A 144,179-nucleotide genomic window follows, 5' to 3' on the forward strand; every position below is an offset into this window, starting at 1 on the left:
CAATAGTCAGATGAAGTTGACCAATTCCAGCTATCTTTATTTACAATAGTCAACTGAGGGTTCGCTGTTACATACCAAGTCTCAGTATTACAGAGGAGCTTTCCTTCTCGCTAGGGTCTCTGTGCAAAGTGCTGACAGCCTGGTTGCTACTAAAGTTCTGTTCCGCATTTTCCACAAAAACCTCCATAATTACACAACTCATTTATCATCATGAACTATGTGAATAACACTAAAACTTTGGCACCTAATATACTAGCACTCAGCTGTTAGGTAAATTTGATACCTCCTCCCTCTTTTTTACAAGAATTTTTATAATTGGACTTTCTAGCACATTATTTTTGCATCTCTGGACCTACTCCTCCTCGTTTCCTCTTGCCTTCTTATCTCTGAAAATTGCATTCCTACTCCCTTTTTATCTCTGGCCACTATTAGTGAATTTTATCTAGAAAATATTCTTAAAATCAAACTAAGATAATGTCAAATGCCCTTGGTATATAGTCAGGGGTATGGAGATGAAGGGAAATAGGGGGAAATATTGATCTGGGTTTAGTAAAAATGTGAAAAGACTTTAGTTTGGGCTTAAGCATTACAGAAGAAGAGAGGAAAAGAATAGATAGCAGTATTGCAATATGTTGGACAGAAATTGTTATATAAGTAATACCTATTTGCTCAGTCACTCAGTCATGGCCAACTCTTTGTGACCCTGTCAACAAGTAGCCTACTAGGCTCCGCTGCTCATGGGATTTTCCCAGCAAAATTATGGAATGGGTGGCCATTTCCTTCTCTAGGGGATCTTCCCCACCCAGGGATTGAACCGGTGTTCTCAGTGCCTCTGGCATTTCAAGCAGATTTTTTACTGTTGAGCCACTGGTGAAGCCCAATACCTATTTAAGATATCTTAAAATTATTTTTTAGAACTAACAGTCTGTAACATTGTGTAATTGCTTATTTAGTTTCCTTTATCAATAAGGAATTCATTTCAATTCATTTGCATGAAAAGGAAATACTAAAATGAAAATAAACCTTACCAAAAATTAGTTCGCCCCAGTCTTCTCATAAATTACTTAATGTGTGTCAGGTTCCCAAATGCTCAGTGTACAGTATAACAAGGAACTTGGTACTTTACCTACACACTGGAAGGAGAAGTAAACAGGCTAAATAAAATGAGGAAATTTCCTTGATGATACCTTTGAGGGGTTTGAATTTGGATAGTCTGCTCCACAGTATGTAGTCTTCACTGTGACATCATACTGTCCCATTCGATGTAAGGTCTGGATCTCTGAAGGATAGTCTAGCCAAGTATAGAAGCCAATGAGAGTTTGTGGGTTTGGACTTTCAAAGTGAACTCAGACCTTTTGGCATTTACATTTTCTATGTGGTGGACAAAATGAAAACTTCTATTTGAAAAGGGGGAAAGAACATAGCCTAAATGACTTCAAAGTCACGAACATCAAATAGTTCTTACCAAAAAACAGTACAATCACTGAAGTGCATCTGAATCAAAAAATACACGGATATGACAGCAATCTGATTCACAACATACCAAGAGCCATTTTGTGGTTATTATGATTCCAAGCTAAATAGAAAACTCTTCCTTGCCTTCTTCTTCCCATTAATTAATTCCTGATTGGGCATTCCTGCTCTTCCAAGGGCATGTCAGGGGACACACTTTGGGGCACTCCATCATTCAGGAAACGATGTTGGCAAGACAGAGAGGTTTGGCAGGGTAGGTGGCTTTGGGGCAGGCCTGGCCAGCCCTGTCTCACCTCATACGGCCCAAATCATCATCAGCAACAACTACAGGCACTTTTAGTCTGAATGTTTCACACTGGGTGTTTTTCCATGTCCTTCAAAGTCTGTGGATGTAGAGATGGGCAAGTAATTGTGCCTACAACTTGGTAGTGTGGGCAGCTAAGATCAAAGCAAGGGAAATTGTACAAATTGTCCACTTGAATACTAAAGAAGCAAAGAAAGCCAAGCCAACTCAACCAAGTAATGCTTCTTTTTCTTTGAATTCCTTATATTTCTGATCCAAAAGTTTATATTCTAAATGGCTGGTTAGCAGAGCAGCAGCAGTGGCACACAGTCAAGATTTTGAGATTGCTACCAGAAAACTTGACTTAAAAAAAGGAAGACCTAGACGTTTTTATTTTGCTGCCAATGAAGAGAATAAATTGGCATAATTCAAATAATCATGTTAGGCAAATCTAAGTTGTAGTGATTTACAGAGGAGCACTGAGTTAGAAAATAGTATCAGCTTGAAAAAGAAATGCACTAGACCCAAGACACAGCTGAAGAACAAAAATCTCACAGAACACATTTCTTATCTAAAAAATGAGAGAGCTGGACCACCTTCTCCACTGTGCCTTCCCATTCTAACATTCCATGACCCTATTTTATGTTAAATGGATGCATGGAGCTGGACAGATCACTTATCTTGAGTAGGGGCTTTAGGTAATAAATCATAGATAGCACCCACCAATTCTTAGGCAATTCTTGTTAGAATTATCTCTAATGTTGTAGAACATTCCAGAGCCCAATGCTGAAAGTGAGATAAACTGTTAGAGCTTGACCTAGCTCTAATATTGGTAGCTATGTAAAAATCAGCAAGCCAACTTAGTTTCATTTCCTTATCTGGAAAATGAGACTAATCCTTATACTTCTAATATTTGATTCCCAAATATTCACTATTCATTATACTTGTGACTCTATAAAATTTTTATATATTTTTCAACATTTTTTGAGCTAGAATAATGTTAAGTAGGTCCAGTATCTTTAACATCCATAAACTATGAAATATGGACAGTATCTTTAATCACATTTTCTTTAATATAGAAATAATATGGACTTTAAAATCCAAGATTCAGTGCCCAAGAAATAATATCTATCAGTCATGAACAAATATTAGAAGATGTTATTGTACAGTTGTTAAGTCATTTCCAACTCTTTGTGACCCCATGAACTACAGCATTTCAGGCTTCCCTGTCCTTCACTATCTCCCAGAGTTTTCTCAGCTCATGTCTATTGAGTCACTGATGCCATCCAACCATCTCATCCTGTTTCCCCCTTTTCCTCTTGCCCTCAATCTCTCCCAGCATTAGGGCTTTTCCAGTGAGTCAGTTCTTTGCATCAGGCAGCCAAAGTATTGCAGCTTCAGTTTCAGCATCAGTAATTTCAATGAATATTCAAGGTTGATTCCTTTTAGGACTGACTGGTTTAATCTCCTTGCAGCCCAAGGGACTCTCAAGAGTCTTCTCCAACACCACAGTTCAAAAGCATCAATTCTTCAGTGCTCAGCTTTCTTTATGGTTCAACTCTCACATCTATACATGACTACTGGAAAAACCATAGCTTTGACTAGATGGACCTTTGTCAGCAAGGTGCCTGTCTCTACTTTGTAATCTGCTGTCTAGATTTGGCATAGCTTTTCTTCCAAGGAGCAAGCATCTTTTAATTTCATGGCTGCAGTCAACATCTGCAGTGATTTTGGAGCCCAAGAATATAAAGTCTGTCACTGTTTCTATTGTCTTCCCATTTATTTGCCATGAAGTGATGACAGTGGATGCCATCATCCATCCAAATAGCCCCACAACACAAATACTACACGCTGCTATCTCTGAAAGCACTGCAGAGTGAATAAGTGAGCTGTCACTTTATTTCCGTTTCATTTACAGTGAAAATATTTTGTGTTGGTTTTTTCTCAGTTCAAACCTTTTCATGTCATCCCATACTTCTCAGAGAAGCCAAAATCTTCTTTAAAGCTCCTTCCCATTTACATTCTCTCACTTTTTTGTTGTCTACTCTCTGAAACAATTCCATTCCAACTACACCAGCCATGCTTCCACTTCAAGACCTTTGCAATTGCTGTTCCCTCATAATGGAAGCTTTCCTTCTAGGGTATTCCAGTGACTATTCTCTGTTTCCTTGCATCCTTTAAGTTTCACTCAAATATCACCTTCTTTACAAGGCTTTTTCTCTCCATTCTTTCTAAAAATTTCAACTCTAGCCTTACTTTTTCTTCTTGACACTTATCATTATCTGATTGATATATAAGCTGTTTTATTAAGTTTTTTTATAGAATATGTCCCCCAACTAGAATGTAAAATTCATGAAGACATGGATTTGTATTTTTATTTTTTGAAAAAACTTACCTGGCCTTTTAATAAATATGTATTAAATGAACAGATGCACTACTGGAAATTCATAATTATAGTCTAAAAATATCTACAAACTGGTGCAGATTAGGTGATGTAATTGTCCTTGTCTTCCTATGTCTTGAAGTAGAATTTCCTTAGTGCTTCTTCCTGATATCAGTCTCAAGATTTCTCTTCATCCAAATCCATGTTTGTACTACTTGGATAATCACCATTAGAATCAACTTGGATCTATGATGAAAATGAAGATTCCTGACCCCTGGTTCAGTCAAAACCTCTATGCTGAGAAGGAGACTTTTGCAATTTGAATTTTTAATAAGCTTTCCAGGTGATAATAATTCAGTCTTACATGTGAGCACCATTGACAGAATATTTTATGGCCCATTAACTTCTTAATGTCTTTCTTCTGCTGTACTAAGGTATACATATCCATGTATGTCTAATCTATATCTAACCATAGACCATATTTATGTGATTCTCCTTAAACTGTGCTCAGTACAGGGACATAGTTACGTAACAAATTATTTGCTGGCTTTTGATGAAGAGGATGAAAAGAATGATAAGGACCATTACAATAAAATGCGTTTTGAACCTAAAACAATTCCTTTTACTAAGCAGGATTTCAGGACTAATTTACTTTAAAGTTTGTTTTTTGAGTGATAAAGGCATTTTTTTTTCTTTTCACAAGTCATGTGATGTCGAAAATTTTGAACAGTTTAAGTTGAACAAGTTAACTGCTTCTCTTACAAAGTAACTATTTCAGATAAACTCTGCAGTTAACATTTAGAAATCAAATAAATATTACAAATATATCTTACATCACTCAATCCATTAAAATCTATTGAGAAACATCAGCATTGCATACTTGCATTCTCAAGAATATTCACCTATAGAGCTATTTGCCTTCAATGATGAAGCAAAGTAGAAAAATACGGACTTCTCAAAAACATTTGTAAAACTTGGCTGTGACCTGACCTGAGATTTTTTACAGTGAGTGTGAGATTTTAAAAGGCAAGAGGGAAATAAAACTTGTTTATTTGTTTATCTAACCAGCACACAACATTTTTCAAACAATTTGAGTTTGGCATCACCCATAATGCTTCTGGCCAAACACTTTTTCCCCTTAATTTTATAACCAAAGAAATTTTCAGGGAGATTAAATCCACATGTTTCTGATTCATTCCATATCCAGAAATGTTTCAGTAAAGTATATTTGATTTCAAGAACTTTGGAAAAAATTCTATTATCAGCAATTTCTAAAACTACAGGTAAGTTAGTGTAAATAATAGGGAAGCTTCAGTGGGTTAATTCAGGCATAGAAAGATTCACCCAAAATGCAATTGGACAAAAAATCCTAAGGAGCCAAACGTTTTCCTCGAGATTCTGGGAAGCTGCAATAGCCTGCTTTGACTTCAAATTCCCAGTGTGGTCAAATCAGAATTAGTTTAACAGCAGGAGTGGTTCCATGTGCATAGAAACTCTACTACAGAGGGTTGAGTATTCAATATTTACTGGGTACATAAAGTGTGCCAGGTACTATAGCTGTAGGAAAATAAAGATGAAAAAGACATAGTGTTGACCTTAAAGAACTTCCAGTTTAGTAGGTGAGGATAAGACCCAGGAGATAATAGCAATATTCTGTCTTAAAACTTTAAGATAGATTAGTTCCCTATGTAGCACACATCAGCAAACTCACTCAAATCCTAAAGCACATAAACAGAAACATAGGACTGTAAAGCAAAAAATCAGAAACTAATATCTTATTCCATTCAGTTTAACTAAAATTCATCTTGTATCCTGCATGGATAAAACACATTTTAAGAAAAATATTCTAGCCAAAGTGGTGGAGAAAATAAGCTAGAAAGAAAAAAAAGAAAGAAAGAGGGAGGGACGAAGGAAGGGACAGAGGAAGGAAGACAAATGAAAAGGCTCAAATAAAAGAGAGATTAAAGAAAAAATTGTAGGAAAACTGTCTTGGCTGGAATAGAGATGCTTGGGGTTGGGAAAGTGTATTTTGAGACAAATCTTGTTACATTTGAGGTAAAGGAATAAACACAAATACATGTACAAATATGTATACAGTGAGCTTTAACCTAATGAGCTAGAAAAACCACACAAAGGCTTCTAATAAACTCTAAGCCATCACACCATGAATTTGGATGTGGGTTTGATTTCACATGATAAATACATTAAATAAATAAGTAAATAGATGGATGTCACACTCAGTTTTACACAAACAATCCACATTTGCATCACCACTGAGAGTGCACACTGAGCCAAATGTCATTGGGTTAGCAACCAGCCCTGGGAAACCCTGTCTCATTCAACAAGATTACTACATCTGGCTGTCCTTGAAAATCTAAGAATCAGATTAGCATATCTGGTAGGTGCTCTTGTCCTGCTGATACTCTCAACTGAGGATGAAAAAATGGGAAACTTTTACAATGTCACTGAACTTATTTGGCTCTAGAATGATCTAGTCCAACTTCTTTCTGCAAGCCAGAAGCTGTTGTACTCAGATTCTTCCTGCTTAGCAGCATAGTCAGGACTTGAACTCAGATTCCCACCAGTTCAACACTCTTCCTCAGAAAAATCCTGATATCCATTATGAGGATTCAACACATCTAGGAGGAGGCATAGCACAGTGAAAAGAACAGTAGTGTGGAGTTCAAACACATGAGTTAAATTCTGCTACTTACTGGGGTCCAGCCCTGGTGGATCCAGGGAATTCGAAGGGTGGACGGAATCGGCAAGGAAAGACTTATTTACTTATTAATATAAGATTAGATTAGGAAGACATAGTGTAGTAGGAAGATTAAGTGGAGGAAGAGGGCTGAATAGCTTGGACTACACGGAAGACCAATAAAATTCCAGACAAGGAATTTGCACCATCTACGTTGGGCCACTGGCGCTCGCTTGAATATCTAAGGGTTCCTCGCCTTAGGCTCCCTTTCGCGTGGGTCTTAACAGCCAGGGCAAGTAAGTAGACTTGGCGAGCCTCCGCGCCCCAGATGGAAATTCAGCCTGAAATTAAGGCAAAGAGGAGGGAAAAAGAGAGAGAGAGACATGGGGGAAACCAGTCCAGCGACTGGCTCCTGCTCCTATTGTTTAGAAGGCCTTATATACCTTTTAGATTGTACATAGAGATCAATGGGTAATACAAAATTATGCAGTGTTAGCAGCCCAGACTCTTATCAAAACCAGGCTTTTCTCTCTGCATACCTAATTGTATACACAAGTCTTAGGTGATTTACATCATCTTCTGGCCAAAAGGGGCCAATTAACATTTTACAGCCTTTTTTCTGATAAGGGTTTGTCAACCAGAAGACTTATTTGTGTGATCTTCCCAAAGTTTGGTGCCACTCTCAAAGTACTAAATAAAGTTACATTCTTACATAGCAAGGACACAAGAGGAGTGCAAAGAGAAGTAATTAACTCAATAGTCTAGTGTTGCGAACATCAGAACTACTATATATCTTTTTCCATATCCCGTTTACATTTATTAACATCCTCCCAGGTGCCTAAAAGATAAAGAATATGGAAGCCTGGTGGCAATCATTGATTCAACAGTTAAATCCCGTCACCAATATAATTTTTAACTCTTTAGAAAAAGCTCTGTATCTTTAAGATGCTTTTAAGCTTTGTGCCTCTCGCGGTTGGGGGCTGCAAGCAATTCACAAGCTGTAAGAGGTCCAGGGAACCTGTTAGGCAAGCTAGAGAGCAATCAGAGGGGGTTAACTGAAACATCCCTTTCAAATGCAGAAGACGAAAGCCCTGAGTTGACTTTTTTCCAGAGAATATCAGAAAAGTGGAAAAGCAGGCAGATTCTTATTTTGGGAGGGTGGATGCTCAGGAAATTCCAAGGGGAAAACCTGAGGTCTGATTAGCCTTGCCATCAGAGCTCTTGCCGCATGACCTTGTCACGGGTGGAATTCCTCACGCTGGCTCCCGACAGCTACTGTCTATGAGATATTGAGCAAGTAAGTTATTTTCTGTTAGTATTCTCTTCTAAGAATGGATTTTCATGTGTTCAGTCCCAAGCACTAAATATATAGCAGGCACTGTTCTAGAAGCTTTCAGAAATATAATACAATAATAATCAAGAGAGACATCATTTGGCTTCCATGTTAAAGGATTACTCTGGTTTTTCTGTCAGAAATAGATTATAAAGGGGGGATGGGTGACAGGAGGGAGACAAGGGCTATTACAGTTATCCAGTGGGAGATAAGTGTGGCAGGGACCATGGTGGTGATAAAGAAAAGGGGTTAGATTCTGGATATATTTCTAATATAAAACCAAAAGTTTTTATGATGAATTAAATATAATGATTTAAGAGACAAAGAGATTCCTAAACTTGAGATCTGATCATCTGGAAAGCTAGAATTATCAACTAGGATAAGGAAGTTTCTGAATGAAAGAGGGGTGGGAGCGAGATCTAGAGATCATTTTTGACACTTAGAAATTAGAATGTCTAAAAAGATATCCAAGTGTGGAGATATTGAGTAGAAAATTGTACATACAAATTTAGACTTTCATCTGGCTAAAGATGTGAATGTGGGAACTGTCAGCAGATAGAAGGGAAAATCTATTTGTTTGCTGAAATTATGCTGTGTAGCATCTCCAGAGGGAGAGAGAAGACTTTTTAAATGTTTTTTGAGAAGTATAAATTGACTGATTTTATTCCATCTTGGATTCAAGAATCCTGCTTTAAGAGGGTGAAGAATCCTTCAGTTTTGTACTTAATGAAAGATAATAACAAAAAAAATTTTAAATGATGAAAAGCATATTATATACTGAATATTACTTATCTTTTACTACAATGCTGACTCAAATGTAGATTTCAAAGATAATTTTATATCAGTAAATAATTAGAGGGTTTCTGATGTCAGTTTCTGGTTTCTCCTTATAACATTTGTGAAAATCTTTTATCTAGTTATGGCTAAGAAAGTAGGTTATAGTATGCATTTCTCCTTGTGTTTTCCAGTTTCTGAAAACTTGCTTGTTTATCTCCCCAATATTTTCCCTACTACTATGCACTGGAAATTGTCTTGTCATCTCATGGCCCTTGCAATTCAGATATGCCTTAGGTTTTGTCTGTACTTTGGACCCTAGTTCACTCATATACCAAGACCCAGGATTACTGAAGAGCCTTCTTTCTCTTTAGAGTCCTCTAAAAAATGCTGACAGCCTGGCTGCTGCTAAACCTTGTTCTATATTACTATAACCTTGGCACTCCTTGGGTGTCCTCTACTTCTCAGCTTTTAATCAATGATCTGATTACTTCATTTTTTATTTCTTGTCTCCTTCTATAAAGATTTTAAGGTTGATTTCAATCATTCATACAATGTGAAAGATTTTCCAGTGGCATGCCAAGAATGATTTTCTGGTGTGCAAACATCCTGAACTCTTGGCCTTCAGGGAAGCCAGGGGTGGTTGGATGATCTAATCCTGGCTGGCTGGCTACCTCTTCTCTTTTCTTCAGTATGCCATACAAATATTAACATTAGCTTTCTGTGTATAACATGATAAAAGTTTAGAAATATAGTACCTTAGAAGTTGCTAGATAAAAACAAGATTCCTTGTGATGAAAGCAAATAAGGACCCAGAATAAGATTTAAAAAAAAAAAAAAAAAGATTTGTTATGATAGAGGAATCATAATTTTCTCTATGAAACCTGAGAATAATTTTTCTTGTGTTCTCCTTTATGTAGTGGATAATGCCTTTAACAATGTACCTATAGTAAACACATGATAAATTTAGTGAAGCACTATTCAATAATATCAGTTTCATAATGACTTCAAACAATATAGTGTTAGTGCTCTTCTTGGTGTTGTTGCTTAATCAAAGAGAAAATGTGGCTTATCTTGAATACTTCATGTACTTTGGGTAATTTTTCTTTCTTTTTTTTTTTTTTTGCCATTTGTGACAGAAAATGTTTATTTCCTCAGCCCCTCATTCACGGGGAGTGGGACACAGGACAGCTAGTAAACATACTGAAGAAACTTCACAGGCCTAAAGAAACTAGTAAAAGGAAGAAGGAAATAGATTTCTATTGTGACACAGAATAATGGGTAATTTTTCATAAATATTATCACAAAGGAATTTTCTTTTCTGAATAATTGCTGGTCATCAAAAGGTTCAAAGAACACTCCCCAGAGGAAGCATTCAGCACAAATATCATTACATATTTAACAACAAACCAGGCAGAAAGTAAGGCTAACATTTTCTTATGAAAAATCTAATCAAGATAACATATCTGAATGAAGGGCCACTTCACTTAATAGCCAAGAAGTTACTTGCATGCAGTGCCAATTTACTTACATTTTCCTCTGATAGCAGGCTTGATTTTAAGTTGCAGATGGATGAATGGCCAATCAAACCTCAAACCTCTAGATCTATATGGCAACTATAATGATTTTATAGGGCTTCCCTGATAGCTCAGTTGGTAAAGAATCTGCCTGCAATTCAGGAGATCCTGGTTCAATTCCTGGGTTGGGAAGATACCCTGGAGAAGGGATAGGCTACCCACTCCAGTATTCTTTGGCTTCCCTTGTGACTCAGCTGGTAAAGAATCTGCCAGCTGGTAAATATTCTGGCCTGGAGAATTCCATGGACTGTATAGTCCAAAGGGTCCCAAAGAGTTGGACATGACTTATGACTTTCACATAAGAATTTTAACTTGGAAATTTTTAGGTAGGAATTGCCAATCATCTCCCAAAACAACAGAAAGTCAATTATAATGATTCATTATAAAGATGGCTTCTAATTTTGGAAAATACAGTTATGTGCAAGTACTTTTTGAGATAAATTTTCTGTGGCCCAGGGGTAAATAAATGTCTTATTTTTTTGTGTCGAACCATTGGATATAAACCAATTAAATATCACTTGACATCTCTCAGCTTAGATTATTTGCATATCAGAGTACTGATCTTAAACTATCCTTTCTGGCAATAACATATAGCAAGACTAACTGAATAGGGGGTTATTGCTAGGACACAATGATAAAATCCACTGATCAGTAATTAGTAAACATGACTGGTATTGGTGATGGTTTACAATGTGCCAAGCTCTGTTCTAATGTCTTTACATATTTTAACTAATTCCTCACAGCTCTTGAGGTAAGTTACTATCTCCATGACACACATAAGGAAATTCAAGTATTGTGAGATTATTTCACTTGCTTAAGGTCCCATAGGGCTTCCTAGGTGGTGGAGTGGTAAAGGATCTACCTGCCAGTGCAGGAGATGCAAAAGACTTTGGTTAGATCCATGGGTTGAGAAGATCCTCTGGAGGAGGAACCCACTCCAGTACTGTTGCCTGGGAAATCTCGTGGGCAGAGGGGCCTGGAGGGTTATTGTCCATGGGGTTGCAAAGAGGCAGACATGCCTGAGCACACATCACACACAAGGTCACATCCAGCTTCCCTGTTCTACAGACGGAGGACCCTGGTGGGCTACAGTCTGTGGAGTTACAAAGAGTTGGACATGAGTGAGTGGCTAACACTTTCACTTTCAAGCCCACATCACTGAAAAGCACAGGAACTGGATTCCAACCATGGCAGTCCAGTTTTAGAGCTCACATTTTCATTATTCTTTTACTCTTCCTCTCAGTGCAGAGAATTATCTTTCTATTCTCATTATTAGGAAGTACTTGTCCATCTCAGCTGAGCAGTGTCATATCATTAACCTACAATTTCAAAGGCATAAAGAGTAAAAAAAAAGAAAGCAAGGAAGCACTAAAATTTACCATCATTGCCTACTCTGTAGCCTACTTTTAGGTTTTCTGCAAACTACAGCAGTTTTACAATTCTTTGGATTTTTGTTGTTTTCTTTTGTTTGATAAAAAAGTACAACTTCCTAATTGAAATCTAATCTGTTTTCTCTTTTTCCTAATTGGAAGAAAATCTAAGTACCAGGGCATTCCTGTATACTTCCATCAAATTTTCTCTGAATTAAGAAATTCCAGGTAATTAATGTTTAATCAAATTTCATGCTCAGAATTATGCAAGCTATACTTAAAAAAAATGTACAAGAAGCATTTTAGTCCTCTGTCCATGGAATTCTCCAGGCAAGAATACTGGAGCAGGTAGCCATCCCCCTCTCCAGGGGAACTTCTTGACCTAGGGATCAAACCCAGGTCTGTACTGCAGGCAGATTCTTTATGTCTGAGCCACTAGAGAAGCCCAGTAAACCTAGGTAACAATTTGGAAATACTCTTTGGTAGCTTAGGTTTTTGAAGATTCTCAGCTTTGGTTAAAAAAAAAAAAAAAAAAAAAAGCAAAAGACAGCCCTTGAATTAACCAGTCCTGCTGTCAATGAAATCTTGGTTTTCTAAAAATTACACTTAGAATTAAGCACTTAGTAGTAAATTATTACTTAACAAGTGATCTTATCAAATGTTAATGTGGAATTCTGTCTCCTGCCAGTTATTTCCATTCTTTCTCAGAAAAGAGAGAACTGAGGTGAAAGAGAAATCACTAATAAGTGGCACTGAAAAATTGTTTCCTGACACAGCAGCAAAGTTTTCTGTTGACTGTTCAGAAACATCTAGGAGAGGCTGATCTTCTATATGTGGAAACTATTTCCTAATGCTAATGGAAGAATCATATTATAGCACAAACACATTTTTATGAGAGACTTTTTATAGCAATGAATTACTGTAATTTCCTTTTGTCAAGCCCTTTTCCTGTGGGTTTTTTTTTTTTTTTCTGCTTTGACTCTTTTTCCTCCATTCCTCTGTTAAGCTTTTATAACAAGAGAGAGGGATGAGCCATGGATGTGACTCTCACCTGCAAATAATAGACTGGCAAAAATACAGCAAGAAAAACATGTTATCAAAGAAATTATCACAGAAGTTTACCTGCTATCATGAAAAGGAAGTCACACCCAATCTAAGATGAAAAGGAACTAGAGAGCTGAAATTTTCACTAAGTGGTAGCAATTATATTGACTAGGACAGGAGACAACTAACCAGTTTACAAATTAAGAGTTTAATTTCTTTCATATTAATTTAATATGATACCTGCTTCCTCAATTTTTACCATTTCAGGCAATTTTACTAGGTCCCAGGGATAAAATAATCTATTGAAATTGGATTCTGCCCTCACATTGTTCACAATTTAGTGAAAAAGTATACATGTATAAATGGATTTTAACTTCACAGTCATAGATTCAGCAGTGGAAAGCTTAATCTTGCCAATCTGAGATATTTCTAGTTAGAACTTCTAGTTTATTTCTAGATCAGTGTCATTGTTATTAGGAAAGATCCCCTGGAGTAAGAAATGGCAACCCACCCCAGTATTCTTGCCTGGGAAATCCCATGACAGAGGAGTCTGGTGGGTTACAGCCCATGGGGTGGCAGGGTTGGACACGACTGAGCACATGCGTGTGCACATACACACACAAACACACACACACATACACATCATTATTGTTAACAAGTCAGTTAATTTGGGAATCTTACTCTGCTTATCCTTTCCCCTCTTTTGGCTGCTGTCTGGTTTTGAAGGAAGCTCAGATACCTTGGTATCCTGGAAGTTGTGGGGTTGTAACAGATGGAATGGCCCATTTCCAGTCTGTAGTAATCATCTGACCTCCCTGCTGAGATTTAATGTTTCCTGCTTGGTCTTGGCCACTAGCCTCTGGACCCACTATTTCTGGAAGCTGCTGACACTTATGGGGCTGCATGACATTCAATATCAGAGATACAGAGTCTGTGTCCTACAAGGCTCTTCTGAACCATCTGCCACTCTTCCCTCTCATGACCATGGAAAAATGTTGAATGTTGTCTCATATCACTAGAGTTTAGGGGCTTATAACAGGTCTTTATATCCCCTAACTATTTGGTTTACTATTCCAACCACTGCTCTATTCTGTCTAAAAGGTGGACAGGATTTCCCATGGCCTTCCCTCAGAGTAAGACACAAATCTCTGCTTTTGGGTCCCCAAAATTGATCTATAGTTTATCTTCTAAGCCAGATTTGGATAGAGGGAGTCATGTGATCCCTTCACCTTCTCCCAAACCTCCTTTCTTATATCGCCTATTCTTATATAGTTTCTCTCTCTTGCTCTCTGCATGGTGGGAAAATCATTTATATATCAACAGGCATTTACCCACATTTTGGTGAATGGTGTAAAAGGCTGCTGCTGCTGCTGCTAAGTCGCTTCAGTTATGTACAACTCTGTGTGATCCCATAGACAGCAGCCTACCAGGCTCTTCTGTCCCTGGGACAAGTATTCTCCAGGCAAGAATACTGGAGTGGGTTGCCATTTCCCTCTCCAATGCATGCATGCATGCTTAGTCGCTTCAGTTGTGTCTGACTCTGTGTGACCCTATGGACAACAGCCCACCAGGCTCCTCCATCCACAGGATTCTCTAGGCAAGAATACTGGAGTGGGTTGCCATTTCCTTCTCCCATGTAAAAGGTTGAAACCTTCAAAAGGCTTTCTCTCTTCTCTGCAGTAACATCTAATCCTGAGGACAATGAAGGCAGAAAGTCCTCACTGCTGGATCTATTAGAATCAAAAATGCATGGAAAATATGACCCAGGATTCCCACTCCTGAGCATATACCCTGAGAAAACCATAATTGAAAAAGACACATGTACCCCAATGTTCATCACAACACTATTTAAAATAGCCAGGACTTGGAAACAACCTAGATGTCCATTGACAGATGAATGGATAGAGAAGTTTCAGTACATATATACAATGGAATACTACTTAGCCATAAAAAGGAATGCATTTGATTAAGTTCTAATGAGGTGGATGAACCTAGAGCCTATTAAACAGAGTGAAGTATATCAGAAAGAGAAAGACAAATATCCTATATTAATGCATGTATATGGAATCTAGAAAGATGGTACTGATATAGGACAGCAATGGACGTGCAGACATAGAGAATAGAATTGTGGACACAGAGTGGGGAAGAGGCAGGTGGGATAAATTGAGAGAGTAGCATTGAAACATATACATCACCATATGTAAAACTGCATAGTCAGCGGAAGTCGCTCGGTTGTGTCCCACTATTTGCTACCCCGTGGACTATAGCCCATCAGGCTCCTCTGTCCATGGGATTCTCCAGGCAAGAATACTGGAGTGGGTTGCCATTTCCTTCTACAGGGGATCTTCCTGAGCCAGGGATCAAACACAGGTCTCCCGCATTGCAGGCAGATGCTCTAACCTCTGAGCTACCAGGGAAGCCCACTGTATGATTCAGGGAGCTCAAATCTGGTGCCCTGTGACATCCTAGAGGGGTGGAATGGGTGGGAGGTTTAAGAGAGAGAGGATATATGTATACCTATGGCTGATTCATGTTGATGTATGGCAGAAACCCACACAATACTGTAAAGAAATTATCTTCCTATTAAAAATAGATAAATTTTTTAAATAGAAAAAAAAGTACATGGTAAAAGAATCTAACTAGTACTATTATATGCATACAATGAGTTTGCCTCTCTGCTAAGTCACCAGCTACTTTTGATACATGACTTATCTTCTTCCAGCTAATACATGATATCAGGCATATAAAACTCAAAAGGATCATTTATACATGTAATAGCGTGTTCAAAAGGAATTCTCCTCTCTCCTGGTTTTGGTTAGGCCACCTGCTCACATTCCACAGTAAGTTGCTACACTATACAAATAGGACTTTTAAAGTGGTAGAAAAGCATTTTGTGACCTCCTCATTAACCTCTATTCTATAAAACAGTCTGAGGAGTCTGGGGCAAGTTAGTAGGAAATTATAGTCTTTGGTGAGAATTGTTGATATGCTATGAGACCCACCAGGTGTGAAGCTAATCCAGAAAGATTCAAGAATACTTGAATGGTTAAGGGGATATGGTAGACCCCAAGAGATTTACTCACATCCAAGAGATCATACTCACAGCCATGGTATGACTCACACCCAAGAGACTTACACTACCACTTTACAAGGCCTATTTGTATAGTGAGGAGGACTATTTTTTTTTAAATCTAAGAGGAACTAGATAACAAAGGAGGCCTGCTCAAGATCTGATTGATAGACAAGGAAAGAATTAGGCACTCGGAGTGTGTCTATTTGGCATTAAGTGGTAAGAAGAAAAAGTTGTCTTATAGCTGCATTCAATAATCTCACTTGTCTTAAATATTAAGATATAAAACATATTAAGTCCTACCCTTCAACAAACACACAGAGAAAGGAAAGCAAAGAGGACAAAAAATTTAAAAAGTACCCTTTCTATTTTCAGAATTAAAACATTCCCCACCTAAAATTCTTATAAAAATTACTCCCAAAATTTGAAGGTTAAAAAGCATGTCTAGAAACAAAAACAACAACAACAACAAAAAACTCTTATTCTTAGAAACATAAAATGATTTTGGTTCCAAGTAAAATGGAGGAAGCACACTTGATCCTGTCCCTTCCACTAAATTCAACTATAAAATCTGGACAGCACAGTTGGAGCAACTACTTGAAAACTTGGAAAAGAATACAGGAGTTGGAGGAAAAACACCAGAATTCAAAGTAGTGGAGGGTTCACCAAACTAGTGGTGGGTTCACAATTTTAATTTTTCTGGTATGACCTGTTCTGGACACAAGGCAGTTTGAAACTTAGAAGTAGCTTTACTGTGGAAAGAGAAAGCTAGAGAAGAGGCGCTCTAGCTCTGTATCAAGGAGCAGGAAAGAGGTTCCCTAACACTCAGAGAGAATAGGGAAGACTCCTTCATAACATTGGAAACAAGAAAAGGATGTCAACTCTCACCACTCCTATTCAATATCACACTGGAAGTCCTAGTTAGTACAATAAAGTAAGACTATGTAAAAACCATACAGATTGGAAAGTAAATAAAACCATTCCTATTTACTGACATGTCTTTCTATATATAAAGTCTACCAAAAAAGTAACTTTTTGAGCTTTTGAGTTTAGCAAGTTCATAACATAAAAAGTAAAACTCAAAAATCAATGGTATTCCTATACACTGTACAAGCAATGAAGAACTGGAAACCAAAATAAAAACCCAAGGTCATTTACAATAGCTCAAAAATGAGGTGCTTCAATATAAATCTAACAAAATATACAAGGTCTATTTTCTAAAACTGCAAACACAGATAAAAGAAAAAAGAATTTGAAAAAATAAATTAATAAAGACCTAATAGATATCCATATTCATGGATTTCAGGACTCAAGAATAGTAAAGATGTTAATTCTTCCCAAATTGATCTACAGATTTAATGCAATCTTAACTAAATCCCAGCAATTTTTGTAGCTCTAGACAAATTTATTTTAAAACTTATATTTTAAAAAGAAACTAAACAGCTAAAGCAATTTTGAGAAATAGGAATAAAATCAAAATATCTCACTACTCAATTTTAAAATTTCTATAAAGCTACAGTAATCATAACAGTATGTATTGTTAACAAGATACACACATAGGTCAGTGTATAGAATGAAGTCCAGAAATAGACCATCTCAAATACAACCAGTTTATTTTTGCAAACATAATCGTTTCAATAAGTGGTATTATGAAATTCAGAAATATATATGCAGAAATAAAAATGAACTTTACTTACTCTAAACTTCACTCCTTATACAAAAATTACCTCTAAATGGATCATATTAATAGATCTAAATGTAGAACATAAAACTATAAATGTCCAAGACAAAAACAAACAAGAAAGTCTTTTTGGTCTTGGGTTAAGCAAAGAGTTGTTAGATGTAAGACCAAAAGCACAGTTCATAAAATAAAAATTAACAAATTGGACTTTATCAATATTAAAAATATTTGCCCTGCAAAAGATACTCTTAAGAAAGTAAAGAGAAGTTACAGACTTGGGTAAATATTTAAAATATTTGTAAATCACATACTTAACAAACAATTTTTATCCAGAATATAAAAAGAATTCTCATGTACTAAATATCAAACACCTCAATTTGAAAAACGTGCAAAAGATCTGAACAAAAACTTCACCAAAGAGAATATAAGAGAGACAAGTAAGCATCATAATGATGTTCAACATCATTAGTCATTAAAGAAATGCAAATTAAAATGAAAGTGAGATACCAGTACATGCATTTAGATTGACTAAAATTAGAAATATAGGATTTCTCTGGTGGTTCAGTGGTTAAGAATCCATCTGCCAAAGCAGGGGACATGGTTTGATCCTTGGTCCAGGAAGATCCCACATATCATGAGGTAACTAAGCCCATGGGCCATGACTACTGAGCCTGCCATATGGAGCACATGAGCCTGTGCACCGGGATCATGGAAGCCCATGTGGTCTAGAGCCTGTGTTTTGCAACAAGCTGCCACAATAAGAGGCTCTTGCACTACAACAAAGAGTAGCCCTCAGTCACCACAATTAGATAAAGCCTGTGCATAGCTACAAAGACCCAGTGCAGCCAAATAAATAATTTTTAAAAAATAAAATGAAATTAGAAATATGGATATACAAAGAGTTGACAAGACTATAAACAAATGAAACTCTCGTATGAAGTTGCTTCAGTTGTGTCTGACTCTTTGCAACCCCATGGACTGTAGCCGACCAGGCTCCTCTGTCCATGGGATTCTCCAGGCAAGAATACTGGAGTGGGTTGCCATTTTCTTCTCCAGAAATTCTCACACTTAGAAATGTAAATAATGCATACTAACCATATGACACAGCAAACCCACTCCTCACTATTTACCCTTGATAAGTTTTATATTCACACAAAAGCCTGTACATTAATGTTTATAGCAAATTAATAATTGCCAAAACTGGAAGGAATTCAATGTCCTTCAATGGATAAACATCCTGCAGCACATCCATATAGTGGAATACTACTTAGCAATAAAAAGAAATAAACAATGGATGTGAAAAGCCGACTCATTGGAAAAGACCTTGATGCTGGGAAAGATTGAAGGCAGGAGGAGAAGGGGACAACAGAGGACGAGATGGTTGGATGGCATCAAGGACTCAATGGACACCAGTTTGAGCAAGCTCTGGGAAATGGTGAAGGACAGGGAAGCCTGGTGTGCTGCAGTCCATGGGGTTGCAAAGAGTCCAACATGCATGAGCAGCTGAACAACAACAGCTTACAACTTGGATGAATTTCAGAGGCATTACATTAAGTGAAAGGAGAGAATCTGAAAAGGTCACATATCATATGATTTCATTTATAGGACATTCTTGAAATGATAAAACTATAATGATAGAGAATAGATCTATGGCTGCCAGGAGTTAGGGATGAGGTGAAAGTGACTATAGGGGACAGTACAAAAGAGTCTGGGGGCAATGGAACAGTTCTGTATACTGATTGCGGTGATAGTTATACAAATCTATGCATACATTAAAATTAATTTGCTCAAAAATTAAAATAAAATAGAGGAGGGGGAAGTGGTTGGGAAATTTCTTATTCACTCCCTTTACTTTCTGGTAATAGACAATAGTTTGCCAACAACTTCTAGCCAGACTAGATTGTCTGACCAGACATGTATTAAATTGTCTAGCCACGATGTGTCTCTTAATCACACCAGCACATTATTGGAGGTGTTCTCCAAGAATTACAAAAGAACTTCCAAAACTTTTGCCAGAGTAAGAACTGCCAAAAAAAAAAAAAAAAAAAAAACCCCACTCAGAGAAGCCAGGTTCTGTTATTCTTGGCAAGCTTAATTGCCAAACCAAACCCTACCAATTACAAGGTAGTATTTACATGGGATTGGGATGATTTTCCTTCCTACCAAGGGAATGGAGCACTTACCTATTGCTGATTTAAATACATCAAACTGAACGTCGTTTCTGTTGGGAAATAAAGACCTCTATTTATTGCTCGATTCTGATTTCAAAGTTAACTTTACCATTATAAAGACTCAAAACTAGACATCTTTTCAGATATATCATGACTACTTAAAGGGCAAATTTGGGTACAGAAAACCTGTACCTTGGTCATGTATATGTGTTGGTAATATTATATCATGTCTTTGCTGAAATAATACATAAAGTCTCAACAAAAATATAAATAAATGTTGATTTATTCTTAAGATGAAAATACTCAACAACCTGAGGAGAAATAAGTTGTTTATCAGAGTGAAAATAATGAAATGAAAAAACAAGACTATTTCTTGAACAGCAGGTAGAAAATACCCACCCTCACAAAAGTCAGGTCTTTAAAAGTGTTTTGGTGTTAAGACAAAATGTCAGTAAGTAGGTCACTGAGTGCAGGACCTCATGTAACCTATGCGGTTCTTTCTAACTACAAATGTACTGCATGCAGTCTCATTTCATAATTCAATAACTTTTCATAATCTAACTTATATCCACCAAAGCAATTAAAACATTCCAGATTTGAATGTCCTTTTTAGCTTGCTAATACAGATACAGCAAAAGTGAACACACATTCTTACAGCAATGGTCACTCAGTCATGCATGACATACTATTTAGCATATCCTCCTGGGAATACCAGGCCACTTTACCTGTCTCCTGAGAAATCTGTATGCAGGTCAAGAAGCAACAGTTACAACCAGACATAGAACAACAGATTGGTTCCAAATTGGGAAAGGATTACAACAAGGATATATATTGTCACCTTGCTTATTTAACTTATATGCAGAGTACATCATGCGAAATGCTGGGCTGGATGAAGTACAAGCTGGAATCAAGATTGCTGGGAGAAATATTGATAACTTCAGATACACAGTGACACCACCCTTATGGCAGAAAGTGAAGAAGAACTAAAGGGCTTCTTGATGAAAGTGAAAGAGGAGAGTGAAAAAGTTGGCTAAAAACTCAACATTAAAAAAACTAAGATCATGGCAAACGGTCCCATAACTTTATGGCAAATATATGGGAAAACAATGGGAACAGTGACAGACTTTATTTTTTGGAGGGTCCAAAATCACTGCAGATGGTGACTGCAGCTATGAAATTAAAAGATGCTTGCTCCTTGGAAGAAAAGCTATGACCAACCTAGACAGCATATTAAAAAGCAGAGACATTACTTTGCCAAAAAAGGTCCATCTAGTCAAAGCTATGTTTTTTCCAGTAGTCATGTATGGATGTGAGAGTTGAACTATTAAGAAAGCTGAACACCAAAGAATTGATGCTTTTTAACTGTGGTTTTGGAGAAGACTCTTGAGAGTCCCTTGGACTGCAAGGAGATACAACCAATCAATTCTGAAGTAAATCAGTCTTGAACATTCATTGGAAGGAATGATGCTGATCTTGAAACTCCAGTACTTTGGCCACCTGATGAAAAGAACTGACTCACTGAAAAAGACTCTGATGCTGGGAAAGATTGAAGGCAGTAGGAGAAAGGGATGACAGAGGATGAGATGTTCAGATGGCATCACCGCCTTGATGGACATGGGTTTGAGCAAGCTCTGGTAGTTGGTGATGGACAGGGAAGCCTGGCATGCTGCAATTCATGGGGTCACAAAGAGTCAGACATGTCTGAGCGACTAAACTGAACCCCCCCCCAATTATTTTACAACTAATGCTTTTCATCAGTTGATGTCTGAGATAATGACATTTATACTCAGCAGGATTTGGATATCTATTCAAGGCTTAGCAGTCTCAACAAATGCTGTTTTTTAAAAGTGCTGCCTGGATGGCTTGAAAAAATGAATCAAAATTAGTACTTGTGAAAATAAATATTAATATACTTAAGAAAAGAATATAAAAAATGAGCTGGAATTTTTAAAGAATTAAAATTAGCATATATAAGGCTTAAACAACTTGTTTATTCAATAACAACAGAAAAAATGGCAATAAAATTTGAAATTAAAAAAGTGTCTGTTTTTGTGTGTGTGTGTGTTGTGTGTGCTTACTTATCCATAAATGGAAAGCTTTTTTTCCTACTTGTAGGAGAGATGGGCAAAGGAGAAAACTGCTACTCTCCTCAAAAGGAAGTTTATAACATGCCTGGTCAGGTTCTGGGGCTTCTAGAGAAGGGGAAGTAATTAATCCCAAACCTTTACAGTTGAGCTCTCTTAACCTATGGCAATTCACTGCCAGCACTCCACATATGGGTCAATAGTTCTTCCCTCAAATACATCTCTTCTCTCTTGATCCCTGATCTATACACTTTTTTTTTTAGATTAGCATTATTAATTAGATCGAAAAACAATATGACAGTTAATATATCCAGCAAAAATACTTAGTAGAGTTGGCTGACAAAGTCCAAGATTAACAGAAACCAGCATAAGATGCTGGTAAATTTCTTTCTCTTTCCCATTGGCCCATGTTCCAAGATTTGTAACGTTTGAGTCAGGGGCAAGGGAGATTCTTTCCCTTTGAGAGATTTACTTGTATTCTCAGGTCCTTTCCATACAGGCTTTCTGTACTCCTTATACACTTAAAATAACAGTCCCTATTTTCTGCATACCATCTTGTACCAAGTACTCCCTGAATTAATAAGCTGAGGCTCAGGGAGGTTGCATAACTAATCATGGTATGTCTAACAACTCAGCAGGGATTCTGGCTGAGGTCTGTGTGATACCACATGGCTTGAGGCCCACAGGACTCCTATAGACAAGGAGACCATACATACTGGTTTACTCTGGACAGTCCACACGGATGCCTATTCCATTTGATATGGGATTTTTCCCTTGTCCTTTTTCATACTCATAAAGCATTCCAGTTTTATTAATAAAGATAGGATGGCCCTGCCTTTGGAACACTGATTGATATCACAAAAGATAAAAATGTGTCTTGGTTTCTTTCTCTCTCTCCACAATGTTGCCCTCAACTGATTTTCCTTTTCTTGTCACATGTGACTACAGCCTTTCTTGGGGCTTCCCTTCCAAGTTGGTCCTCTGACAGCTTCTCTTTGTTACACGTTTATAATAAATTTGAGATATGCCCACCAAGATACCCAACTGTAAGAGAGCAATTTACTGGGTATGAAAAAAAGAGGATAGTTAATGAGAGCTTCCAAAATCATGTCCCCAAGTGGTTTATTTTGACAGGAATAAAGAAGGAAAATTGGACTAAACTTTACCAAGTGCGCATAATGCAAAATGTACTATGCCAAGACTCTTACATGAGCAAATTTCTCCTTTTGCCAATGAGAAAACTGAGATTCAAAAAGATTAAGTAATCTTACCAGGGCTTGAATAAGGATCCTAACCTTCATAGGTCTGACTCACATGCCTTACTTTCAACATGCTGCCTCCTAAATAAATGCAAACATAATACAGTCACACATCAATATAAAAATGTTGCTGACTGGAATAAGTGCTATGTATTGTATATTTAAAGAGCCTGTATATTTTCCAAAGCATTTTTGACCTATATGCTGATTTCTGTGTCACAAAGTCATATGTTGACATGAAATGAGCTTGTGGTAAACAGACCTATATTTATTTCTCATTTTGTTTCCTATAAAGAATTACCAGTGATGCACATGCTTTTGTGATTAGCTTTGGTTGTTTTGGTCTTGAGTGAGGACTCTTTAATTATTAGAGACAATTCTGTGAATTGGTGTTTTAAAAATGATGTTATAAAGAATGACCAAGGTAAAGATTCCCTTTAAATTTAACAATACCAATATTTACTCACCACCCACCTATAATCAAACATGTGGGTTATGTAAAATCAGTTCTTTAATGATTTCTTTCAGATACACATTCTCTTAATACCATAAAAGTCCATGAAAAAAGAGCTTTCAGTTTGCTATATGTACTAAGAGAGCCTACAAAAGACATGGAGCTGAAATAGAGAAGTACAAGCAAGAAAGGTCACATTTCTGTCAACTGTCCAAATTGCTCAGTGCCAGCTCCAATGTAGCCTGAGCTACTTTTCTTCACAGTTTACTGTCGCCAGACTCAAGTCTGATTGTGGACCCCTGCCAGAAACAAAAGACATTTTTTTTCTTCTTATATTCTGTTTGAGAATACAACTCCCATGTGAATTTGGTGGTAGCCCTCAATACAACTCTATTCCTCCCAGCCCTCCATATACACAAAGGTTTTGTTTTGTGGTCCCTGTGGCACTTTTGTGAATCTGGGGATGCGCCAAATACTGACTCAGAATGTTTCAAAAGCCAAAATCAGGGTGCTGAACATCTCCAGCCCAGATGCAGAAACAGCCTGCCATTAGCCAGGTTACCTCTGGAATCTATCTTTTGCCCCCAGGTAAACTAGAAGGAAACAAAATTTCACATCAGGACTTGTGACCAAGGAAAATTGTGAAGTAGATCAAGTCTCCCCCTACAACTCCTTCAACATCAGAATTCCAATCTTCTTGACTTCAAGCTAGAAATAAAACTTTGACAGGAATTTTATATAATAGGCAGAACAGTGGTCAGGAGACCAGGCTTTTTGGCTAGTTCTGCCATCACCTTGTCGTGTGACTTTGGGGAAAGTACTGTAACCCCCAGGTGTTCAGCAGGTTCATTTGCTGAAGTAAGATGAACTTGATGTTTTCTGAGTTTCCTCTAGCTCAGGAATTAGAGAATTTTCTGATTTTATGATTAACCAGTCCTTGCTAATATACCAATGAGATAAGAGTAAATGTGGTGTGGCCTTCACTATTTTCCATTTCTAATGACTCTTTCCCCATCCCTGATCACATGTGAACACGAAGCACAGCTAATTGTTGTGTCTGTCTCCCATGAAATATAAAGCTCCTTGAGTAGCAGGGACAGAGAAGTAATCTAGACAGGACCTACACCCCTAGTACAGGGACCCACAAAAAAGAAAGGATATCACAAACTCAAAGGTCTTCTCTATAAAGGTTTGCCTCATAGTGGAAAGAAAAGTTATGGCCAACCTAGATAGCATATTGAAAAGCAGAGACATCACTTTGCCAACAAAGGTCTGTCTAGTCAAGGCTATGGTTTTTCCAGTGGTCAAGTATGGATGTGAGAGTTGGACTGTGAAGAAAGCTGAGCACCAAAGAATTGATGCTTTTGAACTGTGCTGTTGGAGAAGACTCTTGAGAGACCCTTGGACTGCAAGGAGATCCAACCAGTCCATTCTGAAGGAGATCAGCCCTGGGTGTTCTTTGGAGGGAATGATGCTGAAGCTGAAATTCCAGTACTTTGGCCACCTCATGCAAAGGGTTGACTCATTGGAAAAGACTCTGATGCTGGGAGGGGTTGGGGGCAGGAGGAGAAGGGGACGACAGAGGATGAGATGGCTGGATGGCATCACTGACTCGATGGACATTGAGTCTGAGTGAACTCCGGGGTTTGGTGATAGACAGGGAGGCCTGGCATGCTGTGATTCATGGGGTCGCAAAGAGTCAGACACAACTCAGTGACTGAACTGAACTGGACACCCTATCCCTAGGGTCCAACACCAGGAAGGTGAGCTCCCATAACTGGCTGAAAATGAGCAGGGTTTAAGACTATAAGAGCCGTGGGAAACCAATATTTTGCTCTTAAAGGGGCTGAACACAAACTCATTTCCTCCAAGTTCTAGTACAGAAGCAGCAGATTGAATAGCACCTGGCACTCTAGCTATCCTGTCAAGACTGTATCAGCAGCCCCCTGGCCCACACCTGGTTCTGGCTCCAACAAACCCACCAAGTCAGCAGCCCCTGACCCACCCTAGAAAATCCCCAACCCATAATAAGATTCATCTCCAGCCCTCCCACCAAGATGGCAGCACCTGGTATCTCCCACAAAAGCCCTGGCCTATGCTCACTTCAGCCCTCCCATTAAAGCACATGCTTTCTGCATATGAATGGCCTACACAAGGTCACAGCTTCAAGACCAATAGAGGTAACTGCTTTACCCAACTCATAGAAACAGAAAGATCAAACAAAATAAGAAATTAGTTTCAAATGAAAGAATGAGATAAAACCTAAGAAAAATCCTAATGAAATGGCGATAAGTAATTTGTCTAATAAAGGGTTCAAAGTTATGGTCCTAATGATGCACACTAAACTCAGCAAAAGAGAAACGCAGTGAGAACTTTAATAGATTTAGAAAATGTTTTTTAAAAACCAGAGTAGAACAGAGCAACTGAAATGAGCAATACATTAGAGAGAGTCAACAGCAGATTAAGTGATACTGAAAAATGCATAAGTGACCTGGAAGATAGAATGACAGAAATGACCCAATCAGAAGAGCATTAAAAATTAATTTTAAAAAATGAGGATAGTTTAAGGGACATCTTGAACAACACCAAGTACACTAACATTTGCATGATAGGGGTCTCAGAAGCAGAAGAAAGAGAGAAAGGGTCAGAAAATGCATCTGATTAAATAATGGCTGAAAAACCTCCCTAAACTGGGAAAAGAAAGAGATATCCAGGTCCAGGATAACCAGGCCCAAAAGTTAAAAACAGAGAATTTTTAAGGCAGCAAGAGAAAAACAAGTCACACACAAGGAAACTGCCAAAAGGCTATCAACTCATATTTTTACCAGAAACTTTGCCAGCCAGAAGGGAGTGGCATGATATATTTAAAGCATTGAAAGAAAAAAGCCTAAAACCAAGGATATTCTACCAGGCAAATTGATCATTCAGAACTAAAGGAGAGATAGAGTTTCCCAGACAAGCAAAAACAAGAGTTCATCACCACTAAACTGGACTTATAAGAAATGCTAAAGGGTCTTCATTAAAAAAAGAGAGAAAGAAAGAAGACAATGCCATAACTAGAAATAAGAACTATATGGGAAAAAAACCAAACACCTCAGTGGTAAAGTCAAATATATACAAAGGAAGTGGATCAACCACTTAAAAATGCTAATATGAAGGTTAAAGGACAAAAGACATAAACCAACTATAACTACAATAAATGGTTAAGGGATACACAAAATAAAAAAATGTAAAATATGCTGTCAAAAACATAAAATGTTTACCAGGGGAGAAAGGGAGGAAAGATAAACTGGGAGATTGGGATTGCCATATACACACTACTATGTATAAAATACATAACTGATAAGGACCTACTGTATAGCATAGAGAACTCTACTCAATACTCTATAATGACCTATATGGGGAAAGAATCTAAAAAAGAGTGAATATATGCATATGTATAACTGATTCACTTTGCTATACACCTGAAACTCACACAATATTATAAATCAAATATATGCCAAAATTTTTTTAATTGAAGAGGAGAAATTTTAAAATGTAGAGCTTTTACAATGTGTTTGAACTTAAGTAACCAACAACTTAAAACAAATAGCTATATACATAGGTCAACATATATGAACTTCATGAAAACCACAAACCAAAGACCTAAAACAGACACACAAAAAATAAAGACAAAGGAATCCAAACACAGCACTAAAGAAAACCATCAAACAAAAAGAAATAGACTAAGAGAAGAAACACATAAGAACTGCAAAAACAAAAAAGAAACCAGAAAACAATCAACAAAATGTACATACCTATCAACAACCATTTTAAATATAAATGGACAAATCTCTCCAATCAAAAGACAAAGAATGGCTGGATAAAAAAACAACAAACAAGACATATATATATACTGCCTACAAGAGATTCACTTCAGAGCTAAAGACACACAAAGAAAGAAAGTGAAGATATTTCATGCAAATGGAAACAAACAAACAGAAAGCTTCAGCGAAACTCATATTAGAAAAAATATACTTAAGACAAAGGCTATTAACAAAACATAAAAAAAGGGCATCACATAACAATAAAGTGGTCAATCCAAAAGAAAATAGAATATTTGTAAATATATATGTGCCCAACATAGGAGCACCTAAATATATAAAGCAAATACAAATAGACATAAAGGGAGAAACTGACAGTAATACAATGATAATACCCCTACTTACATCATTCCAGACAGAAAATCAATAAGGAAACAGTGGCCTTAAATGTCATATTGAACCTAATAGATATCTACAGAACATCCCAACCAAAAACAGAATACACATCTTTTTTTTTCAAGTGCACATGAAACATTCTCCAGGATAGATCACATGTTAAACCATAAAACAAGTCTCAGTAACTTTAAGAAGACTGAACTCATAGTAAGCATCTTTACCAAACCACAATATATAAAACTAGAAATCAATTCTACAAAGAAAAAATTTAAGAAAAAACAAAAACACATGGAGTCTAAACAACATCCATACAATCCAGTAATTCCACATTTGGGTATTTATGCAAAGAATATAAAAACACTAATTTGAAAAGATGACTTTCCAGGAATTTCCTGGCTGTCCAGTGGTTAGGACTCCACATTTTCACTGCTGAGGGCCCGGTTCCAATCCCTGGTCAAGGAACTAATATCCCATAAGCTGCATGGCACAGCAAAAAAAGAAAAAAAAATGAAAAGATATGTGCATCCTAATATTCATTGCAATATTATTTACAATAGCCAAGATATGGAAGCAACCTAAGTGTCCATTAACAGATGAATGGATAAAGAAAAGTAAAGAAGATTGTGTGTGTGTGTGTGTGTGCATGCTCTTGTGCACTTAGAAATAGAATATCGCAATTTGCATTTTTGACAACTTGGATGGACCTAGAGGGTATTATGTTTAGTGAAATGTCAGACAGAGAAAGACAAATACTACACATTTTTATTTATATGTGAAATATGAAAACTGAAGCAAGTAAACAAAGAAAATAGAAACAGACTCAATGATTCAGAGAACAAACTAATAGTTGCCAAAGGGGAGAGGGATGGGAGGATGAGTGAAATAGTGAAGGTAATTAAGAGGTATAATACAAACTACCAGTTACAAAATAAGGGAGGGTGTATATGTATACACATAGATGATAGACTTCATTGGGTAGCAGAAATGAACATAGCATAATAAAGCAATTATACGCCAATAAAAAAATAAGTCATGGTGATAACAATGTATGGCAGAAAAAAAATAGTCAATATTATTTTAATAACTTTATATGAGACTTCCCTGGTGGCTCAGACAGTAAAGAATCTCCTGCAATGCAGGAGACCCAGATTTGCTCCTTGGGTCAGGAAGATCCCCTAGAGAAGGGAATAGTAACCCACTCCAGTATTCTGGCCTGAAGAATCTCATGGACTGAGGAGCCTGGAAGGCTACAGTCCACTGGGTCTCAAAGAGTAGGATATGACTGAGTAACTAATACTGTCACTTTTTCACTATGGTGTGTAGCATACAAAAATATCAAATCACTGTGTTGTATGAGTGTGTTAGTTGCTCAGTTGTGTGTGACTCTTTGTGACCCCATAGATTATAGCCTGCCAGGCTCCTCTCTGAGCCATGGAATTCTCCAGGAAAGAATACTGGAGTGAGTTGCCATGCCCTTCTCCAGGGGATCTTCCTGACCCAGGGATCAAACATGGGTCTCCTGCATTGCAGGCAGATTCTTTACTTACAAGCCACCAGGGAAGCCCAGTATGTTGTATACCTGAAACTAAAATTGTAAGTCAACTAATATTTCAAGAAGGTATAGAATGGCACAACTGATTGTCAGCAGGAAAGTTACTACAGAATAGGAGGTATGCTGAATTGCCTTTCAAATGTTATCCCAAAGCCACCTTTACAACCATTTTAAAGACAACTTTTATTCATCACATAACAGTTTAATCAATGTAGTTGTAGGGCTCTCTTTTAATTTCCTCACCATTCTGTGAGTGTGTGTGTGTGTGTGTGTGTGTGTGTGTGTGTGTGTGTGCCCATATGGAGAGAGAGAATGCACTTTCCCTAATTTTTTAATATTTCAGTTTGCAAAGACATTTCTTACTGTGTCATTCATACAGGTTTCATCCTCACAGAATAAAAACTGATGACATGTTACTCTCTACTGCTTAGCTATTCATCACTACCCACCATTACAGTTTATAAATGAGCGCATTAATTAATTTGATAATCAGCAAACAATGAAAGAACTCAAATTTCAAAGGATAAGACTTCAGAAAGTGAGGAAAAGTGTTGAATACATAACAAGGGTGGGTTACTAAATAATATTCTATTCAAGTTTGATTACCACTGCCCAAGCTTCTTATGAGTAAACTGTTGACAGTCAACATACCAGATTCCCCAAATTAAGCACACTTCTCTATAATTAAATATCACAGCTTCATTGTTCCGATAACAAAATTGAAATATTTTCCACCATCATAATATCCTTAGTAGATAATGTCATTGGAATAGAATGATGTTACCACATGATAATAGGCTCTCAACGCCAAAGTGAAGTTATACTGTTTATTTTCAAAGCAGATCATTACATCGACTTTTTTTCCATTACCAAGATTGATGTAGCTTTAAAGGTGACCAACAAAAATTTCAAAAAAAAAAAAAAAAAAAGACTTAACAGTAGGGTTATGTGCTGAATGATTCAAATACCAAGGGAGATGCCACATATAGCAGCATAGAATCCATTTAAAAATTAACCTTTGCCAAACCTTCAGCAGCAGTTTGCTCTGAAAAATGAGAGCAGCTGTCAGAGGCCCCAAAGTGCTTCAAAACACAATAAAACCTTGTGTTGACATAGTCCATTTCTCGATAACTATGGAATTCTGGAATAGAACACCCACTAACAGAGGAACCTGGTGTGCAGCTAACAGACATGAGCCAACTCATCTTGACAAGCAGCCTAAAGAAAGGTTGTGCTACAAATACCAGGCCCTGCAAACAGACTCTCACCACAAACCAAAGAAAAACCTTCCCACACGCCTCTGAGACCATAGCCATCTCAGTCACTTGGAGATACAACCCTATCAGTGAGGTCATCTTCCAATACTAGAGACAAACAATGACTACCTTTCTCTGAGAGTCAAAGCACCTACACAAAGGCCTTTCAGCTAGAACATGCTTAATACAAATGACTGCATTATCACATTTCATCTCTCCCCTCCAGAGGAAGGCAAAGGGACAGGACAGGGATCTACCTCTAAATTAAAAAAAAAAAAAAAAAGTAGGTGATTCAGGTTGGACTAGCTGAGTTTCAAAATCAGATGTGGCATTGGAAAGATACACCAATTTCTATATACTTTTCATTTAAGAAATATTTCATGAGTAAGGCACTCTGTGAAGGGCTGCTGGAGGTAGAAAAAGAAAACAAACAAAAAAGCCTTACTCTACTCAAATCAAGCTGCCTGCTCACTGGTATTTATTTTCTCTTCATGAAGTCATTTGAACTGGGTGGGTTCCAGTTGAAAGTACTTTGTACAGTCAGTGCTTGCTGCTTGCATGAGATGTGTGCCACGCACAATATTTTTGATGATGATGTTAATTGGTCCTGAAAATAACTTCTTTATAATTCTAAAGAATTATACATGTGTTAGGGATGCCTGAGGCTGCAAGGGCCTCAGTTACATATAAAAGATTTAAAAGGACAGATTTCTCAACTGGACAATCCAATAGATTGACACTGATTATTTGCAAGGATGGTAGTAGCCACCGTATCTGAAAGAAAGTGATAGTATAAGAAAAAGTTTTTAATGATAGCTCATTCATGAGAGAAAGCACTTAATATAGAGCTCCTCAAACGTATTCCAAGAAGGCATTTCTCAGTGTCACATATTGCCCCTGGGAAAGATCCTATCCAGGAATGGCTCACTGAGAGCTCTTCAGCCTTGATTGGTGTAGCAGTACCACAAAATCTACAGCTGTGTCCCCAAGCCCCACTCCCATCCAGCCCTCTAGCAACTTGTGCTTGTGATGTCCTGACAGAAAATTCTCTCGTTAATAAAACCCCTAGTTCTGGGCATGCTTGCTCGTGTTTGCTTTTTCTGTAACGCCCTGTCTTGGTCTCTTGCTCCCAGTCTTTGTACTAGTTCTTTCTTAGCACCTTGTACTTCTTAGTAGCACTTATGACACTCATTATAGGTTTAATGTCTGTTTCTCTCTGTTTCTCATTAGACAGTAAACACTGTTCTATGAATTAGCATCTGATTGTTTGCTACTGTATACCCAGTATTTAGCACAGTCCCTGGCACATAGTAGGTGCCTAGTAAATGCACCTTGATTATCTTGATCCTCATAGGCTCTGACACCTATTCTTGATCAGAGGGCAAACTGGATTCTGGCTTAAAACTCATGGGTCTCATAAACAAGTCAAATTTGCTACCAATACCAGTTTTTATCTTGTGCTAGCTTATAGTAATTCAGCATCTGACTTATCCACAATAAAAACCCTGACCCTAAATCCCAGTTTGGGTTCTCTAGAGCTATGGCCATGACTTGCTTTTGCCAGTTATCTCATGGTGTGGGAGGAAACACTACTTATTGACAGTGAGGTGGCTCAGATTGCCTTGTCTCCATCCCTAGACTCTGCCTATCAGTTAGACTTCCCAGAGGTTTTCTCTTGAACTTCCCTGATGCTGTTTACGTGGACATTTTTCCTGTTGCTAAAAATTAAACTCTAATTCAAGTTACTTTAGCCTTGGGTAACCATACTGTTGTGTCAAATATGTTAAAATGCTTCTATGCCCTTGTTAGATATAATTAACATAATATTTTGGTATAACATTTTTAAAGAGCTTTATAATTTTGTTTTAGAAAGAATATGGTACACAAATTCTCCATAATTATCACTCATCTTGAGAATTTTGGCAAGGTAAAAAAATTCAATCTCCAAGTTGTTTCCAAATAAAATGAACATTTAATTATCAATAAATTTAACAAGTAATAGAATAAATGTATTCCAGTATTCTGGGAGGTGGGTCATAGAGGATCCTGCTGTGATTTATGTCAGAGACTGTTTTGCCTATGTTCTCCTCTAGGAGTTTTATAGTTTCTGGTCTTACATTTAGATCTTTAATCCATTTTGAGTTTATTTTTGTGTATGGTGTTAGAAAGTGTTCTAGTTGCATTCTTTTACAAGTGGTTGACCAGTTTTCCCAGCACCACTTGTTAAAGAGATTGTCTTTAATCCATTGTATATTCTTCCCTCCTTTGTCGAAGATAAGGTGTCCATAGGTGTGTGGATTTATCTCTGGGCTTTCCATTTTGTTCCATTGATCTATATTTCTGTCTTTGTGCCAGTACCATACTGTCTTGATGACTGTGGCTTTGTAGTAGAGCCTGAAGTCAGGCAGGTTGATTCCTCCAGTTCCATTCTTCTTTCTCAAGCTTGCTTTGGCTATTCTAGGTTTTTTGTATTTTCATACAAATTGTGAAATTATTTGTTCTAGCTCTGTGAAAAATACCGTTGGTAGCTTGATAGGGATTGCATTGAATCTATAGATTGCTTTGGATAGTATACTCATTTTCACTATATTGATTCTTCCGATCCATGAACATGGTATATTTCTCCATCTATTAGTGTCCTCTTTGATTTCTTTCACCAGTGTTTTATAGTTTTCTATATATAGGTCTTTAGTTTCTTTTGGTAGATATATTCCTAAGTATTTTACTCTTCGTTGCAATGGTGAATGGAATTGTTTCCTTAATTTCTTTTTCTACTTTCTCATTATTAGTGTATAGGAATGCAAGGGATTTCTGTGTGTTGATTTTATATCCTGAAACTTTACTATATTCATTGATTAGCTCTAGTAATTTTCTGGTGGGGTCTTTAGGGTTTTCTATGTAGAGGATCATGTCATCTGCAAACAGTGAGAGTTTTACTTCTTCTTTTCCAATTTGGATTCCTTTTATTTCTTTTTCTGCTCTGATTGCTGTGGCCAAAACTTCCAGAACTATGTTGAACAGTAGTGGTGAAAGTGGGCACCCTTGTCTTGTTCCTGACTTTAGGGGAAATGCTTTCAATTTTTCACCATTGAGGATAATGTTTGCTGTGGGTTTGTCATAGATAGCTTTTATTATGTTGAGGTATGTTCCTTCTATTCCTGCTTTCTGGAGAGTTTTTATCATAAATGGATGTTGCATTTTGTCAAAGGCCTTCTCTGCATCTATTGAGACAATCATATGGCTTTTATTTTTCAATTTGTTAATGTGGTGAATTACATTGATTGATTTGCAGATATTGAAGAATCCTTGCATCTCTGTGATAAAGCCAACTTGGTCATGGTGTATGACATTTTTAATGTGTTGTTGGATTCTGATTGCTAGAATTTTGTTAGGGATTTTTGCATCTATGTTCATCAGTGATATTGGCCTGTAGTTTTCTTTTTCTGTGGCATCTTTGTCAGGTTTTGGTATTAGGGTGATGGTGGCCTCATAGAATGAGTTTGGAAGTTTTACCTTCCTCTGCAATTTTCTGAAAGAGTTTGAGTAGGATAGGTGTTAGCTCTTCTCTAAATTTTTTGGTAGAATTCAGCTGTGAAGCCGTCTGGACCTGGGCTTTTGTTTGCTGGAAGATTTCTGATTACAGTTTCAATTTCCGTGCTTGTGATGGGTCTGTTAAGATTTTCTATTTCTTCCTGGTTCAGTTTTGGAAAGTTGTACTTTTCTAAGAATGTGTCCATTTCTTCCACGTTGTCCATTTTGTTGGCATATAATTGCTGATAGTAGTCTCTTATGATCCTTTGTATTTCTGTGTTGTCTGTTGTGATCTCTCCATTTTCATTTCTAATTTTATTGATTTGATTTTTCTCCCTTTGTTTATTGATGAGTCTGGCTAATGGTTTGTCAATTTTATTTATCCTTTCAAAGAACCAGCTTTTGGCTTTGTTGATTTTTGATATGTTCTCTTTTGTTTCTTTTGCATTTATTTCTGCCCTAATTTTTAAGATTTCTTTCCTTCTATTAACCCTGGGGTTATCCATTTCTTCCTTTTCTAGTTGCTTTAGGTGTAGAGTTAGGTTATTTATTTGACTTTTTTTCTTGTTTCTTGAGGTATGCCTGTATTGCTATGAACTTTCCCCTTGGCACTACTTTTACAGTGTCCCACAGGTTTTGGGTTGTTTTGTTTTCATTTTCATTCATTTCTATCCACATTTTGATTTCTTTTTTGATTTCTTCTGATTTGTTGGTTATTCAGCAGCATGTTGTTCAGCCTCCATATGTTGGAATTTTTAATAGTTTTTCTCCTGTAATTGAGATCTAATCTTACTGCATTATGGTCAGAAAAGATGCTTGGCATGATTTCAATTTTTTTGAATTTATCAAGGCTAGATTTATGACCCAGGATGTGGTCTATCCTGGAGAAGTTTCTGTGAGCACTTGAGAAAAAGGTGAAATTCATTGTTTTTGGATGAAATGTCCTATAGATATCAATTAGGTCTAACTGGTCTATTGTATCATTTAAAGTTTGTGTTTCCTTGTTAATTTTCTGTTTAATTGATCTATCCATAGGTGTGAGTGGGGTATTGAAGTCTCCTACTATTATTGTGTTATTGTTAATTTCCCCTTTCATACTTGTTAGCATTTGTCTTACATATTGCAGTGTTCCTATATTGGGTGCATATATATTCATAATTGTTATATCTTCTTCTTGGATTGATCCTTTGATCATTATGTAGTGGCCTTCTTTGTCTCTTTTCACAGCCTTTGTTTTAAAGTCTATTTTATCTGATATGAGTATTGCTTCTCCTGCTTTCTTTTGGTCTCTACTTGTGTGGAATATCCTTTTCCAGCCCTTCACTTTCAGTCTGTATGTGTCCCTTGTTTTGAGGTGGGTCTCTTGTAGGCAGCATATAGAGGGGTCTTGTTTTTGTATCCATTCAGCCAGTCTTTGTCTTTTGGTTGGGGCATTCAACCCATTTATGTTTAAGGTAATTATTGATAAGTATGATCCCGTTGCCATTTACTTTATTGTTTTGGGTTTGGGTTTATACACCTTTTTTGTGTTTCCTGTCTAGAGAAGATCCTTTAGCATTTGTTGGAGAGCTGGTTTGGTGGTGCTGAATTCTCTCAGCTTTTGCTTGTCTGTAAAGCTTTTGATTTCTCCTTCATATTTCAATGAGATCCTTGCTGGGTACAGTAATCTGGGCTGTAGGTTATTTTCTTTTATCACTTTAAGTATGTCTTGCCATTCCCTCTGGCCTGAAGAGTTTCTATTGAAAGATCAGCTGTTATCCTTATGGGAATCCCCTGTGTGTTATTTGTTGTTTTTCCCTTGCTGCTTTTAATAGTTGTTCTTTGTGTTTGATCTTTGTTAATTTGATTAATATGTGTCTTGGGGTGTTTCGCCTTGGGTTTATCCTGTTTGGGACTCTCTGGGTTTCTTGGACTTGGGTGATTATTTCCTTCCCCATTTTAGGGAAGTTTTCAACTATTATCTCCTCAAGGATTTTCTCATGGTCTTTCTTTTTGTCTTCTTCTTCTGGGACTCCTATAATTTGAATGTTGGAGCGTTTCATATTGTCCTGAAGGTCTCTGAGATTGTCCGCATTTCTTTTAATTAGTTTTTCTTTTTTCCTCTCTGATTCATTTATTTCTACCATATCTTCTATTTCACTAATCCTATCTTCTGCCTCCGTTATTCTACTATTTGTTGCCTCCAGAGTGTTTCTGATCTCATTCATTGCATTATTCATTATATATTGACTCTTTTTTATTTCTTCTAGGTCCTTGTTAAACCTTTCTTTCATCTTCTCAATCCTTGTCTCCAGGCTATTTATTTGTGATTCCATTTTGATTTCAAGATTTTGGATCATTTTCACTATCATTATTTGGAATTCTTTATCAGGTAGATTCCCTATCTCTTCCTCTTTTGTTTGGTTTGGTGGGCATTTCTCCTGTTCCTTTACCTGCTGAGTATTCCTCTGTCTCTTCATCTTGTTTATATTGCTGCGTTTGGGGTGGCCTTTCTGTATTCTGGCAGTTTGTGGAGTTCTCTTTATTACAGAGTTTCCTCACTGTGGGTGGGGTTGTATCGGTGGCTTGTCAAGGTTTCTTGGTTAGGGAAGCTTGTGTCAGTGTTCTGGTGGGTGGAGCTGGATTTCTTCTCTCTGGAGTGCAATGACATGTCCAGTAATGAGTTATGAGATGTCAATGGTTTTGGAGTAACTTTGAGCTGCCTGTATATTGAAGCTCGGGGCTGTGTTCCTGTGTTGCTGGAGAATTTGCGTGGTATGTCTTGCTCTGGAACTTGTTGGCACTTGGGTGGTGCTTGGTTTCAGTGTAGGTATGGAGGCATTTGATGAGCTCCTATCGATTAATGTTCCCTAGAGTCAGGAGTTCTCTGATGTTCTCAGGATTTGGACTTAAGCCTCCTGCTTCTGGTTTTCAGTTTTATTTTTACAGTAGTCTCAAGACTTCTCCTTCTATACCACACCATTGATAAAACATCTAGGTTAAAGATGAAAAGTTTCTCCACATTGAGGGACACCCAGAGAGGTTCACAGAGTTACATAGAGAAGAGAAGAGGGAGGGGGGAATATGGAATCAAAAGAGGAGAGAGCGAGCTAGCCAGTAATCACTTCCTTATGTGTGCTCCATAATCTGGATCGCTCAGAGATGTTCACGGAGTTATACAGAGAAGAGGAGAGGGAGGAAGGAGACCGATGTGGGCAGGAGTATAAAAGAGGGGAATGAAAAGGAGAGAGACAGATCCAGCCAGTAGTCAGTTCCCTAAGTGTTCTCCACCATCTGGAACACACAGAGTTGGGTAGAGAAGAGCAAGGGGAGGGAGGAGACAGAGGCGACCTGGTGGAGAAAAAGGAGAGTCCAAAGGAGGAGAGAGCAGTCAAGCCAGTAATCTCACTCTCAAGTAAAAGTGGGTACTGAAGATTGGGTTTTTTAAGGTACAAAATTGATGACAAATACAAAAAACGAAGATTCAAAATCTAGAGTAGAGGTTGGATTTTCAAAAATACAATATTAAAGAAAAGAAGAAGAAAAAAAAGTCACAAGAATTATTAAAAATATATATATATATATGAAGTTTGCTTTAAAAATAGGGTCTTTTTTTGAAAAGTAATAGTAGGTTATAAAAATGAAAATTAAAGGAGAAATAGAGGACTTAAAAATTTTTTAATGTTAAAAAAAGAAGAAAAAACAAACATCAAGAAAAGAATGATCGTAAAAATAGTAAAGATATATCTAGGACTTTCTCTGGTGTTGTTGTGGGCAGTGTGGGGTCAGTTCATTTTCGGATAGTTCCTTGGTCTGGCTTATATTTCTCAATATCTATAGGCCCCTTCCTATATAGTCGGTACTAACAACAGGGTTTTAATCTATTGCACCTGTCACTTCACTTCCAAGGCGGTTCCCTCTGTTTTAGCTTCTTCTGTTTGCTGGTCTCTTCAGTGTCTGATTTCTGCCCTGACACAAGGAGGGTGGTGGTGGACACATTTTTTTAGGCTCACTTGTTCAGTCGCGCTGTGGGGAGGGAGGGATGCTGCAAACAAATAACACTGGCATGTGCTCGCAGTGTCTCAGCAACGCTGGGCCTGCCAGCATTCACAGCACACACAGCTCAGGCTCTAGGTTGCTTTGCCAGGAACCGTCTGAGGCTGGCCTTGGGCTGCATGCACCTCCCAGGTCTAAGCCGCTCAGGCTCAGGCACTGTGTTTTGTGCCCTTCCCAGGTCCGAGTAGCTCAGGTGTTTGGCGAGCGCGGTCGCTGCAACTTATCGCCTCTCCCGTCCCTGCTGCTTAGTTTTCTGGGTGTACAGCTGGCGCACCTTCTCAGGCAGATGATGACTGTTTTCGAAAACAATGAGCTGCTTTTATGGGTGCCTGATGTCCTCTGCTGGCATTCAGAAGTTGTTTTGTGGAATTTAGTCAGCGTTGAAATGTTCTTCTGATGAATTTGTGGGGGAGAAAGTGGTCTCCCCATCCTATTCCTCCACCATCTTAGGACCACCCCTGTTAATTTAATTTTTGTATTGTCTTTTCATATTTGTAGGCAATACTTTCACTCAGACATTTTTATGTGCACCTGAAAAGCTCATGGTCCCTTGGTAATACTTCTACAGAGTTAAAGGCACAATAGTGCCTTATCGTAAGAAAGCTTCTATTCCTTATGAACTAGTGCAGATGCCTGGCCCTTACCAATCTGCTAAGACCTACACAGTTGAACCATTTAATGGGCAGCTGTGTTATGGGCAATAAACTCCAATTAACTCTTGGGTTAGTGAAATTCCAATAGTTAATATTTAATATTTAATAGTTAATAGTTAATATTTCCCTATCACTATTAAACATTGCCTAGTTTTTATAAAGACTTGGGAACCTAAATAATTCTGTTCTCTGAAAACTTGTCTCTTCATGTAAAAGCTCCACTTACACAGCATGTTGTCAAACAAGTGATTGACAAGTGTCAAACAAGTGTCAAACTAGTGAGGCTATATCACATATGTCTAGAATTCTGCCTCCAGCCTCCAGATACCTGGTTAAATCTTGATATAAGTGACTTTTGCCTCCCACAGGACACATTCCATTCCCCTAACCAGCCTGACTGCTGAGTTTCACCAAGTCATTTTCTTTTTTCTTTTCTTTTTTTTTTTTTTTAGTTTTCATTTTATTTTATTTTTTTTTTAATTTATTTATTTATTTTTAATTTTTACTTTACAATTCTGTATTGGTTTTGGCATAGATTGACATGAATCCACCACAGGTGTACATGCAAATACTCTCAGAAGGGGTTCTAGTTCTTCATCCCAGAAATTGCTGCTCTCTCCCAAACTCCTGAGAGTGGGGTTGAGTGACTGACTCTTTTTCATTAATTCAGTAGTTATTTGACATTTATTATGCACAAACAAGTACATGGACAATAAAGATATGAGCTGGAGAGTCTGAGAGGTGCTGTAGTCAGTCAGTAATGCAAGCTGATTAGGGATCCCTCAGTCAGTCAGTAACATAAGCCTCCAAAAGGCCCAGACAAAGTACATTCTCTTTTGCATAACACTGAGCTCAGAACAGACTTTTTCCTGGTAATCAGGCAGGCACACAAGGACAAGCATGCCATAACAACTGCAATTGGATTTGAGTCCCAAAATAGACTCTGCTGGTTATATTAATTCACTTCAAATTACATATGCATCTCTCTGAAGTATTACTAAATAATATGTTTCACAGATATTACTGATAGGAAAACCTCATTAGATCATGCCATTCTCTTTTTTCCCCTGGTGAATAAATGAGTTGTCTAGTACCCTATGATTAGTGGGCTTTGGTTATGACCAAACTGTCAACCGTTTGGAAGCACTTACTTAATCATGGTAGCAAGGGACAGGTAAATATGTGCATTTAACTGAGTCCACAATGTTTGCTATGCTTTGGGCTTTATTTCTACCTATTGGGTTATGCCTGACAAATAGAGTTTCCTTCATTCTGTTTCAGTAAGTAATATACTGTTAAAGAGTCTTTCTAATCCAGTTAAGTCTTCTAAAAATCTGATTATGATGGATTAATTAAAAGCTTGTTTTATGTCTCCAAAACATTGCTCCTCCATTCCTCCAAGGAGCCTTCTGCTCATTTGCAGATTTATCAGGGAAACACAAGAGAACTAAATTGGCCCACCAAAGGTTCACAGTAACTTTGGGAAAAAACTGCTGGATTTCTGTGTGATTGGCTGCCAGCATCTTTGGGCAGGTGACTGATCAATAGGAATATTTGCTGAGTTTGAGAAACACAGAGGTTGAGAGCCTGACATCTGCAGACTAGTTGGATTCAAATCCTGGATCTACTATTTTATTATTTGTGAGACATTGGAATATTACTTAGTTCCTGTCTGCCTTTCATCCTCTCTATAAAGTGGACCTGAAATAGAACCAGTATAGTGTTGTTTATAAAGATTAGATGAATTACAGCAGAAAGCTGGCACCTAATAAAAGTTACTTAAGTGAAAATTGCATTTATAAAAAGGTAATAAGAATTTCTCAAGTTTACTTTTTTTGAAAATCCTTACTAAAATCCTAAGAGCAAAAGTTAGTATTTTCAAGTCATAGAGGAAACCAAGCTTCACAATCAATCAATCATTTCTTCCAATATCACAAAACTACTAAGAACTAGAACCAGAATTTGAACTAAAGTCTCCTTGAAGGTAAAGTCTGAATTCTTGACATGAGAGCAATAATAACAATATAAACTGAATACTGAAAATTCAATGCTGCTTTGTATTCACATACCTATTCAGCATTACTTAGTACATGGGTCAAAAGTAAAAAGACATGTTCTGTCCTTAAGGCCAAAACAAGTTACAACAATCACCTCTAATGAAAGGTGGAATACTTCATGAAGAAAATGTCATTAACCTGAGCCTAGAAAATTAGTAATACTTCTCTAAGTCAAACAGTCCAGAGTTGGTTTGGATGAAAGTTGACAGTTCGTTTAATTCAGGTCATTCATATCCAAGACTTAGATTCTCTTCATTTTTAATCCCTCTTACTTGACACATGGCTTCTGCTTGGATACTTCTAGAGAGGAAAAAGATGTTTCACTGGTGACCTCTAAAGGGGGCCTTTCAATTCTGGGATTCTATAGCTTTATCATTTAATACCTTTGTTGAATTTCCTTCCAAAAAGAGGATTCTACTATTAATATTAATATAAAGCTAGACTAGGTAAGAAAAATTTCAATTCTAAAGAAATCAACTATGGGAAGAGATCAAAGCAGAATATTAATGTGGTCAGATTTACATTTTCAAAGTTCTCTCAGCACAAATGTGAAAGATGGAGGGAGTTGGGGGAGAAATGGAGATGTGAAAATTATTAAGTGAGGCTAGAGCTATATGAACAGTGGCAAAGAAACCCTAAATATTATTGGGACATAAAACTGGCAAGCTCAGAGCTTTGTTGTTATTCAGTTGCTAAGCCGTGTCCAACTCTTAGCAGCTCCATGGACTGCAGCATACCAGACTTCCTTGTCCCTCACTATCTCTCTGAGTTTGCTCAAATTCATGTCCTTTGAGTGGGTGATGCTATCTAATGATCTTATCCTCTGCCAACCCCTTCTCCTTTCATCCTCAATCTTTCCTAGCATCAGAGTCTTTTCAATGAATTAGCTCTTTGCATCAGGTGGCCAATTAGAGCTTCAGCTTCAGCATTAATCCTTCCAATGAATATCCAGGTTTGATTTCCTTTATGTTTGATCTCCTTACTGTCCAAGGGACTCTCAAGAATCTTCTCCAGCACCACAATTCAAAAACATCAATTCTTCCTGGCTCAGCCTTCTTTATGGTCCAACTCTCAATACATGACTACTGGAAAAACCACAGCTTTGAATATAGGGACCATATGCTGTCTAGGTGGGCTTCCCAGATGGCTCAGATGGTAAAGAATCCACCTGCAATGAGGGAGACCTGGGTTTGATCCCTGGGTTGGGAAGATCCCCTGAAGAAGGAAACAGCTACCTATACCAGTATTTTTGTCTGGAGAATTCCACAGACAGAGGAGCCTGGCAGACTACAGCCCATGGCATAGCAAAGAGTCGGACATGACTGAGTGACATTCACTTTCACTTCACTTCTACGTTTGTCATAGCTTTTCTTTTAATTAAATAGCTACAGTCATCATCTGCAGTGATTTTGAAGCCAAAGAAAAGAAAAATTGCCACTCCTTCTACTTTTCTCCCTTCTGTTTGACATGAAATGGTGTAACTGGAGCCATGATCTCAGTTTTTGGAAGGAACAAGCTTTTTAAATCTCCTCTTTCACCCTCATCAAGAGGCTCTTTAGTTCCTCTTCAATTTACAGTGGTACCATCTGCATATCTGAAGTCATTGATATTTTTCCTGGCAACCTTGAGTCCAGCTTCTGATTCATCTAGGCTGGCATTTCACATGATGTACTCTACATATAAGATAAATAAGCAAGGCGACAATATAGAGCCTTGTACTCCTTTCCGAATTTGGAAGCAGCTTATTGTTCCATGGTCCAGTTTTAACTGTTGCTTCTTGAACTACATACAGGTTTCTCAGGAGACAGGTACAGTGGGCTGGTATTCCCATCTCGAAGAATTTCCCACAGTTTTTTGTGATCCACAGTCAAAAGTTGTAGCATAGTCAATGAAGCAGAAGTAGGTGTTTTTCTGGGATTTCTCTGCTTTATGATCCAACGAATGTTGACAATTTGATCTCTAGTTCCTCTAACTTTTCTACATCCAGCTTGTATATTTGGAAGTTCTCGGTGCACATACTGCTGAAGTATAGCTTGAAGGATTTTGAACATAACCTTGCTAGCATGTGAAATGAGCACAATTATGTGGTAGTTTGAACAATCTTTGGCATTGCCCATCTTTGGGATTGGAATGAAAACTGACTTTTTCCAGTCCCATGGCCACTGCTGAGTTTTCCAAATTTATTGATATATCAAGTGCAACACATTAAGAGCACCATCTTTCAGGATTTTTAAATAGTTCACCTGGAATTCCATCACCTCCACTAGTTTTGTTCATACTAATGCTTCCTAAGGCCCCAACTTCACACTTCAGGATGTCTGGCTCTGGGTGAGTGACCACACCATCATGGCTATCTGGATCATTAAGACTTTTTTGTACAGTTCTTCTGTGTATTCTTGCCATATCATCTTAATGTCTTCTGCTTTTGTTAGGTCCTTATCGAATCTGTCCTTTATTGTTCCCATCCATGCATATCTCTAATTTGATATCTCTAATTTTCTTGAAGATATTTCTAGTCTTTCCCATTCTATTGTTTCCTTTATTCCTTTGCTCTGTTCACACAAGAAGGCTTTCTTACCTCTCCTTGCTATTCTCTGGAACTCTGCATTCAGTTGGGTATATCTTTCCTTTTCTCCCTTGCCTTTTGCTTCTTTTTTCTCAGCTATTTGTAAAACCTCCTCAGACAATCTCTTTGCCTTCTTCCACTTCCTTTTCTTTGGGATGGTTTTGTTTGCTGCCTTCTGTACAATGTTACAAACCTCCATTCATAATTTGTGAGGCATTCTGTCTACCAGATCCTATCCCTTGAATCTATTTGTCACCTCCAATGTAAAATCATATGAACTTTTATTTAGGTCATACCTGAACAGCCTACAGATTTTCCCTACTTTCTTCAGTTTAAGCCTGAATTTTGCAGTCAGGAGTTCATGATCCAGCCAGTCAGCTCCAGGTCTTATTTTTGCTGACTGTATAAAGCTTCTCCATCTTCAGCTGCAAAGAATATGATCAATCTGATTTCAGAATTGACCATCTGGTGATATCCATGTGTAAAGTCATCTCTTGTGTTGTTGGAGGAGAGTATTTGCTATGACTCTTGACCCAGAAGTGTGTTCTCTCAACAAAACTCTGTTACTTTTCACCCTGCTTCATTTTTTACTCCAAGGCCAAACTTACCTGTTATTCCATGAATCTCTTGACTTCCTACTTTAACATTCCAATCCCCTCTGATGAAAAAGACATCATTTTTGGTGTTAGTTCTAGAAGGTATTGTAGGTCTTTATAGAAACAGTCATCTTCAACTTCTTTGTCATTATGTGTTGGGCATAAACTTGGATTACTGTGATATTGAATGGTTTGCCTTGGTAATGAACAGAGATTGTTCTGTTATTTTTGAGATTGCACCCAAGTACTGCATTTCAGGGGGTCTTTCTGGTAGCTCAAATAGTAAAGAATCTACCTGCAATGCAGGAGACCCAGGTTTGATCCCTGGGTCAGAAAGATCCCCTGAAGAAAGGAATGGCTACCCACTCTAGTATTCTTGCTTGGAGAATTCCATGAACAGATAAGTGTGGCAGCCTACAGTCCATGGAGTCACAAAAATTCAGACACAGCTGAGTGACTAACATACAGCTCATTTTGGACTCTTTGCTGACTATAAAGGCTACTCCATTTCTTTTAAGGTATTCTTGCCCACAGTAGTAGATATAATGGTCATCTGAATTAAATTCACCCATTCCTGTCCATTTTTAGTTCATTGATTCCTAACATATTGATATTCACTCTTGCCATCTCCTGCTTGACCATGCCCATGTACCTTGATTCATGGCCTAACAGTCCAGGTCTTATGCAATATTGTTCTTTACAGCATCAGACTTTACTTTCACCACCAGACACATCCAAAACTAGCATCCTTTCCACTTTGACCCAGCTACTTCATTCTTTCTGGAGCTATTAGTAATTGCCCTCTGCTCTTCCCCAGCAGAAGAGCAGAGGATGCCTTCTGATCTGTGGGGCTCATCTTCTTGTGTCAAACTTTTTGCCTTTTATAAACTCACGGGGTTCTCGCAGCAAGAATACTGGAGTGGTTGGCCATTCCTTCCTCCAGTGGACCACATTTTGTTAGAGCTCTCCACTATGACCCACCATCTGGGTGGCCCTGCCTGGCATGGCTCATAGCTTCACTGATGTATACAAGTCCCTTTGTCATTAAAGGTTGTGATCCATTAAGGGGCTTTATTAATGATAAAAAGTGATTAGTCAAAAATAACCTGAGTATCTGGCTTGGGAGATGGGACAAATAATGAAATGGAGACTAAAAAGGATGAGCAAATTTGTAAAGCAAACAGTGGTTTATTTCTGTAACTAAAGCATTTGAGGTGCCCATATCACATACAAGTGAAATATTACTAGTCTAGTGATAAGAGAAATGAAATGAAGTGTAGAGAGAGAGATTGGGATCTAATCACTGTTTAGGTGACAACTAAATCCCTGTTAATAGACAAGCTAATCCAAGGGAAAGAACTAGAGGGAGCAAAGCAGTGAACAAAAAAAAGAAACCTAAGCAACTCCAACATCAAGAGCAGGGAAAGGAAGGAAATTGGGAAAGGAAAGAGAAATTGTAAGAAAAGTAAATAGAACATTAGGGAAATTTCACATATATTTTTCTCCCCAACTATAGTATATATAAACAAACACAATTTAAGAAAAAATAATTGTCATTATATCCCTTATTTTATCATCTCCACCTAACTGAAAGATTTTTACCCCAGTTTTGAAATGGTGTACCATTCAATGGATTAGGAAAAGCAGATAAAACTGGTCACTACTTATCTGTCTGTCTTCTCAGTCATGAGCACAAATTCCCTCTCCAGTTTTCCACAGTCAAGGAGTTTCCAAGCTGTTGCCTTCTTCTATGAATGTCCAGTACATGGATATGTGAGCTGATGCCCTGGCAGCTATAGATCCCTTCTGCATATTGCTTTTTCTCTTACACACAGCCTTGATAAAACACTTTTTTGCCTCCCAGTAAGAACCTCAGTTCTTAAAAATGAAATACAAACTCTAGATTTAAATTAACTTAACCAATGATTGCCATGCCAGTGTGTGAACCACACCTTTATAATAAATGAGATTCTGAAAGAAAAATAAAGGTAATGAGGATGGCAGCCAGGGTCAACTATTCTTCCTTATATTACTCTTTGCCACAATTTTACACTGTTATATCAGGAGGAAGAAAACAAAATTTGGAAAGATTATATTTGGTAATCCATCTTCATTAGCAAAAATTAAATCAAAAGGGCATATATTTTGTACTGATTGCCAAATGTGCATCCTGCTCTAAATTCATAATTTCTAATTCATGACTTCCTGTGAGTTCTATTGTAATAGATTAAATTATACTTAAAAATTTTAAAAAAGGGAATAAGCTTCATTGATTCAGTTCCAGTATATTTAGTTTCCTCATCACCAAATCCTTGGTTTCACCACTCCAATCCTGATCTCTGCCTGCTCCCCCACCTACACACACACAGAACCTACAACTCCCTACATATTCTGTCCTCCTTTCCTGATTGAATTTTCAGCACCATCACAAGCCATTATATATTTCACTTATACATAAGTTTAGAATCTATCTTCCACCACAGGAATGTAAAGTTCATGAAGGCTTGGAATTTTTCTATTCTATTTACATCTTAATTCCCAGTATTCATAACAATTAACACATAAGTTAGGCTTAATAGGTTCAATAAATCAATTAATATCATCATATCACTATCAGATTTACTTCTGCCATTATTATATGATGCCTTGATAAAAAATAATTGAGGATATAAAGTGTCATAAATAATGGTGGTATTAACACATGTGAGAGGCATATGTAATACAAATGCTTCTGGTAATGTTCCTATATAGCTATGTAACCTTGAACATATCATTATATATTCTTCTTCTATCTTCACCTATAAAAGAAGAGGGTGAGGTTAGATTCTTTATTTCTCCAGAATTTAATGGTTCTAGATTTAGGTTAAGTCAATGAAATGAAAGAAGAGAAGAGAAAGGTCAATATCTAACAGTTTTTTACAGTGGAACTGTGACTTAAAAAGTGGTATGAGTAAGGGCTAATAGTGAGGACAGAGTGGGGGTAAGCAGAGAAAGTTGGCAGTCAACACTGGTAAGAGGAGGTCTAAGCAGGACAGAAATATGAGTTCAAGAAGAGACAGTGCATGTGGTACTGCATTTAATGCAATCATTGTGGGTTTCACGTTGAAGGAGACAACACATGGGATGCATGGGATGTAATCCGTCATCTAATGAGAAGTTGCAGAGCTTATGCTTACATATATTTAATATATTATATATGCAATTAGAAAGAACTGTGCAAGAACACAGTTTCTGTTGGAATCAGTATGGCCACCAACCATACTCAGTTTGGTTGTTGACCCTCAGTTTCATGGCTGTGTCCATGCTGCTGATGGTTTCTTTGGTTCCCAATTATGGAGGTAAAAGATAAGCTGACAGAGTGACCCAGATGTATTCTTATACTTAACTGAAAAATCCAAAGAGAATTCTAAGTGGGCTCTTCTGGCAAATCTTAGAAAATGCTTCATTTATTTCAGGCCTTTGCCGTCTGTTTTGCCTCAGATCACCACCACAAATGTTTTTCTAAATATTTACATTGTTTAGTTAAAGTTTCACAAGCCCCTAATCTCAAACTGATATGGAGTCAAAACATAGAAATTGGAGCGTTGTTATTTCCTAGAGAAATTCAACTTTCTCAATAAGCACATATTTGTGCAACATTCAAAATGTCTTTAAATAAATATTGAGTTTCATTTTTACCATTCTTAAAAAAAAGAAAAAGAAAAAACTGCAACTAACACCATAACACCCCTGAAATTTTATTACAGAAAAAAATCACCAACATCCAGTATAATCAAATAAAGCATATCCATTCCCCTAGCTTGCATAGCTATCCACAATTCCAGTAGGTTTCCTAATTAAAACCATAAAGGAAATAAACTCACTAAATGCCACTAGAACCCACTGAACACAGCTATAAATTTTAAAAATACAACACAATGCTACGAGCATCTCTTTTGAATAAGTGTCTGCAGACTTTCACTTATTTATTTAAAATGTAATTGCTGTGTTGAAATATTACTAAGAAGATAAACATACACTTAATTGAAAAGAGTAAAAGCAATCATTTTAAGTGACCTAATTAGCTTTAACAATCCATTTGACTACTGCTTTTTAGTCAGTAGCAGCTGGAAACTATGACTTCTGGGATTTTAAATGATACACAACCATTAATGAGCTTATATAATAATGCTGTCTATTTCTTCCTTTCAAATGAAACAACTTCTATTTATTCATTTTGTCTAAAACAAAATTTTACATATCATCTCATTTTTTTTTCACCATTTCTAGTAATATTTGAGAGTATTCCAGGCATGCTTTAGGGAACTGGAGTAGACCTACTGTTTTTATTTCTAAGAGAACTCATGGACCTTATGGTAAGAAACATGGCTGGGTCTCCTAGGAATGAGGAGTGGCCCCAGAGTCTGAGAATAGATTTTTCTTAGATTCCCAGGCAGAGTACTACATTTGAAAGGAGCTCGTTTAAAAGGAAGGAGAGTAAAGACATTTCCTTGGTCCATTACCTAGGGTTTTATGACAATGAATAGTTTTGAGTATTGTATAATACAGTATCACTGAAATTGTAGTTTGTTCAAGCTATACAAAGAATGCGCCACAGGAGGGAGAAGAGGGAACTGTAATTAAGTTTTATCAAATGAAAAAAACATGTTACTAGAAGTGTCATGGCCTATAGACTTAGAACACACTGTTACTCCAATAAAGAATTTTATTTCAAGAAAAGAGAACAGTTTTTGCCCCACTGCTTCCCTTCACCTACCATCACCACCAGTAGAGGACAGTCATGGTTTCTAAGCATTTCACAACTGAGCCAATTCTTCCTTCAAGTGGCATGTTACACATATATAAAACAGATCAAAGGAAACTTATGGTATTAGCTTCCTAGTGCCGCCACAACAAAATACCACAAACTGAGCAGCTTAAGGCAGAAATCTGTCCTTTCAAAGTTCTGGGACTAGAATTCCAAAATCCAGGTTGGCTCAGCATTCCTTTTGGAGCTGTAAGTGTGAATGTGTTACATGCTTTTCTCCTAGCTTCTGGTGGTTGCCATTAGACTTTGGCATCCTCAGCTTGTAGATACATCATTTCAATCTCTGCCTCCATTTTCACATAGCATTCTCCCTGTGTGTCCCCTCTGTGTCTATGTCCAAATTGCCCTCTTCTCATAAGGATCAGTCATTAGATTAGGCCCACCCTAAATCAGCTTGACCTCATTTTAGCTTGATCACATCTGCACAGATCCTATCTCCCAATAAAGTCACACTAACAGGTACCAGGTGTTAGGAACTCAACATATCAGGTTTTTCTAGGTGTGCTGCTGCTGCTACTGCTGCTAAGTCATATCAGTCATGTCTGACTCTGTGCGACCCCATAGACGGCAGCCCACCAGACTCCCCCGTCCCTGGGATTCTCCAGGCAAGAACACTGGAGTGGGTTGCCATTTCCTTCTCCAATGCATGAAAGTGAAAAGTGAAAGTGAAGTCGTTCAGTTGTGCCCAACTCTTAGCGACCCCATGGACTGCAGACTACCAGGCTCCTCCGTCCATAGGATTTTCCAGGCAAGAGTACTGGAGTGGGGTGCCATTGCCTTCTCCATTCTAGGTGTGAGGGACCCATAATTGAACCTACAACAGCTGCTTTGAGTAAAAAGTTGTCTCAAGAAGGAGCAGGGCCCCACCTGTTAGGTACCTGATATCTCTGAGCTGCATACTAAAGCATTTTCAAGGAATCCTGAAGTTTTGCAGAGAAGTTTGAAAGGAGAGAAGCATTCGAGTAATTACAACTCTATCAATATCAGGAACATCTCCGGGCAATCTCCAGAGTAGCCGTGGTTATAAAGAATAATAGCATTATGTCCAGAAAATCATGATTACAGACTCAGGAGTTAATAAGGGCATTAGGTAGGTCTGGGGTGAGGCATGAGATCTTCCATTTCTAATAAGTTCCTACATGATGTTGATATTACCAGACTTTACTAGGATGAAGTTCTGAATAACATAAGTCTAGAGGAAGATGACTGTTCAGTATGAGGAAAACTGAAAACTGAGAAGGAGGCTGGCACACACTCTGATATTATCCAAGGCTTGTTGGAGCCATAAGGATTCACATGTACACACACACACACACACACACACACAGACACACACACACACAGACACACACACACTCATCTACTTGATATCACAGTTTCTGAGCTAAAAATGCGGATGTGTAGAGTTGTTGAAATGCTCTCCCATTACCACCACCTTCCTTTCATAGAGAGATGGGAAAATGCTAAGAAGGGACTTTATGTTTGATGCTGTAGTTCTTTTTTTTTTTTTTTAATGAAAGGTGATTGAGAGGGAAAGATATTAAGCAAACATTGCTAGCACTGGGGAAAATCAACTGAATTAAGGCAAAAGTATGAAAGTTAATTAGCAAATTCGAGCCTAAGGAACTCAGAAGGGGGCAGAAATAGCTATGTGGCCACACAGAGGGGAGTGTTCACTGAATTCCCTAGAGTGTCACCTGCAGGAGTCCTAAGATGAATGAGAGAGAAAGTCAGATAAGACCTGGTGAAAGAGTTGTGCTTCTGAACAAAATGGAGGCGGAGAGAAGAGAGATGAGGAGTCAACTTCAGTGAGACAGTCTCTGAATGCCCTCTCCAAGGCAGATTTGTAGTGAACCCAAAGTGTCCCAGAACACCAGTAGTCCTTCATGGACCTGACAGCAAATTGGCCTCAGGTTGGGTTTCTCCTACTTACATGCAATCACTAATGAGTCATGCAAAGTTGTAACCTTTAGTATTATTATTGGTTCCCTAGAAAATTGTAAATCTGAAGCAGTTAAATTCCTAGAAATCCCTTGAACAGTTCATTAAGAATGAATTGCTGGCTCTGGGTCCATTCAATCTAACTAAGGTGTCCCAGAATCTGACCATCTGTTTGAATTTTGGCAAAAGCAAATGCCACATTTGGTAATTTTATTGGTTACTCTCTATCAAGTTACCCAGAATAAAAGTGGCTGTGTTTCATCTGTGTAGTAATTATTCACAACACAAAATGGTGGTGATTCATGACAATAATCTGGATATACCTTTTAAGTTTTTCTATAATTGTTTCACATTAAATTTTATTTTTGTTTTATGTAAGTATAAAAAAACCTGAAGAAAAGACAAAACTGATAAAAAGGTACTTGTATATGATTTGTAAACTCCCTAAATGTGCTATTTATAAATATAAGATTATATGGTATATAAGGTATTTATTTTTAAGTATATTCTTATATAAAATATATAAAATTATAACTAAAATGTGCTATCATCCAAATGCACATTTTCTTTTATTTATTTGTTTATGTATTAATATCTATCTAGCTATTTACTTTGGCTGCAATGGGGCTTTCTATAGTTGCAGCAAGTGGGGTTACTCTCTAGTTGCAGTGCATGGGCTTCTCTGAGGTGGCTTCTTTTGTTGTTGAGCATGGACTCTAGGCGTGAGGGCCTCAGTAGTTGTTGCTTTGTTGGGATTTGTTGCTCTGTATTGTGTGGGATCATCATGGACCAGGGATCGAAACCGTGTCCTCTACATTGGTAGGCAGATTCTTAACCAGTGGACCACAAGGGAAGTCCTGATTTTCTTTTTTCTTTTTCAACTTATTCCTGTGGATCCCAGATGCTGTTGTGAACATAAAAACTTACACAAAACTTTCCTCTTAAATATTTTGGATGAAGTTTTTAAAGTCTCTGGCATTTCTTATTTTTACTCTCATTAAATTATCTGACATATTTATTTGACTTTTAAAATAACAAATTATTCTATTTAGAAAATGAATGTTTAATACTAAGTTTCATACACTATAGGTAAATAAAGACACTGGTACCCATAGATAAATAGATAAAAGAAATTTCGGCAAAAATCTTAAAATCATATATGTTTTGGTCTTTTAAACTAGCCTTTAATTATTTAAAAAAAGGTCATTTTTAGAAAAGACACCTAAAATATTATTACTTGTTGAAGCAGAGAAAAATCATAATAAACCTGGGATATTTTGTTGTCAAAATACAAGACGTATTCAAAGATATCTGATAGTAATGTACAAAATGATTAAAAAATTCAACCTGCAGAGAGAACCATAAGTGAACAAGTAGTGACAACTTGAATATTAAAAAAATAAGTTCCTATAACTGTAACCAGATCATTTATTCATTCATGGATTCATTCATTCAACAAATGTTGAGTATATACTCTATCCCAAGCACTCTTTTATGCTGAAGATAAAACACAACCAGACAAAAATCTGAGGTGAGTAGAGCTTATTTTTAGTCATAGGAGACAGAAAACAAACACATGAATAGATAATATTATCAGGTTATGATAAATACCATAAGGAGAACAGGAGGAGAAAACAAGTCCAATAAGTGATGCTCTTTTATACTGAGATGTCGGGAAAGGCTTCTCTGAAGAGGTGGCATTGTGATAACTTAAAGGGTGAAGGGTTGGGCTATAAGTATTTGGAAGGAGCATGTCCCATGCAAAGGAATCTGAAAGGTAAATCCCCAACGCGGGAGGATGTTGGGCAAGTTTGAAGAACACAGCCTGTGACTGCAGAATAGAAGGAGAGAGAGAGATGAACTCAAAGGGGTTCAGAACATGGAATGACTGATAGGCTGTGGAAAAGATTTTGGAATTTTCTCTGAAAGAGTTAGAGGGTTTAACCAAAAGATTGACAAAATATTGTCATATTTTATTTTTCTCTCCTCAGCATTCACTTAAAAAAAAAATGATTTGTTTATTTTTGGCTACACTGGGTCTTCATTGCTTTGCACAGGCTTTCTCTAGTTGAAGAGAGTGGGGGCTACTCCTTGATGTGGTATATGGGCTTCTCACTGTGGTGGCTTCTCTTGTTGCAGAGCACAGGCTCTAAGCACACAGGCTTCCGTAGCTGCAGGACTGGGGCTCAGTAGCTGTGGAGTGCAGGCTCTAGGGCTTTTGGAATTCAATAGTTGCAGCACACAGGCTCAGTAGTTGCAGCTGTCAGGTCCTAGAGCATGCGGGCTTTGGTAGTTGCAGTACCTGGGCTCTAATGTTTAGTTGCTCCACAGTTTGTGGAGTCTTCCCAGACCAGGGGTTGAACCCGTGTCTCCTGCATTAGCAGGAGCATTCTCATCCCCTGCAGCACCAGGGAAGTACCTGGCTCATGTTTTAGAAGGATCTATCTGACTACTGTGTTGAGTAGCAGGGAAACCAGTCATGAGACTATCAGAACAGCTCAAGGCTAAGGTGGAAGTTGAAAGTCTAGTGGAGTAGACAGGCTATTTAGAATATATTTTGCAAGTAGAGTTGACAGAATTTGCTGATGAATTGATATGAGATGAGAGAGGAATTCATTAGATCTTCATGAGGTAAAATATATATAACTATATACAGTTTTAAAATATATATATAAGTATATATAGCTTTTAGGTTGAATCATTGAAACATTTAAAATTATCATGTTTACATATCAAAAAGTGGTCAAGTTTCAGAAATTTTAAATGGTTCACCAATTTTAAATATTCAGGAATAATTACCATACACACACGTCACAAGGACTTAGTGATATTGTATTGGAAATAGAGACAACAGAGAAGAATTAGAAGAACCAAGCTCTGGGATACTTCCAATATTCATAAGTCAAGAAGATGAGGAGGAAGCAGCAAAAGGAGACTTAGAAAGAGCATCTAAGAATGTAAGATGAAATGGGAAGAAAATTATGTTTTGGAAGTGAAGATAGCGTTCCAAGGAGGGATTATCCAACTTTGTCAAATGTTTTAGCTAGGCTAAGTGACATGCTGCTGCTGCTGCTAAGTCGCTTCAGTCGTGTCTGACTCTGTGTGACCCCATAGACGGCAGCCCACCAGGCTCCTCTGTCCCTGGGATTCTACAGGCAAGAATACTGGAGTGGGTTGCCATTTCGTTCTCCAAGGCATGCATGCATGCTAAGTCACTTCAGTCATCTCTGACTCTGGGTGACGCTATGGACAGCAGCCCACCAGGCTCCTCTGTCCATGGGACTCAAATGACCATACTAGTGATACCAGTTATGTCTATAAAAGGCTGAACTAATAAAGTAATTCATCAAGTTTGTGAATATACTATCATGTTACAGATATCAAAAGCTATAAAGGGAGGGTAATTTAATGAAGAATCAGTTCAGTTCAGTCACTCAGTTGTGTCCAACTCTTTGTGACCCCAAGGACTGTAGGATGTCAGGCCTCCCTGTCCATCACCAACTCCCAGAGTTTACTCTAACTCATGTCCATTGAGTCGGTGATGCCATCCAACCATCTCATCCTCTATTGTCCCCTTCTCCTCCCACCTTCAATCTTTCCCAGCAACAGGGGCTTTTCAAATGAGTTAATTCTTTGCATCAGGTGGCCAAAGTATTGGAGTTTCAGCTTCAGCATCAGTCCTTCCAATGAATATTCAGGACTGATTTCCTTTAGGATGGACTGGTTAGATTTCCTTACAGTCCAAGGGACTCTCAAGACTCTTTTCCAACACCACAGTTCAAAAGCATCAATTCTTTGGCACTGAGCTTTCTTTATAGTCCAACTTTCACATCCATACATGACTACTGAAAAATCCATAGCTTTGACTAGATGGACCTTTGTTGGCAAAGTAATGTCTCTGCTTTTTAATATGCTGACTAGGTTGGTCATAGGTTTTCTCCCAAGGAGCAAGTGTCTTTTAATTCCATGGATACAGTCACCATCTGCAGTGATTTTGGAGCCCCCAAAATAAAGTTTCTCACTGTTTCCACTGTTTCCCCGTCTATTTCCCATGAAGTGATGGGACCTGATGCCTTGTCTATTCATTAAAAATAGACAAGGCATTTATGAAGGAAATGTTCAAGCACTTTTAACTAACATAAAAGAAAACCTGAATAAATAGGCCATGTTTAAATTCAATATAACAAAACAATAACAGCAACAAAAGTCTGCAGAATTCTTTAAGGAAACTTCACAGACACTTTAATATTTACATGGAACAATAAAATTTCCAAATAGCCATGATGCATTCTACCAGGTATTGGGACATACTAGAAAGCCATAGCAATAAGAGCAGCAGAACTGGTCTAAAACAGACAACAAGAAAAACTAATGGGGCAGAATAGATGGTCCAGAATTAAGCCTATGGATTATCTTTATATAGGATACATAAAGTACAAATCCAACTTTCCCCTTACCATATAGAGTGCTAGATTTCTCAAAAACATCTACCAAAAAACTTGATATTTTTCTAAAAATGTATACTGTTATAAGGGAATTATTGAAATCCCCTGTAGGGATTTATTAGAAAAGTAAAAGATTTTCATGTTTACATCCAACTCAATACACTGGTAACCCTAGTTACAGTGAGAACTAGAACACCTTGTATCTAGTAGTTTGAAAATAATAAACATGACTGTGAAGCCAAGGGCACTCAAAGCTCTAACCTAAAATGCCTCAGGAAAGAACAGGGTGGTATTTGTAAGAGAATTCAAACAGGGATATGATGGATAAAAAAGAACAGAATTGATTTGATGCTCTCAACATTAATGAAGAGATCTTCTAACATATTTTTCTCAACATTATTTTGAGGCAAAATAGTTTCTTCTACATTACAGGAAGCACTGAAGTTCATGATAGAAGTATTCTTTCATTACTATGGGATGTGGAACTTTTGATGAGAAATGTTCCATGTTTTGTTATAATAGTGACTAAAAAGCCTTTGGTGGGACTTCCATTTCCATGAAGATAGAGTTGACATAATATTCCCTATTTTTTCATCTAAGTACAAATAAAAAGCCTGGACAATACATATAAAAAACTTAAGAATACTCTGAAAGAAGGAGAGAAGATAGCAGACCAAAACGAGACCCAAGAATCAATATGATGCTGAATACTCTGAGCTTTCTTTTTGTCCTATATATTTCAGACTTTGAGCAAAAAATCTTTGTGCTGATGATTCAGATATAACAATGGGCACAGACAAACTAAAAACTAAAACCTGCTATCTTTAGTCAAAGGACAAGGAGAAGTAAGTTTAACAAGACAGAAAACTCTTAGAAGATAACTGTTTTATTCAAGTAAACACAACAGAAAGAATACTGTGACACCACCACCACCCCCACTCACAAAAACAAAAGCCCAATGGTGAATCTAGACTTCCACCCTTGACAGATTTGATGAAATACCTCAACTCTACCACCAAAGTGGTGTCAGAAAAGGCTAAGTAGAGGGCTGGGATTTTGATCACCACAGGTGATAATTAGGATCCCAATTTGTCTCAGTATTAGTTGAGACCATATGGATGGCTGGATTTCCACTGCCACCCATCAGTAAGGAAGTGCCCCTCTCTATCTCCATTGGAGTAACATCAGAGGAGGTCTGGTAGAGAGTCAAAATTTTTAACTTCTGCCAAGTAATAAAGAGGTAAACCCCATGCCATGGTATCAGTAGAGGCCTACTGCTGCTGCTGCTAAGTCACTTCAGTCATGTCTGACTCTGTGCGACCCCATAGATGGCAGCTCACCAGGCTCCCCCGTCCCTGGGATTCTCCAGGCAAGAACACTGGAGTGGGTTGCCATTTCCTTCTCCACTGCATGAAGTGAAGTGAAAGTAAAGTCACTCAGTCGTGTCCAACTCTTTGTGACCCCATGGACTGCAGCCTACTAGGCTCTTCCATCCATAGGATTTTCCAGGCAAGAGTACTGGAGTGGGTTGCCATTACCTTCTCTGAGTAGAGGCCTGGTGGCAAGCTAAAACTGTAACCAGCAATCATAAAAAGACCACACCTCAGGTGACAATAGATGCCAAATGAAGCATCTGCAGTTCTACTCCCACTTGACAATGATAAAGTGGCATTCCTCCTTTCTCTGTCGTAGCAAGCCAGCTAAAACAGAAGGTTTAACTTGAAGGGGAAAATTTTTTAGAAGAATAGATACATGTATCTGTAAAGTAAATAAATAAATAAGGTTTAAATAAGATCCAGGATCTGATAACATAATACTCAAAATGTCTAGATTTCAATCAAAAATGCATACCAAGAACCAGGAAGATTTTGAACTGGATGAAGAAAAGCAGTAAGTGCCAACACTGAGATGAAAGAGATGTCAGAATTATCTAACAAAGATTATAAAGTAATCACCACAAAAATGCTTCAACAAGCAATTACAAATATATTTGAAAAAAAATTTTAAACTAGAATATTAGCAAGGGAATAGAGGTGTAAAGTACTATCAAATGTAAATTTTAGAACTGAAAAATATAAGAACTGCAATTAAAAAAACTCAATTGACAGGCTTAACAGAAGCATGGAAGTGACAGAGGAAAAATCAGCCAACTAGATGATCAAACAATAAAAGTTATACAATATGAACAACAACAGAAAGAAAAAAACTAAAAAAAGAAAAAACTTCAGGGACCTGTGAAACTATAAAAAATGATCTAACATTCATGTCACTGAAGTTCTAGAAGGGAAGGAGAGAGGGGATAGGAATGGAAAAGCACTCAAAGAAATAACAGTTGAAAACGTTTCCAATTTTGAAGAAGACAAAACCCGACAGATTCAAGCATCTGAGTGAACCCCAAACAAAGAAATTCATACCAAGATATATCATAGTCAAACTATGAAAGTCAAATTTGAAAGCAGAGAGAGGGAAAGAGAAATAATACCTTATGAACAGGGAAAAAAATCAACTAATAGCAGAATACTCATCAGAAACCATGGAGGCCAGAAGGAAGTTGAACAATATTTATAAGTGTTGAAAGAAAAGAATGTCAATCCAGAGCTCTATACCCAGTGAAAATATCCTTCAGGAATGAAGGGAAATCAGACATTCTCAGATGAAAGAAATCTAAGAGAATTTGTTATCGGAAGCCTAGTCTAAAAGAAGAGTTAGAAGAAGTACTCTAAATAGAAAGAAAAAGATTTTTTAAAAAAAAAATCAAGAAAGAAGAAAGCATATGGGAAGCAAAAATATGGGTTAATACAATAGACCTTCATTCTTCTCTTTCTAAATTATCTTTGAGAGTTGAAGCATAGTTCTAAATGTAGGTAAAGGAAACACTTAAGATAATTATATTATAAATGGAGGAGAATAAAGGAATACAATGGGAGGGAAGGTTTGTATACTTTGGGATTCCCTGGTGGCTTAAATGGTAAAGCATCTGCCTGCAATGCAGGAGACCTGGGTTCAATCCCAGGGTTGGAAAGATCTCCTGGAGAAGGAAATAGCACCCCACTCCAGTACTCTTGCCTGGAAAATCCCATGGATGGAGGAGCCTGGTAGGCTACAGTCCACGGGGTTGCAGAGAGTCGGACACGACTGAGCAACTTCACTGTCACTGTTTGTATACTTCATTCTCATTGGTCAAATGATAATATCAGTAGACTGTGTTAAGTTAGGTAAATGCAATACCTACAAACCTGATAAAAAGTGTTATAAAAAGACATATTAAAATCCATAAGAGATGCACCCAAATTGAATTCTAAGAAACACTCAACCCTCAAGTAATCCACAGAAGGAAGGCAAAGAGAAACACAAAGATAAAAACAGAGACAACAAAAACAAAATGATATTGTTTTCATACCAATCAGAGTAAATGATGGTGGCATCCACCTCTCCCAGATTTTGGATCTGGCCTCTGAGATCGGTTTCAAGTTGTGTGACATTGTACTCCCAGTGGCTGTGCACTAGAACATCAGACTGCTACAAAAAGTGCAGGGATTTTGGCCAGCTCCTGGGCATTGAACACAATTCACTAAGGCCAAATTCATTCATCCCAGGCTCCCTTCTGAACAGTTAGTGCAGGAAGACAAAATTGTGCTGAACGAGGGTTCCTCTGCCCTCAAACAAGTCACTATCCCTTTGACACATCCTGGAAGGTAATCTGTCCTGGACTCACTTCATAGTCTGGGGAGCATCAGGAAAGTATTTATTTTTATTTTTTTTGCAAACTGTATAGGAGTGAAAGAGTAGACATATAACAACAGATAGCAAGTCCTGCCTGTGAAATACCTACAATAGTAAGAAATAAGATCAAGCATGTAGGAAAATAGAAAGTTTTATGAATGGTGCTTCTAGAATCTATATCCTCACAATGGTTCAAAACAATGTTCTCAATTAAAAAAAAAAAAACTTTTAAAATGCTTTTAGTACTTTGATATTGCAAATCTGGTTGATAGAAAACATTAGTGAAATAACCCTTAATGACATTCTTGCATTTCCCTATGATTTGCAGTGATGACAGGCAAAAAAAAAAAAAAGCTTGGTTTTGTTGAGGAAGTTGGTAGATGGGATTTGGCGGGTTTACAGAGCACTTGACTATATATGTAATAACAAGAAAACAGCCCAGGGTCCCTCTAAATTATAAAAATATGTTCAAAATCATAATCTCATTTGGGTTGTCTAGTAAGATTATCACATCATTATTTCTTAAGACTCCTTAAAATCAGTAGCTACTTACTCTCTTGGTTACCTATGATTTTGAGTATCTTGATTACTGGTTATTCATATCATTTTTAGGTATTAACATCACTGTGGTAGAATTTGAATTTTTTTCTTCAAAGATATCATACTAACTTTAAACAGATATTTGAAAGGTCAGACTGAAATTCACAATCTTTGCCTCTCTAGTCCAAAGATACTGACAGGAGGTTTGAAGTTGGATTAAGAATACTCAAAACTTTTTATAATCAAGAACACCAATTGTAAAATTTGATCTCAATTTTATTAAATTCAAAGTTTTTTTCCATTTTTTTCTACAGTTGTATTGAAACTAACTACAGCTAAGAAATACAGAAATATTTCAGAAATAAAAACATGAAGCAGTGGACCATGGGAACAGATATTTCCTTCCAGACTCTTATTTCTCAGTATGACTTTCAAGTAGGACATAGAGATCAGAAAGTAGACCTTAGATCTCAAAATATGATGCAGGACTGAATATTTCTAGTGTTTTACAGAAAGACAACTTTTAGAAAATGAAAGAACCCTGTTTCCCAAATGGCAAGACAAAAATATTCAGGTTTCTTCTAAGGAATTTTAGGTGTTTCCATGTCCTACTTTTACTCCCTCTTCTTTGCCTCCCTTCTCTTTCATTTTTATCAAGGAAGGGGGTGGCAGAAGTGCTAATTCTTTGGTAGACTGAGGAGAGATGAATTCATAAACACACATGTGCCCACACCACCAACGTATACAGATCCAGAGCTCCTACTCCCTGAACACCTGCTTTGTCTACTTATTTCCTTCTTTCCCTACTCTTCCAATACCATCCAAGGAAAAAGTGATGTGAGTATATTGTTGAGAAAAGCATAGGTCATGGAAGAAATGCTTCATTCCTCAGGGCTACTGGTCATGACAGAGAAGCCATAATCTGTTAGGAGCAAGATAGTGCATAACTTCCCATTGTCGAGGACAGACTGGCATGGATAACAGCTGTCTGCTACAGCTGAAGGCAAGGCTCTCAGGATTTTGAGGACAAAAGATATGAGAGAGAATACAACATTTTAAAATAACTGTGTGTATCTCCTTGGATTCCTATAAATTTTTGTGAGAGGTGCAAGGACTGAATTTCCTGTCTATACTGTTCACTGAAACTCAAACCTTGCTCTTGGAGCAAAGGGAAAGGTTATATATAAGATACTGACTGAAAGTCAATGGAGGTAACTGTGAAAGAGATGAGGAAATGCCAAAACTCCAGAGAGTTTAGTTATATCAGATAGACATTTTAAATATATAATCTATTATAATGCAAATAAAATTAAACTTAGATGTATTTAGTCACTGAAACTTCATCTATCTTTTTATTGGAATCTTGAATCTTCATGAGCATCCAATTCATTCCAACTGATTGTGAGGTAGAGATGAATTTATGGATTTCTAGGTACCTTCTCTTAGACTCTATGTCATTAGAGAGTTTTTTTTTCTTTCTCCCATAATTCACATTCAGGAAGCATCCTGACATTTAGGTAACATGCCCCAAGATTTTCCATGGATGGATAACTCAATATTCTGTGTCAAAATTTCCTTTTCAGCAGTCTTTATTATCTGCTTCTAATAGTATACAGTACTTTCAGATGGCAAACTCTATTCTTAGGTGGATCAGGTATAGTCCATCACTTCTTTCTCTACATTCTTCTTAGAATGAAATAGTTAACAGTTCTTGGTAAAGCAAATTTGTTTCTCCTATCAGGTACTGAATACAGGAAATGGGAAAACTCAAATTAAAAATGAATATCCTGAAGTCAGTAAAAATTTTAAGAAATTTAGAATATTAGATTCATATTAGGAAGACAGTCAGCATCCACCTGACACCAGTGACTAGAAATATTAGATTGTATTTCTAATACAATTTCCTATATAATAAGGAGGCTCTAAAAAAAGAAACAATTAATTTAGAGGTAATTTTTTATGAATGATTTAAAGTAAGAAATTAATTTTCTTTTTCTACTTATAAAGAATGTAGCTCTGAGATAGCTGTCTAAAATAGAGACTAAGCTCATGGACAGTGAATCCAAACTGCCTGGGTTGGAACCTCCATTTGAGAATTGTCAAGTTACTGAAACTCTCTGTACCTGTGCCTCAATTTTCTCATCTATAAAAGAAAAATATTTCCTGCATCATATGGTTATGAGATGGAGTGTGTATTTCAACATTTGGAGCAGGGCTGGAACATAATAAATATCTAATAAGTATTGACTGTTGTTGTCCCTATTATTATTCATATGTCAATATTATTTTGTTTTAATTCATTATTTCATGACTGATTAAGCAGCCAATCTATCCTTAAGAGTTTCCGAAAAAAATTAAAAGAGTTTCCCATGTGTATTTTTGGAATCTCTATTCTAACAGTTTATGTGTCTATTCCTGGAACAGTGCTAGAATAATTTAATTATTAGACATTTGAAATAACCTTTATATCTTATAGGTTAGTCTCTCATCATCACTTAACTTTTCCAAAAAACATAATGCTGAATTAAAAGAATAACAGTGTATCAAATAAGACCATTTCTGTAAATTAAAAATATGTATACACACATATATACATATATGAGACTAGAGATCTCTTCTAGTGAGGAGATACCCCACCTCTGCTGCTCGGCACTGGAGCGACTCTGAGGAGATATCTCACATCCAAGGGCAAAGGAGGAGCCCCAGGAAGACAGCAGGAGGGGTGAACTTGCCTTTAGAATCAAATCCCATACCTGCCAGAGTCGCTCAGAGGACTTAAACATACCTTGTGTGCATCAGGATCCAGAGACCCCATAGAGACTAAGATAGAATTGTTTGGGTGTCTCCTGCGGAGGTATGGGTCAGCAGTAGACTACTGTGGGGGCAGGGGCTCTGGGTACCGTAGACCTGGATATGGCATAAGCCCTCTTAGAGAAGGTCACCATGAACCCGCAATAGAGCCACCAGAACTTACATAGGACTGGGGAAACAGACTCTGCAAGGGAACAAACAAATCCTTGTGCACACCAGGACCCAAGAGAAAGGAGCAGTGACCCCACAAGAGACTGACACAGACTTGCCTGTGAGTGTCCAGGAGTCTCTGTCAGAGGCGTGGGTCAGCGGGGGCCTGCAGCAGGGTTGGGGGGCACTGAGTGTAATAGTGCATGCATGGGACATTTTGAAGGAGGTCACAATTATCTTTATTACCTCCACTATAAGAGTGAAAAAGTTGGCTTAAAGCTCAACATTCAGAAAACGAAGATCATGGCAGCTGGTCCTATCACTTCATGGGAAATAGATGGGGAAACAGTGGAAACAGTGTCAGACTTTATTTTTTGGGGTTCCAAGATCACTGCAGATGGTGACTGCAGCCATGAAATTAAAGACGCTTACTCCTTGGAAGAAAAGTTATGACCAACCTAGATAGCATATTCAAAAGGAAAGACATTATTTTGCCAACTAAGGTCCATCTAGTCAAGGCTATGGTTTTTCCTGTGGTCATGTATGGATGTGAGAGTTGGACTGTGAAGAAGGCTGAGTGCCGAAGAATTGATGCGTTTGAACTGTGGTGTTGGAGAAGACTCTTGAGAGTCCCTTGGACTGCAAGGAGATCCAACCAGTCCATTCTGAAGGAGATCACCCCTGGGATTTCTTTGGAAGGAATGATGCTAAAGCTGAAACTCCAGTACTTTGGCCACCTCATGCGAAGAGTTGACTCATTGGAAAAGTTTCTGATGCTGGGAGGGATTGGGGGCAGGAGGAGAAGGGGACTTCAGAGGATGAGATGGCTGGATGGCATCACTGACTCGATGGATGTGAGTCTGAGTGAACTCCGGGAGTTGGTGATGGACAGGGAGGCCTGGCGTGCTGCGATTCATGTGGTCACAAAGAGTCAGACATGACTGAGCGACTGAACTGAACTGACAGTTTGGCCTCAGGTCAAATAACAGGGAGGGAACACAGCCCCATCCTTCAACAGAAAATTGGTTTAACGATTTACTGAGCATGGCCCTGCCCATCAGAACAAGACTCAGTTTCCCCCAGTTTCAGTCAGTCTCTCCCATCAGGAAACTTCCATAAGCCTCTTATCCTTCTCCATCAGAGGGCAGAGAGACTGAAAACCGCAATCACAGAAAACTAACCAATCTGATCACATGGGCCACACCATGTCTAACTCAATGAAACTACAAGCCATGACATGTAGGGCCACCCAAGATGGACAAGTCATGGTGGAGAGTTCTGACACAACGTGGTCAACTGGAGAAGCAAATGGCAAACCACTTCAGTTTTCTTGCCTTGAGAACCCCATGAACAGTATGAAAAAGCAAAGAGAAAGGACACTGAAAGATGAACTACCCAAGTTGGTAGATGCCCAATATGCTACTGGAAATCAGTGGAGAACTAATTCCAGAAAGAATGAAAAGACAGCCAAAGTAAAAACAACATGCAATTGTGGATGTGACTGGTAATGGAAGTAAAATCTGATGCTGTAAAGAGCAATATTGCATAGGAACCTGGAATGTTAGGTCCATGAATCAAGGCAAATTGGAAGTGGTCAAACAAGAGATAGCAAGAGTGAACATTGACATTTTAGGAATCAGCAATGAAAAGTGGACTGAAATGGGTGATTTTAACTCAAATGAACATTATTTCTACCACCGTGAGCAAGAAACCCTTGGAAGAAGTGAAGTAGTCGTCATAGCCAACAAAAGAGTCTGAAATGCAGTACTTGGATGCAATCTCAAAAATGACAGAATGATCTCTGTTCATTTCCAAGGCAAACCATTCAGTATCACAGTAATCCAAGTCTATGTCCCGATGAGTAATGGTGAAGAAGCTGAAGTTGAATGGATAAGACTTTCTAGAAATAACACCCCCCAAAAGATGTCCTTTTCAAGATAGGGGACTGGAATGCAAAAGTAGGAAGTCAAGAAACACCTGAAGTAACAGGCAAATTTGGCCTTGGAGTACAGAATGAAGCTAACAAGGCAAAGGCTAAGAGAGTTTTGCCACGAGAACGCACTGATCATAGCAAACACCCTCTTTCAACAACACAAGAGAAGACTCTACACGTGGACATCACCAGATGATCTATACCAAAATCATATTGATTATATTCTTTGCAGCCAAAGATGGAGAAGCTCTATACAGTTGGCAAAAACAGGACCGGAAGCTGTCTGTGGCTCAGATCATGAACTCCTTATTGTTAAATTCAGACTTAAATTGAAGAAAGTAGGGAAAGCCACTAGACCATTCAGATATGACCTAAATCAAATCTCTTACAACTATACAGTGAAAGCGAGAAGTAGATTCAAGGGATTAAATCTGATAGACAGAGTGCCTGAAGAACTATGGATGGAGATTTGTGACATTGTACAGGAGGCAGTGATCAAGATCATCCATAAGAAAAAGAAATGCAAAAAAGCAAAATGGTTGTCTGAGGAGGCCTTACAAACAGCTGTGAAAAGAAGAGAAGAGAAAGGCAAAGTAGAAAAGGAAAGATATACCCCCTTTGAATGTAGAGTTCCAAAGAATAGCAAAGAGAGATATGAAAGCCTTCCTCAGTGATCAGTGTAAAGAAATAGAGGAAAATAACAGAATGGGAAAGACTAAAGATCCCTTCAAGAAAATTAGAGACACCAAGGCAACATCTCATGCAAGGATGGGCACAATGAAACAGAAATGGTATTGATCTAAGAGAAGCAGAAGATGATAAGAAGAGATGGCAAGAATACACAGATACACAGAGGAACTATACAAAAAATATCTTCACGACTCAGATAATCATGATGGTGTGATTGCTCATCTAGAGCCAGACATCCTGGAATGCAAAGTCAAGTGGGCCTTAGGAAGAATCACTATGAAGAAAGCTAGTGGAGGTGATGGAATTCCAGTTGAGTTATTTCAAATCCTAAAAGATAATGCTGTGAAAGTGCTACACTCAATCTGCCAGCAAATTTGGAAAACTCACCAGGGGCCACAGGACTGAAACAGCTCAGTTTTCATTCCAATCCCAAAGAAAGGCAATGCCAAAGAATGCTCAAACTACTGCACAATTGCAGTCATCTCACACTCTAGCAAATAATGCTTAAAATTCTCCAAGCCAGGCTTCAACAGTATGTGAACCGTGAACCTCCAGATGTTGAAGCTGGATTTAGAAAAGCCAGAGGAAGCAAAGATCAAATTGCCAACATCTGTTGGATCATCAAAAAAGCAACAGAGTTTCAAAAAAAATCTACTTCTGCTTTATTAACTATGCCAAAGCCTTTGACTGTGTGGATCACAACAAACTCTGGAAAATTCTTAAAGAGATGGGAATACCAGACCACCTGACCTGTCTCCTGAGAAATCTGTATGTAGTTCAAGAAGCAACAATTAGAACTTGACATGGAACAACAGACTGGTTCCAAATCAGGAAAGGAGTACATCAAGGCTGTATATTGTTATCTTACTTATTTAACTTATACACAGAATACATCATAAGAAACACTGGGCTGGATGAAGCACAAGCTGAAATCAAGACTTCCGGGAGAAATATCAGTCACCTCAGATATGCAGATGACACCACCCTTATGGTAGAAAGTGAAGAGGAACTAAAAAGCCTCTTGATGAAAGTGAAAGAGGAGAGTGAAAAAGTTGGCTTAAAGCTCAACATTCAGAAAATGAAGATCATGGCATCTGGTCCCATCACTTCATGGCAAATAGATGGGGAAACAATGCAAACAGTGACATACTTAATTTTTTTTTGCTCCAAAATCATTGCAATGGTGACCGCAGCCATGAAATTAAAAGATGCTTGCTCCTTGGAAGAAAAGCAATGACCAACCTAGACACCTTATTAAGAAGCAGAGGCATGACTTTGCCAACAAAGGTTCATCTAGTCAAAGCGGTGGCTTTTCCAGTTTCATGTATGGATGTGAGAGCTGGACTATAAAGAAAGCTCAGTGCCAAAGTATTGATGCTTTTGAACTGTGGTGTTGGAAAGACTCATGAGAGTCCCTTGGACTGCAAGGAAATCCAACCAGTCCATCCTAAAGGAGATCAGTCCTGAGTGTTCATTGGAAGGACTGATGCTGAAGCTGAAACTCCAATGCTTTGGCCACCTGATGCAAAGTACTGACTCATTTGAAAAGACTCTGATGCTGGGAAAGATTCAAGGTGGGAGGAGAAGGGGACAACAGAGGATGAGTTGGTTAAATGGCATCACCAACTCAATGCACATGAGTTTGAGTAAACTCCGTGAGTTGGTGATGGACAGGGAGGCCTGGCATGCTGCCGTCCATGGGGTCACAAAGAGTTGGACACTACTGAGCTCCTGAACTAAACTGAAATGAATATATATGCATACATACATATATATATATACACACATATATATATGTGTGTACACGTTTGTGATGGCTTAGAAGGACTCAGTAAATACATAAGAATTGATGTCTATAGTTGAGAAAATGGATTTGGAATTGGGCAATACAGAGAATAATAAAATTAGATGAAAAAATAATTAAAGAGGCAAGTTGAGCATGGATCCATGATGACACTTGACTATATGCTGAGAATCATGGCAAACTGAGTCTATGTGTGTAAGATGAAAAATCCTGAGGGGGAAAAAATGAGAAAAGAAGAAAAGAAGAAATGAAAGAAGAAATGAAAAACTATATTGAAGGCTCTGATCAATGCCAAGAAGATTGAAAAAAAATAAAAGTAAAGCAAGAAAAGATGAGCTTTAGCTTTCAACCTGAGAGTGGGTTCTATTAAGTAAACTTAAAGGATCTAACAGAACTGTCCAGAGAAGATCTAAAAAACTGTTGGAAACAGGCACATAAATTCCTCACCCCCAACTACAGGTATCAAGCAAACTCTGAAAACATGGAGCTATCTTCTGCCTAAGAAAACCTTTTGAGACTCTTTCAACTGGCTTTTTAAATGGATAAACAATACACGTAGTGCTATACTTCAGACAATAATTCAAGTCTGCTGAATCACGGTGATTTTCTAATTGCATCATCAGTAGCACTGCTTAGTGGAATATGCTCTACTGTGAGTGAACTTTCCCAGGAGGATGTTATCCAATCCTATGGAAGCTCCTCTGAACCCTTTTTACCCTTGAAAAGAAATTTATCTGGTTAACTAAATTATCTTATTTTCCTACAATAGGTAAAATATTTATGCAACTGTGACTAAGATTTTGGAAAACACACATTGTGCACAGAAAGAGGAGTGGGTGAAAGTACCCTTGGCTAGAGGGATAGGAAGACATCGAGCTGGTTTTGTTAGGAGTCATGAAGAGACTAAATGCAGAGACTGATAATGGCTTGATGCAGTCTGGAGAAATTAAAAGTTTTCAAGCCAATAAGAGTGGCAATCTTCCAAATAAGGAACATTAATATGATTTCATTTGGCCTTTGTGAGACCTGCAGTGATAATCTCTAAATAAGCAAGATCCAATTAAAGACATAACATTTTCTTGCCTGTCCTGACCCATGTCATAGCCATACAGTCAAGATAAAGAACCTGTATTGTCTCTTTTGATGTGACACAATGCAAAGGAAACCTTTCAGTCACAAACATTTACTTGAAGGTCCTTGACTCCACATGCACGTATGCATGTACTCAAACACTTGAATAAAAAATAATTAAGGTTATATAAGGCCCATCCAGGTCCAATGTGTGCCCTCAAGTGTCAGGTGTCCTATGGCTTTAAAAGGAACTGATCAGGACTGAGAAAGAAAGAGCCTACAATTTTTAAATGAACTGCCCAACTTTGCCATTTCCCAAGCTCTGCATTATTTCACTGAATCTTTACAACCACAGCAATCCTGTATAGTATGTGTTATCATTATTACCCCATCATAGCATATGAGGAACCAAAGCTCAGAGAGGAAAAGCCATGCTTATAATCAGAGAGCAAGTAGCCAGAGCCAGTGCTTTTACCCTCTTTCTAGTTTCACATGCTGTGCTCTTTCCTCTGCTAAAAATATGCTAAAAAATTCAATGGACCAGTAGACACAAAAAGAAAAGCCCGTCTCTAAAAGAAGTAAATTGAAATTACAGATTTCATGCTAACAATTTCTGGCTCTTCCTTTTCTGATGGGCCACCAAATGATACAAGTGTTCCTTGGGCAGTAGTGATCCTGAATTGGTATTTTGTTCACAAAATGAGAAGTTTTTGCAGAAAATGTTTAACATTTTTCTAGATCTAAGCCAGTTTGTGGTGTTTTCTTCCTAAAGGACACCCTTCCCTCCCATTCTCAGTCAAGATTTCTCATGCATTGTGACTGCTGCATAATAGCATTTACAGCTGGTATTATTATACAACACAGACTTTGCCTTGTTTCAGGACCAAATGAAGCAGCTACCCATTGCCTTTACTCTCCAGAAAATCTTTCCCAAATTGCCTGTTTTAATTTATTTCCATAGTTTCTGAAATGCCTCCAATTATTGATTTTTGAGGGTATTTAGACTCTTATCAAAATGCAAGCATTCTAGGAATAATAAGAAGTTAATCAATTATTCATACTCAAGTGTGAATTAGTTCAACCAGCATGCTGTTCCTTCAAAATCCACTTGAAATTTCTCTGTGAGGAGAGTAGGGGAGGCATGATTAGCAGGGTAAGTGATACTATTTAGGACTAGTAGGAGGCAGAAGTCATAATAACTAGAGTTTTATGTATCTGGATAGCAACAAGAGGTATTATCTTAGTGGAAATGATGCCAATAGGTAGCAAAATAGAGTATAGCTGGAGAGATACAAAAGACAGAAGGTAATTTTTACCTCCATGCCAACTCTACCTATTGAACCATCCAGGTTTTGAGATTTTCCACAAAGGCCAGAAAACCCATTCCCTGCTTCTCAGGAGTTACCCCTTTGCAGAGTCACAGACTACAAACCAGGACATGATTCCTCGCCTGTTCCTGGCCAGTTGACCAGAGAGGGAATCTCCACTCAATTTGCAAAGTAATTGTTCCAAAGCACTGTGCTCCTATTCTCCCTACCTAAGGATAAAGTAAAAGGAACTGGTATCAAACTTCAGCATATCTGAAATTGGTTAATGTAGGAATGAACTATTGATGACTAGACATTCACCTTTATAGCTCTGTATCTCTAGTTTAGACGGAAAGATTTTGGCTTTGTGTCTTACAAGAAGAATATTACAGGAGAGGATCTTTTTTATGATCATGGATTTAGATTTGAGTTTTTATAGTTGTTAATTGCAATAGAGAGGACTGGAGGAGAGGGGAATGGAGATCAAAATGTTTTTGATATGTCTTCAGGCAATATTTCTGTTCTAACAGAGGAAAATGGGGGAAAGAGATGAGTGTTTCCCCACCCTACTGAAATCTTTGCAAGGCCTTTCAGAGTCTTAGTAAGTGAGTAACAGCTTAATTCTTTCCTTTTGCCCTCCCTTTGGTTACCAAGAAGTAATAGGCAATGGAAACCTATTAGAATGTTTGTGGAAAGACTATGCAGGGTGTGTTCATTAGCATTCTCCTCTAAGTTTCTAATAAATGTGTGTGGTTACAGAGAGATGATATAATAGTTTGTGGGGAGTGCTACTCTGAATGCATCACAGCTGGATCACTCCCAGCAGTGTGTTATGCTACGTCTATAAGTATGAGACTCCAAATAGCCTGAGGATTTTTAACCCTAGTGAGTTTGGTGGCACAAAGGAAAAATGCAAAATTTTGTCTCAGTACAAGATTTTTTTGTAGTGCTTATTCCCTAGACAGAGATCAAACAAGTGCCTTGAATCTAGATAATACTGAGAGATATTATACCCTACAGAGTCATCTCAGAATTAAATAAATGAGATTATTTTAGAGGGACAGGAAGTACATTTCCAACATTTAGGAAGAAAATCCTACAAAATTCAGGTCTTGACTCTTTTCAAGGCAAATCTGACTATAATTTTTCTTTCATAATCAAAACAAGCTCAACAGTCTACCTTATACTTGCATAGACCAAACAACAGCAGAGACTTTTAGAGAAGATAAGGTCCAAAACAGCTATTCACATGTATGTAACAGGAATTCTGGAAATATTCTTACTGTAGGTCCTCTTTGGAATCTGATGTTTCATGTGTTGTGGAAATATAAAGCTTTATCATTGGTCCTATTCTGCTTTCTTCTGCCTAAATTTTCAGTCATCACACAGTGTGTGTTTGCAGGATCTGAAAGTGAGGAAACTAGTAGGGAGCAGATAATCTGTGGGATGGAAATAGGAACAACCCATGGGATGAGATCCAAATGGAATCTTCCAACCCATGCTTCCTTTAATGATACATTTGTGTAGGGCATTATATTTTGTGCAGGGCCAAACCCTTAAGAGGGACTCTTCCAGGAAATCTGGGTTTCATACACAAGAATAAAACCTCAGGGCACTCTATCTTCATTGCTAAAAATCTCCTTTTGGGTAAACTTTTCTTTTTTTCACCAGGGTGGTCTTCTTGGCCTCATTCATGCCTCTTTTTATCCCATCTTAAGGAGGCAATTCTCATCATCCAATTATTACATTCACTGAATTGTAGATTTCTATGAGATGAAAACTCTTGCAACTTATACTGAGTTCCATTAAATTAAACAATAGTTTTTGATTCTCATAAGAGAACACAGAAGGAGACAGACAAGTAATAGCGGAAACAGAACTCAGTGAATCTCTCACGGTCCTCCACACGACATGGAAAATCTTTCTAATAAATACAAACTAAGCCCTCTACATTTCAGAGTAAATAAAGTAAAGTAGCATTTCTGCTACTCATTCCAAGATGAAAATAATACCCCAGTAACAGTTGAAGATGCACAAATCCCAGATATCAGTGGAGCCTTGAGCCATGCTTATGGAAACATGGCTAAACTTGATGAAAAAAAAAAAGGTTACATTTTTATATTCAAAGTATCTCATCTATAAATTCAGAGGAATACCAGCTTTGATTCACAAAAACAATTAACAAAGCATCTGCAGAATCACAGACTTCACATATTTTAATCAGTGAAGTATAATGAATAAACAAATAAATACTGAGATCCTATAACATATTCAGCACTGTAGGGACAGGATAAAAGAGAATTACCTTCATCTAGTTGAAGTGACATGAATTTCTATGAAACCACTACGAAAGATATTAATATATTCACTGTTGTGTTGAAGAAGCCATGAATACTCTAAAGAAGATTTTCATCACTGTGACAAAATTGTAAAGAAAGGAGATAGGAACTTAACTGAACCTTGAGGAACACAGAGAAGGGTCTTTGTTCTTGGTGAGAGAAAAAAAGGGATGTACAGGCAAAACCAAATTGAATTCAGCTGTTCAGAAAGTATATATCAAGCACAATTGTTACCAAGAATTGTGGGAACCTAAAGAATCTGACTCGATGGACGTGAGTCTGAGTGAACTCCGGGAGTTGGTGATGGACAGGGAGGCCTGGCGTGCTGCGATTCATGAGGTCGCAAAGAGTAGTACACGACTGAGCAACTGAACTGAACTGAACTGAAAGAATCAACCTGTCTTTCCTTTGTCCTAGGTATTTGTCAGAAAAAGCCAATGCTCAATCCTTTCTTGGTGACTTTCATACTTTAACATGGAACTCTTGTTTTGACTTCTCTTTCTGCCCCACTATCTTGATGTACCTAACAAAAATATAGCTAAAATGCTTGTTGGAAGAGTCAACAACACAAATAGAAGTTAATTCCAAAGATCAAAAGATTCAAACTTAATTCAAAGATATTGTATTTCAAGTCATCCATCTGAAGGACCAATAGTCTCAATGAAGTAAGAGAAATATTCTGATTCCAGAGTGGCAGTTAAATGGATTGATATAAAATTTTGTATATAAATCTTTACTAAGAGGACAAAGATTCAACATAATTTAGTGTTTTCAAACTGAGTTCTTAAGAAACCTGAGAGTCCATGTCATATTTCCTAGTTTCTGTAAATGTCTGAATAGAATTTAATTTTGTAAATATAATGTAAATAACTTTTAAAATTACAGTAAAAATCCACTTATTTTTGTACCAGATTATGAAACATGGAAGACTACCGATCCTAAACTTGCTGGACTAAATTATATATCATAGATCTATTTCACAGAACACTTTTGATTTGCTCTATAGAATCTCAATGTCACTGTAATAGCTAACATTTAAGGAATGTTTACTAAATGCTTATGCTAATAAAGCATTTTAAATGAGATCATTTAATGTTCACAAAAACCCTATGAAATAGGTACAATTAATCCCATTTTGTGATGGAATAAATAAAGTTTAGGAGACAGCAAACAAAGGGCCTAAAATTACAACGCCAGTAAACAGTGAAGCCAGGATTGGCACCTACGGAGCCTGACAGCAGGGTCCGAGCTCTTGATAGGTAATACAATATTTCCCGTCAAGATATCTCTATGGCAAAATTTAGCAAACTTTGCACAAGCTAAATAAATACTATAAATTATTACAGTTAGTAGTAATAGAACAATGTTTTGCCCCAGCCCCTACTGCACCAACTATCTATCTGTAGTTAGACTGGCTACAAGTAGTTTTATTATTTTTCACATAACAAACTTCTTTTTCATCCTCAAAGATGTTCAGATCACTTTGCCTCTCACATACACTACTTATCATGCACACTGGTTATGAAGAAAGAATAGGAATTAAGATGCAACTTGCTTACAATTCTTCATTTTTTACCTAAACATTATTTTCATGTTATTTATGTTCAGGCTGTTTTTTTCCTCACTGCTGAAAAGATGAGCTATTTTAAGTGTATACCAAATTACAAATTTCTAATAAGAAAAAAAAATTGATGTTATAATGATGTGAAAGTTGTATTTTAAAAGATAAGATAAAAGAACCCCACAGCTCCTAGATTGCTTAGTGTAGTGACAATGCCTTGATTTTAGTCCAGCTAGGATATATCACTGGCAGCTTCAGAATTCATTTACCTTTTGCCTCAGAAGCTTTAACCTGTCTTATCACCTTCCAAAATCTACTGTCTGGAGAGTCAGGAATGCAAGTTGTGTTTCATATCCCTTACACCTCAAGTTTATCTCCTCCATTTGAATGATGTGATATTCTGCCAAAATTTTGAGACTTACTAAATGCATTTGGCAGCCCACGTTCAAGTAGCTAATTTTCTCTAAGAGGTTTTTTTTTTTTTTCTTACATCAGACATCAGTAGGACATCATTGTATTAATATAAACATAAACCGTTACAGAGAATTTTCAGATTTCAATGACATCATTTTTATGTACTACTTGGAAAGCTTTGTTTATTTTTGAAAATCATTTTATTTTTAGTCTGATAGTCACATGGTTTTTAAGTATCCAGTTCAGAGTAAAAAATGGACAATATTTATTAAACATTTAACTCTCAAAAAGAGAGTAAAATATATATATATATGTCCCCGAATAGGATTCCTTTCTGTCCTTACCTTGGAAAGGTAATAAGAGTATAGCTGAAAATCCTGGGTTTCATTGATTTTGAGTTCCCCAGACCTCCCAGGAAAATAAATAAGTGATTTTTGAATTATTAACCCACTATGGGAAGAAATGTAGTTTTGAATAGACAGAAGGCAATGGCACCCCACTCCAGTACTCTTGCCTAGAAAATCCCATGGACGGAGGAGCCTGGTAGGCTGCAGTCCATGGGGTCGCGAAGAGCCGGACATGACTGAGTGACCTCACTTTTACTTTTCACTTTCATACATTGGAGAAGGAAATGGCAACCCACTCCAGTGTTCTTGGCTGGAGAATCCCAGGGGATGGGGGAGCCTGGTGAGCTGCCGTCTATGGGGTCGCACAGAGTCAGACATGACTGAAGCGACAGCAGCAGCAGCATCAGCAGCAGCACCAAGGCCTATAAAAGGGAAGCCAATGCAGAACTTGTAATTTACAACCTCAAAAGACCTAACAGAACTCAAAAACACATGAACCTATTTTTTTTCAGGACTGGTGGTATAGTTCCAACCTCAGCATTAGACCAGTATGGGAGAGCCAGTATCTATTAGATGTACTATCTACTTCTCTCTTGTACACTTCTCTTTGAACTTCCTGTTGTCTAAACTTCATCTTATAGTTGATTTCAGATTTCTTATCCTACAAGAAATTCCTCAGTACAAGGTACTTACCTAAGACTATTGTACCCACAATCTGCTTCCTTTGTTTGTTACCATATAGAGTACAGGTTTTGATTCAAAAGACACAAGTGTAAGCTTTTAGCAAAATGACCTTTAAAACACATTCAGAAAAAAATTAAAGCTTTGTAATGCTAGAGAGAAAATGTATTTTAGAGTCAAGGAGTAAGGAAAGTTAGACTTGGAGAGACCCAATGCTCTGTTCTCTGTAGCTTCTATAATCAATGGGTCCCAGATGCAAGTATAGTCATGAGAAGTGAGAAGAGCAGCAAAGCAAGTTAAATAACATCGTAACTTTCTAGCCAGAAAACCAACAATGGAAACATTAGGAAACAGGAAAGTTCTGGGGACAGGAAGGAATTTGGGAAAGTAACACAATTTAAAAAAAAAAAATTTTTTTTTAAATTCCTGGGCTCACATCCTAAGTTGCACATGAAAGAATTGTATCTTAAACAGCATAACAAAGACTAGAACTTAACTAAGATATAAATCTCAGACTGGACATTGAATAATGTGTACACAGAATATATCAGAATGATACACAAAGGTTCTGAAAATGGAAAGGACATTGAAACTACAACCCACAGAAGACTGGAGAGAACTTGTGAGATATATTGATTGGGTCAGTTGCCTGCTAACACAAAAATATCAACATTTCCATAGGATTTAAACAAGACTAAGAATCTTATTTAAAATATTCAGGATATAATCTAAAATAATTTGGAATATTAAGAACTAGTAAATCTCAGTTTGCAAAGAAAAAGACAATCAATAGTCATGATCACTGAAATGACACAGATGTTGGAATTAAATGACAAAACTTTATATCACCTATTATAAAAATGCTCCAACAAGAAAGGGATACCATACTAGAAATGAAGATATTTAAAATAAAGAAAAGATATTCAAAATTTCAGCAAAAAAAGAAAATATAAAGAAGAACTAAAGAGAAATTTTAGAACTGCCCAAACCAATAACCAAAATTAAAAACTATCTGTAAAGGCTCAATAGTAAATTGGAGATAACAAAGAAAAGACTAAGTGTACTTGAAGACAGATTCATAGATATTTTTCTAACCAAAAATCAAATTGGAGAAAAGTAACAAACTCTCAAGGATTTATGGTAATGTATCAACAGATTTAATATTTTTGTTATTGGAGTCCCGGAAAAAGAGAAAGAGCCCAGTACTCAAAATCTTTGAAGATATAACGGCTGAAAACATCCAGACTTTTGTAAAAAACATACACCTACAGATTCAAGTATCCAGTGAACTCCAAACAGGAGAAATTAAAAGAAATCCATCATTATCAAAATTCTGAAAATTAAAACAGATATTTGAAAGCAACTAGAGTAAAATGACAAATTATTTATAGAAGAACAACAATTCAGATTCATCAGAAAACATGAAAGCCAGAAGCAAACTGAACAGCATTTTTAGAGTCGAAAGAAAAAAAAACTGTCAACCCAGCATACTACACACAGCAAATAAACCCTTAAGAAAAAAAAAAAAAAGAAGTGAAGACTTAGAATAAGAAAAACTAAGGGACCTGCTCTGAAATAAAAGATATGAAATTTTTTTCACAGAAGGAAAATGATAGCACAAGGAAATTTGAGCATCAATAATACAGGAAGAGCAATATAAATGGTGAATATCTGTGTACATATAATATTCTTCTCTGTGAATATGTTGTTCTTTTCTTTACTATTTTAGGCAGCTTTCCAATGAGTCCAAATGTGATCCCTCCTCCCTAATACTCATATCCATGTAGAATTCTCTCCCCTTGTGAGTGTGAGCTAGACTTAGTAACTTGATTCTAACAGATTATGGCAAAGTGATGAAATGTCACTTCCATGATTAGATTATCAAAGAATGTGAGCTCCCCCATCTATTTTTCATTTAGCTGTACCATTTTGCATTCCCACCAGCAGTGTAGGAGAGTTTTAGTTTCTCTACATCTTTGTCAGCACTTAAAATTGCCAGAATTTTAAATTTTACTCATTCTAACACATGTGTATCTAATTTTGGTTTTAAAACCAATATACAATATGGAACAGCTAGAAAGCAATTTGGCAGTGTCTCATAAAGTGAAATACATATTATAATATGGCCCAGTAATCCTACTCCTGGCTAACTACTTCAGAAAAAGTAAAATTAGGTTCACACAAAAACCTATACACAAATATTTATAGCAGCATTAGTTGTAATTGCCAACAATTAGAAACAATTCTTGCCATTGAACAGGTAAATGGATAAACACATTGTAGTGTATTTATGTAACGGAATCTTACTCAGAAAAAAAAAGGCATGAATTATTGACATTTGGAACAATATTGATGAATTTCAAAGGTACAATTCTCAGGTAAAAGACATGAGCCTCAAGAAGTTATACACTCCATTTATATGGAAGCTTCAAAAAAATAAAACTATAGGTACAGAGAACAGATAAGTCATTTCTACCTGCTTATTTAACTTATATGCAGAGTACATCATGAGAAACGCTGGACTGGAAGAAACACAAGCTGGAATCAAGATTGCTGGGAGAAATATCAATAACCACAGATATGCAGATGACACCACCCTTATGGCAGAAAGTGAAGAAGAACTAAAAAGCCTCTTGATGAAAGTAAAAGAGGAGAGTGAAAAAGTTGGCTTAAAGCTCAACATTCAGAAAACGAAGATCATGGCATCCCATCATCCCATCACTTCATGGGAAATAGACGGGAAACAGTGGAAACAGTGTCAGACTTTATTTTGGGGGGCTCCAAAATCACTGCAGATGGTGACTGCAGCCATGAAATTAAAAGACACTTACTCCTTGGAAGCAAAGTTATGACCAACCTAGATAGCATATTCAAAAGCAGAGACATTACTTTGCTGACTAAAGTCCATCTAGTCAAGGCTATGGTTTTTCCAGTAGTCATGTATGGATGTGAGAGTTGGACTGTGAAGAAAGCTGAGCACTGAAGAATTGATGCTTTTGAACTGTGGTGTTGGAGAAGACTCTTGAGAGTCCCTTGGACTGCAAGGAGATCCAACCAGTCCATTCTGAAGGAGATCAGCCCTGGGATTTCTTTGGAAGGAATGATGCTAAAGCTGAAGCTCCAGTACTTTGGCCACCTCATGCGAAGAGTTGACTCATTGGAAAAGACTCTGATGCTGGGAGGGATTGGGGGCAGGAGGAGAAGGGGACAACAGAGGATGAGATGGCTAGATGGCATCACTGACTCAATGGACATGAGTCTGAGGGAACTCCGGGAGTTGGTGATGGACAGGGAGGCCTGGCGTGCTGCGATTCATGTGGTCACAAAGAGTCGGACATGGCTGAGCGACTGAGCTGAACTGAACTGAACTGATGGGTTAGGAAGGAAAATTGTATGAGTAGCATAGAGGAGATTTTTGGGGTGGTTCTGTATTCTGACAGCAATGGCAGTTACTGAATCTATATATGTATTAAAATTAATATAACTGTATAGAAATGAAAATCAATAATTACTGTATGCTAGTTTTAAAAATATTTTAATCAAAAAAGTATAGTCTCAAAATCCTTATAAGAATATCTATTAATAATCACTTTGAATGTCAGTAGACAAAATGTTACAATACAAAAATACAGTGTGACTGATTGGATTAAAAAAGAAAAAAGAACCTGCAGTATGCTGCCTACAAGAGACTCACTTCAGGGTGAAACATAGAAAGACTGAAAGTGAGGGATGGAAAATATATATTTTATACAAATGGAAATGACAAGAAAGCAGGGGTAGAAATACCAGAAAGGGGGAAAAAAAAAAAAAGACTTTAAGAAAAGGCCATAAAAATGACAAAGAAGGGAATTATATAATAATAATAGGATTAATATAAGAAAAGGATATTTTATACTCATTAACATACATGCACCAATGCAGGAGCACTTAAATATATATATACTAACAGACATAAAAGGAGAAAGTGATAATCATACAATAATAGTCAGGTGGCTATAACTGGTGGCTCTAGCAGTAAAGAACCTGCCTGCAATGCAGGAGATGTAAGAGACAGGTTTAATCTCTGGGTCAGGAAGATCCTCTGGAGAAGGGCATGGCAACCAACTCCAATATTCTTTCCTGGAGAATCCCATGGACACAGGAGCCTGGCAAGCTACAGTCCATAGGGACTCAAAGAGTCAGACATGATTGAAGCAACTTAGCATGCACAACATCAATGGACATATCTTGCAGCCAGAAAATCAATAAGGCAACAGAGGTCTGAAATGACACAATAGACTAATTGGACTTAATTGACATCTACAGGACACTATGTCCAAAGAAAGTAGAATACACATTATTTTCAACTGTGCATACAACATTCTCTAGAATAGACCACAGGCTAGGCCATAAAAGAAGCCTCAACAAATACAAGAGTATAGAAATTATATTAAGCATCTTTTCTGACCACAATGCTATGAAACTAGAAATCAACTAAAGAAAGAAAATCAAACAAACAAGGAACACATGGGGAACAAACAACATGTTCCCCCCCACCCCCAAATAAAAGGGTAATTGATGAAATCAAAGAATAAAAAAATACCTCAAGAAAAACAGAAATGAAAAATTCAGGTTTACAAAATGTATAAGATGCAGCGAAAACAGTTCTAAAAGGGAGCGATATAGGCTTTCCTCCAGAAACAAGAAATCTCAGATAAATAACTTAATCTACCACCTCAAAGAATTAGAAAAGGAAGAACAAACAAAACCCAAAGTCAGGAAAAGGAAAGAAAAAATAAAGATTAGAGAGGAAATAGAGATCAAAAGCAACAGAAAAAATTAATAAGTGAAAAAGCTGGTTTTCTTAAAAGATAAGCAAAATTGACAAACCTCTAGTCAGTCTCACCAAGAAAAGAAGAAGGAATCGAACAAAATGGTAGCTCAGATAGTAAAGAATCTGCCTACAATGCAGGAGACCTAAATTCAATCCCTGGCTCAGGAAGATCCCCTGGAGAAGGGAATGACAACCCAGTCCAGTATTCTTGTCTTGGAAATCCCATGGACAGATGAGCCTAGTGGCCTATAGGCCATGTGGTGGCAAGAGTCAGACATAACTGAGGGAAGAAATGAAAGAGGGAAAATAACAACCAACACCACAGAAATTCAAGGAAAAACTCATGAAAGAATACTATAAACAGTCATATGCCAATAAATTGGACAACCTAGAAGAAATGGAAAAATTTCTATAAACATACAGCCTGTCAAGATTGAGTTAAAAGAAATGGACAATTTGAACAGACTAATCAATAGAAGAATTTTCAATTAAAAAAAAAAAAAGACCTATGAAATCCAGGACCAAATGGCTTCACTGGGGAACTTTACCAAATCTATGAAGAATTTAGACCTATGCTTCTCAAGTTATTCCAGACAAACTGAGGAGAAGGGAAACTCACAAATTCATTCCATGAAGCCATCATTACCCTGATACAAAAACCAGACTACAAAACAAGAAAGTTACAGGCCAATATCTTTAATGACTATAGACACAAAAATCTCCCCCCCTCCAAATATTACCATACCAAATCCAACAATACATAAAAAGGATACATATACCATGATCACACTGGATTCATTCCAGGTTGCAAAGATGGTTCATCATAAGCAAATCAATCAATGTGATACACCACATTAACAAAAGGAAGGATGAAAGATAAAAACCACATAATCATCTCAGTAGAAACAGAAAAGCATTTGACAAAATTCAATATCCATTCACGATAAAAAAAAAAAACCTCATCAAAATGAGTACAGAGGAAAAATAATTCATCAATGTTTTATCATTTTCACAGTACAGATATTTTACCTCCTTGGTTAAGTTTATCCCTAGGCATTTTATTCTTTATGAGGCAATTTAAATGAGATTTTTTTTTTCTTTTTTACTTTCTCTTTCTACTATTTCCCTTTGACTTAGTTTGGTTCTTTTTTTTAATCTTCCTTTTTTTTTTTTTCTTTTTGGTTGGGGTCCAGAAAAAATTACCTTATAAATGGCAACACTTTGCTTTTATTAGTCAGAAAAAAGAAAAGAGAAAGCTTGATTTTCAGTTACTAAAAACCTAATCCAATTTGTCAGGAGGTTTTATTTTTTCTATACCCTATACATTATAACAATTTCATACCTGCTGCTCACTCCTCAGCCCCTGTAATTTAGTTTCTACCCTCATCATTTCACCAAAAGAAATCTTGTTAAGGTCATTAAATCATTCCATGCTACAAAAACTATGGATATGTGTCAGTCCTCATCTACAATCATATGTATTAATCTCTCCTTTTGAAATCCTTCCTTACCACAACTACTTGAGTTTTACTCCTCTATCTCTGGTCACTCATGTATTTCTTTTGCTTATCTACATTCACCCACCCAACAAATGCTAGAATTCCAAAATTCTGTGTGCTCTTGTTCAGTTGCTAAGTCATGTTCAACTCTTTGCAACCCCATGGATTGTAATACACCAGGCTCGTCCAGCAACCAGTGTCTCTGGGAATTTGCTTAAATACATGTCCATTGAGTTGATGATGCTATCTAAACATCTCATCCTCTGCCATTCCCTTCTCCTTCTGCCTTCAATCTTTCCTAGCACCAGGGGCTTCTCCAATGAGTTGGCTCTTCACATCAGGTGGCCAAAGTATCGGAGCTTCAGTTTCAGCATCAGCCCTTCCAATGAATATTCAGAGTTGATTTCCCTTAGGATTCACTAGTTTGCCCTCCTTGCAGTCCAAGGGACTTTTAAGAGTCTTCTTCAGTACCACAATTTGAAAGCATCAGTTCTGTGCTCAGCCTTCTTTATGGTCCAATTCTCACATCTAAACATGACTATTGGTAAAGTCATAACTTTGGCTGTATGGAGATTTGTCAGCAAAGTGATGTCTTTGCTTTCTAATATGCTGTCTAGGTTTGTCATAGCTTTCATTCCAAGAAGCAAGCATCTTTTAATTTCATGGCTGCAGTGATTTTGGAGCCCAAGAAAAGAAAAACAGTCACTGCTCCTACTTTTTCCCCTTCTATTTGCCATGATGTGATGGGACTGGGTGCCATGTTCTCACTTTTTTGAATGCTGAGCTTCAAACCAGCTTTTTCACTCTCCTCTTTCACCCTCATTAAGAGACTCTAGTTCCTTTTCACTTTCTGCCTATAGAGTGGTCATCTGCATATCTGAGGCTGGCGATATTTCTGCCTGCAACCTTGATTCCAACTTGTGAGTCACCCAGCCTGACATTTAAACAGGGTGATAATATACAGTCTTGTCATACTCCATTCCCAATTTTCAACCAGTCAATTGTTCCATACCCAATTCTAACTGTTGCTTCTCAATCCACATATAGGTTTCTCAAGAGACAGGTAAGGTGGTCTGGTATTCCTATCTCTTTAAGAATTTTCCACAGTGCGTTGTGATCCAGAGTCAAATGTTTAACATAGTCAATGAAGAATTAGATGACTTTCTGGAATTCTCTTGCTTTTTCCATGATGCAACAAATCTTGGCAATTTAATCTCTGGTTCCTCTGCCTATTCTAAATTCAGCTTGTACATCTGGAAGTTCTTAGTTCATGTACTTTTGAAGTCTACCTTGAAGGATTTTGAGCATAATCTCACTAGCATGTAAAATGAGTGCAACTGTACAATGTTGAAATGTAGTTTGAACATTCTTTGGTATTGCCCTTCTTTGGGATTGGAATGAAAACTGACATTTCCCAGTCCTGTGGGCACTGCTGAGTTTTCCAAATTTGCTGGCATATTGAGTGCAGCACTTTAACAGCACCATCCTTTATGATTTTAAATAACTCAGCTGGAATTCCATCACCTTCACTAGCCTTATTTGTAGTAATACTTCCTAAGACCCACTTGCCTTGACACACCAAGATATCTGGCTCTAGATGAGTGACCACACCATAGTGGTTATCCAGGTCATTATGACACTTTGTATAGTTCTGTGTCTTCTTGCCACTTCTTCTTAATCTCTTCTACTTCCGTTAGGTTCTTACCATTTCTGTCCTTTAAGCCCATCATTGCATGAAATGTTCCTTGATGTCTCAAATCTTCTTGAAGAGATCTCTAGTCTTTCCCATTCTATCGTTTTCCTCTATTTCTTTGCTCTGTTCATTTAAGAAGGACTTCTTATTTCTCCCTGCTATTCTCTTGAACTCTGCATTCATTTGGGTAAATCTTTCCCTCTCTCCTTTGCCTTTTGCTTCTCTTTTTTCCTCAGCTATTTGTAAGCCTTATCAGAAAACCACTTTGGCTTCTTGCATTTCTATTTCTCTGGGATGGTTCTGGTTACTGTCTCCTATATGTTACCAACTTCTGTCCATAGTTCTTCAGGCACTCTGTCGTTTTTGAGTTTGCATCCAAGTACTGCATTTTGGATTCTTTGTTAACTATGAGGGCTACTCCATTTCTTCCAAAGGATTCTTGCCCACAGTAGTAGATTTGATAGTCATCTGAATTAAATTCATTCATTCCTGTCTATGTTAGTTCACTGATTCCTAAGATGTCGATGCTCACTCTTACCATCTCCTGCTTGGCCACATCCAAATTGCCTTTATTTATGGACCTAACATTCCAGGTTCCTGTGTAATGTTGTTCTTTACAGCATCAGAGTTTACTTTTTCCACTAGACACATCCACAATTGAGGATCATTCTGCTTTGGCCCAACCTCTTCTTTTTTCTGGAGCTATTAGCAATTGCCCCCTGCTCTTCCCCAGTAGCATATTATATACTTTATTACATGGTGGGTTCATCTTCCAGTGTCATATCTTTTTGCCTTTTCATACTGTTCACGGGGCTCTTGCAGCAAGAAAACAGGAGTGGGTTGCCATATCCTCCTCCAGTGGACCATGTCAGAACGCTTCACTATGACTCATTTGTCTCTTATGGCTCTGCACTGCATGGCTCATAGCTTCATTGAGTTGCACAAGCCCCTTTGCCATGACAAGGCTGTGACCCATGAAGGGGAAATTCTGGGTAGTAGACAACTTTTCTCTCTCACTTCCTGTATTTTTCTGAGAAAACTCACACTCACAGCTTTAATCATCATATATACTATGATTACTTCTTTCCCTATATTTACATCTCTCATCCTGGACTTTATATCTAAGCTTTATATCTTTGCTTTCAATTTCCTATCCTACATTTCCATTCAAAAGTCTCAAACTCAGCATATTCAAATCAGTATATAAAAAAATGCCATATTGAAATTTCCCCTAGAATTTGATTCTACTTCTATTTCCCTGTTTTAGTGAACCTTACAGAAATAAGAGCTCTCCTTGAACATTTCTCACTTCAACACTCATATCTAGTATGTCACAAAGTCCCATTAATTTAATTCTTAACTCAAAGACGTTGACTTTTCACCCTGTTGATTATTACTAATCTTACTCTAAGAATCACCATCTTTCTTTCACCTGTACTACTGCAGGTGATCCTAACTAATCTCCCTACAATCATCTGACCTTTTTCTTATCTGTTCTCCATACTGTAACCCATATGATATCTTCAAAATGCAAACATAGTTATTTCCCACCTACCATTCCCAGCCACCCTCATTGCATCTGGGTCCAAGATTATCAACAGACAAAAACTAAATCAGGCAAGTATGACCTCATGTATCTGTGACTGGAAATAAAAAGATGTATACCAGTAACTCTGAGACCATGTCTGATTGTATATACCTAATCACATTTCAAAGCTCCCCAAAAGATTCTAGGCTTGTCCATCATTTGAAATCATTTATGCCTTTTCAGAGGAAATGTTGTTTTCTGTATGATAAACATTTTTATCAATTTCCATTTTTATTTTTCTCTGTTCATGGCATACAGAAGTCATATAACGTAGCTGAATTTCAGGGGGCTTTGCCTTTTGAGAGGCAGCGTGGTGGAGCAGTAAGAACTTGGATCAGAAAGTTGAACAGGTATGGATTTAAATCATAGATCTGTAACTTATTATTATTATGATTATTTGAGCTTAGTTCCTTATTTAAAAATGAGAATTTCTCATAGGTTTTTTGGAGGGTTTTTTGGGAGTCTGAGAATTTGATGAGCCCATCAATGCAAATATTCTGACATATCCTCTGATGGCAGTAGGTGGCCAGTGAATATGTGTTCCTTCCTACCAGGATGGGTGGTGCCAAAATATTCTAGAGCAAAGAAAATCCCCAAATCATTTGCAAACTTCTCCATAGGCTAAGTTTGCTTCAGAGACACTTGGAAGTGAGTGTTGAGCTTAAAGTTTATTTTTGTTAATTCATTTTAGCTAACATATTAAGCATTTCCTACATGTTAAGTTTCATGTTATGTAATTTACAGTCATTATTTAATCACCACAAATTCCCTATGATGTATCATCCTATCCAATTTTACAGCTAAAAAGTGCCAGAGCTCAAATTTGAACTCAAGCCAACTGACTCCAGAACTTGTGATTTTAATCTATAGGGTTCTGACATCTCTCACTCAGAGATCCAATCCAGAAAACTCAGAGAAGAACTAATACCTTTATCTAAGTTTTATCAGGGACCTACAGAACATTTCATTTTGCTAAAATCCAGAGCCAGAAACTCAACTTTATGACCTTCTTTACATGAATAAATTTCACTTCATCACATGGAAATTCTAAGATTAGAGACCTAAAATGTACTTTATTTCTCCATGTTTGACAGTACACAAACAATTTTCCTGGAGTAATCACATTTAATACCTCTGTTTGGCTGTACTCAATACCAATACCCTAAAGGATTATCCACAAAGCATTAAAGATATGAATTTGGCAAGAAGAGAGAATTTTAATTGTGATCTTTATAGAATCAAGAACAGTTAAGGAGCCTGATTTTGACAGCAGTGCATATGATTGTATATGAGCCTCTATCTCTAACAAAACTGATAGGTTTTCAAACAAACTATCTCTGAAAGTTAAATGCCAGAGGATATTTCAAATGTACAGGGCTGTGTATCCAGAATAGTTATGCAACATGATATGTATTAAGTTCATATATAAGGAAACATTTATTTTTCTCCAAGGCTGACTAAGGGTTGAAATCTATCTCATAAGGGAGTTTATGGCACTGCCCAAAGAAAAACACATGTCCATCCAACAGCCCACAAAGAAATCCAAAGGAAAAAATATGAGAGATATGTCTGGAACATTAGTTCACAAATCTGATAGCATTTCATAGAATTTGTGGAAGTATGGATTCAAAAATCAACATGAAAATCACAGAGTACCTACAGTGAAATAGCGTCATTGCTTTACTTCGTTGTCTCCTGCCAACCCTGAATGGCACCCCACTCCAGTCCTCTCGCCTGGAAAACCCCATGGACGGAGGAGCCTGGTGGGCTGCAGTCCATGGGGTCGCGAAGGGTCGGACACGATGGAGTGACTTCACTTTGACTTTTCACTTTCATGCATTGGAGAAGGAAATGGCAACCCACTCGTGTTCTTGCCTGGAGAATCCCGGGAACGGGGGAGCCTGGTGGGCTGCCGTCTGTGGGGTTGCACAGAGTAGGACACGACTGAAGTGACTTAGCAGCAGCAGCAGCAGCTAACCCTTAACTGCAGTTCTACAAAAATCTAATAAATATGATGGAATCTACTAATGTTTTATGTAAGTATATCCTATATAAAGTAATCTAAGGGCAAAGACTTTTGCTGGCTGACAAGTCTCAGCTTGCCTTCAGCCATGCCATTTTATCATTTGAATACCGAAGGTGTACTAAGGTAAAGTTAATAATCTTGTACAATACTTCACATATGATAGGTGCTCAATGGAATATTGATCAACTGACCAATATCTCTTGGAGCACTAATGATGTTATTGAGAGGGCAGTGATTAGCTAATAAACTTCTCTGTTTCTCTTTTTTATACTTTCAAATGATCGACTAACTTTCATCTTCAGAACAACCTGTAGCTAAAGTATCAACAAATCCATTTTTAAAAAATGAGCACAGAAAATGTCGAGTGGTAGAGTTTAAAGAGCTATCATTAAAAATAGTCCCAATGAAACTTTTAATTAAAATATCTGTGCAGATAATTTTAAAATAGTTAGAAATGATATAGAGTTAGATGGGGTTGCTTAATTCATTTCCTACATAATAGAAGGCCTATTCTAACAAAATAAGATAATCTTGCATTGATGTGGCAGATACATCCTAAGGTGATCCCAGTGAGTCACCTTGCATAATTCTTTCTCCTTCAGTGTGGGAGGAATTTGTGACTTGCTTCTAACTAACAGAAATAGCAAAGGTGAGAGAATGTCATTCACTCCCTTGATTTGGTTACATTATATAGCAAAGGTAATGGGATATTGTTATTCCCATGATTACATTATTTTATTGTATTAGTTTTCTAGGGCTGCCATAATAAAGTCCCACAAATCTGGGGTTCAAAAATAACAGAAATGTGTTCTCTTACAGTTTTGGATGCTAAAATTCTGCAGTCGAGGTATTTATAAGTCATGACTTCTCTGAAGGCTCTAGGGGAGTAATCTTTCCTTGTAGCATCTGGTATTTCCCAGAAATCCTTAGTGTTCCTTAGCTTACAGAAGTTTAACCCAGTCTTTCTCTCTGCTGTCACATGGCTGTCTTCCCTCTGTGTGTCTGTATGCCTCTGTTTCCTTACAAGGACAACAGTCACTAGATTATGGCCTATTCTACTCCAGTATGACCTCACATTAACTTGACTAACTATATCTGTAAAGACCTATTTCTAAATATGGTCATATTGTAAGGTTTCAGGTAGACATTAATTTGAGGGGATACTATTCAACCCAGTATAGTTATATAAGACTTTATCTTAGCATCCAGGAGGAGAGACTATTTCTCATCAGCTTGAAGAAGTAAGCTTCTAAGTTTTGAAAGGGTTTATGAAGGATGAGATGGTTAGATAACATCACTGACTCAGTCGACATGAATCTGAGCCAACTCCTAGAGATGGTGAAGGACAGGAAGCCTGGTGTGCTGCAGTCCGTGGGGTCACAAAGAGTTAGACATGAGTGAGCAAATGAACCACATGAAGGAGTCACAGAGCAAGAATTGCCAGCAACCTCTAGGGGCTGAGAACTGCTTGTACGTGGCTGATAGCCAAAGAGAAAATGGGGACCTCCATTCTACAACCACAAGAAAAGGAATTTTGCCAACAATCAGAGTTTGGAAAAAGACCAAGGCCCAGACATGAATTAACCCACTGACACCTTAACTGTACCCTTGCGAGATCCTAAGCAGAAGACCCAGCTAAGCCATGCTGAGACTCCTAACCCATGGAAACTGTGAGATAACAAATATGGATTATTCCAAGCCACAAAATCTGTTGTAATTTGTTATACAGCAATAGAGCACTAATAAAATTGGTATAGTGCTTTAAGGGTTTCATTCACTGTACCTCATTTATACTTCCCAAAGCTAAATATAAAACTATTTATTTCAGTCCTGATCTCATGGATCATTGGGACTGACCTATAAAACAGGAGGTGCTTAGAATTTTAGTCCTCAGAAGACCCTCAGAGATCATTATACCAATGAAGAAACAAGAGTCAGGATATGGAAATTGACTCATGAACACCAAGGTATCATGTAGAAAAGACACACATGGATGCACAGTTCTCTTGGGATTGAGTCCAAAATTTTTTCAGATTTGTAATCATCTCCTATTGTCAAACAACAGAAGAACTAACAACAGCAAATCAGACTTTTAGAAGATGCAAATAAATTACACAACTTAACGTCAATATTCATAATTAGCACAATTAACACTTAGAAAAGTGCCGGTCACATTGAGGTACTCAATAAATATTTGATAAATAAAAAAATAATATGGTTTCATAGCAATCTCCATTCTGAAACATAAAAGACACAAGCCCATCCCCACGTAGCGTGATCTAGAGGCAGCATACACTTGTAGTCAAAAGCCATAAACACAATGTCATGCCAGACCCACCTGAATTTGAATATGAACTCTAAGTATCAAGTTCATTTCAGTCGCTCAGTTGTGTCTGATTCTTTGCGACCCGTGGACTGCAGACCGCCAGGCCTCCCTGTTCATCACCAACTCCCGGAGTTTACTCTAACTCATGTGCACTGAGTCGGTGTTGGCATCCAACCATCTCATCCTCTGTCATCCCCTTCTCCTCCTGCCTTCAATCTTTCCCAGCATCAGGGTCTTTTCAAATAAGTCAGTTTTTCACATAAGGTAGCCAAACTACTGGAGTTTCAGCTTCAACATCAGTCCTACCAATGAATATTCAAGGCTGATATCCTTTAGGATGGACAGGTTGGATCTCCTTGCAGTCCAAGGGACTCTCAAGAGCCTTCTCCAACACCACAGTTCAAAAGCTTCAATTCTTTGGCCCTCAGCTTTCTTTATAGTCCAACTTTCACATCCATACATGACTACTGGAAAAACCATAGCTTTGACTAGATGGACCTTTGTTGGCAAAGTAATGTCTCTGCCTTTTAATATGCTGTCTAGGTTGGTCAAAGCTTTTCTTCCAAGGAGCAAACATTTTTTTAGTTCCATAGCTGCAGTCACCATCTGCAGTGATTTTGGAGCCAAAAAAAATAAAGTATATCACTGTTTCCACTGTTTCCCCATCTATTTGCCATGAAGTGATGGGACCAGATGCCATGAACTTAGTTTTCTGAATGCTGGGTTTTAAGCCAACTTTTTCACTCTCCTCTTTCACTTTCCTCAATGGCTCTTTAGTTCTTCACTTTCTGCCATAAGGGTGGTGTCATCTGTGTATCTGAGGTTATTGATATTACCCTTGACAATCTTGATTCTAGCTTGTGCTTCATCCAGGCCAGCATTTCTCATGATGTACTTTGCGTATAGGTTAAATAAGAAGGATGACAATATACTATACAGCCTTGACATACTCCTTTCCCTATTTGGAACCAGTCTGTTCCATGTTCAGTTCTAACTGTTGCTTCTTGACCTGGATACATATTTCTCAGGAGACAGGTCAGGTGGTCTGGTCTTCCCATCTCTTTCAGAATTTTCCACAGCTTGTTGTGATCCACACATTCAAAGGCTTTGGCATAGTCAATAAAGCAGAAGATGTTTTTCTAGAACTCTGTTGCTTTTTTGATGATCCAACGGATGTTGGCAATTTGATCTCTGGTTCCTCTGCCTTTTCTAAATCCAGCTTGAACATCTGGAAGTTCACAGTTTATGTACTGTTGAAGCCTGGCTTGGAGAATTTTGAGTATTACTTTGCTAGAGTGTGAGATGATTGCCCTTGTGTGGTAGTTTGAACTTTCTTTGGTATTGCCTTTCTTAAGGATTGGAATGAAAATGGACCTTTTCCAGTCCTGTGGCCACTGGTGAGTTTTCCAAACTTGCTGGCATATTGAGTGTAGCACTTTCACAGCATCATCTTTTAGGATTTGAAATAACTCAACTGGAATTCCATCACCTCTAGTAGCTGTGTTTATAGTTATGCTTCCTAAGGCCCACTTGACTTTGCATTCCATGATGTCTGGCTCTAGGAAAGTGATCATACCATCGTGATTATCTGGGTCGTGAAGATCTTTTTTGTATAGTTTTTCTGTGTATTCTTACCACCTTTTCTTAATATCTTTGCTTCTGTCCTCCATACCATTTCTGTCCATCTTTGCATGAAAAAGTTCCCTTGGTATCTCTAACTTTCTTTAAGAGATCTCTAGTCTTTCCCATTCTGTTGTTTTCCTCTATTTCTTTACACTGATCACTGAGGAAGGCTTTCTTATCTCTCCTTGCTATTCTTTGGAACTCTGCATTCAAAGGGGTATATCTTTCCTTTTCTCCTTTGCCTTTCTCGTCTCTTCTTTTCACAGCTGTTTGTAAGGCTTCCTCAGACAACCATTTTGCCTTTTAGCATTTCTTTTTCTTGGATATGGTCTTGATCACTGCCTCCTGTACAATGTCACAAATCTTCATCCATAGTTCTTCAGGCAGTCTGTCTATCATATCTAATCCCTTGAATCCATTTCTCACTTTCACTGTATAATTGTAGGGTGTTTGATTTAGGTTATGCCTGAATGGTCTAGTGGTTTTCCCTGCTTTTTCAATTTAAGTCTGAATTTGGCAATAAGGAGTTCATGATCTGAGCCACAGTAAGCTCCCAGTTTTGTTTTTGCTGACTGTATAGAGCTTCTCCATCTTTGGCTGCAAAGAATATAATCAATCCAATTTGGTATTGATCATCTGGTGCTGTCCATGTGCTTGTATTGTTGGAAGAGGGTGTTTGCTATGGTCATACCAGTTGTTCTCTTTTCAAAACTGTTAGCTTTGTTAAAAGTTGTTCTCTTGTCAAAACTGTTGCCCTGTTAGCTTCATTCTTTACTCCAAGGCCAAATTTGCCTGTTACTCCAGGTGTTTCTTGACTTGCTACTTTTGCATTCCAGTCCCTCATAGTGAAAGGGACATCTTTTGGAGGTGTTAGTTCTAGAAGGTCTTGCAGGTCTTCATAGAACTGTTCAACTTCAGATTCTTCAGCATTATTGGTCGGGGCATAGACTTGGATTACTGTGATACTGAATGGTTTGTCTTGGAAACAAACAGAGATTAGTCTGTCGTTTTTGAGACTGCATCCAAGTACTGCATTTCAGACTCTTTTTTTGACTATGATGGCTATACGTGTTATTCACTTGTAAACTTAGGAGATTTCCTCACACTTTCAGCTTCCAGTTTCCTCATCTGCAAAATGAAGGTAATAACAATGACCTCCCATTGTTGTGCTCAGTTTCAAACAAAATAATAAATTAGAATGTTTGGTATTTACAGAGTGTTAGATAAATGTCATTCTTTTTCCATTCATTGATAAATTTGGTTTATGAAGAACAGTTTCTACACCTAACTTTAGATAATTCTCTGAACTACAATCTGTGTCAGAGGCATTTAATACAAATGTACTTTTAATTCATGCTAATAGATATTTTCTTTGAAGACAGTTTTCTATTGTATGAATTTACTCTTCTTTGGTTCTAAAAGCTTTTCTTTTGTCTCCTCAACAAACTCAGTAAAAAATAAAGGTCTAAAATGTCTAGGAAAGAAAGAAGCTTCATTTGACTAGGACTGAATTTATTGACACTTAACCCACCTGCCAATGCAGGAGATGTAAGAGACGAGGATTTCGATCCCTAGGCTGGGAAGATCCCCTGGAGGAAGACATAGCATTCCACTCTAGTATTGTTGTCTGAAGAATCCCATGGACAGAGGAAGAAGCCTCCTGGGCTACAGACCATAGGGTCTCAAAGAGTCAGACATGACTGAAGTGACTTAGCACATATAGGAACCACCTAAAGAAAGAAAAAAGGCAGCAACCTGAAGATTCATAAATTAGTCATTGATTAGGAGTTTACATAATTTAGAGGTTGTAATCCAAAACCTGTTTAAAATTAGATGGCAGCAGAAAAGTGATGTGGAAGTAGTTACTGTTAAACTGGAATTCTTCTGATTGCACTATTTATCAGGTAGTATTTCAGATAATTAAATAGAATTATGAGTAACATGAAAGATTATAGCTGTGGTCCATTTTTGCACAGGTCTGTTGAGACTTGGAAATTATGTGCAAGCAGAGTTGGAATAATTCCAAAATGGACCATACTGAATTAGGCAACAGCTGGTGCAGAAATTTTAGTTTAAGGACTGTCCTGACAGTTGGTTAAAAAAAAAAAAAAGTGATATGTGCTCTATACTAAATGTCATATTAAAAATTAGCAGTAAACAATTACAAGCTTATTAGAAATATACTGTTTTGATTTCAAAGCTTAAACACTCTTCCTTGGGCCATTTTAAGGCCATTTTAAAGTTCTTTAATCTCTGCTCAAAAAAATTTATTTTCTAGCAGGTGTGCCTTAAAACTAAAACTGAAGACTTAAAATCACTTCCATGAGCTTCAAGCACTTCCACATGTTTAAAACATAGTCATTTCAGTGTTGCTTGAAACCCAGGAAAGGTCATGGGGAGAGGAAGCTGTGAAAACCTTAATCCTGTAAATTTCATGACACATGGCATGATGCAATGGGATTGAGAGCCAGAAGGCTTGGGTTCAAGCCCCTGCTATGCTAATTACTAAGTAAGAGGTTTGGGTTAAATTCATGTCCTTTTCAGACCTTAGTTTTCCCATCCAACTTGGGAACAATAGCATCTACCTTCCAAACTATAGTGAGAAATAAATGATCTATATATAATACCTAGGACAGCAGACCCATGGTTCCCAAACTGCACTGAGTCACTCCAGGGAACTGCAGCACATCTTTTAGAGGCAGCATGGGCTATTTTAAATTTTCAAGGGAACTGCAACAATATTTGAAATCTCTCAGCCACTGCATGAACTACTAGGTCAAGATAGTTTCAATATTAGACCATACTACATTCCTTTCAGTGACATTATATCTTTGTGAAGCTGAGTTTTTTAGTTGTTGGACAAAAAGTAAATAAGCATTAAAATCAATGTAGAGCAGGAAATGAAACTAATGGTATCCAATCTGATTCCAGTGTCTGAGATATGCAGAGTGCCCAAGAGGCCCACACATCTTGTTAACAAGTAAATGCCGTTAACTAAAATAATTTTTTTCTCTCAACTATATGTATTATTTTTTCTCAAAAAAATTACTAAGTTGTTAGTATATAAATACATTTTAAGCTGTCTGTACCTAACTACTCAATCAACAGTAGAGTTACTTTGCTGCTAAGTTGCTTCAGTCGTGTCCGACTCTGTGCGACCCCATAGATGGCAGCCTACCAGGCTCCGCCGTCCCTGGGATTCTCCAGGCAAGAACACTGGAGTGGGTTGCCATTTCCTTCTCGAATGCATGAAAGTGGAAGTGAAAGTGAAGTCACTCAGTCATGTCCGACTCTTTGTGACCCCATGGACTGCAGCCCACCAGGCTCCTCCGTCCATGGGATTTTCCAGGCAAGAGTACTGGAGTGGGGTACCATTGCCTTCTCCGAGAGTTACTTTAGGAAATCTGAAAATGTCATAAACCAAAAAAAAAGAAAAAAAATTGGGAAACTTCTGAAGTAGGTACCTAATAAGTATTCATTTCCTCTCAAACCAGGTGTACTTTCACATAATTAAATCCTTTATTTCTAAATTTAGATAAATTTATTTCTGTTCTCCTTAGTAATGACTACCACTATCCTCTGTCTTTGTAGTTTCTGGGGCCATGTGATTACCTCTGGTCAATGGGATTTGAAGAAGTTATGAACTCTCCATTCACTTGTCCTTTATTGAGGAATTCTATAGAAATGAGGAGAAAAAAGAACATCAACATTTAAGGTTTAACTGTCAAGTTCCTGTAAGGAAAATAAGTTTTCCTGGAAAGTCATCTGGACCTTTTCAGTCAAGCCAGTGAAATTTGGTGGTTTTGGTAGTTTGTGTGCTATGAAGCATAGGTTTGTACTATCTTGACTAATACTCAAGCTTGTTTCTGTCTATTGCCCTCTCCACCATCCTCCTACATATGGTTTTGACTCTTTTTATGGCCAGTTCTAAAAGATAATTAGGTAATAACCAGTATAATAGAAAATGTGACCTGAATAATAGAAGACTGGATGGCAGAAAATTCAGCAAACAGTTATTAACGGTATCAGCTAAACATTCTGATCATAATGTGATGCCCCAGATCACAAACAAAAGTCAAGACACTCAGTTAATGTCAAGTTGTGGTTTATAACATCTTAAGGTTAAAAAGAAAAATGCAAACATTTTAACAAGACAGTTTCATTTAGGAACAAGGAAATATACAGTAAGATAAAACAACTTTTATACAAAATATTAGAACCAAGAATGTCCAGTAACAGGTATTTTCTGTATTCTTGGGAATTTGACCTTACACTACAACCAGAGAAGCAGTTCAAACAAGCCTACAATTCTATGGTGGAGAAATTTCTAATTGGGCTAGAGAGTATGGAAGAAATCATCTTTTCCAGCAGTTATAAAACGACAGTAGCAGGATGTTGCTTTGAAAGGAAACTTTAAATAAGTTCCTCAATACCTCAGATATGAAAAGAAAATGAGGCTGACTAGGATGAAATCAAGAAAAGAAAATTATATTCATTGATTCATCAGCATTTATTGCATATCTTAATGTGTATTCCATAAATGGTACCAAGTAACTGGGACTTAATATCTGATTCTAAATAGCATGTCAATTACTATAAAGGGCAATACTCTGGAAAATCACAGATCTGCAAAAATGCTTTCCTGGCAGAATCAGCAAAATTTTCATCAAAGAGGAAATGTTTAAGCTGGAACTTGAAAGATGAATTTTGTCAAGAATTGTGAAGTGTTGAGATTTTACCCTATTATCAAACCAACAAATTATCTTGCAAAAGATTCACAGAGGCTGACAAAAACATGAAAATCTTTAATCAAACAGAAAGATCTTTATTACTCACAGTTATCATCATAGCCAGGCTGTTAGCACTTTCTTATCCCAGTTCCCAGATCCTAGTTACTACAGGGGACACAACAAGGGCCAGGTAACCCTTGCACATACAGTAGGCTGCATTACAGGGCAGAAACTCTGAGCTTAGGGAGCCAATCTTTTTTTTTTTTTTTCGTAAAGCAATAAATATGCTGGCCCTTTGCTCCTGAGCAAGACACTACCCAGTATCCCAAGACTGCATACCATACAAACATTCTGGAGAAGATAATCCAGAACAAAGGCAGTGAGTACCTCGGCTCACAAGAAATGCAGGAATGTAAGTGATTCATGGAGAGTTGTCCCCAAAGAAGCAGAAGACACCAGGATGTTATAGCATGATACTTCAGCAGGATGTAGAATATATCTGAATAGCTGGAGTACAGAATATCTTTCAGAGAATGAGCCAGTGGGAGGTGTAAGTTGGGAAGGAGAGTGTATTAGGAAGAAAAAAAAAATAGTTCACAGAATGAACTATAGAATCCAATGAACATAGAATCCAACCCACTGGAACTGGATTACTGAGTAGAGAAAAATATAGAGGATATTATACTTTGTTCACCAATATTTATTCAGCCTCATGGCATAAGTTCACTATGTTAATTGAATGAATAAATGAATGAAAAAACCTGCTTTATCTCATAAGCATAGGAAGCCATCATAATTTTAAATGAAGAAGGAAATAATCATATATGGCTGCAAAGTGACAAAAGCATCTTTGTTGAAAGAGAATAATTGAGGCACTTTGCCTATGTTTAATATGTGTTTACAGTAAGATAGGTTAGAGGAGGTGAACATTTAAACTAAAAGGTTAGAATTGAGGATTGAAAGAAGTGGTTGAATTAATTTTAGGAGAACCCCAATAACATCTGGTCAACTGGATGTGGAAGTGACAGTTCCAAGGATAAACATGAGTTATCTGGAAGAAGGTTGTTGAATAAATGGTGATGTCACTAAGTGAGATAGAAAACACAAGACTCAAGTAGGAGATAATGAGCTTCATGTTGAGCTTGTTTCATTTACATCATAAGAAAATCCAATTGCAGTGTCGAGAAGGACACTCTAGAGAGATGATGAACTGGCATGGAGTGGCAGGCATTGAGATAATAGCTACAGTGAGGGAAATAAAAAGGACAAATTCTATGATTAATAGAATGGAAGCTTGCTTATATATGCATTCATGCTAAGTTGCTTCAGTTGAGTTCAGCTCTTTGTGACCCCATGGACTGTAGCAGGTTCCTACAGGACAGACTCCTCTGTCCACGGGATTCTCCAGGCAAGAACACTGGCGTGGCTGGCCATACCTTCCTCCAGGGGATCTTCCCGACCCAGAGATTGAACCTGCATCTCCTACTGCTCCTGCATTTACCACTAGTACCATCTGGGAAGCCTGATTATATATATGAGAAGAATCAATACTACTCTGTGAGAAGAGGAGAAAAGCTCATGAAAATGGAAAAAAAAATATTGGGAGAGGTGGAAAGGGAGCCAAGAGAATAGTATGCTGAAACCAAGGAAAGATAGTTTCAAATGGGAAAGTCATTAGTAAGGAGCTGTCAACTTGGATGGTTGCTAAATAGTACTGATTGGATTTGGCTTTTGGATCATCACAGATTTCAAGAAAATAATAAAGGCAGAAGGCAGATTATAGCAAGAAGCCTTAATTCAGAGAGGGGAGAGATTGGTTCAATTAACTTGGCATCAGCTTATCTAGTGTGATAAGCTGTGAAAAGAAAGTACTTTTTCAAATATACACCTTAAAAAGAACTTTCCAAATGGCACTCATAGGTCATCACCTAAAATCCCCTCCATTATACATTGCTACTTTGAGTTATAAAGGTTTTTTCCTTTTTAAAGATTCCCCTAATAAAATGCAATTACTCCTGAAAACTGTAAGGCCTTAAACTCTTCCTCTGAAGTGTTAGTTGACAAGGATTTAACAGAGAAAAATGTTCTTGGCTAATACTAGTGGTCTTTGTATTCTGGAAGTAGAATAACAGAGGAAAGGGCCTATTAAAAGGGTACCTATGAGGTCCTAAAGAAACACAGCTCCTATTTGATGATTTGGTTAGAATCTGGCGAGGCTATTCTTTTTGCTGGCATGCTCTGCCAGATTTCTTTTTAAAAACTATTTCAGAACACAGAACAGTTGAGAAAATGTAACTAGTAGTACAAGTAGATTTCTTAAAGTACATAGCAACTGCTAAAAAATTACTAAGGGGTTAATAGTTGCTGTTGAGACCCAGAATATCAGTTAAGATTTTAAGCTATACACTTTCTTTGATTACATTAAATGTGATTTTTCTGGTACCAACAGAGTATTTTGCTACTAATTTTCACAGAAAGGAAGATCCCATAATGAGAATCTTCAACCTAGTAATAGCTACTTTCCTGGTTAATGAATTAATCAAGCATTTACTAAGTATCTACTGTATACCTAGCATTTATCAAGATAGTGTTTGAAGTAAGAAAAAAAGTGAATTGCAGTTGGGTATTATTTAATGAAAAGGTAATGCAAATATGCAACAAGGAATTGCATTAAACACAAATGAGAATTCCAAGTTGACTATCATGTTCATTTCATTAGAAATACAAATGCCACTGTGGGAATAAAAATTCTCTGGTAGCTAGTAGTACATTTAAGATCTCTACTAAGCAAATTCTCAAAACATTCTCATGAATATTTAATTCCAATGAAATAAGAGAAGGAGTGAGGAGACAGAATGGGAGGAAAGAAAGAAATAATAGAATAAATACATATTTTTCTGCTCTGTCACCTAGTTTTGTTTAGCTTTACCATGACTTCTTTAAGTTTCAAAAGCAAATGAGAATATGCTTATGTTTGAGGCTTCTGTGCAATGAACGATCCTTGTTGCAAGCAGTTTCAAATGTTAACCAATTATAATGATGCCTTCTAAAAGATTAAAAGGAAAAATAATAATTCTTTCACTTCAAAAAGATACACCTATTTATGTCCCAATTTTCCTTTTTCTTGTCTTCTTTCCTTTTTAATATAAAATGCTTAAAATTTTCTGTAAACCTAAAACTACCCCCAAAACAGTCTATTAAATTTTTTTTTAATGCTTAAGGGCCAGGAACTATGATCTTCATGGCTAATATATACTTTTATCTGTTCTATCACATTATGAATAAATTGGAAAATCAATAAATTTGGATCTATCAGTGATTTTTTAAATGAATTCTTAACTCATATTTCACAAGTTCTTTCCAATTCTAAATTTTAAATCTAGTGTCTAGAGTAAGAGAGGCTACTGTTATATTGATTATTTACAAGGTACTTTACACCATTAGGAAGAATCACAACTAACAAATTAGGGGAGAGGAGCACCACAGTGTGGAGATCTGCATACAACTCACATGCAGCTCCCTGGGTATCAGCTATACTGCAAAAGTAATGTGAGTTATGGCCATGTACAATTTAGCAATACCTTGCAAAATTTAAGGCTTTTAAATACTCTATGTACCAAAGAGTTTCTAGGAAGTTATCCTAATGAAATAGTCATGGGTGCAAGCAAAGATATATTTACATAGATAGCTACAACAGTCATGTCTATTGAAAAATTGAAAAACGAAACAGGGGATGATTCAGTAAATTACTAAAATATTACCCTGTGAGGGAATATTATGTGGCCATTAAAATTTAAGTGAATGGTAAACAATATTCACAATAAATTGTGAAGTTAAAAAAAATCAGAGTTTCAACAGTGTATATGGCATAACCAATTTTCTAAATATATATATACACCTATAAATTATTATATTATATAATATATATATTTATATGGATATAGCTTATGGGTACATACAGATATAAATGGGCTTCCCTGGTAGCTCAGTTGTAAAGAACCTGCCTGCAATGCAGGGGACCCGGGTTCGATCCCTGGGTTGAGAAGATCCTCTGGAAAAGGAAATGGTAACCCACTCCAGTGGGAAATCCCATGGACAGAGGAGCCTGGCAGGCTACAGCCCATAGGGTCACAAAAGAGTCAGATACAACTTAGTGACTAAAAAAGAACTGTACCTTAAAATTCAGTTCAAGCACACACATATGAGGTATTCTTATCCTCCTGGAACTAAGCATTATTTTCATTCTCCCTAATTTTACAGTACAAGAAGCTTCAAATACCCATTTCTAAGAAGGAATTCATATTTCCTATCATACTAAAAAACAGGCAAAAGGGTTTTCAATCAGCCCTGAAGCAAGGTCTTGGCTAGAGAATAAACAAATTGAACAAAGGCAGCTGGACTCTCTCTGAAGGGTTTCTCTGGCAAACTGTTCAGTTTACCAGAACAAGAGCATGGCTGCCATCATTTGGGTATAGAAAGTGGAGGATCTACTTTTTGTCTCTGCATCCGAATCATAGTCATAGAAGAATGTTGACATGTTAGCAACACTTATATCCTTCCTAATCACAACTATCACTCACACAAACTGCATGTCTTTAGGAAAATCCTTTAAGTTCTCAGTACCTCAGTTTCCTGTACCACAGAATGGGACTTAAACTCAGTCACATGTCTATTTTTTACAATTTTGTCTTAAAATAGCTGTAAGATTTGCTGGCCTTGGCAAAAGTGATACAAAATTAGACATTAGGAACAAATATTCTAGTCCTGAAAAGACCTGGGAATAAATTTGATCAATAGATCCATAAAGAAAAAAATTGATGGAGATACCATGTGGCATTGAAAGGCAAAACTTTTAGCTAAATATATTCAAACCCATAGGTTAAACCTGGGCAGCCCAAATGTTTCATGAATTTCAGCAGCTCATGAACCTCTGAACTTATACAGTGTGTGTGTGTGTGTGTGTGTGTGTGTGTGACTTTCTTCCAAAGGAAACCCCTCCAAACTGCAAATAATACTCCATGTGTGTCTGAGGTCTAGATTGTTCGTGGCTACATTAAGATAAATTCAACATCAGGTTGTGTAATGGGGCACCTCAGGAGACTGATAGGCTAATAGACCTTAATCCTCACAATACTAAACATTAAAATTCCTTTGAAAACAGCACTCATAAAAGGGAAATAGCACGTCCTACAAGGAGAAACCAAGGTAGACAGTGAGCTCTTTCCCACATAATTTTTCTTACTAGTCTTTCTGATTTTACAGCATGATATGTTCTGAACCTTTTAGTAAAATGGAGGTTTCTCATTTCAGGCTAACTGCTGTTAATCTGTTCCAAATGTTAAAGTTTTAAGTAAGGTCTGGTAACCATCGCTGCATTGAACTGATAATGGGAATAGAGCTGATCACCATCTGGTTTGGTTCAGAGTACAACTTGATGCCTAATATTGCAGAATTTGAGTTGGAAGTCCCTTGTATTTCATGAATGCCACAAAAAAAGAATTTAAACAAACAGCACTCCCCAATAGTCATATGTCCATATTTATTGCTCTATAGGTTTGCTAAATATGGAATATCACATTACTAATTTTGGCAAATTCCAGGGTACATAAACAGGCCAAAACCTCTTAACATAAATTATGCCAGAGTTGCCTAATGATAATTTGAAAAAGTCATGGTATTGGTTTTCCAGAGTTATGACAGAAAACCATTTCAGAAATAAGAAACAAAATTGAAATTGGTTTCTTGTTGCATGCCTCTCTTACCAATCCTGCTGCTGCAGATCTATGAAAATATACTTGATTCTACCACATTATGAATAAATTGGAAAATCTGATTTATCTAGAACTACCAGTGATTTCTAAAATGGATTCTTGACTCAAAGGAAATATTTTACAAGCCTTTTCCAATTCTAAAATGTTCTGTCGTGCATATTCAATAATTCTGGCAAAAATCTAGCTTTATAAAAATAAAAGGAAACTTTTTTCTATTTATATAAAATTATGACTGGATATGATAATTCTCTGAAGAGTTTGAGAGTTCTGACAGTGAATGTTTAATGATAAGAACTACATCAAGCCATTCCTATTATATTCCCAATATTTTAAATTACACTTGGTACATAGGAGTCTACTTAATGAATGGAGACCAAGAGACCAATATGGGAGGGGACAAGTCTTTGAATAATAACCTCCTATTGGCTTCAAATTTCTACTCTTCAGTGAGGAGATTTTACAAAAGATAATCAGAATACAAAGTCCCCATAAACAATGCAATAGCATGCAATGGTCCTTTCAAGTATAACATCTATACTGGCAGGAAACCCTAGTCTCCAAAGGGCTCATTGCCATTTATTTAGGAATGCATGCCCCAAAGTACAAAAGCAAGGCAGAGACACAGTAAGTGACACAGCCCTCCTTGACAGACTTTTTTCTTTATATGGTTGTACAAGTATAAAATATCTCAAGGCACTCCCTCTACTGCAAGGCAACAAAATTAATTTAGGTATTTAAGTATGACTTTCTCAATTAGGGCTTCCCAGGTAGTGCTAGTGGTAAAGAACCTGCCTGCCAATGCAAGAGATGCAAGAAACATGGGTTTGATCTCTTGGTCAGGAAGATCCCCTGGAGGAGGGCATGGCAACCCACTCCAGTATTTTTGCCTGGAGAATCCCATGAATAGAGGAGCCTAGTGTGCTATAGTCCATGAGGCTGCAAAGAGTCAGACACATCTGAAGTGACTTAGCACCACACATGCACCTTTCTCAATTAACAAAGGCTTTAGAAATTTTCTGAACTCTCTGCCCAATTTTTAAACTATATTAATAATTATGTCATTTCATTTTGATAAGATAGACCTTCTAAAATGTCCCAGTTAAGTATTTATCAATATCTAATGGCCAGTTTCTTTGGTTAAAAGACTTAAATGCAATCAAAGATTTGCAAGGCAGGTGAAGTCATCTAATCCAACTGTGTCAATCATTTGTAGGCAGAATGATATGAAAAAGTTGCAAAAAAAAGATATGAATGTGCTGCTCCTAGTTTTAGAGACCTCTACCCCTCAAGTAGATTTTAACATCCATTGAATGACTTTCAAAGAATTCTCCTAGAATCAGGCAGTTCTTTTTTTTAAATATAAATTTATTTATTTTAATTGGAGGTTAATTACTTTACAATATTGTATTGGTTTTGCCATACATCAACATGAATCCACCACAGGTATACATGTGTTCCCCATCCTGAACCCCCCTCCCTTCTCCCTCCCCGTACCACCCCTCTGGGTCCTCTCAGTGCTTGCGGCTGGTGCACTCAGGCAGTTCTTTAAACTTCACTATCCTACTATACTTTCTGGCCTGTCTGCTAAAAGAATAGCTCTCATCCTCTAGCCAAAGCTAATGTCTATGAACTATGGAAGGTTTTGTTTGTTTGCTTTTTACAACAGTATGATTTCCATAATAAGAAATCACACCATTGGTTGAGGTAAAATAGTAAATTTATCTCCCTGTTTCTTTTTTTCTCCTTTCTTTTCAGTCTTCAAACTCCTTACTTTTTGGGTTCTGCACATCATACCTCTGAAGCTATTGGGCATTTGCTTTGTCATCCACAACCCTATTGTGCATATGCTTTATCAAACATAACTCTATATATAGAGAAAGTATCACTGTGGTACATCATAACTTGTGCCAATAAATCTCCACAGTATTATGAAAATTCCTTTGTACCGTGATGAAGGCGCCTTCTAACAGCCAAGAAAGGAAACACCAGTCCACATGTGCATCTTAAAAGAAACTTCACATACTTTGTTTTTCCTTTCCATCTGACAGCTCTGCAATCTGGGAAGCTAAGCAGAATTGGGTCTGCTTAGTACTTGAAAAGAAGACAGTTTGAGAATACCCAGTATTGCAGGCTTTATCTTTTCCCACTCCTATTACCCGTACCTCATCTGCCCAGAGCAGTGCAGTGGTGGAAAAAACACACTGAATTCCAGATAAGCAATACTGTGATTCAACAACTTTCTATGAATTTGGGCACCCTCATTGTGCCCAAATTCTCAGGACAACTTTTTAAATTTTCTTTCAGGTCTAAAAGTCTAAAATCAATTTTCATAGTAAAAATCTATTTAGTTAGGAATGGGGTATGCTTGCTGAATGGCTACTAAACTTGAAGAAGTAGAATAAAGTTATGTATGTACAACATTTAAAATACTCTGAACCTACACTCTGTTTCTCCCCCTGCATTAGTCTACCTTGACTTTTTCTCCATGACTGAATTGCATTTTCCTTCCACTCCGCCTCAGTTCAGTTCAGTCGCTCAGTCATGTCCGACCCTTTGCAACCCCATGAATCACAGCACGCCAGGCCGCCCTGTCCATCACCAACCCCCGGAGTTCACTCAGACTCACGTCCATCGAGTCGGTAATGCCATCCAGCCATCTCATTCTCTGTCGTCCCCTTCTCCTCCTGCCCATCCCTCCCAGCATCAGAGTCTTTTCCAATGAGTCAACTCTTCACATGAGGTGGCCAAAGTATTGGAGTTTCAGCCTCAGCATCAGTCCTTCCAATGAACACCCAGGACTGATTTCCTTTAGAATGGACTGGTTGGATCTTCTTGCAGTCCAAGGGACTCTCAAGAGTCTTCTCCAACACCGCAGTTCAAAAACATCAATTCTTCAGTGCTCAGCTTTCTTCACAGTCCAACTCTCACATCCATACATGACCACTGGAAAAACCACAGCCTTGACTAGATGGACATTTGTTGGCAAAGTAATGTCTCTGCGTTTGAATATCCTATCTAGGTTGGTCATAACTTTTCTTCCAAGGAGTAAGCGTCTTTTAATTTCATGGCTGAAGTCACCATCTGCAGTGATTTTGGAACCCAAAAAAATAAAGTCGGACACTGTTTCCACTGTTTCCCCATCTATTTCCCATGAAGTGATGGGACCAGAAGCCATGATCTTAGTATTTTGAATGTTGAGTATTAAACCAACTTTTTTACTCTCTTCTTTCACTTTCATCAAGAGGCTCTTTAGTTCCTCTTTGCTTTCTGTCATAAGGGTGGTGTCATCTGCATATCTGCGCTTACTGATATTTCTCCCGGAAATCTTGATTCCAGCTTGTGTTTCATCCAGCCAGCATTTCTCATGATGTACTCTGCATATAACTTAAATAAGCAGGATGACAATATACAGCCTTGACGTACTCCTTTTCCTATTTGGAACCAGTCTGTTGTGCCATGTCCAGTTCTGACTGTTGCTTCCTGACCTGCATACAGATTTCTCAAGAGGCAGGTCAGGTGGTCTGATATTCCAATCTCTTTAAGAATTTTCCACAGTTTATTATGATCCACACAGTCAAAGGCTTTGGCATAGTCAATAAAGCAGAAATAGATGTTTTTATGGAACTCTTGCTTTTTCCACTCTGCCTATATAAGTTCTATTTCATCCACAAGACATAGTTCAAGTCTAACATTCTGCTTGAAGCCTAATTTTTATAATCTTCACTAAACTAGATCATCTGAATATTATACCCAGTTTTGACCATATGGTTCTCAGTTTAATTATTCTCTATTTTTTTCATGTGTTAGTCTTACTTGCCCATCCAACACTGATTTGTGTTGTTGTATGGCAGAAACCAACACAACATTGCAAGACAATTATCTTCTGATTAAAATTTAAAAAAATAAACCATCCAAAATCACTGCAGATCAACTCTCGGAAAGGTAAACTACTGTGAGCTTTGGTGTTACTTCTTTCAACACTTTCTCTGTGTGACCTTAAGCAGGTTCTTGAAACTGTGCTTGAGTTTCCTCATCTCTAAAACAGAGCTAACAGTATTAAGCACACTTGATTGTTGGGACATAGTAGATTGTCAATAAATATTTGATGATGGATGTTTCCTTAATGATTTGGAAAGGTTTTTAAAAAAAAAAAAAATTTCAGGATTATCATTATAAAAATCAGTTTCCATTGGCTAGCACTTTAGACCTAATGATGGGATAGTCAGGTGATTTAGCTAATGTTGCCTTAAATATAGATGTTTGAAAAAAAAAAAAACCCTTCTTAATATCTATACTTGCTTTATCTGTGCATCTATCAATTTTTTTTTTTTAAGTGGGCTAAAGAGGAATCTATTTGGGCTTTGATGAATGTTTCTACTCAAAGTGGAATTTACCAGATCCTCAGCTTATGCATTGAATATCTCTGCTGAAAATCCATAAGAGGCAAAGAAGACATGTTTAGAGCATCTGTTATAGGCAAAGGATATTTGTAGATACCTCAAACTTTTGAAACGCCACTCAAAGGAGGAGTGAGCAGTAAGACTGTAAATATCACCAAGTGAATATGATTAGCACAAGCCAAAAAATCACTCATCTGAGCTGTCCTTTCCCCTGTGCAATGCAGAATAGTCTCTTGGGGATAATGATTTAGCTCGCTAGAAAATATAATATAAAAAATATAGAATGAAGGCCATCATCTTCCTTTTTTAAGGGAGTTGCCCAGACTTGCATAAATCATTCTCATACATCAGTGGTCAAAATGTAGTCACATGGACACACTTAGTTGTGAGGGAAGATGGAAATATAGTCTCTAACTAGGCAGTTTTGTGACCTCCTAAAAGTCCTGGGGTTCTCTTACCAAAAGAATGAAGAGATGTATTTGGAGTAATTAGCTGGCTCTAACACATTAAAGACTAAGTACCATATTATGACTTTTGTCATGCCTTTGACCATTTAGGAGATTGAGACTGTATAAAACCACTGCAGTGCAACTGGTAGAGATGACTATGAAAGACTAATGGTACAGCATCAAAAAGAATCTTGCATTATTTTTTTAATTCAGTTTGGAATAATATCGCCATTCAGTTCAGTTCAGTCTCTCAGTCGTGTCTGACTCTTTGCAACCCCATGGACTACAGCATGCCAGGTTTCCTTGTCCATCACCATCTCCCAGAGCTTGCTCAAACTCAAGTCCATCGAGTTGGTGATGCCATCCAACCATCTCATCCTCTGTTGTCCCTTTCTCCTGCCTTCAGTCTTTCCCAGCATCAGGGTCTTTTCCAATGAGTCAGTATATATAATTATAAATTATTAAGAACATTAACAGAGGCTACTGAAAAGCAACTCAGTCTCCCCCTTAGTAAAAGCATATCAATAAGGACAAAATGTTTGGAGGAGCACAGGCTATGTGTCATCCTGATTTTGTGGTTGCCACAGTCCAGGAGCCTCCGACAGACAAAGCATCCTGGTCCAGTCATTTAGCATCAGAAAACTATTAGGAGGGAGGAGAGAGAGGCATTCTGATAACTGTTCATACCTCCAGAAAGCTTGCCCACATCATCCATGTCCTTGGCTATTTCCAAAATACAGCCATTATCTGGATAAAAATTTGTGTAATCCCTTCATTTTTATTTCTTCTGATCTATTTTGGGAAGAGATGCTTACTTAGGTCACAAAAATGCAATTTTGATTTAAAAATTAAAAGAGCCAGTCCAAAATATTCACTCATGTCTTCATTCAAAGGTAAGAATCTTTGCCCTTCTCCCCAGTGTAGACTTGACTGCAGATAGGATGTGGAGAAGAGGGTGTGGCTTGTGTCTTCTCCCATTCTTGCTCACTCTGTACACAACTCACAAACTGCTCTTCCTGAGTCAACATCTCACCTCACTGATATTCTCACTGAGTCATAAAACAGACTTCCAGTATTATACAGCAGCTCCCCACTATCTATTTTACATATGGTAGTGTATATATGTCAATCCTACTTTCTCAGTTCATCCCACTGTCTCACAGCTCAGCACTCTGTGATGACCTAGAGGGGTAGGATTGGAGGCGGGTCAATAGGTAGGGGATATATATGTGTGTGTGTATATATATATACATATATATATAGTTATGACTTATTTGTGTTGTTGTATGGCAAAAGCCAACACAACATTGCAAGGCAATTATTGTCTGATTAAAAATTAAAAAAAAAAATTCAAAATCACTGCAGACACTGACTGCAGCCAAGAAATTAAAAGATGCTTGCTCCTTGGAAGAAAAGCTATGACAAACCTAGGCAGCATATTAGAAAGCAGAGACATCATTTTACCAATGTCCATACAGTCAAAGCTATGATTTTTCCAGTAGTTATGTATGGATGTGAGAGTTGGACCAAAGAAGGCTGAGCCCCGAAGAATTGATGCTTTTGACCTGTAGTGCTGAGGAGACTCTGAGAGTCCACTGGACAGTAAGGAGATCAAACCAGTCAATCCTAAAGGAAATCAGTCCTGAATATTCATTGGAAGGATTGATGCTGTAGCTGACTTCCAATACTTTGGCCACCTGATGTGAAGAGCTGATTCAATGGAAAAGACCCTGATGCTGGGAAAGATTGAGGGCAAGCAGAGAAGGGAGCAACAGAGGATAAGATGGTAGGATGACATCACTGACTTGATGGACATGAATCTGAACAAACTCAGGGAGATAGTGAAGGACAGAGAAGACTGGCATGCTGCATGCAGTCCATGGGGTCGCAGAGAGTCAGACGTTACTTGGTTACTGAACAACAATGGCAGAAATCAACACAACACTGTAAAGAAATTACCTTCCAATTAAAAAATTTTTTTTAATTTCCAAATATTGCATGTGAAATCTTCATTTGGAATTTTAATCTACTATAGCTATGTTAAAATATATATCAGTCTGTTCCTCTAGATCAGCATATCCTTGAGCTTCAAGATTATATTTCTAGTAACTGGCACAGAACTTTCTTGAAAGAATTCTAACTTTCCAGTATGGCTTTAGCTGTCCTTTCTGTGTATCCTTCAATACCTAGATATATAGTCCTTATTTCTGTCTATTCTAATTACCTGTTTATATGTCTGTCTCTCCCAATCAACTGTAAGCTTTTTGAGGGCAGGCATTATGCTTTTGTATATCCTCTGCTAAGGGTACTCATACCTGAATGGTCTAGCGGTTTTCCCTACTTTCTTCAATTTAAGTCTGAATTTGGAAATGATCTGAGCCACAGTCAGCTCCCAGTCTTGTTTTTGTTGACTGTATAGAGCTTCTCCATCTTTGGCTGCAAAGAATATAATCAATCTGATTTCGGTGTTGACCATCTGGTGATGTCCGTGTGTAGAGTCATCTCTTGTGTTGTTGGAAGAGGGTGTTTGCTATGACCAGTGCATTTTCTTGGCAAAACTCTATTAGTCTTTGCCCTGCTTCATTCTGCATTCCAAGGCCAAATTTGCCTGCTACTCCAGGTGTTTCTTGACTTCCTACTTTTGCATTCCAGTACCCTATAATGAAAAGGACATCTTTTTGGGATGTTAGTTCTAAAAGATCTTGTAGGTCTTCATAAAACCGTTCAACTTCAGTTTCTTCAGCATTACTGGTTGGGGCATAGACTTGGATAACTGTGATATTGAATGGCTTGCCTTGGAGACGAACAGAGATCATTCTGTCATTTTTGAGAGTGCATCCAAGTACTGCATTTCAGACTCTTTTGTTGACCATGATAGCTACTCCATTTCTTCTGAGGGATTCCTGCCCACAGTAGTAGATGTAATGGTCATCTGAGTTAAATTCACCCATTCCAGTCCACTTTAGTTCGCTGATTCCTAGAATGTTGACGTTCACTCTTGCCATCTCTTGTTTGACCACTTCCAATTTGCCTTGATTCATGGACCTGACATTCCAGGTTCCTATGCAATATTGCTCTTTACAGCATCGGATCTTGCTTCTATCACCAGTCACATCCACAACTGGGTATTGTTTTTACTTTGGCTCCATCCCTTCATTCTTTCCGGAATTATTTCTCCACTGATCTCCAGTAGCATATTGGGCACCTAATGACCTGGGGAGTTCCTCTTTTGGTATCCTATCATTTTGCCTTTTCCTACTGTCATGGGGTTCTCAAGGCAAGAATACTGAAGTGGCTTGCCATTCCCTTCTCCAGTGGACCCAGAATAGCAAGAAGAGATAAGAAAGCCTTCTTCAGCAATCAGTGCAAAGAAATAGAGGAAAACAACAGAATGGGAAAAACTAGAGATCTCTTCAAAAAAATTAGAGATACCAATGGAATATTCATGCAAAGATGGGCTCAATAAAGGACAGAAATGGTTTAGACCTAACAGAAGCAGAAGATATTAAGAAGAGATGGCAAGAATACACGGAAGAACTGTACAAAATATCTTCACAACCCAGATAATCATGATGATGTGATCACTAATCTAGAGCCAGACATCCTGGAATGTGAAGTCAAGTGGGCCTTAGAAAGCATCACTATGAACAAAGCTAGTGGAGGTGATGGAATCCCAGTTGAGCTGTTTCAAATCCTGAAAGATGATGCTGTGAAAGTGCTGCACTCAATATGCCAGCAAATTTGGAAAACTCAGCAGTGGCCACAGGACTGGAAAAGGTCAGTTTTTATTCCAATCCCAAAGAAAGGCAATGCCAAAGAATGCTCAAACTACCACACAATTGCACTCATCTCACATGCTAGTAAAGTAATGCTCAAAATTCTCCAAGCCAGACTTCAGCAATACATGAACCGTGAACGCCCTGATGTTCAAGCTGGTTTTAGAAAAGGCAGAGGAACCAGAGATCAAATTGCCAACATCCGCTGGATCATGGAAAAACCAAGAGAGTTCCAGAAAAACATCTATTTCTGTTTTATTGACTATGCCAAAGCCTTTGACTGTGTGGATCACAATAAACTGTGGAAAATTCTGAAAGAGATGGAAATACCAGACCACCTGATCTGCCTCTTGAGAAATCTGTATGCAGGTCAGGAAGCAACAGTTAGAACTGGATATGGAACAACAGACTGGTTCCAAATAGGAAAAGGAGGACGTCAAGGCTGTATATTGTCACCCTGCTTATTTAACTTCTATGCAGAGTACATCATGAGAAACGCTGGACTGGAAGAAACACAAGCTGGAATCAAGATTGGCAGGAGAAATATCAATAACCTCAGATATGCAGATGACACCACCCTTATGGCAGAAAGTGAAGAGGAGCTAAAAAGCCTGTTGATGAGTGAAAGAGGAGAGTGAAAAAGTTGGCTTAAAGCTCACCATTCAGAAAACGAAGATCATGGCATCTGGTCCCATCACTTCATGGGAAATAGATGGGGAAACAGTGGAAACAGTGTCAGACTTTATTTTGGGGGCTCCAAAATCACTGCAGATCGTGACTTCAGCCATGAAATTAAAAGACACTCCTTGGAAGAAAAGTTTTGACCAACCTAGATAGTATATTCAAAAGCAGAGACATTACTTTGCCGACTAAGGTCCGTCTAGTCAAGGCTATGGATTTTCCTGTGGTCATGTATGGATGTGATAGTTGGACTGTGAAGAAGGCTGAGCGCCGAAGAATTGATGCGTTTGAATTGTGGTGTTGGAGAAGACTCTTGAGGGTCCCTTGGACTGCAAGGAGATCCAACCAGTCCATTCTGAAGGAGATCAACCCTGGGATTTCTTTGGAAGGAATGATGCTGAAGCTGCAGCTCCAGTACTCTGGCCACTTCATGCGAAGAGTTGACTCATTGGAAAAGACTCTGATGCTGGGAGGGATTGGGGGCAGGAGGAGAAGGGGACGACCCAGGATGAGATGGCTGGATGGCATCACTGACTCAATGGACGTGAGTCTGAGTGAACTCCGGGAGATGGTGATGGACAGGCCTGGCATGCTGCGATTCATGGGGTTGCAAAGAGTCGGACACGACTGAGTGACTGAACTGAACTGAAGGGTACTCAATAAATAAGTGCTCAATAAATATTTAATAAATTAATACTGTTTCCTCATACAAAGAAGAAGCAAATACTCTAAGTAACTCTCATTAAAGAATATATAATTTTATTGAAAAGATACTTACCTCTTCTCCCTTCCTTAATCTTCTGCATAGCATTTTCTAGTTTTACTATGGGCCTGTAGTTATAATCTAAGCACAGTATATTACCAAAATGAATTATAATTAAAGCATTACTTTTCTTTTGGGAATGTGTATCAAGAAATTAATCCAATATATATAAAAGGCTACTGTCATGCAACTGTCTACTAGAGCATAATTTATAAAAGTCAGAAGGGAGAGAAAGGGTCGACAGAAATATATAATAAATAATTAAATATTCACTTGAAGAATTAAGTAGTTTTTTAATGGTTATATATGTTCTATTAGCATATGAAGTACCTAGAACATAATATTAAAAAAAAAAGCAGAACAAAAATACTGAATGTATACTACAATTAAAACTATGCAAATAATGTTTATCTTAAAAAATCAGAAGTAAAAGCACCAAAAGAATAACAGAAACCACATGACAACATGATCATATGTGACTTTTTACTTTATCTTCCAGACTTTCTGCAGCACTGTTACATTAGTAATAAGTATTTTTAATTTACTATTTTTAAAATTACCTTTGGGAATGATCTTCAGCTATATTTTGAGGTAACTAGTTCAAGAAAAATGAGCTTAAAACCAGGATATAAGCATTTCCTTTGTGATCCAGTGGTTAAGAATCTGCCTTCCAGTGGGCAGATACAGCTTCTAAGGAACTGTATCTAGTCAGGGAACCAAGATCTCACATGGCTTGGGGCAACTAAGGCCACACCCCACTCAAAAGCCCTCATTCCATAACAAAGAGTCCTAGCACTGCAACCCAGCCTCAGTTCAGTTCAGTTGCTGTCACGTCCCACTCTTTGTGACCCCATGGACTGAAGCACACCAGCCTTCCCTGTCTACCACTAACTCCTGGAGCTTGCTCAAACTCATATCCATTGAGTCGGTGATACCATCCAACCATCTCATCTGTCATCCATTTCTCCTCCTGCCTTCAATCTTTCCCAGCCTAGCCAATAAAAACAGGATAGAAGTTGAAATGTTCATGTTTTCTTGCATTCAACACTATGCTAGGCACTATGGATACAGAGATGAATTGGATATGATCTCTACCTTTGAAGACTTTCAAATATATAAGGAAAAATCCTGTCAAAAATATAGTTATGATATACTATTATGAATCCAATTATTAGTATGAATATGCAATGTGATTCTCAGAAAAGTGATTAATGCAGTTCACAAAAGAAGTGGCATTTTAACAGGGTTTTGAATGGTGACTGCTCATCTAAAAAAACTGAAAATAATAAAGAACAAGTAGGAGTTCATTAGGTAGAGAAAGGAAAACAAGCAGATAGATGGAATCTGAAAACTCACAACATAGTAAGTAACAGGTATGGTGGCTGAAACGAAGGTAAATAAAAATGAAAAATAATATATTGAATGCTTACCATACACTGAGCATTTCAAATAAGTTATAGCTAATTAAACCCTCACAAAAATTCTAAGAGTTTAAAACCATTATTCTTATCATTATCAATATATTGACATGGAAACTATTCTTAGTAAAGTCAGGAAACTTGCCTGAAGAAATCACATGTGAAGTGGTAAAGATGGAATCTCCACTCAAGTCTGTGTGAGTCTCAAAGTTCTACCTTTATTTACCAACAATACAATACTGAGGCAAGAAAGGACCTGAATGGTCCTATGGAGAAAGTTAGACTGAATTCCACAAAAAACTACAAATGCAAAATAATAAAAAATTCCTAAGGTATCAAGGGATGCTAGAGAGACTGGAAGACCAGTTGGAACCATAATGCAGTGACTTTCTAAAGATGAATCAAGGAAATGAAAAGTGAATGGAGAAGAGAGATTCAAGACAGATTTCAGAAGTCGAACCACAGAACTGAGTGACCATGAAGAGGAGGAAGGATTTCAAAGTTTATATTCTAGTGACTAAAATGATAATAAATAAATTAACTAAAAAAAGTGAATAAGAAAGGCATAAGAAAAAAGAATAATGAATATTATTGGGGCAACTTGAGTGTAAGCTGGAATGTCAGCAGTACATCCCAAAGAGCACATTCAATAGGTATTTATAAGCACACAGAAATGTCTTCTAGAGTTTCTTCTGCTGTTTTCATTCATCTGTTGAAATTCTACATTTTAGCAGAATTTCTTTTCACCTTCTTAATTGGTACAATTAATAGTTTAAAAATAAATCGTTTTGAAATAATAGAAATTCACCATTGATGTGCTATTTTCTTCTAAAAGAATATACCAGACCACCTTACCCGCCTCCTAGGAAACCTGTATGCAGATCAAGAAGCAAGTTAGAACCAGACATGGAACAATGGACTGGTTCCAAATTTGGAAAGGAGTAGGTCAAGGCTGTATATTGTCATCCTGCTCATTTAACTTATATGCAGAGTGCATCATGCAAAATGCTGGGCTGGATGAAACATAAGCTGGAATCAAGATTGCAGGGAGAAATATCAATAACCTCAGATATGCAGATGATATCACCCTATGGCAGAAAGCGAAGAGGAACTAAAGAGCCTCTTGATGAAAGTGAAAGAGGAGACTGTTCTATACATCTGTGTCTCTTTTGCTGTCTCACATACAAGGTTATCGTTACCATCTTTCTAAATTCCATATATATGTGTTAGTATACTGTATTGGTGTTTTTCTTTCTGGCTTACTTCACTCTGTATAATCAGTTCCAGTTTCATCCACCTCATTAGAACTGATTCAAATGTATTCTTTTTAATGGCTGAGTAATACTCCATTGTGTATATGTACCACAGCTTTCATATTCATTCATCTGCTGATGGACATCTAAGCTGCTTCCATGTTCTGGCTATTATAAACAGTGTTGCCAGGAGCCAGCACTGGAGTCCTGCCTGTGGCAAAGGTCATGAGGTTAAGGGGCCTGACAGGCAAAGGCAAGTCTGGCCTTAAGGGAGCCTTGATGGATCTGCTCATTCATCTGCCCCAAAAACCAGAGTGTGTGCCTTACTGCATTATGCCTTTCATCTATACTTCTGACATTATGGGGGTGGGGGCTGGGGGGGCTATCCCCCACCACCTCTCTCTGTAAAGGAGTTAACTTAGGACTCCAGTTAATAAATCTCCTGGGCGTGGCAAGGGTGTTTCAGTCCATAAACTCCTCTGATGGCTCTCTAGCCTGCCTGACAGGATTATCTGGCCACATGTGATTGTTTACAGCCTCCCAACCAGAGGCACAAGATGCTTTAAACTTGCTAAAAACAGATTCTTTTGAGAAGTTAGAAAATTATTAGTATAGTATTAGCGAGTTAGTTAGAACTTATGTTGGTGAGGAGTTTCATTGCTGAGTTAATGATTGCTGCCAGGCCTCCATATCCTTAGGTACCTGGGAGTATGTTAATCAATGTAATTGGAATGTAGAAAAAGAAATATAGTAGTTTTGATGTTAGCAATACTAGACTTTTTGAGTTAATGGATTTTCTCTTTTGTTATAGATCACTGTACTCCTCTTTCTTTGTTATAAATCACTGTGTCCTTGCTATGTAAAAATGTAACTTTATCACTATCTTAAGACTAAATAGATCTTAAGGGGAAACAAGTTTTCTGATTAACCTTTATCAATAGAAAGAAAGGTGGGGCCATAAAATGTTAATTGGTCTCCAGACCAGAAGATACTGTGAACAAATGTAAGACCCTTGCAAGAACAAAGATATGCTGATAAGGGTCAGAGCAGCTGACCCTGCGTGACTCTGTTTCTTACATTTATCTCTATGTACAACTAAAAGTATAAAAGTGGGCCTGGAAAATAAAGAAACGGACCAGTTCCTGGAAAGACTGGTTTCCCCCATGCGGTCTTTTCTTGTTCTCTTTTTTTCTGGCTGAATTCCCATCTGGAGCGTGGAGGCTCGCCATGCCTACTTACTTGCCCAGGCTTCTAAGACCCACGTGAGAGGGAGCCCAAGGTGGGGCACCCTCTGCTATTCAAGTGGACACTGGTGGCCTACGTAGGTGGTGCAAACTCCTTGTCTTGGAGTTTTATTGGTTTTCCGTGTAAACCAAGTTATTCAGCATCTTTTCTCCACTTATTTTCCTACTACACTATTTCTTTCTAATCTCCCTCCGTATCTTTAATTAAGCAATTAATTCCTCAGATGCTGACTCCATCCCCACTTTGAATTACCCTGGATCCACTGGGGCTGGACCCTGGCAAGTGTTGCGATGAACATTGGGATACACGTGTCTCTTTCAATTCTGGTTTCCTCAGTGTGTATGCCCAGCAGTGGGATTGCTGGGTCATAAGGCAGTTCTATTTCCAGTTTTTTAAGGAATCTCCACACTGTTCTCCATAGTGGCTGTGCTAGTTTGCATTCCCACCAACAGTGCAAGAGGGTTCCCATTTCTCCACCCCTTTCCAGCATTTATTGCTTGTAGACTTTTGGATCGCAGCCATTCTGACTGGCATGAAATGGTACCTCATTGTGGTTTTGATTTGCATTTCTCTGATAATGAGTGATGTTGAGCATCTTTTCATGTGTTTGTTAGCCATCTGTATGTCTTCTTTGGAGAAATGTCTGTTTAGTTCTTTGGCCCATTTTTTGACTGGGTCGTTTATTTTTCTGGAATTGAGCTGGAGGAGTTGCATGGTAATGATAACCCTGTATGTGAGACAGCAAAAGACACAGATATATGGAACAGTCTTTTGGACTCTGTGGGAGAGGGAGAGGGTGGGATGATTTGGGGAAATGGCATGGAAACATGTATAATATCATATAAGAAACGAATCACCAGTCCAGGTTCAATACAGGATCCTTGGGGCTGGTGCACTGGGATGACCTGGAGGGGTGGTGGGAGGGGGGTTCAGGATGGGGAACACATGTACACCCGTGGTGGATTCATGTTGATGTGTGGCAGAACCAATACAATATTGTAAAGTAATTAGCCTCCAATTAAAATAAATAAATTTTTTAAAAAAGTGAAAGAGGAGAGTGAAAAAGTTGGCTTAAAACTCAACATTCAGAAAACAAAGATCATGGCATCCAGTCCCAATACTTCATGGCAAATAGATAGGGAAATAATAGAAACAGTTACAGACTTTATTTTGTTGGGCTCCAAAATCACTGAAGATAGTGACTGCAGACATGAAATTAAAAGACACTTGCTCCTTATAGGAAAAGCTATGACAAATCTAAAAAGAATATTAAAAAGCAGAGTACTACTTTACCAACAAAGGTCCGTCTAGTCAAAGATATGTTTTTCCAGTAGTCATGTATGGATGTGGGAGTTGGACCATAAAGAAGGCTGAGACTGAAGAATTGATGCTTTTGAACTGTGGTGTTGGAAGACAATTGAGAGTCCACTGGACAGCAAGGAGATCAAACCAGTTAACCTTAAAGGAAATAAATCCTGAATATTCATTGGAAGGACTGATGCTGAAGCTGAAGCTCCAAAACTTTGGCTACCTGATGAGAACTGACTCATTTGAAAAGACCCTGGTGCTGGGAAAGACTGAAGACAGGAGGAGAAGGGGATGCTGGAGGATGATATAGTTGGATGGCATTACCAACTTGATGGACATGAGTTTGAGCAAGCTCCAGGAGTTGGTGATGGACAGGGAGGCCTGGCATGCTGCAGTCCATGGGTTGCCAAGAGTTGGACACAACTGAGTAACTGAACTGAACTGAAAAGAATCCACACTTAAAGCAATTATTACACATTTTAAAATACATACCAATGTTTAATAATTTAAAAATAATTTCCTCATATTTTCCCAAGCTATACTTGAAGTTTAAACAAACAAACAAACAAAGAAAATAACTTAACTAGGAAAGAGAGAGATTTAGTTTAGCTCTTTGTGCAATGATGGTCATTTTTTACTTGAAATCTCCAAAAAGTCTAATGTAATAGACACATCTCTAATTGAACAACTTCGCTTTGCTGGAGCAGCCGTGAAGAGAGACCCCATGTCCAAGGTAAGTGAAAACCAAGTAAAATGGTAGGAAATGAGAGAGGGTATCAGAGGGCAGACAGACTGAAACTACAATCACACATGGACCACAGCCTTGTCTAATTCAATGAAACTAACCCATGCGATATGGGGCCATCCAAGACGGACTAGTCATGGTGGAGAGGTGTGACAGAATGTGGTCCACTGGAAAAGGGAATGGCAAACCACTTCAGTATTCTTGCCTTGAGAACCCCATGAACAGTAAGAAAAGGCAAAAAGATAGGACACTGAAAGATGAACTCCCCAGGTCGGTAGGTGCCCAATATGCTACTGGAGATCAATGGAGAAATAACTCCAAAAAGAATGAAGGGATGGAGCCAAAGCAAAAACAGTACCTAGTTGTGAATGGGACTGGTGATAGAAGCAAGGTCTGATGCTGTAAAGAGCAATATTGCATAGGAACCTGGAATGTTAGGTCCATGAGCCAAGGCAAATTGGAAGTGGTCAAACAGGAGATGACAAGAGTGAACATCGACATTCTAGGAATCAATGAACTAAGATGAACTGGAATAGGTGAATTTAACTCAGATGACCATTATATCTATGACTGTGGGCAGGAATCCCTTAGAAGAAATGGAGTAGCCATCACAGTCAACAAAAGAGTCCGAAATGCAGTACTTGGATGCAATTTCAAAAATGACAGAATGATCTCTGTTCATTTCCAAGGCAAACCATTCGATAACACGGTAATCCAAGTCTATGCCCTGACCAATAATGCTGAAGAAGCTGAAGTTGAACAGTTCTATGAAGACCTACAAAACCTTTTAGAACTAATGCCCAAAAAAGATGTCCTTTTCATGATAGGGGACTGCAAAAGTAGGGAATGCAAAAGTAGGGAATGCAAAAGTAGGAAGTCAAGAAACACTTGAAGTAACAAGTAAACTTGGCCCTGGAGTACAGAATGAAGCAGGGCAAAGGCTAATAGAAACAAACTGTAGAAATTTCTTTATGTAGCTCAGTTGGTAGCATTTCAGTTAATTGATCAATAAATGTTTATTGATAACCCACCATATGGAATTTACATTCTAAGGAAGATTTCTTCAGGATGATGGAACTAATCAAATGCATGATAATTGCAAGAAGATAAAAGAGCAAGATGAAGAACACAAAAATTTTTCCAGGAAAGCAAAATCAATCTAATTTAGTATTTGGACCAGCTATAATAGTATTTACATAGTCAAAATTATATGAAATACTAATTATTATGATCAAAATTGACACGTTAACTATGTCAGAAAGATGGGCATGTGGGAAGGCCTACTATTTGAGGAGTTTGGGATGCCTTTCCTCTTCTCTAAATATCCTGCCTCAGGGACAACTTAGGTCTTCTCTCAGTTTTGATATGCGGCAGAGATGGAGGATGAGATCTAAATCCTCATATTTTGTAATGGAAAGTCAATGCTCAAAATTGAAATATCAAGAAGAAATAAAATAAACTTAAAAAGTGATATCAATATAATGACAAAAGTTAAATGGGATGAAGTTAAAAGGATGAAGTGACTTAATAGAACTATTTGACTCTTTATATATATGTATAATTTGATAAAAATGAAAATGAACAACCATGACTTATACAGCATGGTGAATGTTTAAGTGGAAGAATAACAAAACTTTTCCTAAATGTATTAAGCAACATTTTATTGGCATTGTAAAAGAAATGATTAAAGGAAAAGAGGGAAATCAGTTGGAAATCTATTCCCTTAGGTTAAAGAGAATGTCGTTAAATCTTGAATCAAGCTATTGTCAATGAAACCAGAAGGAAAGGAGACAATTTAAAAAGAGTTTAAACACAGAAGCACAAGGACTTGGAGATATTTGATATAGATATGCAGAGGGGGTGTTTAGGATAATTCAGAGGCATGTTTAAGATAATTTGGAATTTTATAACCTGAGTTACAGAAAGAGCTGTTCTGTGCAGTCTTCTTAATCATTCACAATAGCATATATTATTCTGTATTACATATAAATATATATAAACATATAACATTAAAATTTCATTACATATGCAATTATATACAATGTATATAATTATAATAATGCATGTTATATACATAATATATTCTGGAGAGATACTATATATATATATATATATATATATATATATACACACACACATATATTCTGGAGAGATACGTATCCTTTGTTGGCTATATGGATTGCAAGAATCATCTCCCAGTACCTTACTTTCTACTTTCTTTATGGTGATTTTTGATGAAAAGAAATTCTTAATTTAATCTTGGTATTTATTTTTCTTGATTTGAAGATTACCATCTTTCAATAACTCCAAGGAGTTCTTTTTGAATATTCTCTTTCCCACTGGGCTTCCCTGGTGGCTCAGATGGTAAAGAATCTCTGCCTGCAATGTGGGAGACTTGGGTTTGATCCCTGGGTTTGGAAAAATCCCTGGAGAAGGGAATGGCTACCCACTCCAGTATTCTTGCCTGGAGAATTACATGTACAGAGGAGCCTGGTAAGCTACAGTTCATGGCATTGCAAAGAGTCGTTCACGACTGAGCGACTTTCACTTCACTTCACTTCATTTTCCCACTGGCCCTACAATCTCCTTCTAGAACTCTGATAAAAGATGCTTACTCCTTGGAAGGAAAGTTATGACCAACCTAGATAGCATATTAAAAAGCAGAGACATTACTTTGCCAACAAAGGTCCATCTAGTCAAGGCTATTGTTTTTCCAGTGGTCATGTATGGGTGTGAGAGTTGGACTGTGAAGAAAGCTGAGCGCCAAAGAATTGATGCTTTTGAACTGTGGTGTTGGAGAAGACTCTTGAGAGTCCCTTGGACTGCAGGGAGAGCCAACCAGTCCATCCTAAAGGAGATCAGTTCTGGGTGTTCATTGGAAGGATTGATGCTGAGGCTGAAACTCCAATACTTTGGCCACCTTATGTGAAGAGTTGACTCACTGGAAAAGACCCTGATGCTGGGAGGGATTGGGGGCAGGAGAAGAAGGGGACGACAGAGGATGAGATGGCTGGATGGCATCACGGACTCGATGGACAGGAGTTTGGGTAAACTCCGGGAGTTGGTGATGGACAGGGAGGCCTGGAGTGCTGTGATTCATGGGGTCGCAAAGAGTCAGACATGACTGAGCCACTGAACTGAACTGAACTGAACTGAACTGAGAGGACTTCCCATGTGATACAGTGGATAAGAACCCACCTGCCCAGTGCAGGGGACATGGGTTCAGTCCCTGGTCCAGGAAGATTCCCCATGCCACGGAACAACTAAAGCTTGTGCATCACAACTGAGCCTGACCTCTAGAGCCCTCAAGCAGCAACTACTGAGTTCATGTGCCAAACCTCTGAAGTCCATGCACCTGGAGCCCATGTTCCACAACAAGAAAATTCACTGCAATAAACCCGTGCACCACAGGGAAGAGTAGCCCCCACTCACCACAACTAGAGAAAGCCCCCACACAGCAATAAAGGCCCAGCATAACCAAAAATAAAAAATAAACTAAAAAAGTATGTTAGACCTTCTCCCTTCACTCTCCATAGCTGTCAATTTCTCTATCATGTTTTACACTTCTATCATGTTTTACACTTTAAATAATTTCTTCAGAAATTACCTTACCAATTCTCTCTTCTGCTATGTCTAATACAATGGTTAATCTTTTCACTGAGTTTTTATTATATTATTAATTTTTAGAATTTGTATTTATTTTTCAAATCTACTTGTTTTCAAGCTTCTATTTCTTTAATCATATCAATCATGATTATACATTATCTTTGATAACTCCAATGTTTATAGTTTTGACAGGTCTATTGTTTTTATTATTTTCATCAGATTCTCATTTATGTCTTCTTGCCTGCTTTATGATTTTCTACCAATGAGGATTCATTTTCCTTTGCATTCTATCAGTGAAATGCAGGTGAGGCCTAAACTTAAGTTGGAATTCCTCCAAATGATTTTTATTTCCTTCTGCCAATCATCTGGGGACACAATGAGCTGGAAACATTCTAAGCTAAACTCTCCACTAAACTTAGGCTTTTTTCGGGGGGGGCAGGTTGTACTTACATATTCACAAGGAAATTTTTACTTATTCTTCACTTACCTAGCATTACTGGCAAATTTCCTTGGTGTTTCCATGTTTATTTCACTCCTACACATTTCAGCTTTGTGTAGGGTATGGATGTCCTATTTGGTTTTCTTCCATAGGTGGATCCTCAGTTTTAACAAGTATCCATCACGGCCAAAGTAGCTATCAAATGGAAACCCTGAAACCCAAATTTCAGGATTCAGCAGAACAAAACTAGCTTTGGCACTTATCTTTTAAGTTTCCTAGTTTACTCTATTTTGGGACTTTGTTGTTTTTCCAACACATCAATGCAAAAAATAATTTTATACATATATATATATATATACACACTTCCCTGGTGGTGCAGTGGTAAAGAATCCACCTGCCAGTGCAGGAGATGCAGGTTCAATATCTGGGTCAAAAAGGTCCCCTGGAGAACAAAATTGCAACCCACTTCAGTATTCTCACTTGGGAAATCCTATGGACAGAGGAGCCTGACACAACTTAGCAATTAAACAACAACTATATAGATAGATAGATATACCTAAAAGTTTATTTTATCCAGCTTTTTAAAAATTTATTCAAAGGGTAGTTTGGAGTAACTAATTTCAAGAAATATATATCTTCCTTCCTTTAATGGTAAACTCAACTTTCTTGCTTTCCACATTGTAGAATACCTACTGTTTTAACCCCGTTCCACTGCTTATACATTTGTGATATAGAGAATGCATTTTTCTAGTGTTGATTACTATGCTTCTTTGCTACAGTGAAAGGCTAAGCTGATTTAATCAGTACATGTAGTAAACAAGGTTGACACTACTAATCTAGCAGTATATTTTTACAGGTACACTGTCTCAAGCTTCTAAAAACCAACAAACACAATTAGTAACTGGCCTCTAATAAACCAAGGGTTGCTATATCTAGTGTAGGACAAAAGGACTATCAGGGAATCATTGAAGTATAAAATGTTTTATTAATTCCTATCAATGTTTTTTTAGATGTTGTTAGAAGGCTGATTTTTTTAATATATAATTAAAGTTGTACTATACATAAGAAGGAATTTCAAAAACTAAGGTTCTACTTACAGTTATCTAATAAGTCTTATCTATTTGAAATCAAATGTATTTATTTAATCATAATAAATGACTTTATCAGTAAACACACATGTTAATAGTCAAAGGTGACTCTTTCGATGACTGTTACTTCCCTAAAAGAACTAACTTCTGACAAAAAACCACATTGCTGATTCCCATAAATAAGGAAAGGTTAAAGAGCAGAAGAGATAAGCAGCTGGAAGGAAATTAAAATAGAAAAAGAGAAAATGAGGAGAGAACTGCCACTCAAGAGGAAAAATAGGCTATGGTTTTTTATGCTACCAAAAGAAAAAGTAATTCATCATGAATGTGATAGTAGATCTAGCAACATGGATATGGAGAAGCCTTATTTTTGGTGCAGAGTAAGGTTGGGTGATTTTCTTAGCTACAGGATATCCCAGTAAAGAATTAGCTTAAACATCACTAAGTAAAGGCCCTATATTGAAATATAATCATTAATAAATCAAGAAAATCAAAAGCAAATCAATAATTTGCATGTCCAACCTAAAATTTCATGTCACAAATATGTTCATTATTTAGCTAACTGATAAATATGTCTAACCATTGTCACAGTTGGGGATGATCTTAGTAGAAACTAAGATCCAGTCCCATCACTTCATGGCAAATAGATAGAGAAACAATTTAAACAGTGACAGACTTTATTTTCTTGGGCTCCAAAATCACTGAAGATGGTAACTGCAGCCATGAAATTAAAAGATGCTTGCTCCTTGGAAGAAAAGCTATGACAAACCTAGAAAGAATATTAAAAAGCAGAAACATTACTTTGCCAAAAATCGTCCATATAGTCAAAGCTATGATTTTTCCAGTAGTCATGTACAGATGTGAAGGTTGGACCATAAAGAAAGCTGAGTGCTAAAGAATTGATGCTTTTGAACTGTGATGTTGGAAAAGATCCTTGAGAGTCCCTTGGACAGCAGGGAGATCAAACCAGTCAATCCTAAAGGAAATCAATCCTGAATATGCTTTGGAACGACTGATGTTGAAACTGAAACTCCAATACTTTGGCCACCTGATGTGAAGAACTGACTCATTAGAAAAGACTTTGATGCTGGGAAAGACTGAAGGTGGAAGGAAAAGGGGATGACATAGGATGAGATGGTTGGATGTCATCACTGACTTGATGGACATGAATTTGAGTAAGCTCCAGGAGTTGGTGATGGACAGGGAAGCCTGGCATGCTGCAGTTCATGGGTCACAAAGAGTCGCACATGACTGAGCTATTGAACAAAACTGAAAATATACGCAAGTCAATCAACATGATACACCACATTAACAAATTAAAATATAAAAACCATATGATCATCTCAATAGAAGCAGAAAAAGCTATTGACAAAATTCAGCACTTATTTACGATAAAAATGCTTCAAAAAATAGGCATAGAAAAAACCTATCTCAATATAGTAAAGGCCATATATGATAAGCCTACAGCAAATATTATTTTCAATGGTGAAAAACTAAAAGCATTCCCTCTAAGATCAGGAACAAGACAAGGGTGTCCACTCTCACCACTATTATTCAACATGGTTTTGGAAGTCCTAGCTATGGCACTTAGAGGAGTAAAATAAATAAAAGGAATCCAGACTGGAAAAGAAGAAGTAAAACTCTCACTTTTGCAGATGACATGATACTATACATAGAAATCCAAAAAGAAACTATCAGAAAATTATTAGAACTAATCGGTGAATCCAGCAAAGTCGTGGGATATAAAGTCAATACACAGAAATCACTTGTGTTCCTTTACACTAACAATAAAAAATCAGAAAGAGAAATTAAGGAATCAATCCTATTCACCATTGCAACAAAAAGAGTAAAATATCTAGGAATAAACCTACCTAAGGAGACAAACCAGAGACCAAATTGCCAACATCCACTGGATCATCAAAAAAGCAAGAGAGTTCCAGAAAAACATCTATTTCTGCTTTATTGACTATGCCAAAGCCTTGGACTGTGTGGATCACAATAAACTGAGGAAAATTCTGAAACAGATGAGCATTCCAGACCACCTGACCTGCCTCTTGAGAAACCTATATGCAGGTCAGGAAGCAACAGTTAGAATTGGACATGGAACAACAGACTGGTTCAAAATAGGAAAAGGAGTATGTCAAGGCTGTATACTGTCACCCTGCTTATTTAACTTATATGCAGAGTACATCATGAGAAACGTGGGGCTGGAAGAAGTGCAAGCTGGAAACAAGATTGCTGGGAGAAATATCAATAACCTCAGATATGCAGATGACACCACCCTTATGGCAAAAAGTGAAGAGGAACTAAAACGCCTCTTGATGAAAGTGAAAAGCAAGAGTGAAAAAGTTGGCTTAAAGCTCAACATTTAGAAAATGAAGATCATGCCATCCGATCCCATCACTTGATGGGAAATAGATGGGGAAACAGTGGAAACAGTGTCAGACTTTATTTTTTGGGACTCCAAAATCACTGCAGATGGTGATTGCAGCCATGAAATTAAAAGATGCTTACACCTTGGAAGGAAAGTTATGACCAACCTCGATAGCATATTAAAAAGCAGAGACATTACTTTGCCAACAAAGGTTCATCTAGTCAAGGTTATGGTTTTTCCAGTGGTCATGTATGGATGTGAGAGTAGGACTGTGAAGAAGGCTGAGTGCTGAAGAATTGATGCTTTTGAACTGTGGTGTTGGAGAAGACTGTTGAGAGTCTCTTGGACTGCAAGGAGATCCAACCAGTCCATCCTAAAGGAGATTAGTCCTGGGTGTTTATTGGAAGGACTGATGCTGAGGCTGAAACTCCAGTACTTTGGCCAGCTCATGTGAAGAGTTGACTCATTGGAAAAGACTCATGCTGGGAGGGATTGGGGGGCAGGAGGAGAAGCGGATGATAGAGGATGAGATGGCTGGATGGCATCACTGACTCGATGGACATGAGCTTGAGTAAACTCCAGAAGTTGGTGATGGACAGGGAGGCCTGGAGTGCTGTGATTCATGGGGTCACAAAGAGTCAGACACGACTGAGCCACTGAACTGAACTGAACTGAATTGAAGGAGACAAAAGACCTGTATGGCACCTCACTCCAGTACTCTTGCCTGGAAAATCCCATGGACGGAGGAGCCTGGTGGGCTGCAGTCCATGGGGTTGCTAGGAATCAGACACGACTGAGCGACTTCACTTTGACTTTTCACCTTCATGCATTGGAGAAGGAAATGGCAACCCACTCCAGTGTTCTTGCCTGGAGAATCCCAGAGATGGGGGAGCCTGGTGGGCTGCTGTCTATGGGGTCACACAGAGTTGTACCCAACTGAAGCGACTTAGCAGTAGCACAGAAAATTATAAGACACTGATGAAAGAAGTCAAAGACAACATAAACAGATAGAGAGATATTCCAGTTCCTGGGTAGGAACAATCAATATTGTAAAAATGACCATACTACCAAACACAATCTACAGATTCAATATGATCCTTATCAAATTACCAATGGCATTTTTCACAGAACTAGAACAAAAAAATTTCACTATTCATATGGAAACACAAAAGATCCCAAGTAGCCAAAGCAGTCTTGAGAAATAACAATGGAGCTGGAGGAATCAACTTTCCTGACTTCAGACTACACTACAAAGCTACATTCATCAAGACAGTATGGTACTGGCATGAAAACAGAAATATAGACCAATAGAACAAGATAGAGAACCCAGAGATAAACCCACACACCTATGGTTACCTTCTTTTTGAGAAAGGAGGTAAGAACATACAGCTGGGCAAAGATAGCCTCTTCAATAAGTGGTGCTTGGAAAACTGGACGCTATGTGCTAAAGAATGAAATTAGAACACTTCCTAATGCCATACACAAAGATAAACTCAAAATGGATTAAAGGCCTACATGTAAGACCAGAAACTATAAAACCATTAGAGGAAAACATAGACAGAACACTCAATGACATAAATCAAAGCAAGATCTTCTATGACTCACGTCCTAGAGTAATGGAAATAAAAACAAAAATAAACAAGTGGGACCTAATTAAACTTAAAAGCTTTTGAACAGCAAAGGAAACTACAAACAAGGTGAAAAGACAACCCTCAGAATGGGAGAAAATAATAGCAAAGGAAACAACTGACAAAGAATTAATTTCCAAAATATAGAAGCAGCTCATACAACTCAATACCAGAAAAACAAAGAAACCAATCAAAAAGTCAGTAAAAGACCTAAAAAGACATTTCTTCAAAGAAGACATCCAGATGGCTAACAAGCACATGAAAAGATGCTCAACATCACTCATCATTAGAGAAATGCAAATCAAAACTACAATGAGATACCACCTCATACCAATCAGAATGGTCATCATCAAAGAGTCTGCAAAAAATAAATGCTGGAGAGGGTGTGTAGAAAAGGGAACACTATTGCATTGCTGGTGGGAATGTAAACTGATACAGCCACAATGGAAGAGAGTATGGAAATTCCTTAAAAAGCTAGGAACAAAAGCGCCATATGACCCAGCAATCCCACTCCTAGGCATATTCCCTGAGGAAACCAAAGTTGAAAAAGACACATGTACTCTGTTCACTGCAGCACTATTTACAATAGCTAGAACATGGAAGCAACCTAGATGTTCATTAACAGATAAATGGCTAAAGAAGCTGTGGTATATATACAATGAAATACTACTCAGCCATAAAAAGGAACACATTTGAGTCGGTTCTAATGAGGTGGACAAACCTAGCGCCTATTATACAGATTGAAGTAAGTCAGAAAGAGAAATATAAATATCATATGCTGATGCATATATATGGAATCTAAAAAGATGGCACTGGTGAGTTTATTTTCAGGGCAGCAATGGAGAAACAGACATAGAGAACAGACCTATGAACATGGTGGGGAAGGGAGGAGGGAGAAGGTAAGAATATGTATGTATGGAGAGAGTAACATGGACATTTACAATGCCATATGGAAAATAGATAGCCAATGGGAATTTGCTATGTGACTCAGGGAACACAAACAGGGTCTCTGTGACAGGCTGAAGGGTGGGGTGGGGAGGGAGATGGAAGGGAGGTTTGGGAGGGAGGGGATCTGGGTGTACCTATGGCTGATTCTTGTTGATGTATGGCAGAAAACCACAAAATTCTATAAAGCAATTATCACTCAATGGGCATGAGTCTGAGTAAACTGCAGGAGTTAGTGATCGACAGGGAAGCCTGGTGTGCTGCAGTCCATGGGATTGCAAAGAGTTGGACGTGACTGAACGATTGAACTGAACTGAATTATCCTTCAATTAATTTTTTTTAAAAAAGAAAGAAAATAGTAGTGTGGAATTAGGAAATAACTTTTAGGTTCAATCAATAGAAACATTAGCTAACTATCTAAGAAATAAGAGAATATACTTCTATTACTCTACAAAGAAAACTTATTATTACTTATATATTTATTTAAATTAAACTTAGAATTACATAAACAAAATTTATGGTGTTACAGAAATGAAGCAGAAGGAAGAACTCAGGCATTACTCAAAGATTAGAGAGATTGATAATTATATTTCAATTTTTAAATTTTCTGAACATAATTACATCCTGTTATTTTGCTCACCAAAGATCCACACAAACAAAGATTTGGGCATTTTAGTACCACTAAGCTCTATCCATAGCACAGGCTTTGGGTTGAGCCACAGCTTTTTTTTCTCTGAACTGATATTTTTCCCTTAATCATAAGAACAAAGAAACTATGAGAGCTAGTCAGATGGTTCAATGCTGAAGGAAACTGCTTTGGTGTACTCTAAAAAGAGGGGAAAAGCCAGGAAATCTGGAAAGTTTAGGCCATTTTACACATCCGATGTGTTGCACGTAGGCTGTGTGACTTGTTTGGTAACTTTCTGAACAGCTATACAGGTTGAGCATTTGAGCTTTAAATATAGTATGTATGGCCTGAATTGGCTTCCCCCAGCTGACCATCTTATTTCATGAAAATCAAATAAGTCACAATGCTAAATATCCTTTTAACTAAGTCATACTGTACCTAAAACTGCCAGACAAGCAAATGACAAGAGAATAGAATTCTTAGGTTTAAAGATGTATAAGTAATTACTGATTCATCAAAGAAGAAACTGTGTTCATAGTAGTGAAACTAAATAATCCTAAACATTCAGCTAACACCACAGCAAATGAGAGATGTGTTTAGAGATTTATGAAGAGGAAAATACTGTGACACTTAAAACTCTTGATAAGCTCAGGAGGCCATCTTCACCACAGGCACAATCAGGTTCTACCTCTTATCTCAAGTTTTAAGGGTTTTAGAACTGTTAAGTGTCTTTCCTTCTAATATATTTATTCATTGGGAATTTAAATTATTAAAAAAGATAGAGCTTTGTGGTACAGAATTTTTTCTGTAAGCAATATAATTTGTTACAAAACAATACTTTATTTTTACCATGTTGGGAAGTAAAGTTATCCCTGATTGAGTTTTTTGCTTTGTTTACTTTGTAGTCTTAACCTACAAAACTTTCTGCCCTGCTATTTTGAAACAAAAATATGAAGTTTTGGGCATATGTAAAAGTGGAAGATTAATATTTTTGAAATATAAGATGATAACTTAGGTCCTAAATGACATTTGTCTGTTTCAAATTTACCTTCCTTTCTATTTGTTGGTCTAGACTAGTCTACTTGAAATTTGAAGGCAAAATGAAACAATCCAAGATTGTTGAGAAGACATTTGAAACTTAAAATGGAAAGGGAACAACAGTTCTTATTTCCACTCTATAAAAATCCAGATTCTATTTTTGTCATTTGTTCTTTAGAAATTAAGGTCTAATAAGGGTAACAATTAAATGGTAATATATTTACTTTCTATTCAATAGTTTCAAAAACAAAGATTCTGCTGAAACATTTGTGCTTCTAATTCTTCCCTTCTTGGCGTATAATCACCTTGCTGTTCTCCAAATGACATTCCATTTCATGGCTTTGTTACAATGCTAATAATTTTATTCATTTCACTGATACCCAGATTTAATAACTTCCTTTGAGCCATAGTAATGTTTTAAGTGTTGTATCAAAATCTAAAATTAAATGAAACTATTTATTAATCTTGTAATATAATGTCATCATTTCTATTTGTGCCACAAACTGGCATTATTTTTCTTCTTTTATTCACTTTCCTCTATTTCATAATATTCTAAATTAAGTCAAATTTGAATGTACACAAATAGAATTTTTATAAATTACCTTTCTATCCTAAGTAGAAGACACTGTTCATAATGTCATTCTGGTGAGAAATGAGGGAGGGGAAGGAGCATTTGGGAAATCTCTATACATTCCTCTATATATTTTCAAGTTAAATCAATTTTTCAAAATGTTTTACATACTGAAAGTGTTTCCATATGCCATAAAATATGAATTTTAGATTTTTTATATAAAACTTTATATATATGAAATGTTTCTTTATTCTGTAAGATTAACATGAAATTCTACACAGAATAAAGATACTATGCATTTTCTAATACAAAAGGGAAATATTCAATGACATCTGATCCCTATAAGTTCTTTATGTGACATTAATAAAAATTTTTTTTTATTTTAAACATCAACTAGAACTAAATCTAATGGCTAGAACCTTAACAGCAACTATTTTCAATCACACTTGAGGGAAATATCTTTCCATATCTATTTCTGATATGATTTTATTAATAAACACACAGTATTAGAAGAAACTTTAAAATTTTACCCAAGTTTTATGTTATTTGTGATTCTAATTTGGAGAATGGATGGTATTACATATATAACTAACACAAAAATTCAAAATTCCAAGTAGCTCTAATTTATATAAAACATTCTGGAAAGGGAAAAACCATGGAGACAAAAGATCAATGGGTGCCAGGGGCTAGAGGAAGGGGATGATAAATAGGCAGAACACAGAGGATTTTTACAGCTGAGAAAACATTTTATATGATATTATAATGATGATATATGTCATAATACTTTTATCCAAACCCACAGAATGTACAACACCAAGAATGAACCTTAAGATAAATTATGGACTCTGGGTGATTATGTCAATGTAGATTTGTTACTGGTAACAAAAAATTATATATATATATACACACATATACATATATATACATATACGATCCTGGTGAGGAATGAGGGAAGGATGAGGGAGGCCAAGTGGCATATGAGAAGACTCTTCACCTTCCTCTCAATTTTGTTGTAAACCTAAAACTGCTCTAAGAAATTTTTTTTAAGTCTTTAATAAAAAAATGCATTTAAAAATATATTTAAAAGCAGCTTTTCAAGCTCAATTTCAAAAATTTGTAATAAATACATGGGCTATATACCATGTTTATTTCCTATTAAATACTGTATCATCCAGGTAGTCAGTCACACAAGTTATTAAGAAAAGAGTATTTTTCCTAGATTCCCTGTTACCCCCTACCTTCTACCAAATTCATTTCATCAAGTCTTACTACCTTTAAAACAAACTCATAGAAAAAGAGGTCAAATTTGTGGTTGCCAGAGCAATAGGAGGAGGAATTAAAGTGGTCAAAGATACAAATGTGGGTGTTTGCTATAACCAGTGCATTCTCTTGGCAAAACTCTATTAGCCTTTGCCCTGCTTCGTTCCGTACTCCAAGGCCAAATTTGCCTGTTACTCCAGGTGTTTCTTGACTTCCTACTTTTGCATTCCAGTCCCTTATAATGAAAAGGACATCTTTTCTGGGGTGTTCTTTCTAAAAGGTCTTGTTGGTCTTCATAGAACCGTTCAACTTCAGCTTCTTCAGCGTTACTGGTTGGGGCATAGGCTTGGATTACCTGAGGAGATATCCCTCGTCCAAGGTAAGGAGCAGTGGCTGCGCTTTGCTGGAGCAACCATGAAAAGATACCCCACATCCAAGGTAAGAGAAACTCAAATAAGACGATAGGGGTTGCAAGAGGGAAGACACAATGAAACCATAATCACAGAAAACTAGCCAATCTGATCACATGGACCACAGCCTTGTCTAACTCAATGAAAGTAAGCCATGCCATGTGGGGCCACCCAAGACAGACGTGTCATGGTGGAGAGGTCTGACTATATGTGGTCCAGTGGAGAGGTCTGACTATATGTGGTCCACCGGAGAAGGGAATGGCAAACCACTTCAGTATTCTTGCCTTGAGAACCCCATGAACAGTATGAAAAGGCAAAATGATAGGACTTAAAGAGGAACTCCCCAGATTGGTAAGTGCCCAATATGCTACTGGAGATCAGTGGAGAAATAATTCCAGAAAGAATGAAGGGATGGAGTCAAAGCAACAACAACACCCAGTTGTGGATGTGACTGGTGATAGAAGCAAGGTCCAATGCTGTAAAGAGCAATATTGCATAGGAACCCGGAATGTTAGTTCCATGAATCAAGGCAAACTGGAAGTGGTCAAACAGGAGATGGCAAGAGTGAACACCAACATTTTAGGAATCAGAGAACTAAAATGGACTGGAATGGGTGAATTTAACTCAGATGACCATTATATCTACTACTGTGGGCAGGAATCCCTTAGAAGAAATGGAGTAGCCATCATGGTCAACAAAAGAGTCTGAAATGCAGTACTTGGATGCAATCTCAAAAACGACAGAATGATCTCTGTTCATTTCCAAGGCAAGCCATTCTTATCCCTTTAATCCCTACCATAGTTTCATTTTTTCTTACTTGAGCTAATCTGGCTACCTCCTTTTTACACCAGCTCAAGTCTGTTTCAAGTACAACTACAGTGCCAATAAATAATGTTACTTCAATGTGGACAGTACTCTAGTAGACTCCCATCATTTACAATGGAATGGTGAAACAATTTTCTAATGGGGAAACAATGGAAAGAGTGACAGGCTATTTTCTTGGGCTCTAAAATCACAGTGGATGATGACCACAGCCATGAAATTAAAAGATGCTTCCTCCTTGGAAGGAAGCTATGACAAACCTAGACAGCATTAAAAAGCAGAGAAATTACTTTGTCAAAAAAGGTCTGTATAGTCAAAGCTATGGTTTTTCTAGTAGTCATGTATGGATATGAGAGCTGGACAATAAAGCAAGGCTGAGTGCTGAAGAATTGATGCTTTTGAACTGTGGTGTTGGAGAAGACTGTTGAGAGTCCCTTGGACTGCAAAGAGATCCAACCAGTCAATCCTAAAGGAAATCAACTCTGAATATTCACTAGAAGGACTGATGCTGAAACTAAAGCTCCAATATTTTGGTCACCTAATGCGAAGAGCCTACTCTTTGGAAAAGATCCTGATGCTGGGAAAGACTGAAGGCAGGAGGAGAGGGGGATGACAGAGGATGAGATGGTTGGATGGCATCACCGACTCAATGGACATGAGTTTGAGCAAACTCCTGGAGATAGTGAAGGACAGGGAAGCCTGCTGTGCTGCAGTTCATGAGGTCACAGAGTTGGATATGACTTAGTGACTGAACAACACCACCACCTTCTATGTTTACCTCCATGCTCCAAAGTATGACATACAAAGCTCTTGTTAATCAAGGTACTTGCTGTTTCTCCTTCTTATGGTGGAAAGCTAATTCTACCACAGCGTACTTTTTATTCAGTAAATATCTATTGAATTTTATTTTTCCAAGTATCTCCTTTAAGTTACCTGTTCATGTACTTTGCCCAATTTTCATTGATTTTTTAAAATTCATAAATGTGTATTATTTTTATAAATGTTTTTCCTTCACCTATTGAAAACCACTTATCAGCATTAGTACATTTTTATATAATAAATTCTTTAAAATTTAAGTCAATTTATGCCAGAATTTCTGTGATCCCCCAACTTTATTTAAACTTATGGGTTTTGCTGTTAATACTGACTCACAATGGCTACCATAGGAAGAGACAGAGTAAAGAAGAGATATAGTCTTCTCATATTCCAGAGGTGGGCTCCAATGATTCATATACTTTACCATCCATTTTTGCCTTTCAACATTCATATTATGTTTATTTACCACCATCTTTAAATCATCAGTATTTCTGTGGATCACCCCTTGGAGTGCCATCACCCTTTGGATCTTCAATATCTACCAGACTGTTTTTGACCTATAATCCACATCAGTCATGCAGTTGCAAGATCTTAGCCTGGTGCCTACTGTAGGCAAAATTCCACGCTAGGCCTAAGGGATGTGCTGTATGCTGTGCTAAGTTGCTTCTGTCATGTATGACTCTGTGACCCCATGGACTGTAGCCTGCCAGGTTCCTCTGTCCAAGGGATTCTCCAGGTTAGAATACCAGAGTGGTTGCCAAGCCCTCCTCCAGGGGATCTTCCCAACCCAAGGATTGAACCCATGTCTCTTATGTCTCCTGCATTGGCAGGCAGGTTCTTTACCACTTGCACCATCTGGGAAGCCCAAGCCTAAGGGATACCAGGAAACAGTCAGAAAGATACCACACTAATAGCATAAATAAAAGTCTTGTGTTGACACAGAAAACAAGTCCCCTCAATTTCACAGAATTTGCCTCTTCTGGATGCTAGACCCAGGCCTTCAAGGCCTCTGACAAGTCCAGTCATCTTTTCTGAGATCTCTTTGCTTGACCTCTCTGCCACATCTAATGCAGAGCAATTTCTTATTAAAATCCTTCTCTCAATTTTTATTATACCATTCTCTTCTGATTCTCTTCTGACATCTCTGAACTAAAGAGATGGAATGCAGAAGAGGAAAAAGCATGAGCTTTATTACCAATCTTGCTTTGAATCATCATTGCTCTACCATTTACTGGTTAACTGTGGGCAAATTATTTATCTTTCTGAGTTGTAACTTTCTCATTTAAATTAGGCTAGGATTACTGTATGAAATGAGACAGTATGTAATATCATTCTTTCAATGGTTATTCCTCTGTAATTTTCCTTAGTTCTCCATCTTTTACTAGTTTTTCTTCTCCATACCCCAAATTTTAGTAAGCCTTAAACTTCAGTCCCTAACCTTCTGTTCTTTTTAAATTCTCTCTTTTCCTTAAGAATTACATGGACGCCTATGCCTATATCAATATCTGTTTGGTCATTCCCAAATAGTAATCTTCATGGGTTCACAAAGGACTTATAAGGAATCATGACATTAAAGTTAACAATGTAATCTGTTTCAGTATCTACTTTTTAATATGTTAATAACTTTTTAAAAATATCCATCAAAAATGAAATCTGGAGAGCCTGGGAGTGCAAGTGCTATAAAAATGCACAGGGATTATCAGAAATCAGAGAAAGGACTTCTAAATATAGATACTGTCAGTTTACAACTCAGTAGAGCACTGTGGTCATCATGAAGGCATTAATCATTACTTAGTTTTAAATCATCAATTTTTGCTCCCTTATTACCTAATTTATATTCATAATCAGTCATTGGTTGAAGAAAGATAACATAAGAAATACTAAAATACACATTAATGAGATCAAATATGATATATGTGCAAATTTGCCTCAAAATGATATTCAGATCCATTAGTTCAATCCATCTGATCAAAATTCTTTAAAAGTGTATTCGTGGGACTTCCCTGGTGGTTCAGTGGTTGGGAATCCGCCTGCCAATGCAGGGGACATGGACTTCGTCCCTGGTCCAGGAGGATTCCTCATGCCATGGAGCAACTAGGCCCATGTACCACAACTACTGAGCCCATGCTCTAGAGCCTGTGAGCTGCAACTACAGAGCCTACATGCTGCAACAACTGAAGCTCATGCACTCCAAGGCCTGCCTGCTGCAACAAAGCCTGTGCACCTAGAGCTCATCCTCGCAACAAAAGAAGCCACCGCAATGAGAAGCCCCTACACGGCAATGAGAATAGCCCCTGCTCCTCACAACTAGAGAAAGGCCATGCACAGCAATGAAGACCCAGCACAGCCAAAAACTAAATAATTTTTTAAAGTACATTCGTATTTCTTATACATGAAAAAGCACTGCTAGTAAAATAAATTATGGTGATGATTATACCCAATTTGGCTTTAATTTAACTGGGAATAAAAACAACTAATATATGCTACATTTGTGGAGATATACTAATAGGTCAACCTTTTCTCAAGTCATCTCAAGAATAAAATAATTATGAAAACTTTTCACAAAATCACTTTGTTACATGCCACAGGAAAATTAGCAAACAAGTTTTTCAATTCTTGAGTTTGCAAAATCATATACTATTGTGAAAGAGATCATTCATCCAAAAAGGTTAGGAAATAATTATCTATATCAGTGGCCCCAAAGTGTATTCCTCAAAGAACTTGCACAGAAAATTTTTAAATTTTAAGAATAATGCCTTTAATGTTTTAGAAAAAAAAATGATGCACATTTGGTTCAGGAAGAACACTGAAAAGTGCCAAGAAGAAACTAGAACATCTACCTATATTCTAGCACCCAAAACTAATCATTGCCAATTTTGATTGAATATTCATATAGGCAACCCACTCCAGTACCCTTGCCTGGAAGATCCCATGGATGGAGAAGCCTCATAGGCTACAGTCCATGGGGTCACAAAGAGTCGGACACAACTGAGCGACTTCATTTCACTTCACTTTATAGATATGTACAGTTTGCAAAAGAATACTTGAAATGAGCAAATATAAATAATTTCAGGAAAAAATGGGATAATCATGATTTAAAATTAAATTTAACATTTTTTTAAATGGAAGGCAATACTGAAATTCATAGAAGTTTCACCTTCACAAAAGATATGGTTACTAAAAAAAATCTCTCTAAAGGTAAGAAAAAAAAATAAAAATCTTTGATGTTACTTTCAAAATTATGTGTTTTGCCTTTTTACTGTCCCTTTATAATGAAAGATTAAATAGATTATCACATTTTTCCTTGCACCTAGTCTCCACCCTACACTAATTTTTGTTGATTTTTCTCTTTAGACCATCAAAGCTTATGTTTATATTTTGTTTGTTTTTATTTTGTAACCATAAGTTGCCTTAGTTCTATATTTATTTTTAAGTAGAAGTAATGAAGATATTGCATCATAGGTATTAAAAGATTAACTGAGGATTACATAGCAATTCCTTATAAACTGCAAACAGCTAGAGAAATATTGGTTCTAATATATTAATACTTCCCACCATTCTTTCTCTATACTCACCTCTCTAAAATCTCATTGCAGCAAAAAAGACCTACTCAATGCATCTCTAGAAGGTGGTTTCTCCTCTCTAACACTGATATATAAATTATTACCCCTATTACCCAATGCTCCATCTAAAACTATCCATTTTTCAGTATCAAGACCAAGTCTTTCCCTTTGCCCAAAGTTTTTACAGAATCTTCCAATCTGCAGTAACATCTTCATCTGAAGCTGTAGGGCACTAACATATTAAGTCATTAGGCAATAAGAATTACTCGCACATTGTTCTATTGGACAGTTATTTGCTGTTTACATGATAGCATTTTCATTCTTATTCATTGGCTTTCAAATTGAGTTATAAGTTCCTTGAAGGCAAGATCGAAATGTTAGGTTATTGTCTCCATACTCCTTTTTGTTTTATATATACTGGTACCACCAATGTATCCATTTCATAAGCTTTCAGAAACCAGAGAATATAGACATAAAGTTAAAGGCTGGGGTAAACATAAAGTTAAAGGTTAACTTAGTAGACTTTTAATTAAACTATGCCTCAGGGACTGTTAGTGCTCAAAAAAAAAAAAAAAAAAAAGAAAAGAAAGAATTACTTCAAATGAACATAATCTACAAATCTATAAATTATAATGAATACAATTACATATGTCAATATAAGGAGTTAGTTCTTGGTTCTTTATATTAAGAATCAATATTAAGAAGGTGTTTCTATGTTCTTAATATTAAAAAGGAACTTCTTGGGACATTTGAAGATAATCTTTATGAACTTCAAATATTACAGGCTTATGTGGTAGATATAGATGGGTTTAGAATATTGGCTTCAGATAAGTATCAGTTCAGTTCAGTTCAGTCGCTCAGTCTTGTCCGACTCTTTGCGACCCCATGAATTGCAGCATGCCAGGCCTCCCTGTCCATCACCAACTCCTGGAGTTCACTCAGACTCATGTCCATCAAGTCAGTGATGCCATCTAGCCATCTCATCCTCGGTTGTCCCCTTCTCCTCCTGCCCCCAATCCCTCCCAGCATCAGAGTCTTTTCCAATGAGTCAACTCTTCGCATGAGGTGGCCAAAGTACTGGACCTTCAACTTTAGCATCATTCCTTCCAAAGAAATCCCAGGGTTGATCTCCTTCAGAATGGACTGGTTGGATCTCCTTGCAGTCCAAGGGACTCTCAAGAGTCTTCTCCAACACCACAGTTCAAAAGCATCAATTCTTCAGTGCTCAGCTTTCTTCACAGTCCAACTTTCACATCCATACATGACTATTGGAAAAACCATAGCCTTGACTAGATGCACCTTTGTTGGCAAAATAATGTCTCTGCTTTTTAATACGCTATCTAGGTTGGTCATAACGTTCCTTCCAAGGAGTAAGTGTCTTTTAATTTCATGGCTGCAATCACCATCTGCAGTGATTTTGGAACCCCAAAAAATAAAGTCAGACACTGTTTCCACTGTTTCCCCATCTATTTCCCATGAAGTGATGGGACCAGATGCCATGATCTTAGTTTTCTGAATGGTGAGCTTTAAGCCAACTTTTTCACTCTCCTCTTTCACTTTCATCAAGAGACTCTTTAGTTCCTCTTCACTTTCTGCCATAAGGGTAGTGTCATCTGCATATCTGAGGTTATTGATATTTCTCCCGGCAATCTTGATTCCAGCTTGTGTTTCTTCCAGTCCAGCATTTCTCATGATGTACTCTGCATAGAAGTTAAATAAGCAGGGTGACAAGATACAGCCTTGACGTACTCCTTTTCCTATTTGGAACCAGGCTGTTGTTCCACGTCCAGTTCTAACTGTTGCTTCCTGACCTGCATACAGATTTCTCAAGAGGCAGGTCAGGTGGTCTGGTATTCCCATCTCTTTCAGAATTTTCCACAGTGTATTGTGATCCACACAGTCAAAGGCTTTGGCATAGTCAATAAAGCAGAAATAGATGTTTTTCTGGAACTCTCTTGGTTTTCCATGATCCAGCGGATGTTGGCAATTTGATCTCTGGTTCCTCTGCCTTTTCTAAAACCAGCTTGAACATCAGGGAGTTCATGGTTCATGTATTGCTGAAGTCTGGCTTGGAGAATTTTGAGCATTACTTTATTAGCATGTGACATGAGTGCAATTGTGTGGTAGTTTGAGCATTCTTTGGCATTGCCTTTCTTTGGGATTGGAATGAAAACTGACCTTTTCCAGTCCTGTGGCCAGTGCTGACCTTCCCAAATTTGCTGGCATATTGAGTGCAGCACTTTCACAGCATCATCTTTTAGGATAAGTATATACTGGATAAGTATATAAGTATATACACTTATAAGATACTATACTTTTAGGATAAGTATATAAGTAGATACTGACTTTAAAATGCAGTAGTTATTTTTAAAAAGAAACCTTAGATATTAATGTTTATTTTATTTTCTACTGTTTTTCTCATAAAAGTTGAGGGAAAATGTTTTTTAATTCACTGATTTAGGTTTTCACTTGTTAAGAAAAAGAAAGGTTACAAAATGATACTGATGATAATTTTCTTTGACCAGAAGAAAATAAGCATCATTCTAATAGCTAATTTCCTATATTAAAATTCTAACTGAAAAGTACATGTCAACTGATAAGACATAATATTTTAGTTTTTAACTTTTTTGTTTTAACATTATTATTCAAGTTTATTACAATGCAAATAGAGTCAATTATAGGTAGAGTAACTATGGCACATAACTGCTGTTAAATTTGGTGTTCTTGGAATATATGGGTCCAAGTAACAAGAAGCTACTACTTCATTGCCAAGAAGTCAAGTTTAATTTGCTTTCTTTTTCCTTCCCTCTTCAACTGGCTGAAATACAAGTTCCACTGCAAATGCAACAACCAGCAAACATAGATGCCATCATAAATACATAATGCTGCCAAGTAGGAAACCCTACATTGACGAATAACAGAACTCCCCATAGCAACTGGAAGATATTCTGGGCAGCATATTTAATATCTTGAAGCTATATTATAAATAAGATACATACGTCTCTTGTAACTAAAAAAATGTTAGTTAAAAAAAAAAGCCTGACATTTACTATAACTCAATAAGTAATTTTTCTGTCTGGTTCATTTTTTAGTGGGTTAAAACATTTTATTAATATAAATCTTTCATTCTGAACTTCTGTAACCATAACTGCTATCAAGGAGACCCTGTGATGCCTTAAATAAAATTTGCCATACACAATTGAAAAAAAAAAAAACAACACATGATGAGTTTTCAAACTTTGCTAATCAAATTCTTAGTCTGATAACCTAATCAGACTGTTAAAGTTTAGCAACTTAATAACTCTCCTCACTGATTTCAGTTAGCTTGGAGACAAAATGTGATAACAAAAACTATTCATAAGAATCCACTGTGGCAATAATATGTGTCAGAAATATATAGAGAAATGATATTGAAGGTAAGACCTCTATTCTTCAGGAATTTTTCCTCTGGATAAGGGTAGAAATCACCTGTACAAGAACACTAATAAATCAAAGCAATATTTCACTAGAAAATCAGATCCCTTGTGAGAAGTTACGAGAAACATCATTTGCCTACAACTGCTTCAAATTCTAAACTCCCTAAAGCAAAAATTCCAAGCACTATCTACCGACACAAAAGTTAGAAGAGAAAATGATCTTTTAAAGTAGAAATAAGATGGAGTCTCAAGACCTCTCAAAATAGCTTTGGTTTTAAAGCCAAAATATTTTGTACTCAATTTCATGAAATCTTCCCCCATCACATTCACTATGAAATGTCAGTGCTGAGGAGTGACATCATCAAGATGACAAATAAGACCTCAGAATCCATCGCCTCACAAAGATCAGCAATAAAACAGCTATCTGAAGCATGGCTGAAGAGCCAATAACCTTTCCAGCTGTAGAACATTCCCCACATTGCTCACCAAAGACCACATAATGATTGATATTATAATCCAGCTGTTCAAGTCATTGAGACACTATTCCCTTCCCCAGAACCCAGAGTCACCACATGCCTGCATACTTGGTGTCCTGAACCACTAGACCTAGGGTCACATCCTGTGCCAACATACCCCATCACACAAGTGAAGATCTTTTCTTGCTGAAGTCAGTCCATAAAGTCTGGAAGAGGTGACTTCTTCCTCAAATGTACAGACACCTACGCATGGCTAGTGGCCTCATTAAGAATCAGCTAAACATAATACCACTAAAGAACACAATAATTCTCATTCAATTCAGTTCAGTTCAGTTGTTCAGTCGTGTCCAACTCTTTGCGACCCCATGAATCACAGCATGCCAGGCCTCCCTGTCTGTCACCAACTCCCGGATTTTCATTAAATGATGCCAAAGAAATAGAGATCCAAGAATGACCTGATAAAGAATTCAAAATAGTTATTATAAAGAATTTTCAGGCAGCTATTAGAGAACACAGATTAACAATTATTGAAGTCAGGGAAATAATATAGGAACAAAACAAGAAGTTCAACAAAGAGATAGAAAACATGAACAAAAAAGCAAAAGGGAAATTTTGGAACTGGAGAGTTCAGTGACCACATTGAAAAAGCTAACAAAAGCTTCACAAACAGACTGCACAAAATAAGAAGAAAGAAACAGTAAGTCCAAAGACAGATGATTTGAAATGACCTAGTGAAAAAAGAAAAAAGAATGAAAAGGAATGAAGTAATCCTGTAGGATTAATGACACACAATTAAGAGAAACAATCTATGTATAATTGAAGCCCCAGAAAGAGAAAAGAGGGAGAAAGGGGTAGAAAGTTTATTTAAAGAAACAATGTCTGAGAATTTTCTAAACCTGAAGAGAGATTTAGACATCTAAATTCACTAAGTTAACAGGTCACCCCAAAATTTCAATCCAAAACAACCTTCTCCAAAGCACACTATAATAAAACTGTCTAAAATCAAAGAGAGAATTTTTAAAGCAACCAGAAGAAAAAAATTACTCCCATAAAAGGGAACCCTGATAAGGTTATCAGTGGACTTCTCAAAAGAAACCTTGGAGGATGGGAGAGAGTAAGATGACAAATGCAAAGTACTGAAAGAAAAAAAACTGCCAACCACAAATACTTTACCTGGCAAAACTGTCCAGAAATGGAAAAATGAAGGCAACATAATAAAGGTGAGATAAACACTTTCTCAAAAAACAAAAGCTGAGGGAGTTGATCATCACTAGACATGCCTTACAAGAAATGCTGAAAGGAGTTCTTCAACCTGAAATGAAAAGATCCTAATTAGTAATACAAAAACATGAAAATATATAACATATTGGTGATGTATATAGTATAGATTAAGAATACTCTAATACTATGATATGGTGTTGTGCCAACCATTTAACTCTACAATGAAAGTTAAAGGAAAAAATAGTAAACATAGCTACAGTTATTCCAATTTGTTAACAGATACACAATATAAAAAGATATAATTTGTGACATCAAAAAATAAAATGTGGGGCAGCAGAAAAAGGGTCGAGTTTTGTATACACTCCAAATTAAGTTGTTATCTACTTAAAATAGACTGCTGTATCCATTACAATGTTTTATGTAAGCCTCAGGATAAAAGCAAAACAAAAAACAGAGGGATACACACAACGTAAAGAGAAAGGGATCAAAGTATTGCTGCTGTTCAGTTGTTCAGTCATGTCCAACTCTTTGGGACCCCATGGAATGCAGCATGCCAGGCTTCCATGTCCTTCACCATCTCCCAGAGCTTGTCCATTGAGTCAGTGATGCCATCCAACCATCTCATCCTCTGTCATCCCCTTCTCCTGCCTGAAGTCCTTCCCAGGATAAGGGTCTTTTCAGATGAGTCAGCTCTTCACATCAGGTGACCAAAGTATTAGATTTTCAGATTCAGCATCAGTCCTTCCAATGAATATTCAGGACTTATTTCCTTTAGAATTGACTGGTTGGATCTTCTCACAGTCCAAGTGACTCTCAAGAGTCTTCTCCAACACCACAGTTCAAAAGCATCAATTCTTTGGCACTCAGCTTTCTTTATAGTCCAACTCTCACATCCATATATGACTACTGGAAAACCAATAGCTTTGTCTAGATGGACCTTTGTCGGCAAAATAATGTCTCTCCTTTTTAATATGCTGTCTAGGTTGGTCATAACCTTTCTTCTAAGGAGCAATCGTCTGTTAATTTCATGGCTGCAGTCACCATCTGCAGTGATTTTGGAGCCCCCCAAAATAAAGTCTCTCACTCTTTCCATTGCTTCTCTATCTATTTGCCATGAAATGATGGGACTGGATGCCATATTCTTTGTTTTTTGAATGTTGAATTTTAAGCCAACTTTTTCCACTTTCCTCTTTCACTTTCATCAAGAGGCTCTTTAGTTCTTCTTCACTTCCTGCCATAAGGGTGGTGTCATCTGCAAATCTGAGGTTATTGATATTTCTTCCAGCAATCTTGATTCCAGCTTGTGCTTCATCCAGCCTGGAATTTTGCATGATGTACTCTGCATATAAGTTAAATAAGCAGGGTGACAATATACAGCCTTGACATACTCCTTTCCCGATTGGGGAATCTGTCTGTTGTTCCATGTCCATGCTAACTGTTGCTTCTCGACCTGCATACAAATTTCTCAGGAGACTGGTACTCCCATCTGTTAAGAATTTTCCACAGTGTATTGTGATCCACACAGTCAAAAGCTTTGGTGAAGTCAATAAAGCAGATATTTTCTGGAACTCTTTTGCTTTTTTTGATGAGCCAATGGATGTTGGCAATTTGATCTCTGGTTCCTCTGCCTTTTCTAAATCCAGCTTCAACTCTGGAAGTTCACAGTTCACATACTGTTGAAGCCTGGCTTGGAGAATTTTGAGCATTACTTTGCTAGTGTGTGAGATGAGTGCAATTGTGTGATAGTTTGAACATTCTTTGGCATTCCCTTTCTTTGGGATTGGAATGAAAACTGACCTTTTCCAGTCCTGTGGCCACTGCTGAGTTTTCCAAATTTCCCGGCACATTGAGTGCAGCACTTTCAGTTTCATCTTTTAGGATTTGAAATAGCTCAACTGGAATTCCATCACCTCCACTAGCTTTGTTCATAGTGATGCTTCCCAAGGCCCACTTGACTTCACATTCCAAGATGTCTGGCTCTAGGTGAGTGATCACAACGTTGTGGTTATCTGAGCCATGAAGATCTTTTCTGTATAGTTCTTTTGTGTATTCTTGCCATCTCAACATCTTCTGCTTCTGTTAGGTCCATACCTTTTCTGGCCTTTACTGTGCCCATCTTTGCATGAAATGTTCCCTTGGTAGCTCTTATTTTCTTGAAAAGAGCTCTATTCTTTCCTATTCTATTGTTTTCCTTTATTTCTTTGCATTGATCATAGAAGGCTTTCTTATCTCTCCTTGCTATTCTTTGGAACTCTGCATTCAGAAAGGTAAGGTAAGGTATAGTAAAGTTGCTCAGTCGTGTCTGGCTCTTTGCAACCCCATGGGCTGTAGCCTACCAGGCTCCTCTGTCCATGGGATTTTCCAGGCAAGAGTGCTGGAGTGGATTGCCATTTCCTTCTCCAAGGGATCTTCCTGACCCAGGGATCGAACCCGGGTCTCCCACATTGTAGACAGACGCTTAACCGTCTGAGCCACCATTTCCTTTTCTCTAGTGCATACTTGTATAATGCTGTGAGAGTAAATCTTAAATGTTCTCACCACAACAAAAAAATACTAATTATAAGAGGTTAAGGATGTGTTATTTAACCTTATTGTGTTAAAGAATTTGGAATATATACATGTATCTAATTATTACATTGTATATCTTAAATTTACACAATCTTATATGTCAGTTATATTTCAATAAAGTGGGGGGGTGGGCAGGAAGCAAAAAAATAAATGTCAATGCTTTTTAACACTGCCTAGTTAAAAGAACCTATAGGCCTCTATATCTCACACAGTGTTTCCTCAATAAAGATATTTAGATCTATGGATAAATCTAAAAAATGTTCTTTCGTATTTTTTTTCACCAAGAAAATAAAGCATGTTTCATGTCCACCTGAAAAAACAGAAGAGGCCAAATAAAATGCTCTTTTCATTCACATTTTATCAGCATTTGAAAAATTTTACCTACTTGTATGTTTAAATCTCTAGCATCAGTCCTTACTCAATGTCTTCCACAATTATACTTAAAAATTCATTGAACACAAGATTAATGCTTATACTTATGTATATACCCAAAATTCATTATTTATATTATCTCTCAAATACTTCCATAATTATTTCTGT

This window comes from Oryx dammah, unplaced genomic scaffold (assembly GCF_014754425.2).
Source record: "Oryx dammah isolate SB20612 unplaced genomic scaffold, SCBI_Odam_1.1 HiC_scaffold_19, whole genome shotgun sequence".
In the NCBI taxonomy this organism is placed as follows: Eukaryota; Metazoa; Chordata; class Mammalia; order Artiodactyla; family Bovidae; genus Oryx; species Oryx dammah.